Source organism: Gallinula chloropus, assembly GCF_964237585.1.
Source record: "Gallinula chloropus genome assembly, chromosome: 20".
Taxonomy (NCBI): Eukaryota; Metazoa; Chordata; class Aves; order Gruiformes; family Rallidae; genus Gallinula; species Gallinula chloropus.
In genome coordinates, this window is record NC_140105.1 from 12,322,897 (window position 1) to 12,467,075 (window position 144,179).

At 39.7% G+C, this 144,179-nt stretch overlaps 1 protein-coding gene across 1 annotated transcript; it reads left to right on the forward strand.

Moving 5' to 3' along the window:
- Positions 1-57,784: 57,784 nt before the first annotated feature.
- ANKFN1 (ankyrin repeat and fibronectin type III domain containing 1) lies at positions 57,785-119,713 on the forward strand (the record flags this gene model as incomplete). The annotated part of the gene is made up of 17 exons (XM_084273629.1): positions 57,785-57,970; positions 65,031-65,241; positions 70,303-70,497; positions 71,944-72,057; positions 85,311-85,408; positions 86,893-86,983; positions 91,390-91,497; positions 97,846-97,945; positions 99,071-99,203; positions 99,827-99,943; positions 103,645-103,860; positions 105,963-106,129; positions 107,541-107,691; positions 109,487-109,655; positions 113,018-113,184; positions 116,634-116,853; positions 118,929-119,713. 17 exons carry the CDS (start codon positions 57,785-57,787, stop codon positions 119,711-119,713), a joined length of 3,228 nt encoding a protein of 1,075 aa, XP_084129755.1.
- Between the last annotated feature and the right edge of the window lie 24,466 nt (positions 119,714-144,179).

A 144,179-nucleotide genomic window follows, 5' to 3' on the forward strand; every position in this document is an offset into this window, starting at 1 on the left:
GAAATTACAGCATCTTTTTTTCCTCATAAATATTTATAGTGTATCAGTAGCTAGGAATGCTAATTTATTTGCATTTTGTTTCTTATTTAATTTGACAGCCATTTGGGTAGCCATTAAAGGCACTCACTCTGATTTGAATGAAGGATATTTCAATCAGCAGTTGAGTAGCATTTTGATTGGAGTAGGTGAAGTTCAATTTTAGGAGTTGTTCTTGCCTTTATGGGACACAGAAAAGAGTATTACCTGTGTGTGCTTGATGACAGGAGCATTCCCAGAAGACCTGCTTTGCCAAAACTTTGACTTTTGATGATTTTGTCATAACTGTTGGATTAAATGCTATCAACTTGCTTTATTTTGTTCCACATCTGGATTAATCAAAGTGAAAAGAACACAGAACTGAGAGATAAATATTGTTGTAAAATATGAACTTGACTTGGATGCTAGAACAAGCTATCTCAGGTCTACAGATGAAAGGACTAAATGCATACAGGAGAAGAAGAAATCCAGTTCATTGACAGTTTTGTAGCTACTTCTTGCCTTTTCATAGCAACAGAAGAGATGGAAATGAGTCAATCTCACTCAAGGGCATGAGAGAACATGATAATGATTTTCAGAGGTGTCAGTGCAGATATGTACATTGGAAAGGCTCCCAGTGATAGCATGGAAAATAGGTATAGTGAAGAGAAAGCAAGCAAAGAACAGTAAATTTACTCTGAATATATGTCTGTGTCTATATATAAACTTGAACATAGTATAAAAGACTTGATCTTTTTTAAGGGAATAATTACTCTACAGCAGCTTCACTCATTACTCTGTCATTGAATTTTGCTGTTATTTAGAAATTTAAATTTCCTCCAAGAGGGTGGCATAACTTTATAAATTTCTATTTTATCAAGAACAGAATTTAACAGCAGAGATAATAAATCAGAAGCCAGTTCTTGCAGGGGCAGTGTAAGATGTACAACATTGTTGAGCAGAGGCAGCAAGCGGTAGCTGAAGTAACTGTGTTTGCAGATATTGACCAACATGTACCCACAGGTCTGATATGTGCTTTGCTAATTCTTTGCAAATACTTTCTTTGATAGAGTCCCATCAATTTCACCTGGTTTGGAATACATTCTATTTCCTTGTATTGAAAAATTTATTGGACATTAATTTAATTTAATTTAATTGGTCCTGCCCTCTCTGGGTGTACCACTTGTTTGCATTCCTTTGTTCTCCTTTATTCTTTTCCTTCTGCTGCAGGGTCTCCTATGGTCACCCTTGCTCTTTTAAAATTGACAACAGTTATTCTGCTTCTTTTACAAGAGATTGACATTAATATTTTTGAAATTTATATTTGGAAGGAGAAGAATTAAGAAATTAGAATAGAAAGCAATGAGCATAATTAGATTTAGAAGACTTCCATGATTAATATGAGTTTTCTAGAGACCTGCAGTGGAAAGGGAAATATATTCATTATTTGAGCCAATTTTACCTGAGGAAAGTAGTTGCAAAACTCAGAAATATTGACACCAACTTGAAGTGGAAATGGAGATGTTTCATACAGTTAAAATGGAGTGAGTTACTCTTCCAAATAGGGTAATTTCCAGGAAGTAAAATGAGTGCTTGAAGCTGAATTAAGTCTGTCTTACCAAGCTACTGGAATGTCCACAGGCTTCCTTAAGACTTGCTGTGATGTGTCTACAATTGGGATTTAGTCTACTGTATAGAGCACAAAATTGGCTGATATTTTGTTACTCCACTAATGCTTATTCCATCTCTAGTAGCACAAAGCAAGACAGCAGTCCTTTCTGGGTAAGTTTAATGCTAGCTTTAGAACAAGATCAGTGGCCTTGCTCAAAATTGAGAGGTAGTGACTGGAAGGTAGTACTACAGGAGTAAGAACTATGTATCAGTGCTCAGTTGGGAATGGGTTGTTTGGTTTCTTTTCTGCTATGACAACTTAAGTAATGAATAAAATTGTCAATAAACTGTCTATATGATTATATAGATATTTTCTCTCAGGCTTAAGAAATCTGTGCTTTATCTCTACACTAGTTTTGAGTGAAGTCCTATTAATGCCCAAGACAGTAAGTTAAACTTGCAACTGAGTGTGAATGTGCATCAGCTTGAAGTGAGGACACTGAAAATGGCTGAGTTCTTGTGCATACACAATAACCCTTGGTCTTTAGGGTTGTCGATCTAATTCTTTAAACAAGTACTAAATTCATTTAAAAGAAGACGAAGGGGGAAAAGAGAACATTCTTTAGTTTTTTGAGTCTGAGACTTCTGTCCTACTGTTTGCTCAGATTTTCCAGTGAGATCACTTCCTCAATGGGGCATAATATGAATAAGTGTTCTGAAAGGCAGGTTCAAAAGCTAAGTATGCAGAAACTGTCCAGTTTTGCAGTATCCATCAGTGCAAAGCCTGAATTTTGTTAAAATTTTCCAATAAGCTCAGAAATTTCAGATCTGCAGCTTGAATAAGATGAATTTATATTCTATCTTATGTGATATGGTTCATTAAATGTTGAATTCTACCAATACTGTTTAGGTCTTAAAGCACCCTAATGTACATACCTGCCTTGTGATTTCCCTAGAACAATTTGGTCTGAATAGAAAAATATCAGAATTTCATTCTAAAAGTACTTGCCAAATTATATGGTTTTACCTCCTTATAAAGTTCTGTTGGAAAGATTGCAAAGTATCTAAAGCAGTGTGTTTATCATCAGTTTTTTAATGGAAGATTTGTGTTCTAGTTAAAGACCAGGATTCTGTCCAAAACCAGTCCAAAAGATGTTAATTTCCCCCATAATTGTTTCAGTGCAAGCCTCCATGGAAAAAGAAAAGTAAGATAAAATAGGAATTTACAATTAACTGGTGGTTTATTCTAGGTAGGTTCTGGTGGTTTTGCTGGTAATAATTCTTAAGAATGACCTTAGAAGGAATAGCTTTCTTGATTCCATCCATCACTGTTTGTGATTGGTTGCCCAATTTAGAAAATGCCCCTCTCACTTTTATTTCCTTGAGTAACTAGAACTGTTTATGCGGCGTAATAAAACTATCCCAAATACATGTGGAGCACAAAGAGACATTTCCCAAATATAGCAGAAGTATAAAATTAGTTACAGAAAAGTTTATGAAAACCATCTATAGGAAACAGAACACAACTGGTCAAAGCTGCTGTGTAGGTTGTTAGTTGGACTTCAGAGGAATATCCAGGAATACCCCTGGAAATATTCTAGCTCCAGACATTGTTTGTTTGTTTGTTTGTTTATTTCTTCTCCTGATAATTAAGCAGTAGTAAGCATTATATTAACTACCTTTCCTCTAGTTAAGGTGGCAGTACCTGCACCATCCTGGATGCTCAAGGCTTCTTTAATAAAGCAGGCATTGCACCTCTTCTCTGCCCTTCCCTAATATTAAGAGCCCTTGTTTAACACATGGCTGGGGTTTTTTTAAGTAATCAAATATTTTGGTACTGATACACTACTCTTGTCTGCTGAATACAGTCTGAATTTTTGAAGTAGGATCAATGAAATATTCACACATGAGACTGAATTGAAAAAATTCTGTCTGTGCTTGAAAGCAGAGCTGAGTGTTTTGGCACAGTGAGGCTAGGTTAGTGGCATGTTTTTTTCCTATTAATTCCTGCACAGAAGCTTTCTCATGTTCAACTTGCTACCTTGGAAAAACGGAAAAATAAACATAAATATGCAAAAAGGCCATGCTGGGTTAATTGTTTGGTGTCCATAAAGATTCATGAATATTTGAAGTAAGATTTGTGGAGGAGACAGTATCTTTTGTTAGCTGAAATTATATTTAGGATAAATAAGAAAAACATGGGAAGAAAGCTCTGCAGATGATCGTATGGACATACCAGACCCTTCAGCTTCTGATTCGTGGGAATAATAAAGGGGAGGAGGAATCAGCAGGTTTGACTAAGCAAATGCAGTACTTTTAAAAACTGTTGGAACATATGGATGGTTGCATCCACATTTTTGTCTTAATCTGTGAAATCAAGAGTTTGAGCTGTGCGTGTGGTGTTGTATGTGCATTGAATATACAAAAGACTGTTCACTGACCCCAGTTTTGTGCAACTTTACTCAAGACAATGTTAAATACTTTGTTTTCAAGAGATTTCTGCAGTTTAGTAGTTGAAGTTAATGTATTTTGCACATTTTTCAGAACTGTTACAAGTCCTTTATTCTAAGCATCTATTCATTCTAAGAATCATAGAACCATCAAGTGGTTTGGATTGAAAGGCACCTTAAAGCCCATCTGGTCCTACTCCCTGCCATGGGCAGGGACGCCACCCACCAGCCCAGGGTGCCCAAAGCCCTATCCAACCTCTCCTTGAATACTGCCAGGGATCCAGGGGCAGGCACAGTTTCTCTGGCCACCCTGTGGCGGGGCCTCAGTACCCTCACAGGCAAAGAATTCTTCCTAATTTCTCATTTAAACCTATTCTCTTTCATCTTAAGACCATTCCCCCTTGTCCTGTCACTACATGTCCTTGTAAATGGTCCCTCTCCAGCTTTCAAAAAGTCCCTCTCCATTCTTCCTTTTTTTTTTCCATACTAAGTTGGGGATGCACTGTTTTCCCTACTGAACTCATACACAAAATAAGACAGAGATCTTGTTCCAGAGATAGATATTAAAGTCTGTCTCTGAGCATGAACTAGTTCTCCCACCACTGAGTCCCTCTTCTGCTGAGACTCTGTGTTGTGATCCATTTAGATGAAAGACACCAAAGGGTGGGGGACTGCAAAAAAAGCATACAGGCATGAGAGGACAGCACTTGCTGCAGTATGGCTTCTTTTTACAGCATCAGGACAAATAGTCAATAGTACAATAAACTTTATTCTATATCTGTACATCACACTGGGAAATAGAAATCCATTTTTCAGTTGAATTAAAAATAGGAGGTTCAAGTATCAAGAACTTAGTACTAGGACAAGTTGGAAAATTTCCAGTGGAACATTTTTCTCTCAGCTAATGCCAGTTCACCAAAACTTAACACGTTGCATGAAAATGTCTATTCCAATGAAATTTTTGATGGAAATGTGCTTGGTTTCTTGCCAGCTCACCCGCTTTTCCCAGCTCTCAACTCCCCGGCATCTCAGGTGGAATGGTGCCAGAAAGTCAAGTTTCTTCACATTCTTGGCCTGTTTGGCAGACTGCCAAAAAGGATGGGAGTCTGGGCTCACGAAAGTGGACAAGAAACCTTATACATGCACATACAACCATACACATACTCTCACAGGTCATTTAAATCCATGTCAGTTCATTCAAAGTAAAGGTTTTTTTATATAGAGGGTCTTTTAAATATGACCCTCCTATGGAAAATTTCTCATGTTGGAATTTTAATACCAAGTTGCAACTGAGAAAAAAATAAAGGAGAAAATGAAAATTTTTCCTTATAAGGGAAATGCTGGTTCCTGCACAACTGTGTGTTGCACTATTGTCATTGAGGCTATCAACAGCTCCATCTGCTTCTCTTTTTCATCACATAACAAGATCTATATTTGTAACAGGTAGGGTGTTTACACACTTAATCTTAACAAAACAAGGTGATATTTTTAGAATTTTGTAAACATTCATTTAAAAAATTCCTCTTAAGCTACTTTAAATAATTCAGGCACTCTTTTCTTGGTCACTAAGGTTTAATCTGTGGACTAAGAGGGCAGAGTTTCAGTGGTTTTGGCTGAATAATAAACAGCCAATCAGCATATATACTGAAATTCTGACTGAGAGGTCCTTGCAGCAGGAACACTGTAATGTACTTTTCCATAGCCTCACTTCATGCACTGCAAGCTACTCAGTCACTTGTTATATGTAAATAAATAAATAAACTTCAATCACACTGTGTTAGGTAATTTCTGACTGGGGTATATGTTCACATTTGAGACAAAAAAGCAGTTGATTCAAGTAGCCACTAATGAATTCCTGTTCTGATTAATCTTAATACCTTGGATTAGCATAAAAAAGTCAGACTCTTTAGCAGATCAGTACTTGAAGCAGTTAATTTTTCAGTCAAGCTTTTGAGAATCTGGGATTTATAGTAACAGATAAAGTTCTTACTATTTCATCAAAGAAAAGTTCCTAAGTAGAATTCCACTGCTGTGGAAACTGGCATTGTGGTCATCAAGTGTGAGCCTTGCTGCCAGTCTGTCAAAAAAATGTAATAATAGGAAAAGGTTAAATGTCCTCTATAAGATGCTGAAATTTCTATTAAATAAAAAAAATATCTTCCTTTCTCAAAATAAGGGAAAAATAAGGGAAAAAAGCATCATTTGTTTTGTGGGAACATAATGTAGTAAAGGAGGAGGCTGCACTGATGCTGTCCCTGGTTCTTTCATACAACTCTAATGGGATCTAAAATTACACTCAAAGGCTTTTTATTCTGGTGCAATGAAAAGGGAATTATCAGCAAATTTTTCCTGCATTAATAGTAGCATTATATACACAAATACTTGTAAAAAGGATTAGATAAAATACACTGATAGAGTCACTAAGCATTAATTTGGTGTGTTGAAGATTATCATGCTGGAAGCTTACTTTGAAAGTCCTACATGTACATGTTTCTGCCCTTGTCATTGCAGTAATGCTGAGGAACCCTCTGTGTGGTGCAAACAGCAGAAGAAAGTGGGGAAAGAATTTATTGGCAGAAACTTTAGTTCAGTCCTAAAAGCTGTCATCTCCCTCCCTGTGGCTGTACAGAATCCCCAGATCTTTTACTTGCCTTTAACCTTGTCATCAGTTTATTCATGATGAGGAGAAATGGGATGTGTGTGTGTGTGTGTGTGTGTGTGTGTACACATACACAGCAGGATTGAGCAATTCAAATTAATCCCCTAAATGAAAATTTTAGGATTAATAAAATGACAAGCCTTTTAATTGGTTTCATATTAATTGTTCCTTGCTAAAAATCATGCAGCAAAAACCTGTATGTTAACAGTTGCTTTCTAATGTGCTTAAATTGAACTCCCAGGTGCCCTCTCTAACCTCCTCATCTTTTTGCAGAGGAGAGCAGAAGGGCCTCTCTACAAAGCAATCTCGACTGTTTTATTTGACTCATTGGGGTGAGAGGAAAAAGGGAGCTGGGGGTGCAACACATATCATGCTGCGAATTCAATTCAATGTGTGCAATGAAGTGATGGCTGAATTCTTCAGGCTTTTATGTCAGAGAACCAGTGCTGGGCTGTGACATGTAAGCAAAGGCATCTTGTAATGTTATCTGCTCTCTAAGAGCAACAGTCTGACTGAGGGGGAAATATCAACTCTCTGAAACATAGAAGAACCCTGTCACTGACTTTACTCAACAACTACCTTGCATAAAGTAAAGCCCAACTCTTTACCATACAACTGAACTGGTTCTGATCTCTCTCTCCACTGTTGCAGGTACTTGCAGCTGCTCTGTGGTGGATTGAGAAAAATCTGATTTCCATACAGAAGTGCCTCATCTAAGATTTTGAACTTCTGTCTATTCATCCAGACATAATGTAACACATTTTTGTGATTGTTCCCTGGGTCCTTTAAGGGGCTCAGATAAGTCTGTGCTTGAATACTTGGATCTGGATCCAAGTCATTGACCACTTCTAACCCCTACTGTGAAGGTATTGAAACAAGCAATTCCATGGAAAAATAATCACTCTCACAGTACTTCTGGGATGCTAGTTTTGGTGTCACCTGAAAGGGAAAGCGAGATAGGATTGTGCTGTGCAATGCATGTCATGCTGCATATTTTCAGTTTGCAGTTAGACTTAAGGTGTCTCTGGTCCCAATGTGCTTTCATGGCAATTTTTATTGGGTCTTCATGTTGTAGGACCTCAGAATAACACTAAAATCACCGTCACCCAGAAATGTATTTCTTAAAGCCAGGGGTGGACAAAGATAAGCAGGGATTCCCAGCTCCATAGCCTGGATTGGACTAAGAACAATGGGCCTGTGTAGAATGCAGAGTCTCAAATATTTGGGGTTCAGAAACACAGCCAGTGGGTTTGGGTCTGGGGGACAAGAGGAAGCACAGAAGAGCAGCCACAGAGAACAGACATAAGGATTCAGGCTTGGATTTTTATAGGCACCTCTGGAAGTCAAGGCATCGCTCAGTAGCCTGTTATGAATACCTACTAAAAGTTTGTATTTCTTCTATTGGTCTCTCTCCATTTGCTCTAGTAAACTGGATCTGATTTTTTAATCTCTCTCTCTGTAATTAGCTACCTTGATCCCAAAAGCTGATTATAATAACTAAATGAAACTGTGCAGTGGTGTATTGTTCCATCAGTTGGCACAGATGAGTTCTACAAATCAACTATTAATAGCTGGGTTTAGTCTAAGAATTCCCAGGCAGTTCCATTTTTTTTCTTTGGTCAAAAAATATTCTGGAGGTTTTGGGGTTTTTTCTTCCTGAAATTGTTGTGCTGTTTTCGGTACTTAAGAGACAGACTCCAACCGAAGCGGCCATTCCTAACCTATGCAGACAAAGGGAGTGGTTCCCTTAGCAACAGGAACCATGTGGAGGTTCTCAGAGAGCTCTCTTTTCCCCCTACTCGTGTTTTCTTTTAACTCAACATTTTGCACAGCATCTTGCATGGAGACTCCGACAGCTGGGCTGGAGGCAAACGGTTCTTCCAGCTCTAGCTAAGCAGTGCTCGCAAGGCAATTGTTCTACGCTCGTCAGACAGAAAACATGATAATCATGGGTAAGTGAACTGACACACAACCAGAGTTCAAACTGAGGAGGGGGAAAGTTTACTGGCTGGCAACCAGAAGTGTCCAGCACTTCCCAGTAGGCATGTATGTTCGAAACAGGGGTACTAATGTGATGCTTACCTTGTTTACTGGTAGGATTGTGTGTCTGCATTTGGCATGTCAGGGTTTGCAAACATTAGCACAACTGGGTTCTAGTCCTCAGTGTGCTATTGACTTCCTTTATAGCCCTGAACATCTCACCTCACGTCTCTGTTTTCCTTCCCCATGCACTAAATGGAGATGATATGTCATAAGGATCTTGAAAGGACTGTAAATTATTGCAGAAATATACCCTATTGCCTGGTAAAATTATATTTCTTTTGAAGTTAATTATGAGGTGTGCAGAATCTGAGATAAAGAATTGCACTTTTATTGAAGATTCAACTCAATTAACTTTTCTGTAGATAGGTATAGTTGCTTTTCTTCATGGTACAGAAGAGGACATATGTGCATGTAGTGTCTGTACATATATGTGCATATTCATAAAAATTTGTGTATGCTGATGTATAAATAGCAGAAATAGAACCATTTATTTTCCTCAAAATAGCTATAGCATTGATAATATAGTAGCTGTGTTTCAGTGCGATCCAGCATACTATAAAATAATGGAATTTAATCTGTGTTGTATTGAAATAAACACTTGTTCTGCTGTCCCTGAAGTGTTACGTATTACCAGAGCTCTTGCCAGTCTCAGTTGGAAAAGCCTATTGCATAAACTCTGTAAGTCTGCAGTCATTTTACCTAAAAAGAGACATCTGATTTAATCCATTTTTACGTCTTATTTGGGAGGGGGAGCAGGGGGGGAAGGACACGGACTTGCATAAGGGATGAATGTCTCTCAGTTCTTTCTAATTTAATGTACAAAGTTCCTCTGGTCACAATTTCTCATCACATTTGAATTACAATTCAGGCATTTGAGTTAATATTTTGACAAATAGTGCTGCATACTGATCACTTGAATGCAGGCTTCCTTTTATTCCATGCTTAAAGATGAGTCTCATAATGTCACAGTGAATGCATTTACCACCACAGGGAACTTAGTTGCTCTTCTTTCTAATGTGATTACTGCAGGAAGAAATAGTTGTCGGTAACTACGTGCGCAGAGCAGCTGCAGAAGTATCATGCATCAGCTATCCAGTCATGTCAGTAATGTGCTGTTATTACTCCTCCTGTTCCTTGTGCAATGCTAACCTACATATCACTTGCAGTGTGCTCGTACAGCACCCAATACCAGCCACTGAGCTTTTCCTAGATGATCACAGGTTCAGACCGTCATAATACTCCCTTTTGTGTGGTAAGTGACAATTTGTCTCCTAGCTCCAATTTAAATTAAGAAAAATTGCCATGTTTGCACCTTTATGAATAATGTTAGCTTTTGTTCCTGAATAAAGATGAAGGCAATAATGTAATGACATTGAAATGAATTGTTCTTCTTTTCTCTCTGTGATTATCTTTCCCTCCTTTTATCCTCTACTTCAAACAGTACCACTGTGTGAATCAGTGATATCAGTTCAGGTACAGGATTAAAATATATTGCATTTAGTAGGCAGTGTTTGAGCTCCAAATTACAGTTTGGTATGTCTATTTTGTAATATGTGAAGAGAAGCCTAGTTTTAGGAGTTTTTATAGCAAAGATTTTAAGGAATTGCAGATTAATCTTGACCTCCCTTATTCCCATTTGGTGTCTAGTTCTAGTTTTCCCTTCTTCATCATTTACCCTGTCTTTCTGTGTAGAGTTTATTTTCATTCAGGTGAAAAAAAATGTCAGTCCTTTTTTTGCCAGGCCTGCTCTTAGAGATATTGTATTGATAAGCTTTGGGTTACTTCAGATTTAATAAGTTTGTACTGTTATTAGCAGTAGTTATGCCATGCCTTTCACCCAAGCATTTGAAGTGCACTGCAAACACAAATGAAATACACAGAAATAAGGAGACAAGGAAGTAACACTAAGCGATCACTTAATCCAGAAACTAAGTAAATAAGAAGTCTAATAATCTACAGAAGTGCTACATATCTTAGAACAGGAAGCAAAGATCTAATGTAGAAGAAGCAGATACCAACACCTATTTCAATTTCTTGATACTTCACGTATAGCACACATATATAGAGTAAAATGAAATGGAAGAAAAAGTGGATGTTGGCCTTAAAGATTAAAGAAAGGAGTGATGATTGAACTATAGGAAGTATGAGAACCTTGTTTATGTGGCTGGCAGCCAAGAGGTTGGAGAAGTTTCATGCTTTAACGACAACAATACTCTCATACAGATCAAATTTCTGGATTTTATCATTTTTTATATACTGTATGATTTTTCAGCACCAAATAAAAGACAATTTTTATAATGTAATTTCTCTTTCACTCTCATTTATTCGTTAAATAACAGTAGATATAACTCCTCCAAGATACCTCTAACTAAAAAGCAAATCATGTATGAGCTTGTGCAGGGATCATGGCTTATATTACATATATCATAGACCTGAAAAGAGGGCTGGTGTGATAGCCTGGTGAGATACTGCCCCCAGCCACCTTTCAACTGTCATCTGATCTATGGCTAAAATACATTACAATTGTCTGAAGGTAGACAGTGGGCATCCTCTTCTGTTAGTCTTTTCAGCATCTTTTGTGGGAAGAGCCATAAAACCTAGGAATTGTGAATGGCTCTTATGTTTCCAGTCTGGGAACTGCTCTGGCACGCTCAGAACGCCTTAAATATTTAATAAGCCAAGATTAGTGACCATGCACAGTCTGTTGCTGTTCGGCAAGGTACCTAGTCGTTATCCTTGTGTCCTTCAAGACCTGACTTTGGGTATATCTACCTGACAAATTTTTAATATAGATAGAGATGCATACAGGTCAAACATGGATTAGTCTATGGGACAAATGGCCCAGCAACATCCTCATATACATGGAGGCCCTGCAAGTAGACAAAGCGCCCCAAATCTTTCATTGCTCTGACATCCCATTTAGTTGCATGATATCATTGAGCCATGTCCAGTTCTCACTGTAGCACATGCTAGTGTGCTCTTACTGATGCAGGTACAAGCAGCTGTAAAATGAGTGCAGCAATGAGTTTAGTTTGTTCCAGGTTGTTGAGAAGACAATCTGTCCAAAGACACATGAGAGCACTCTAGATTGTAAGGTGTATTAAATCTAGTGCCTTCATGTCTTCATTGCTAATGGCTTCCTTGCTATCTCATTTATGACACGATTTGCTATAATGACATTATGTTAGCTTGATGTGTAGGCACCCTTTATGTGTTATAAACTAAAGTATTATATCCCAAAGATTTGTTTCACTGCAAAAAAAAAAACATATTCCCCAGGAATTAAAATGTAAAAAGAAGAATGAGATGCTCTTAAAAACGTGATGGCAGTGAGCAGCACACATAGATCCAAAGTGCAAGAACAGGATATCTGAAAGAGTTCAGCTAAGAGTTTGGATAAACAAGTCTTGTCTCAAAGCCTTTTAAAATGCACAAATATCATACATATGAGAAGACTTAGATTAATGTTTCTTCTGTCTACTTGAATGTTATCAATAGAGTTTTAATGGGCAGCCCTATGGAGACCTGATATTACCTCCTTATGCCCTCATTTTTAATCATCTGCTTTATTAATTCTTTAGTTGTGGGATTTGTGGAGTTGTTTCTCCTCTTCCTATGACAAGGTGATTTTACTTCTGTATCAGTTTTTAGAAGTTTATAGATGTTTCCTTTTTATACTTTCTCTTTTTCTCCCACTGAGTACACACAAACCCATCTTTTCTTTCTGTTCTTTCTACTCTTTCAGCACCATTATGAAAGAGCATGTGAATGAGTTTACAGAGTCTGCTATACAGAAGCTATTCTGAATTGTAATAGATGCATTCATGGGATCATCCTTCAGACTCTATTGTATTGCCTGGGACAGTTGTAGGACAAACTATGTGGGAGGGGGTCTTCAAAATAAACAACAAATCTGGTTTCTCATTTCATTTCTCTGTCTCTAGAAATATTACTCTTTGATGCAAAAAGGTAAAAAATCCTTCACTGATTTTTTAGCCATCTTTTATGTCATCCTCAAGCCTATATTTTAAGAAACATCTCATGTCTGATTCAGATAGGACTTTTCTGTAGTAGTAAACCTTAAGAGTTTGGAGTGCGTTTTAGAGGAAGATCAGTATGAGCTAAAAATTTATGTCTAAACTTACTGTCCCCAGAAACATATCAGAAATGCATCTAAAGCATCTCTGAGGGGAGGGTTAGTTTCCTGCCTTCGGGCAGATGGTGAGCTGAGAAAGACAGAAATCTGCAGAGGGATCCTAAAACAGCCTTTTCTAAATCTGTTAAGGCTAATGTCTCCTTTTCCTTTTGTATCCTGGCAATGTTGAAATTAATGGTCTTTGGATTTAAATTTCACATGCAGTCAAGCTCAGAAGATGTACCTGAATCCAAGTTTCTTCTACATGCAATGTTGCTGCAGTTTTTGTTCAGGGGTAATCCTTGTGTGAATCATATGGCAACACTCACCATGCCTCCTCTCCTGAAGATGTTCCCTTGAGGTCAGCAATTGTCTCAAATACTTCATAGATCTTCATAGATCCCTGCTTGTATAGACTGGATTCTATAGCCTCTTTTCTGGGCAGTGCAAGATTATACAATAGCTATCATGCATCACCAGGGGAGTAACAAAGTCTTTTGGGAAAGAAGACTAGATATTCAGGCTGAAGCACAGTGTTTTTTGTAGCCAAACTAAGTTTTAGATCAGTCAGATTGTCACTTGAAATAGATAGGAATTTCAGGTCCAACATTTTAATGGCTAAGATAGTATGTTGTGATGGTTGACTTGTGCAGTCAGTATAGATTTGAAAAGGAAAGGAAAAGGTTGAATATTTCACCAAACACATATATGATTTTAGTGCTTGGGGAAGTTTCTGTAATAATATTTAAAATTATAACTGTATTTCAAAAAATATTATAATGAAGTGCATCAAATTTGTTCAGAAGTTAGTGTGAAGTTAGAATGGCTGTGTAGCCATTTGTACCTCTTGAAAGGTATATATACCACTAGGCATTTTATATATGGAAAAACTGATGTATGGTCATTGCGGAAGGATATGGAGAAGAACAGGCCGTTTTTATTGGAGTCTGTCTGGTGTGACAATGCTTCTTGGCTCACAAGTGAAGGTAATCATTCAGTTTTTATTTAATATATGGCCATAAAGTTATTCTTTAAAAATAACCAACATAGCATTTTACTTTGTTTGAGTTGGAATATAAAGCAGATGATGTTTTTTAGGGGCTTTTTAAAACAAAATGGGCTGATATATTATAAAATATCCCATATCTAATTAATGTTGATTATGTTAAATGTTACCTCCATTCCTTCTGTATAATCTGATTGCTTTTTGCTGCAGTACTGTGTACAGAGAAACTCTGAGACATCTCCACCGGGCAGCAGAATATCTCTGCAGTATCTATTTAAAGGGTCCTTCAGATTTCCAACACAATGCTATAAGGCTTAGATTGATGCTGTCTGAACTTGACTACTGTAGTCAACTTGGGGTTAAACCCAAATGTCATAATAGCTATATATTTGGTGCTTTCCAGGATGTTCTTATAAAAAGTATATCTTGTATCTCATTATCTGTATCTGTTTTCAGCATTTAGCACAGCACGTGTACAGTCGGAGTGTTCACAGGTGGACGATAGAGCTCAGGCTGCACCATGCTTCAGCACTCCAAAGTCAATTGAACTACTCATGCTACAGGCATAACATTTTAGGCATTTTTAAAACACTGTAAGATGATGGGGAGATGAGGTTTTGGAGAGCATGGCTGATTCTGAGGAATGTAAGAGATAGATAAACAGTGGAGGGACGGATTGGTTGCAGTGGTTGTATTTTCTTTCATTTTGTCACTGTGTGTCTGCATTTGGGTGAGCACCATTGCTCCAGACAGTTCCCATCCCAGCTCATTAGTGTCCCTACAGAGCAACAGTAACACTTTGCTGTTTTCTATTGAAGAGAACAAAGCAGAATGGCAAAATAGTTTCCCCAAGTGATATCTGCTGTTGCAGTTGTATGGTGATTTATTTAAGTTATGATATGCAATTTAAGTTATGATATGCAATGGTAAAGCTGTCAAAGTGGTACTGTTTACACTGAGCATTGTCAGTCCTCACTGTCTGATTACAGAGCCAGTTAAGGTTACGTTTGCATTAACCATAAAAGAAACAAAGAACGAATTAGGATAGAGAGAGGTGAGATGTTAACTAGAAAAGTACAAGGATTTTAACCTATTACCTCCTAGTTTACCTGTCTAACTGGTCACAAAAGGCAGTGTCCTTTGCAGGCAGATGTGGCTAAATCAGAAATAAATGTTTGTGGGTTTATATAATTTTCATACCTGGAAGCTAAACATTATTTGTATATAATAATTATTTTTCAGCCTCTGCTACTTTGTTATAAAACTATGTCCAGCTCTCTGGCATGCTTTTTATGAGGAAGATTAGTAGTGAACTTTTAAAATTATTTAAAAACTAGCTTGCCTGCAGGAATCTGTAGAGAAATGACAGATGATAGTAATGTACTGCTGGAGTGCGACGCTGAGAAACTGTGTTGAGAATAAGTGTAGTCACTGTTGCAGGTGATTTTTTTCACTGCCCATGGCAGGGGGTTAGAACTAGATGATCATTAAAGTCACTTCCAAGCCAAACCATTCTGTGATTCTACATTGTTGACATAAAAGTGTATTTAGTTGTAAACCCAGCAAACTCTCTGTAAACTTTGTCTCAGACCTTCCTCTTCCAAACGCCTACTCCAGGGTCTTACCTCATCAAAATCAGCTATTTATACCCGTAAGCTTGCTGGCTTGGCTTTCTTGCTTTAAATCAATGAGTTTAGAAGGACATTGCTTTCAGGACACTGAATGATTTATACATGTTGGCAAAGAAATTCATAATGTAGTACCATAGTTCTTTCAAAGTGCCCTGCCAAATTTATTGGGCTCACAAAGTTGCTTACAGGATCAGGTTTCAACAGGACAGACTTCCCAACAAGTGGCTAGATTGTTTATTTCATGTTAGTTAGGCCACTACATTTCTTAAAAAGGGGTTTTAGATTTATCTTTGGATTTCAAATTAATGTTATAATGAAGTTTTGTCAGAACAGAAAAGGAACATAATCCAAAAGCCTCTGAAATTAAAGTTTTTAGCTGATTTCAGTGAACTGTACATTTAAGTTTCAAAGGGTGTTTGGAGGAATTAACTGGCTTATTTGAATATATATATATAATTTATGAACCTGATAATATTTTATTCTGTTTTAGTAAAAAACCACAGTGTCTTTAGGATTTGAATCCTGAAATTTCCAGTACCCAGTTCTGTAGCTGGAATAGCAGCTCATACTTCATTTTACGTTCTTCTTTAAAACCTATTAAAGTTTGAAATTATATATAGAACCTAAGACACCGGAATGGGACTAAACACAGCCAGCTGCTAATCATGTCTCCACCACTATGTAACTAAACCAACACCTAACTATCAACCCTTCGCCCTGCTGTTTCCTCTGTGACTTATTTATTTATATTGCAAGCTTGAAAGGGAAAGGATTCTCTCTTGCTAGGTAAGTGTAGAGAATGCAGACCCAGTTTCAGCAGGGGCCTTTTGATAATAATAAAAACAGTAATAAAAATAAACAATTAACATCTAGAATAATTGCTTTAATTAGATGTTTTAGAGCAGACTAACTGCAGATTATGGTAGAAATGTGTCATGTTGGCTGCTTTACTGGGTACAGAATAACTGGTTCATGTCCTCAATCTTGCCAACAATATTAGTTGTTAACCTGTATTGTCCCTAAGAACTGAAATGCAATACCAGAATGGTAACAAATGCAAAAAGATACATGCCATATTTCCATGTGTTACCAGATTGTTTTCTTTTGAAAAAGTTTAAATATGCTCTAACGTATATTCCTTCCCCCATCCAAAATCTGTAGAATCTTCATAGACTGTAATTCAGCCTTTTTAATCTCAGCACTTTGTAGTTTTCTTCATATGTCTGTATGGCAAAAATAGGAGAAATTTTCTTAAGGTCCAGACTTTTTTGCCTTTTTGGAAGTTCTAGTTTCTGTTCACAGTTTTCTGTTTTATAGAGTTAAAATAATATTTTTTAACATCTGGTTGTGTCTAAAGTTCCAGCATTGCAGTGGGTGCAGGTTTTTAGTTTTACTAGGCTTGTATTGTCAGTTTTTAACAGCTGAGTGCTACACCACCAAATATGTCCCAGGTTTGGTGAGAGAGAAACACCTTGGGTTTTTTCAGAAGCTTACTGGAATCTTCTGCTGTGCTTGTCTTTCTGGTGTGACTACAGAAATTCTTGCAGACTGTAAAAGAAACAGACTCATGGTTAGAAGTGTAGAGTAAATCAGGTAAATTATTTCCTTTCCATAATGAAACATAAATAGTTTGTCGATGATTCTACAGGTGAAATTCATCACTAATGGTTTCCTGTTCTTTGGTTAAATGGATAGGTTCTGCAAGTTCTTACTCATAGTGTCTTACTATAGTGATGCTAATAATGGCTTCCAACATATATTTGACAGCATTCTTTGTGTGTGAGAGAACATCAAGTGTTGAGAGCTCAGTATGCATTTAATAAGACCTTGTTCTTCTGAACAAAACACACTTTGAAGCAGTGGCTTTTAGAAGTCTGTCCTTATTGGGGGTCATTTCGTGTTTGGATTTAAGGGTTGGACTCTGAGATTTGTATGGGAAGAACTGGGTTATTAGCATGCAAAACCAGGCACCCCCAGACTCCTAATACACCTGCATGGAAATATTTTTGAAATGTCACTTAAAATAGCTAACAGCTAATAGAAAGATTGCTGCAAAGGAAGCTGAGGTGTCAGTTTATGTGTATTAGTATATGCAGCAGCTATGTGGTCACTTTGAAGATAGTAAATACAAGACAATTTGTTCCACTTTCTAAGGGTTTGGGGTGTGGTGAGTGTATTAACCCAGGGAATTACTGCAAGGTAATCAGCATGCTATAATTTTATGTCCCAGTGTAATTTGCAGTAGTTTCCTGAGTAGACAAAACCAACAGAAAATGAAATGGAACTAAATGAACAGACCTAAGCAGAGCAAACCCCAGCCTGCAATCCAGGTGGTGAAGCTGAAAAATCCCTGTTTCCATCTGTCTGAATATAAAGAAAACACAGTCCATAAGAGGGGATACTGAGATCTCCTACAAGTTCAAACGAGGACAGCTATGCATCCTCAGAGAAGCCATGACTAAGCTTGTATCAGTAGAAATATAAAACCAGACTGTCAGCAACTTTGTAGTTTGGTTTTCACATTCTGAAAGACAATCACTGGTGACAGCAGACCACTCCAATTCGCATCTGACTAATATTTAATGCCATTTTTACCTAGTTTCTCCTAGTCTGTTTGATGGGGAGGGGCACTTTTATGTGGCATATTTGGTCAGACATGTTAGGAAGAAGTGGTAAAATGAAAGTGTTTGCTAACCACTATGAAAATGAAATGCAGCTGCTGTGTAAAGGAAGGTGCAGAGGATTTTTTTATGTAATTCTGTCTTAGAGTGCTGAAGAACTTGTCCCTCAGTGAAGTGCTTTTGGTGCAGAAGTGGGACCCAAAGCCTCACAGCCATCTTTATTGCCTCAGTTAAATGCATTCATTGTAACTAGAAATACAAGATAAAAATGGCTCACATAAGGCAGGCACCTGAGCATGTCTTCATTTTAACTCTTACAATCTGATCTTTTCATGAACACAGTGTTACATTTCTCTTCAAAATTTTATTTTGCTTTTGCTATTGAAATTTAATGATCAAACACAGCAATGTGGAAATCTTTAATGTCCAACAGTTGTGGCCTGGTCACAAGGATAACAGGGTTTGCCTGTGCATACCATGCAGGTTTATCTGGATTCATCATCTCCAGTGAATCAGAGCAAAAGAGCTCTTATTCACCTGTGCCTGCTTTTGCACCAGGCAAGGTTAATATGGCAAAATAAAAATTGTGCTACCAAAGCAAAAGGAATGCTCTTCATTGCAAAATTGGAAACATCAAGACAGAAAAGGGCAATAGCAAAATAGACTAGACTTGTTACCAGTCCTCTCAGTGAAGGAAAGACAAAGGGATATTTCTATTCCTCTTCCTGTTATGTCAGACATATCAACCAACAATCATTTTTCATCTTGTAATCTAAAAGTTTTATAGGGACATGTCTTTAACTGGAGTACATAGATGGGTTCAGTATCATCAGGCAACACTAGTCCATGACTCATGAATACTATCACACTATTACTACTACTATTAGATCCTACATAGTGTATCAACCTGAGGTGACCTGTGGTCCACCTCAGCTCCATCTTCTTGGAAATCTCTTTGCAGCACTTCTTGAATCACAGAATCACAGAACTGTAGGGGGTTGGAAGGGACCTCAAGAGATCATTGAGTCCAACCACCAAAGTTGACTTGGAATTAGCTGTTCACCAGGAACAAAGTAGTACCCCTTCATTAGGCCATACAACAAACTCATAAATAAAAATAAATCTTGATTTTTTCATTTCTAGTATGCTCCAGACAATTTCTTTTGTATAAATAAATGTTGTGGTTCTTTTTCTGGCAATGATGTGACTTGATGGGAAATGGTATCTTGTTAGTTTACATGGAGATTGCCAATATGAAACAAAAATTGCATTTTTTTTTAGTCATTCCATGAGGCTGGTTTCTCAAGAGCATAAACCTCTGCCACATCATGCTATTTTGTGCTTCCTACAACTGATTAGGGAAGATAATGCTACACACACACACATTCATACACACAAGATAAAACATTAGAAGAACACAAAATCATGAAGTGAAATAAGAACAAATGCTTGCCTGTCATCTGCACATAATCTGTATCAATAAGGAAGTGCTCCTAATGGCCTTTTCTCATTCAGGGTGAAAACTAATTCAATATAGTTATTTTCCCAGTTTTCTTCCCTGAAAACTTGAGCTCTGAATCTAGCTATTACCACAAAAACATTGTAAAATTACCTCCCTAGAGCTCTTTCCCTTTCAGATATCAGTTGGTGGTGATAGTTCAGCCTAAATATAAGCAGAGTAATTAATGGTATTGAAATAGCTGTGAGAATTTCTACTCATAAAGGACTCATGCTTTCAAGTATCTTTTTTTAACTGCATCTAAAATCTTCAATCATTGTCAAAAAATCTGCATTTAATGATATGTTTCAAACTTCTTTTCAGACATACCTGTGAGTTGTAATTGACTGTCACTATGGAAGGTATTTGCACCACTTAGGTGGCAAAATGGGTGGCCCAGAGTCACCTCGTTGGAGGCAGATGACATCCAAATTCAACCAGTCTCAGTTACCCTGAGATGCTCACCTCACTGCTTGGAAAATAAAGGAAACATTTACTACCAATGTAGATACCTAAATGCAGGGTGACTGTTTCTTCCTCAGTTCCTCTTCCAACAGAGCTAACAGCATGACATTTTGATTACAGGGTTATCTGTCCCTTGGGTAAGTATTTGCTGCACTTCAAACTTTTATGTCATTGACAGAAAGACTGCATTTGTTTAAACTTAAATGCATACTTTAATATTTGAAGCATAGGAGGAAAAAAGCCCTTCCATTCTGATTGAATGAATATTAGAAAAGAGACAAATGTAATAGGAAATTCTACTTGATCTATGAAATCAGAATCTGGGCCACACTTTGTCAAAAGGTTTTATAGCCCAGATCTTCACAGTTTGCAAATGGTGGAAATCTGTTGGTCTGAAATTTCTAGGTTGTTTTTCAGGCTGTCAAAGTTCCTAAGTTCAGACAGGCATTTGGCTGAGAATCCAAAACCTGAAATTTTCACCCAACTGGAAAATTAATCGAGTTTTACTCGAGCACTGTGTATAATGCTGATACTGATGTTTACAGCATAGCTAGTATGTAAAGACTTTTAAAAAAGGTTCTTCCACTGAAATACTGTGGCATTCATGAACTTCAGCAATTTTTACAGCAAAATCATTGGTTCTGTGGCAATAAATACTACAGGCCTCTTGATAAACCACTTCAGACCTCAGAAATTTCTGACTTCCTCATTGAGATCAATAAAGGATTCTTCATCTGGCAGAATAACTTCCCTCTTTATATGCTTTGTTCACATGTGGATTTTGGTGACAGCAGCAAATTCTGTGTGTGAAACAGTAGGAATTTACAGGGGAGAAATGTTCTGAATGAGAAGAAGAATTTTCCAGTGCTTGAGCTTGCATAGAGAGTGGTGAAGCACTTGCATGGTTAGAGACGTTGTAGAAGATTAAATATAAAGGCACTGTTACCTGCAGGAATGAAATCCATCTTGTCAGCTAGTTGGAAGACTCCTGAGAAGGAATTTCCTGTTGTGGCCAATTTCATCTCTCCTTCCTCCGCCCCCATTACGTCTTTGCTGTGCCTGCTTCTTCAGCTCAACCCGAATATATTTTCACTACGGCACATTTAGTTATCAATCAACAGGAATCTCAGCTGCTGTTGTGCTTGGTGGACAAACTGTTCTTTCTTTACACTAACAAGGAATGCCTGAAATAGCCAGACACACAGCACTGATTGATGCAGCTACAGTTTATACACCTAGATTCAGACAGTCTGAAATTGACAGAATTAATGGCTTATTATTAGAAAAATACTTCTGCTAGACTTATAATTTAAGACCATTTACATGTCTCAGGCGTAATCACTGAAGTTACAGTTTTAGTACCCAGCTTGATGGTACAAGTTAGACACATGTCTGCCTGTCTCAGGTGCATTTTCTCTTAATGTTTTTGCATTTTAAGGTTTTCCTGTATTTCTAGGATATATCAGGGATGATCAAGATTGATGCACAACTTTCTATAGATTACATTATGCCCTGTCCTCAGCTTATATGACTGAGCAAAAGAGAAAGCTGTCCCTCTTCCACTGAGTCAAGCCTAGTCCAGGTAGGGTCGGGATGTCCTGGAGAATACAGCTCCCACTTTTCAGTTCTTGTAGATAGCAGTGTTGTGGTGTTAACTTCAGGGATGCAAAATTCCCTGCTGCATAGGCTACAAAGAAGGGAAAGAGTGAACATCAGAGATGGGAACCATTTAGATGCTTAGAGGCTCTTGTGATAACCATGGTTCTAAAGGGCTGAGGATATAAAGCAACCAAACTTCAAATCAGCTAGAATTCTTAAACCATATTAGCAGTCTGATCTGGGGAAATGACAAGAAAGATGATGGGACCCCAAAAGTTTAGGACTATGGAATGTTGTTCAACCAGAAAATGAGGATACATTTTCAGTTACTGTCTGGAGCTACCTGGTTTGCTCAGCTCAGTGGGTGCCCACTGCTCAGGGCAAGAGCAGTAGTGTTGGCAAAACAACTACTGCTTCTTCTCCTGGGCTTATTCTATGACATATCACAGAATTAAGGGTTCAAAGAGAGCATGTTGGAAATGAAGGGAAGGTACTGAGATATGAGAGGAGTAAAATACCACACAAAGAGGGACTGTGGGCTCAGTTTTGCCACACACCTTACAGCCTTTAACTGTGACTCTTAATAATGGTTAGGCTTTCTGTTCTGTATATGGGAGTTTGTGAATGGCTTTCATCATGAAAATGAACCCTGATCTAAAAGCTCCAGTAGCACAAAATGTGGACTACCGAGCTGTGGGAAACCTGCAAAGACTCTGTTGGTCCTGTGTGCTCAAGAACAGTGCATGGGCTACCAGGTAGGTGAAATCAGAAAACATGAGGAACTAAAAGCAGAATGACACTGAGACTGCAAGCATAAGGCTGTGTGTTGTCTAAGCAACAGACTGCACTCAGAAGCAGCTATCAAACAGACCGTGGATATTCTCATCACTGAGAGTGCTTTGTAATGTGCAGTATGCAGCACCCAAGCAAGGGCATTCTCAACTGTACCTGGTTATAGCTTTGCCACCTATGTTAATATAATAATTTTAATTTGTGTTGCTGTGGGAAATTACAGGAGCAAAATTGTCAACACACTTAAGGAAGCTTTTAACTGATGGAATTCTGTTAACTAGATACAATATTTTTTGGGAAATACTCAGCATTTCCAAATATTTATGAATGCTGATGCAAATATTGATCTATATATCACCTGCTGTGTACTTTTATTTCTATTCTATTGTAGCCTAGTCGATCTGAAGATCTAGTTCTTGAAACTGGTCAAGGTTTTGTGAATGGATAAACTAAAAAAGATGCTGTGTGCTGAAAAGCACATTTTTTTTCAGAGAACCTTTATGCTTTAGCATCCTCGCTGTTGTTTTCTCAGCCCTCTTTTCAATGGTCCATTGTCCCATTCTCCTAAGTCATCAGTAAAAAAAACCAGTCTCAGCTCTATTACATTGTCCATTTTGAACTAAATGTGTGTTATTCATCAGCTTTCAAAGACTGAGGAAGTACTTCAGAGGCCAGCGATGGGGGAATCAGGAGGTTTCTGTGTAACCTTGAGAACATGGGAGGCTGCATCCAGTGTTGCCTGTGTACCGTGGACACATGATGTCAGTCTGCCACTTGGTTGAAAAGACAGATTATTGTTTTCCTGCTCATGTGAAGGACATCATTTTGTGTGTTTTTCCATTCTAGACTCCTGGTCCACATGGTAGTCTGTAGAGCACACCAGCAGTCTTCAAGTGCTGATTGTTATGCCAGACCATTGTTCTTAGTTTGTCATAGCTCTAAGTCACTCTGTAAATATACATGGGGTGTTAAGTATATCTCTGTTCTCTTTCTACAAGAGCTGCTTCTGGAAAGGTTTTTTTAACTTGAGTGGTGGCAGCAAAAACACAGTTAGTATTGATTTCGTAGGTTATCTCAGGCAAAGCCTTGTTTTGTTTCCTCTGGATAATTTGAGTCATCCTTTAGAACCAGACATCCCTCAAAAAAGAAAGAATTTTAGAGCCTTTTTTTCCTTGAATTTTTAAAAAGTAAAGTATAAGTCCTTTATATTTAGCACTTCTTGCTGAATCTCAATATACATGTTGTGTTTAAATACAGCATAACTTTCTCTTCTATTTAGTTACATTTCATTTTTTCAGGCCCAATTTCATAATATAGTCAGTTACAATCCCCAAGTAGGTTTCTTTTTTCTTTATCTGGCTCTGGCTGGTTAATACACTTTTATAAAATTCAGGGCTAAATTAATTATATGTGTGCACTAGGAATGCTAGGACTGTTTTCATTCTCAATGCACTAGGAAGTTCATGCAAGGACATACTTCTTATTTTTATTTAACATCCCAAATTTTATTGGCACAGAGTCTTAAGGTTAATAGGCATATTTATAAATATACCCACATCAATCTATATTGTGGCTCTCAGTAAGTGCTAGAGAGGAGTTGTTTGCACAGGAAGTTAAGACAAATTAACTAAAGATATGATTTTAAAGGATATTAGTTAAAGTGCATTAAAGCTTGATGTGAATGTTCTCATTCAGAAGTAAAGTGACTGTAGTTCATTTTACCTTAATGCACTTTAAATTCACACCTTTCAGCTAATTTAGCTTTACTTCCTGTGTGGACAAGCCCTAAGATTGTTCCCATTAAATGGCTGTGCTTGAGCTGTATTTTCTATTTCTTAATGCAAACATGTAAAACAGTCTTATGTTCTAAAGAGACTATGTTTTAAAAAGAGATTTTTGTTATGAGTTTTCCAGTCATGACATTTGTTTGATAGGGCTATTAAGTGGTAAATTTTAGTTGGTTTGTTGGGGGGTTTTTTGGGGGGATGGGGGTTCAGGTATGAGGTTAGTAGAGATGGAATGTCTTTATTCAAACAAAAAACATATGACACTGTGGGCAGCACATGAAACTATAACTACTCTTCCACAGTGAATCTGGATTATTTACACCTGGGAATCTATTGGAGTGAAATAAAGAGAGTTTGAACTATTGTTTCAGGATTTCTGAACTTGCAAATCTCTGGAGAAAAGGTGCTGTATTATAGGCAGATCTACTCACCAGCACATGCATAGTGACATTGGTGCTTTGAGGGTGCATGAAACTTGGAGTAGGGACACTTACAGACAGTGGGGATGCCTCTGCCCAGAAAGCCTTGACATGGCAGCAGAAGACAGGGGGCAATTTTGTTTAAAAAATATTTTGTGTCATTATTTAGCAGAAATTTGGTATAGATATTCCATCTTAAAGCAGGAGGTTTGAAGCTTATTACATCATCTTTATGTATTTTGGTAACGTAAGGTATATAAACTGATCACATATCTATCATCATAAGATTTTTCATTAGGTTAGGTTTAAGTTTGTATCCTTTTATTCTGATGTATACTATCAAATGAAAGATAATTGCTCTTCTCAGTTCCATTTAAAGTGGTCTATTTCAAGAAACTGAGCCCTTCTCACAAAAGCTTTGGGTTAACAAATTGTTTCGTGTCATTTAACATATTAGGTTATTAATATTGCATATTTATAGTATATAGTATATATAGGGATATAAGTTAGATTGACCTAACTTAGTACCAACTAAGACTAATGCCCTTATGTAAATTTATCCAATCTACTTGTAACTTTGCAGAGCTAGTGTGTCAGCCTTTACTAGTTGGTGTATCAAGCACTGTACAGAGCTGGGTGATCAAAACACAATCAACTGAAAACAGTGATGTGAATTAGTGTTTGGATCTGCAAAATGTGTTGGTCCTGATCCAGCAGCCTACCTGAGTTTCCACTTAAGTTTTAAGTACTTAAGTGGTCACATTGTTTTTAGTGGGACTACTTCTGAGGGGTTAAAGAAAGTCATATCCTTAATGCTTTCCAGGGGTAAGACCAGAATGCTGAACACATTTTAGGGTTTAGTGCTATGCATTTTACTCTACTGAGGACATGAACTTTAACCAGGGAGTGTGTGTTACATTTGCCAGCTGTTACCCATGGTGTTCTACAGTTTGATCAGAGCTGGCATGTAGCTCAAAACAGACTGCATGGCAGCTGATAGTTAAGTATGTGTGTAATAAAGATTGTGGTTTTGGCCTTCAGATAATGGTGGAAAAAGTCCCAATTCTCTTTCATAGTCCTTCCCCTATCTGTATCCTTATTCACCTTTTTTTAGGAAGCAGTAATACAATTTTTAGATCAGTCTTTATTCACTGTATTCATTTGACTCACTTTGTTAATAACTTCAGTTTCATTTTTGCATTGTTGCAAGAAAATGAAACTCTTCAGTACTAGTAATTCCTGGTACTTGGCCTTTTCCATAAAAATCAAACCCTATGTGAAATAGAATAGTAATATGTGAAACTGTGGGTTTAAAAAATGGGTAAAGAATAGTAGAAAGACACACTAGTGCAATACATAGCCAGAGACTAACTTTTCCACTCACTTTGTCTTATTAAATAAGATAAACTATAATAATTGGTGCTTGAAAATGTATTTGTATCTGATATGTACTAGAAGATTTGCAGAGTACAGAGGAAACAAAAAGCCTTTTATATCATTGATTCACATATTTGTGAGACTTCTTGTCAGTGGGAATTATGATAATAATGTCTCCATGAGTTCAATGGTTATATGTTGCCATCTCTTAATGGCTGAGCATAGAACATCACAGAGGGAAAGTGTCTTAATAAACATAAGCAAGAAGCATTGTACAGATATTATTTGTGTTACAGGATCACCTACAGGCCTTATTTTATTAGGTATTGTATGTAAGAAAGCACGTTTGCTGTGCAGACAGATGATGGATGAGGGTGGAAGGGGTCAGAGAAACAGGAAGCTACTTGGTCACGGTCATATAACAAGAATAGAAACGAAGTCTCCTCACTCCCAACCCCAGCGTGTTATCCAGTATTCCACTCTGCTTCTCCATCTGTATGCTTGGTTAGTTCCTAAGTTCAACTGCTGCTTCAAATCTTAATTCACCTACGCTGGATGTGACAATAAACACCACCAAAGTTTTAGGTAGGTTTAATGTGCAGGTATAACTAACTACTTAGCAAGCATAGTATCAGGTTTTTGATTTTATTTGAGGACACCATCATTCTCCTTGTGTTTTAGCACCAAAATAGCACATTAAGAAAAAAATAAATTAAAACTGGCACAAATAATGCATTTTTCATCTCTTTGATTCCTCTGTACATACTGTATGTTCAAAGTTACATTTCTAGTTGCTTCACAGACAAAAGTGCAGTGTGTGGTGCAAAAGTGCAGCCAAGTTTTTAGATTTAAGGATGACTGTCAAAGGAAACATCTTTTCAAGCTGTTTTAGCTTTAAGAAGAATAATTAACTTGTACCAGCTTTTAAGTTTGTATCATAATCTCTGTTAACTCTTTCCCATGCTTTGCCAGGTTTATCTACCAATAACCTGTCTTTATTTTTTGTAAAAAAGAGAAAGTCAGTCACATTGTCAGTCATATGCAATTGTGTGAATCCCTTCTGTAGTGAGAGGAGAAGTGAGATCGCTACATTTATGCTGCAGTGGGGGTGTAGCAAAGGCTACAAGCAGAGAGATGACATATCCCACAGCTACAAGAAACATTGTCCATGTCGTATCCATGTATATTATCTCACAATTCCAGTATGGGACTGGTCAGCTTGTAGTTGGGTCAGGTGTCAGACTAGGTACAATTGACATGTTTTATCATTATAGTGACTCAAGAATTGGGAAACAGTTCTTCAGACTGGACATTACTGAAGATGAAATATGAGGTACCACACCTCCAGATTTTCCCATTTCTAGATTAGTTTAAATCTAGATTTTGCCATAGTCAAACATTTATCCAGGATTTCTGGTAACACAACAAGCCAACTGGAGCATCAGTCAGTGTGTCCCCTGCTGCAGTTGCAGTAAGCTTGTTCTTTCCAGCAGTGTTTGAGCCAGTGGGCATGCACTGCACAGTTGCTGTCTGCCTCCCATAGATCTGACACTTTGCGGAAGTTTTGGACAGACCTGCCCCACCACACATGTGCTTTCAATTCAGGCTTCACTCACCCAGTAAGTCAAGTCTTTTAGGAAGCATCTGACCTGCTCCACAAGCTCTGTACTTTTTCCCCCTGCAGGCATGGAATGCTTTCTCTGTTCCTCATGTGTGCAACAATTATATGCCATACAGTAGGTCCGATGTGATGTTTTCAAGGTGTTGAGCTGGCTGCACAGGTGGTGTACAGCACATGTGTAAGTATTTGAATCTGGATTTGTCATAGGAACCCCAGAAGGCTGTGTCTTACGTTTAGCTGAACCATTTGCATTCACAAACAGTTGCCATGGCAGAACACAGGGCACTGAATGCATCCTATATGGATGGACCCAGACATGAGGGAGGGTAGGAACACTTCAAGTCAATCTTGCTGTCAATGAGAGTCCTTCTGGTACTCCAGCCTTTATTTGCATGTCCTGTAGAGTAACTTCAAGCACAGATATTAATCCACCATACCTCATCAGACTAGGTGATCTGATCATGCACATGTGCCCTGAGTCTGGTGACTTGCAGAAGTGTTAGACTTACCCCGTGTGTGATATACGGGGTCGTATTGCCCAGGGCAGCCCTGATTATAGACAGGCTGTAAGAACACAAAGTGTAACTATGCTCTACAGCCATAGTGGCTTTGAATGAGAGTCTTGCAACTTGTGTTTTTATTTAATTTTGGTTTTGCTGAAATACAAAAGAAAATGTATTCTGAATTTCCATAGAAGAAGAAAGATAAACTTTATAAGTGTGGTTGATCATTTTAATCATCGATGGAAATAAATTGCATTGTGTAGCCACTCCCATGCACAGTTTATTTATACCCCATGTTGTATCAGCATGTCAACTTCTTAAATTTTCTGTTTCCAAAAAGAGGATGGCCAGTATATTCAGATGTGGCTGGTTTTTTACTTATTTAAAATTTCATTGTCTTCTCTTCCATGAATTCATTTGCATTAGAAATTACACTTTTGTGCAAATTGTTGGAAGGTAATTGCAGTTTAAACTGTCAGCCAAAATACACCAAAGCTATGCTTCTCATATTTGCATTTTGTATTCCTTCTTTGTCCACTAAAGCAAATTAATTATACTGTGTTTCTTTTGCAAGATGGCAGGAGGTAAATTGGTATGGTAGAAATGAAAGGGAAGAGTCTAAAAGAAAATTGTAATCCAATTTGTTAAGTTTTGATTTCTCTTTGCTGCATTGTTTTGCAATATCAAAGCCTGAAAATTAAATGCCTGCCCTTGCTTTGGGCGTTGTCCTAGTGCTGCTGGCACAGGAACTGTTAGTGTAAAGTGAAAATGTTGGATGGCTTTTTGAAAGGCAGCTAAAGGGCTTCATGAAGACATAAAAAAAGTTTCCTTTAATTTCTAAGAGGCTTCATCATTCACTATGATTAAGAGATATTGATTAACATGGTCTTCGTTTATTTTTTGAGGTTTCTGGTACCTTGGCCTTTGCAGGTTGAGAGGATCCTGTTTTAATTTTTTTATTGAAAATAAAATCCTCTCTTGTGCTAAAGCCTGTACTCCATGGAAACAATCTGGCACATCTTCCATTATATTCAACGGGCTTTAGGCTTGGCCTTATATATACATAAAAAAATCGTGATGTTGTATGTTCATATATTGTGCCTACTCTTTAAACCTGTGTTTAAAGAAGCTGAGGCAGAAGCACAGGATCTGTGACCCAGTCCCCTACTCACATCCTACCCTCGACTCCGTATTTATTACACCTCTCTTAGCTCACGCAGTTATGATTTGCCAGAGTGCACAGACCTGTGAGAATATGGGTTATCAGTAATGCAGTTGCAATCTTATAGGTGCCATGTCATATCAACATCCTACCAGTGCTTCTACTTCTAGAAATTCACCTGGAAATGGAGTTTTGTGCACAACTACCTGGTCTGATTGTGAGCCCGTGTTGATAAAATTCAGGTGACTTCATTTTCTGTATTTTGAGTATGTTCTCTAGGCCCTGTGAGAAAATAAGAATAGTGAAATCTATTTTTAGACATAGAGAAAAAAAAATAATAGAGCTTGCTTCAAAATTCCTGGGGTAACACGAGCAACAGGCCACCTTGAATGGTGTAAGAATTTGTGGAGGTCAGTAACTAATTCTGAATGGAATCTTGTTGTATCATGCAGAACAACCCCACACCCAAACTGAGAGGTATTAGAGCATTTAAAAAAAAATTTGGTTCAATGCTTCTAAATTTGAAATTGGATTTTTGTTTCATTTTGAACCCATCCTGTAACAGGTCAAAAAGTAAATATGAACTTTTTATAAGAACTTTCATAGAAATTTGGGATTTCAAAGAAAAAGAAAATCATCAATACACCTAAACATTTTTCTATGCTTCTGAGTAGATTCAAACAATAACACTCAAGCCCAACTATTTTAATCTGTGTAGTGTTGATTTTCAATGATATGATTTCAATTTGCTGAGCAGACAGTGTGCAATAACAAAGAGGAGTGACACAAGGATTTAAAGGAACTGCAAATGTTAGAAAATGTTTTTATTCATATTTATGGGCAAGTCTGGGGTTTTCACAAAAGTCTAGTATGTTGGTTCCTTGTATGCAGTAATTCCAATTCCTACACTGAGGGGGTTAAAGATCTGACTGATGTGAACCTTCAACACAAGTGCAAATTGAAGGATGTAAATCTTCTCTCACAAGTGGAGACATAACTGTCAGCTACTCTTAGCCATTGCTCTGTATTGATCTTTATGAGTTTAGTTTTATTTAATGAACAGGTTACTTTTCCTGTCCTCTGTAATTCTGACCTTTTTCAGTAGAATCTCCCTCTGCCAGTCCCCTTTAACTTTGAAAAAAAATCTCTTTCATAACAGGTTCAGAAAGCAGTTTCCTGAGAATTTTTATAAGGATGTTACGAAAATTAGGGTTGCATTTTTGACCCCATTTAATCTCCAAGCATCTGGCTTGCACTGTTCTGTTTGGTGATGTTTCTTTCCCCCAATATGACTTTGATAAATACTTTTGGTAGGCTGCTCACCCTTTGCAATTCAAAGCATTAGAGTTATTTACTACACTTCTGCAAACTTTCCTATTGTTTTCACTGTCCTTTGTATCGAATGAATTGGAGACCAGCACCAGCTTTGCAGCAGATTGATTATGTGGCTGCTGATGGCTGCTTCTTTTGCTAGTTTTGAATTTCAGTTCAGAGTAAGAAGAACTGTGCAAGTACTATAAAATCATATCTTTCTTGCTTTTATTTTCCCTTTGCACATGATGCTTTTATTAAGATGATATACTATTTTTATTTGCCATGAAATCTTAGTTCTACACAACTAATTTAGTTCAGATGGCAATACTTGACATATGAATTTAAGAACTTTGATGTCCTACAGGACAAAATTCTTTTCATGCACCTTTACTCGACGAGCTGTATTTTTACTGTCAGTAATATTTACTCTTTTTTTTGTAGCATAGGAGTACCCCACTGTGAGCAGATACCCATTGTAGTAGGCACTAAACCAATATTTATTAACAGAATTCTTGCCCTGGAGAATTTACAGTCTGAACATGAACATCCAGCGAAGAGGAAAGGAGGATCTGTTTATTCTTCTTTTACAGAGGAAAAACTTGTGTGCAGTAACATGAAGGCCCAGATCCACAAAGAGATTTGATTGCTGTTGGAATCAGTTAATTGATTCAGGGTGCACCATCACTCTCTGTATCAGCATCAAGAGGGAAGACACAAAAGTTGGATTTACAGTTCCAAATTAAAATACTGGAAAAAAACCAAAATAATATAAACAAGCCACAAATACATATGCTGCATATGGTAAATTGGGATGTTTCCTTTTACTGGTGGAAAACACTCTTCCAGTATGAGTATCAGCAGCAAGAAGCCCAGCTATGTTCACGGCAATTTATAGTTCAGTGCTTTGATGATCGGAGAGAATCAAGAGGTGTCTCAGGTACCTAGTCAGAGAGATCGTGGAGTTTTGTCTTTGTCCTTGAAAGCTAATATTGGAGCCTTCAAAGTTCATTGATCCATAGTCATGGTTGTGTGGAGCTTTTGTTTGATCTATAGAAGAGTTAATTTACTATGCTTTTACTTAACACGTGAAATACCTGTTAGAAGCACAGAAGCTGTATGACATGTACGGTGTTTGCTTGCAACAAAACCTCTCATTGATCTGCTAGAGGCCTTGGGCTTTTCATCTCTACCCTGTGGATGACCCAAAACCAGAAGATAACCTGTAGGACTATTAAAACCCCCTGAAATTTAACCAAGGACTTGTATAAAACCCCCTTTTGACTGAATAATCTTCAAAGAAGACTCACTGAAACTATGCACTTGAGATGAGAGGAACACTTGGGAACCTGGTCATGTATCTGGTTATGCCAGCCAAAACTCCAGGTTAAATACAATCCTTGAAAAGCAAAAACTACATATTATCTTTGGTGTTTGCTGTGCCACTTACTAGCAGCCAAACTGATAAGACAGCTCTCTGTCTGAAGCCACACTGTAATTGAAATGGCATCTTTTCTTTGAGCTACCCAGGCAAATCCTGTACTTGTAAGAAAATTAAATGTTTCATAATTTGAGAAACGCTTAACTTTTGTTATTCTCTTGGCACAGATTACAACATAAATGTAGTTAGATAATTTGCAAGTCTATGTAAGATCTTAGAAGATAATGTTTTCCTAAAGCAGCTCACTTTAGACATATTTCTATACTTAGCATACAGATAGATCTCTTAAAGTTAGGAGAGGAACTACTTTTACATTATCTCACTGGATGACAGAAAATCCCCAGTAATTAATGCCAGATCCTCAGGTCTCATAGTTTTATTGAAAGCATTAGGTCTATGCCAGTTTATATCACTTGAGGAACTGACCCAGCAGGTATAAAAATGAAAATGGCAAGACAAAAAACCAAGAGCAATTTGATACCAATAAAAATTTGCATGAGGTCAGTGGCGACAGAGGCTTTTCAAGTTTACCTTTGACTTTTTTATCCTAAAGAAGAACTTCTCTTTTTTTTCCAGTCATTGAGCAAGGTAATGTACAGCAAATGATAAATTACAAAAGAAAATATTCTGGTGTAATAAAACCTGGGCAGAGGCCCAAGTATTTGTTCCTAAAATATTTATTTTTCCCCCAGCTGTATTTATGTGTGAATACACTGATGTTTCTAAAGTTTTAAAATATATAGCATCTTTTGAAAAAAAAAATTGTTTTACTTATGCACAGTTACAAAAAAATCCCTAAAATTCAAACTTTGACCTTTCTGAAATCTCAATATCCCAACTGACAAATTGCAACTGTTTTTATATGACAATATTTGGGGGGGGAAAAAATCTCAGTTCAGAAGTCCAAACCAAATTTCTAACACAGAAAGTTACTCAGTTGCCCAGAAAAGAATTTGTAATAGAACAGAGGACAAGGCAGTCTCTCACTTTGAATTGCAAATATACTCAATAGCTTAATTTTTAATTAATTGTACTTGCTGGGAAATAATTAATAATTATTTACCAAAGAAAAATTAAATCAGAGACAAATATAGAATTTGCTGTTAACTTACAAGAAGAGATGTTTTCTTCTTACTCCCTGTAGCACTGGTAGGAAGCCTCAATTAAAAATCGTTGTAAGGAAAATCACAGTTCAAATAATGACTTCAGAGGAAAAAGAAAGCTCAGACCTAAAACCCAAATGCAGAAAATGAAAAGTTTGAATTTTATGAAACCACAGGGAGAGAATATTGTATTAAGGAGCTGGGGGTGTAGCCCCACATGTGATTAATTAGCTGCACCCAGGTGGTGAGATAAAAGAACAACAAGCAGCTTAGCTGGGAGAGAGCTGTGGGGAATAGGGCTTGCTCTAGGAGTGCTGGGTCAGGGAAAGGGGCTTGCTCTAGGAGTGCTGGGTCAGGGAAAGGGGCTTGCTCTACCAGCTAGATGAAAGGCTCTGCTAGTACACCTGCTGTGTAGGCACCAGCAGAAGCACTTGGAAACAGAGGTCTTAGGAGAAGCCAGACAGCAGGGTTTGGTTTATCTGTTTTCTTTATTGATGACCTGTGTTTGAACAGTAAATATGTTTTGGGGGGTGTGTGGGCTGGGTTTTAGTGATGCTAAAGATGTGTTAAAAGGTGAGACTGGCTTGTATTTGACTGGGGAAACTGAGGCAGGAGTGTTAGAAATTGTATTGCAGGGAAGTACTGTTCAGTTCTCCTAAGCCTGTATCCGACTGCCCCTTCCAGCTTTGCTTTGCCTTTGGAGTGGGTTGTGTGCAGTGGAGCAACTTGAAATGTTCTCCAGGTCCCCTGCTGAAGGTACATGACAATGGCAATACTGGCTACTGGAGAGCTCCACACAGAGTAAAATAAGTGGATCCAATGGAGGAGAAATTCCTTGTCTAGAGTGGTTTGGGTGTATGCTGGGGCCTGGCCTTGTTATAAGGAGTGGAATATATAGAATCAAAGTGAAATTCTATATGGGACAAGAAATGGGGTGGTCTTTATCGCAGGGTGGTCTTAAACTGAGGTTTAATGTATGTACAATATACAAACATTTTTGACAGACCATTAACACCTATAATCTTGTAAATATTTGCAATTTTCTAGATCATAAATATAGCTGCATAAGCAGTTCTTTCAGGACATCATTTATACTCCATTAAAGGTTAATTTACAAGTTAGTACCTTATAGAAAGAAGATATGTGTACTTTTATGTTAACTTTCTGTAAAGGGAGACTGGTGTCTCCAGCAGCAATTTGTAATTCTCCTGTGACACTCCCAGTGGCACTATTCAAAGCACTATTTGAATTCTTTTCATCAGCTCATGTTCACAGCAAACTTAATCTTCTGTTTTGAGATGGAGGGGAGTAAGAAAAAAGAGCAAGATCTTAGGTCTTCTGTCTGCGTTCCCAAGCATCCAACTGTTTGTTTAAACAGTCTCCCCTGACACACATTCTCATTTGTCACAGTGCTGATGATACCTGCTGCTGTATCTTAACCCAGCTTAACCAGCTTCGTTGTGCTAGGGTCTTGGTTGTGAAGGGGGCAGGGAGGAAAGAGGTAAATAGTAGGGGATTGACTCTGTGGACTATGACTTTATTCACTGTAATGGCATTTGTGCTTTCTAAAGATCAAAGGCCAGAGAAAGGGTGGGGGCAGGGAGAGATAAAGAAAATTGTTCACTGTAGACCTAGTCAGGGGCTTTCAGAACTGCCTGTGAGAAATTAGGTGCCTCTCTGCACATTTGATTGTCTGACTTTGAAATCCTGATGAGAGAACTTAGAGGAGGATCTGAAGAGAAGGGAGAATAACCTCTCCTAAGTTATTGACAAAGAATGAACAAGGGAAGTGCCAAACTTAACTGATTTTGGTTTATTTTATTTTTCAAAATGAGGACTTTCCGTGTTGAGCCGGGTAGCTCAACAAATGAGTGGCTTTAAAAATCCTAGTTAGCTGCAGTTATACAGGAAGAAATCTGTTGTAAATGCATATATTTTGTTGTCAGCTACTGGAATAAAAGACAGCTTTCTCAAATGGTACAGCATGAGTTCCTACAATGGTCTCTATGGGCTTATTCACCTCACATAGGATTTTCCACAAAGAGAGATAAAAGCTTTATGCTTGTTGCTCAGTATGTAGTATATGTTTATCTTTGTTATTCGTATCTTAATAGCATAAAGATTTCAGCAGCATTTTTTTTTCCTGTTTGAAACTGCTGTGCACTTTGTGGAATGTTCCAAGCTTCTGGGTTTTGTATATTGAAATTCTTTCAGCTGCTTTAATGCGCAAAGTGGAGGGTAGTCGTTATGGTGCATTCACAACACACTAAATAGGAGCTAATTAAATGTTCTTACTGTACTGTTTTCACTGGAAAGCTCCTTATAAAAATTGAAACTTCTCTCAATGCAATGGATCAACGCTGGGGTAATTTTCTCAGGCTCAGGGCTGAATTTCTGACTAAGGGGTGTGAGAACTGGAACCTTTGACTATTACACGTTAAAGTTGTGATCTTCCAATCCATACTTAATGTATGCTCTCTGAAAGAGCTTCCATCTTCACCAGCTTAGTGACTATAGCACCCTGTCTGAACTGCTCCACTTTGTACAACAACTGCTGCTTGTCTCAGAGAAGACCTTTCTGACGTGCCCCTGGTAACCTCAAACCAATCTTTCTCATATTTTTAAAAACAAATCCTTATTAATCCAATGGTACATCTGGTGTTGAATGAAGTAACTTCCTTCTTGAGGCCTGAATCAATTGGTATGTGTTTTAAACCACAATGAAATGGAGACATGTCCACTGTAAGCATAGCTGGAGTTGTACCTGGCTGTAGGAGATACCTGGTAGGCCAGTGACAACATTTTGGGTCCTAGTGTTATACATGTGCTTGGACATCACTGCATTTTCTGTGAACACAGAGTCATCTTTAACTGTTTTAAGGGGAACAATGATCTTAATGCAGAAGAGCAGCTGCATGGCATGATATAGCTGAATAACCCCATGGGCTGTGTGGCACAGGAATCCCAACGACAGGTTGGAGAGGGGCATATTTAAATGGCAGAGCTGCATAGGGCAGTGACAAGTGCAACACGAGCAAAACTCTTCATGCCTCATAAGGGCACTAAGCAGCTTGCTGGGTTTGCATATACATACAAACAATGAGGATTTAATTTATCTTCTTGTAGTTAACATAAATAGCATTATAGTTGAGGCTGTAAGCGGGTGAACAAAAGAAGGGTAATCATAAAGAAAAGTCTGAAAAGTCTAAAAACTCTCATTCACTAGGGAACGCCTCAAAGAATAGTTTCTTCCTACAAGTGCTAGTAAAGAGGCTGTGGTAAGTGAATAGGAGGTTTAATGGCTGTGTAAGTGCTTCAATATCATTTAGCCTTAGAAATCAGTTAGATTCAGTGTATGCAAATCCCTCTTTTTTTTGTTTGTATTGGGCTTGGTGGTAAGTCTGTGGCTTGCCATTGCACTTGAGGCAGCTTAAAGAAGTATTTATCTGCATTAAGAAGTAGCTCAAGTATTTCATGAGGGCATTTTCCACTCATCTTGCAATCTGTGAAAGGACTGACTTAATCACAGAATCACAGAATCTTAGGGGTTGGAAGGGACCTCAAGAGATCATCGGGTCCAACCCCCCTGCCAAAGCAGGCTCCCTATCTCACATTAAATTAATCTTTCATACCTCCTGAGAACTCCCCTAATATCCTTCAGAAACAGGAAAATTTTCAGAAGAAATATTTTCTGCTACCCATTCTCTTTTCTTGTCCCTGCCTCTGTGCTGAAGAAACGTGCAGTCCCATTGCACTACATAAGGGTAGGGTCACAACTCGGAGAGGGTCGTATTTAATCTTGCTCTCTCCTGTGTATGGCTGTGATCAAACAAACTCAAGTTTGCTCTTGGCCTTCCTCTCTCACATTTCATATATAAATTTACACCATGGGAGCTAAATTTTAGCAAAATATTCACAAATAATTAAATATAGGGTTGTCTTGCTGTGTGAGACAGTTCTTCAGGTTGAATCCAGGTTTACACAAGTGGAGAGTTCAGAGTGAATGTAAGCATTGCCTATGCATTTAGCTGCTCAGATGACATTTACCCTGCTAAACTCTACAATAATTTGTGGAGCCTTTAGACTCCTCTGTAGAAATCTTAATTTAAATGTAATAAAAGTTTGAAAATGTAGGTTAAAGCAGGATTCATTCTATTATTCTCTTTCCTAGGATGGAAGCATTTTCAACTATATTAGAATCCTAAATGGGTGCCTATTAATTATTAAATTCAGTTTAAAAATCCAACAGACTTGCTTGGAACTGCATGAAAACCTGTTTCATTATGTCAGTTGATGCAAAAATGCATTCAGGTGCCTAAACTTTGAAGCAGCAATATGCCACACAGTTGTTCAGGGAGGTTTACAGAAGGTTACTTGAGGACACCGTTAACGTGTAACATCTCTCTGCTGAAAATTCTGTATGTTTTCTCATGAATGTGGCTTTATGTTGATCAGGCCAGTATCTTTTCCCTTCTCATTTAGAAAGTGATGAATGGATGTATGAGAGCAGTTTTTCTTTTCTCTTGTGAGGGAAGGGAAACATCCCAGTGCTTGTGAATTTGGTATGTGATGGTTTCATTCTGATATAATTAAGTGGAAAAAACCATAGTTTTATCTAGACATTGATCAGAAAGGGTTTATTACCACAGCAACAAAGTTAACAAGATACTACCTAGAGCTTTGCAGTTTGATCAGAGCAGTCATTCCACAGTGCTATTTTGCCAGTCTTCAAATGACTACTTTTGTAGTAGTGTTAAAGAAGGCTTTTTCATGTTTTCCCCTCATTTCTAAAAATGTTTTGTTATAGCAAACTCAGGATAGCAATATCATCATTGCAATAAATTTCTGGGTGTAGTACATTGTCATTAAATTGTTTTGCTTTAGCTTGTTGTGAATTGAAAGTACAATATTTTACAGTTTGCAAATTTGAATTTACTGAAGAAGCTTGCTGAATGCATCACACTTCTAGTCTGTTACTATAAAACATAAGCTGCTGTGGTAGTTCATTCTTTTATTTATCTTCAGTCCCTCTCTGAAGCTATGGATTTCACAGGGTTATTGCCATGAGGGTGATCAGCAAACCATTAAGAAAACAAAGATCTAAGAACATTTCTAAGATCATTTCTAAGAGTGAAATGATCTCATATTTGCTTTAGGAAGCTTGATGCAACTTTTTAAAAAGGTCTTCTGTTATCTTTTAATCAGGGAACTGAGAGTTAATAACTGGAGCATCTTGAGACTGTAATAAACAGTTGCTGAATAACAATGGAAAGCTGCAGTTTCTCAGCTGCACCAATTTCTTATTTTATACCTTTGTGTTACTCAAAACCTACTGGAAAACTCTTCAATAAGAAGAATAAGAAAATCTCTTCAATAAGCTGGTATTACTTATATTCCTATTTCTAATGCTTCAGCCAAATGACTGAGATTTTGGAGGCTTTCCAGAAAGATAAAATGCTTGAGTTGTATACACACTCCAGTGGAGATCTTAGGTTGGTTGTTTATCCTTCCAAGATCCAATAAATTAGAGTGGTCCTTTCATTGTTACAAAAAGACTGTGCATTTGTGCTTCATTTAGCTTTAGGAAAAGCAAATCCCTATCTCCTCTGTCACAGAAGATACCTAATGAGACAGTGTCTATTTTTTCAGCTGTTTATGGACTGCTATTGTAATTGAAGAAGAGCAATCAAAGTTGCTCTTAGAAGTCATATGTATGTTTTCCTTTCCCATACCTGATCACAAATCCATTCTATAAAGGTAAGTGTTAATTCATCCTGGATGATTTCATCTTTTAAAGTTTGAAAGACTGAGGTACACATCTACAGGGGCTCTCAAAATAATTTACCAGTATAGCAGCTTGCTTTCTTCTCCTGACTGAGATCCTATCAGCTTAAACAGTTGAGAGTTATTTATCTACAAGTATAGTTACTCCTAAAACAAGTGATTGCTCCATCATTGAAATTACATTTTCATCTGTTTTAGTTCCATCTTTGTGTATCTTTTGATGACAAATTAATTTTCAGCATTGCTTTTCCTGTCTTGGCCTTTATTTTGGAAGAATGCTGTAGATGCAATTAAAATGTCCTGTACGACTTCTAAGAATTTGCAATTAAAAAAAAAAAAAGTGTTATTAAAAAAAAATCAAAGATCTGTCTCCAAAACAGTAGTAGGTGGATGCTGCACATTCTGATTCCCAAAAATTATTGTGGCAGTTAAAGCAGCTTTCAGCTTTGGAGTTCAGATTTCATAAAAGATGCCAATGGAAGAATGTAGACAGATGAGTTTTGGGTCATAGGAACAAGCTGCAGAACCTGTAGTTCAGATAAGCCTTCAATGTCTTCTGTGCTGTCCGGAACTCAGCCAACCAAATCTAAAAGCTCAAATCCACCTGCAGTTAATAGTGGCCAGTAGCTTTGGATGGTAATTCCTGATCTATGAGGGGTTGTCTTCATTTATGGAGGTTTTCTGAAGATATTTTTTGCATCATTCATTCTTAATAGAGTAGTATTTTCAGAACAGTGCAGATAATGAAAATGCTATTTTTGACCTTTTTTAATCATGAACTGTCAATTGTAAAAAAAAAAAAGTTGTGGTTTTTTTAATCTTTTCCATTTGTTCCTGGGTTAATGACAGTGTAAAATCCTGTGTTATTAGAAATAGGTGAAATCTGTATATCTGTGCACTGCCTTGTCATCTTAGAGGCAGAGATGAAAATGACTTAGTATCTCTCTGTATTGAACTAGGGGAATAAAATTTCATTGTAATTACTCTCAGACTTCACAGACTTTCATATTTCACTCATAAGCCTCATCTATCTGTGTATGCTGTTCAGTTGTATTAATTATTCCATATCAAAAGGTGCTACTTGATAATTAGTTGATTGCATAACTTGAAGTGAATGCTGTAGTGAATTTTCTCTTTCACTTTATTCACAAATCATCTGGAGGCAGTTCCCTCAAAAGTACTATTTAAAATTAGAAAATTATTTGCCTGGTAGTTTTTATTGAGGAAATATGCTTGCTCCTCTAGTCATGTCTAAAAAGGTCATTGTATGCAGCTAGTACTTTGTAATGTCTTCTAACTCTCTGGGTTGCTTTTTTATTAGAGGGACACACATCGATGTGGCAATTTTCACTGCAGGATTCACTTTCTGAATTTCTTTTCCAGGAAAGGAGAAGTGGCTGGGTTACCTCTGAGAAGTCATGGAGTTTTATTGTTTGCTTGGAAATCCAGTTTGGATGCTTCTTGGGATGGAGAGATGAAAGAAATCACAAGGGCTCTGCTTTGGGGCACGCATTGGCAGAACTGCATCTTGCAAGCAGATAGCTTTTCCTGCAAATTCACAACCCACCACTGCAACCCTAATTTGTTCTCTTACATACTTCTGATCACTCACTTATTTCTCACTTCCCATTTCAAATGCATTACTGGTATGCAAGTGGCATTTCATTCTTACACTGTCACCTACTGCAAGCACCATGTGCACAATGGGAAATATTGTCTGAGTTTAGAAACAGCTTTCTTCCACACTTTGATTTACAACACAGAAAAGCAGTAGTTCAGTACTGCCAAAGCTGCTTAGGATTGGTGTTTCTGTTGTGTTTTAATAGATGAATCTAGGTTGAAGAAAGTAGCTATTTCTCATATACCGAGAGGTTTCATATCTGTAACATGCTGAGTGATTTCCCCCTACCCAAACCTAAGACCAAAAAGCTACAGCTTACAAATGATCAGATTTTTAGGAAACATCCACCCTAGGGGGTGCACATGGCTCGGTAACAAAGTAGGAGCCCCTGTTATGGAATGGAGATCATACTGCATGGAGCAGTGGAACTTCATGTAATATTCAAGAGATTGATTTCAACCTGATGCCTGAACTCCTCCTTCGTCCTGAGGGCTGTATAAGTGGTTCTGGCTAGAACTAACCATTTGTGTTATCTGCCTTATTCTCAAAAATGACAAGGAGCTGCATGCTAAAATCATTTTCACTTGTTCTTAGATAAATTATTGGAAAAAGCCTTATCAAACTTTCTATTTTTTTAATGGTGTATAATTTTGACTGCAATATTTCTTTAAAAACATATTATAACTATTTGGAATTCCATGAATCATATAAATATTCTATTAAAAAGTTAAATTATTGTGCAAATAGAGGAAAATCTAGGAAATCTTTGTGGTGGGCTGGGCTATTAAACTTGTAACAGTTTCTTCCACTGTTGGAAAACAACTGTTTCACTTGTGGGTTTGTGTCCTGCAATTCTGTGTTCTCCCAGCACAGTTTGTGTCTGATAAATCAGACCATTCAAATTTTAAACAGTTTGACACTATTGGTTTGTATTTTCAGGAGGCTGGTAGTTACAGTCTTGGATTTCTCACCCTTCTAAAGAATCATTCTTTGAGAACTGAACTTGTTTGAGCATGCTTTTTTAAGTGTCTGGATGCTTTTCAAAACTAGAAAGCTATATATTAACTGTGAAATTGTGATATAATAATGGGCTTAATAATGTAACTTTTCTATGACACTGAAATACTGCTGCGTTAGCTCATTGCTGAACAACAGGTTCACTTAGACTATTTTCAGTTGGAAGGAGCCTGCAGTGATCATCTGTCCAGCTGCCTGACCAACCACTTCCAGGCTGAGCAGAAGTTAAAGCATATTACTAAGGGCATTGTCCAAATGTCTCTTAAACACTGATGGGACTGGGGCATCGACCTCTTCCCTGGGAAACTTAGTCCAGTGTTTGACCACCCCCTTAGTGGTCTCATTTCTCACTAAGTTGGTTCTCAAAATAGCCTCATTGAAAGGAAATGGTGGCATCATTCATTGGATGTTAATTTTATTTTATTCTATTGTTATGTAATCTATTCTATAGCTTTTTCTAGCTCAATTTCCATTTCTTAAATTGGGGGGGGGGGGGGGGGAGAGGGGGGGAGCTAGGGGGTGTAAGTCAGTAAACCTGGAAAAAACTCTAGCATTTCTCTTAGCTGTGCAACGAGCTATAAATAGACATAAGAACAATATTAATGTCCAATTCCAGCTGTGCCACAGGTACACTGAGTAAACCCTGGACAAATGCCTCTCCCTACCTTCCTTTTCCTGGCCTGTCTACGTGCAGTACACAGACCTTTCTGGTATTGGTACTTACAACAGTAATTCCAGTACAAAACATACATTTCTGGACTGAAGTCAGTGTGAAAGTGCAGCTAAGGTTTCTGATAGAGTATTGTAAAAGCAATTGCTGTGCCATTGAATGATTTGTCTTTTTACATGGGTTTTTTCCTGGTTGCCCTTTACCTAGAATTCAAGGTTGAAGTAGTGGGTGTTATCGGCTTGATTTCCTCCCCAACCCCCCCAATAGTTCAATAAATCTCTCAAGAGAATTCACTTCATTTGTATTGAGCAGTAGGGATCAGAGCCACCGCACCAGCAGTTCTAAGAAAGATCTTATATGATTCATGGTTAACACTGCTTCTTATGAAGTGCAGCTGGAATAATCAGTTTGACCATTTTTTTCAGCACATGGTGGTTTTTTGGGGTTTCTTTGTCTTTTGGTTTGGTTTTGGGTTTTTTGTTTGGGGTTTTTTTGATTTGTTTTGTTTTCCCAAAGGCAGCAAATTCACTCTGTGTATTGATAGTGGGTAAATATTAAGTTCTTTCTGATTGAGGCCCCTAATTAAAACAAAAATAGATAATTTATTATAAAGTACAGGCAATAGAGATGATCAAGTGCTTCCAAAGTATTTGAGTACATCATTTTCTGTAGAGGACTGTATATAATGGGCATTTTACTGAAAGAGTTGTCAGGGCTGGAACAGGCTGCCCAGGGAGGTGGTTGAGTCACCTTCCCTGAGTGTGTTCAAAAAAAGGGTAGATGAGGTACTTAGGGGTATGGTTTAGCTTAGGATGGGAATGGTTGGACTTGATGATCTTCAAAGGTCTTTTCCAACCTTGTGATTCTGTGATAATAAAATATTGTCCATCTGATAATCTATTCATAGAAAGATTTGTGATTTAAGCTCCATGATATCCTACCAGCTGTATATTTAGTATATCAGAAGCTGAGGAAATGAACTGGTAACTTACCTAGGGCACAGTGAGGTCTCCATATTCATATTAAAACCCGTACAGCTGCCTGGGCTTCTTGAATCAGAGACTATCTGGAGCTGGAGGGGACTCATAAGGATTATCAAGACCAACTCCTGGCTCCACACAGGGCCAACTGAACCTTCAATGTCTTCAGGAATGTTCTTGACTTCCTTTATCTTAGAGAAACACTTGTTCTGCCTCAAAAGCTCTTCCTATTGATACTTCAATTAACATACCATCATTAAATTAGAAGTGTCTTTGGTTAATAGCATCATAACACGTGGCTGTGGTCCTGCTTTGGAAGCAAGTCAACAATGTATCACCAAAAGACAAGAAAAGTGCTCAGGTTCTGACCAGGGTGTGTGTGTTTTCCAATGCTGCTCACATTAGTGCAAAATAAAAAACTGATCACAAAACAAACTTCTCATTGCAAATAAATGCTTTTATTGCTACCTGAGTGGTAGCACTGGATGTTATATGGAATCTATTGCCATAGTGCCTATCTGGAAGTGGATAGAGGCTCAGAGGCAGGAGTTCACTCAGAGTGGTATCTTCAAAGAGGCAAATTTTTTTCTCAGTTGAAATTGTTCAAAGATCTGCACTGAGTGAAAAGTACATTTAGTGGTGATCAAAAAAAGTCACAAAAAATATTCAAAACTACTCATTAGTGTGATAAAACTGCACATTTCTGGTTTGCAGGTGGGGGGAGCTGGGGTTTAATGTTGGAGTCAAGAAGAGCAGAAAAATAGTGGGTAATTTTTCTGTATGAGGCTCAGGTGTTGTACTGGTCAGTGGTGTTTAAAGTGACAGTCTCTTGTCCAGCAATTAATATCTGTAAGATTTCAGTTGGACCTTTTGTTACCTATAGAAGAGACAGACTGCATTACCATATGAGATACTACTTCTGTCCAATTTTGTAGGTTACTCATACACAAGTTATCTATGAAATACATGTATGCAGATCATGCCATATTTTAAAAAATAATGCAGAGAAAAGGTACTCAGTGAGAGTTTTCACATTGTGAATTCAGTTAATTTTTCCTTACAGCACCTCATAATTTTTCTGAACAGAGATCATTAATCATTCCAAATTGTGTAGAAGCTTGTGCAATAGCTGTAAGACCACCAAACTCTGACCCTGGAGGAAATCAATTCCTAAAGGTGAAAAGCAAGTGTTTTCTTAATTAAGCCACCTAAGATGCCAAGTTTTGCAAATATTTATTAACTCAATTCAGATGAAGTCAGATTAGCACTTCTAGCTGCAGAGAATGTTGCTTCATTGGACCACGAGTCCTTGTTTTCAAATCAATAGTCAATCTTTTAGCATAACAGCAAGTTATTCTCCCCATTTCTCTCCTGTATCAACTAGAACAAACATATTATCTAGATAGTGTTGTACAAACACTAAGTACTTCATTTATAAAAATATAGATAGTAGTTCTTTGTAATAGGCTGTTGGTGGTTTATACTTTAAGGATTGGGTTGAGGTTTTTTTTAACTCTTTTCAATTTGGTGCTTGTAGCTGAAACATAAGTGAACAGGTAGGTAACAAAGCATTCTTCTTATAGTAAATTTATATGGTGTGTGAGCTTGGTATCACAAAGGCTTTCTCAGGCAATGTCTATGTACTTCAGGACTAACAAGTGTTTAATACGAGTTGAAGAACAAAAGGCACTTTGAAACTTAGCCAGGCTGGAGCCTGACTTAGAGCAGGCCATGCCAGCTGTACCTTACGGAGTGGATCCTCTGCTGTGTGTCATAAGCACCTTCTGCCCCAAGGTTAACCAGCACTGTCCTTTCTGATTTAAGGATGAGTGAGAAGGAGCAAAGCATGTCCCGGGTGGCCTGGTAACAAGGTCGAAGTTCAGAGACTCCTGCTAACCTATCGGGATACAGCAAAGAGGGGTGAGTTTTTTTAGTCCTGAAAGGAATCCTAAGTGTCTTAAAGGTTTCATTTGCATGCCAAGTACTTTGCTAAGTCCAAGTTTTAATGTAGGAAATAATAATATAGTAATAATAAATAGTGTAGGATTCTCATAGTGTGAATCTGATTCTCTGTGACCTGGTGGAAAACAGGGTAATGCTTGCTGCAACCTGCCATGAAAAGTGGGAATTTATTTCAGATTCATTTGATTCATTAGTCAGGACATTAGTTAGATGGAGGAATGTGAACTAAATTCATCCCAAAAGTGCAACGATCACTTTTTATTCTGTTCTTTGTAGTGGTGAGGAGAGGACCTGTGGCAATAGAGTGAGGATGAGGAGTAATTTTCGTTGCTTACTCACTGAAAGGAAACACATTCACCAGGTTTAGCACTTAAGGAGAATGATGAGAGCATATTCTTGGGAACTGCTCTTCTAACTGCTACATATTTTAAAAGCCATCACAGTAATAAAAAAGACATTATTTTTGGCAGAGGATGCTCTGCTCTCCAGTATTCCACCCTGGAAAGATTTGGTTGCATTTCCTACATTTTAATTTTACTTCTATTGAAATGTTGGATTTCGGGAAAGAACAATTGCATGTGTTGAGTTTTGCCACTGATTTTGCTGTGCCTCGTACTCCTTGTAAACTACCCATAATTATATGTCCTTTTCTCTGTAAATTATAAAATAGCTTTAACAAAACCCCTTATGTCCATGTGCATTGCCTCTGTAGTAAACCTTGTAGCTTTGTGATTTGAAAGCTGTCAATGCTCAGCAAAAATGAATGTTTAAATGAGATTTTGAACTCAATGGGAAATAGAATTGCCCTGCAAAGCCTGGAGTTTTGTATTGCTCCTGAGAGACGCTGTTTGGAGCTCTTTGAAGTTATTTTCATTCTAACTCAAATGTAAATGAACAGTCACGTCAGACCAAATGATTGCAGCATGAATTCCAGCTTGTGTAAAACTATCACAGCCAGGAAGTGTGATGTTTCTCTCTAAGAGATGACCCATGGGGCTATTCACAAAAGCTCATCTAGTGAGACAGATCTCCTTGTGGTTCTTTCTGGGATAATGCAGACAAATAGGCTCTTGTTTTGAACTGTTAGCTGGAATAGTCTGTCTCTATCAGGATCTGGAGAAATTACTCTTCCTAGGTAAACGTTAGCCTTTGAAAAGAGTCCCTCTCCTCCTACTCCTCTACTCCTTGTCCTCAGTTATTGAAGTTTTTCTGAAATGGTACTAGACTCTTGTTTTTTTAAATGCCTGATTTTAATCACTATTAAGTATTCGTTAAGGAGAAATCATTGCCCTTAAACAGATTCCTGCTTTTAACAGGGGACAAACAGTATCTGTCCAGTGAAACAAACACTGCTCAGGGTTCACAAAGTAGTAGCAAGTTGTTTTCTGGTTAGCAAAGTTGTTTCTTTGTGCAGTATGAAAAATAATGATGCTTGTTTAGTGCTTTGTAAAAGATGCTCTTATACATCGATTTGAAGAAAAGAGAGATTCACCCTTCAGAAACAAACCTTCTATTAGTACTAATTATTGTAATCATTTAAAAGTTGCAATAACACACCCACTTATGTATAAATTCTTTCTGGTCTTTTTAATGACCATGTCACAACCCCTGATTTCTGATCTTTGAAGACAGCATCACAGCTACAGGGTGGTGGTGTTTTTTTTTTCTAAAGGTGCTTCTCTGGAATGTGCAGGACTGTCTCTGTTCAGCTTTGTTCCACGCTCAATTTTGGTGAATTCTGTTTTTCCTTTTTTCTTTCCTAATCTAGAAATTGCTGGCTATGAAAAGCCTGTTAATTTCTGTTTGTACAATGTTCTGCTGTAACTTGGATTAAATGTGGTGCAGCTGGGAGTAGTCATGATATAAATGAGCTCTATATGGAGTGTCTGACTAGATAGCATAATCAACACGAGACTAACAAAGCAGCACAGTCGCAATGTTGTTGCTGACAACTTTGTTATTTCCATGATGTTCAGCTGGTAATCTGTTTGAGGAACAGCAATATCTTTAGATATGTCTAATGGCCTGTATGTACATTTATAAGCCTTCTGAAGATGGAAGTATTTAAACAAGTTTAGCTTTTTCCCCATATGGAGAACAATGGCAGGAACCATTAGCAAAGAGCACTTTGCTCTGCGTTGCTTTTGCAATAGGGCAGCATTCCTGTCAAGCAAGGTTGGTGAGCACTTCTGGTGTGTATGTGCATCACTTAGGGCTGCAGCAGCTGCTTTTTGATTCCTCCTTTGAAACAGCAGTGGCTTGAAGGACCTGATGAACCCTGCACAATAAGGTATTTCTGTGTACCTTAGCTTACACTCCAAATCATCCCAAAGGACTAAGCTGTGTTTTGTGGCTCAAACACTCCAGGACTGATTCTGTTCCACTGCAGCTGAGTGGAACAGCTGAGTGGATCAGCTGAGGACTATTACTCTTGGGAATTTTCCAGTTTAAAATACTGGGTGGGGGGAAACCCTGCTGCTTTATCAATAACATGCCATTTTTAAAGAATTCTGACCAAACAGTTCTGGTTTCCTGCTAGTTCTAATAAAACAGTACTCTGAAATGTAAGCAACCAGGGTCCACAGCTCCAAGGCACCGGTGGCCACTGCAAAGCTGGAGAACCTCTGGCCTCTCTGTCCCTCCCTGAGGAGGTGGGAAGCAGGAAGCCCAGAGTGCTGGCTGATCTTCCAGCTTCAGCTCCGCAGCAGAGCCTGGATGTGTGGACATCTGGGTTGGGCTGAGAGGACTGAGGGTTAGGAGCCACGGCTAAGGGAGGAAGCCTGGAGGAGCTGGGGCTGCCAAGCTCAGTTTCTTTTAGTTGCTTATATCATGGGTGTCTCAAATATTTCAAAACACTTGGGAAAATTATTTCATTAGGAAATTTTAGTCCAAACACAATTATTATTTCTTCACACACAATTTCAGAATTTCTTGAGTTTGATCATGTCTGTGACTGATGAACTGGGAAATATTTGTCTTTTTTATGAATATACTGAATACTTCTGTGTCTCTGTGGATAAGAGGTTATTTGCTATGGATTTGGATCAAGAACACTGACTAAAGGAACTAGTGAAACAGTCAGACTCAGACCAATGTCCTTGAGGAAACACAAGAAACCAGGGAGTAGGACAGAAAATTAACAAATTGGCAAAAGGGTATGTGTGAAAGATGATAGGTAAACAAGGAGCCAGAGAGGCAGAAATTGCCAAAACCAGAGGTGGAATTTACTACAGTAGCTTATATGTATAAAAGTTTTCAAGAAAGAATAAGTATGGGGACAAAGAATGGTACACTTTGGCTGTATAAAAAACCCCACCTCACCCTACTATCTTCTTTAAAGGTGCAGAGTCACTTTAACTACCTTTTTAGTCAAGGTTTTCCAAAATGAGAGAGCATACAGATGCCAGACAGACACGGTTTTGGGCAGGAGGCTGGAGATCCTGTTCCCATGGATCCCATCAGCTTGGCTACACTGCCCAACCCTCATCATGACAGTGTATGGGACATCAGACGTTTGGGCAGCGTTTGTCCTTCTACAGGGATTATGAACAGTAAACCACAGCTTTGTCTCTAATTCTGTTGACAGCTTTGCCATTGCTTCCTAATCAAAGTCAGGCTTCATGTGAAGTTTTTCAAATTCCAAACGTTGGAGTGAGTTTCTCTGCTCCAAACTTTTCACCCAGTTTCCAGACGACTGATCTAATGGAGCGTTGCTCATAAACCCAGTGTGTGGATTGTACTGAAACACATGCAAAACGTGGGAACGGGAGTTTTTGTACATGGAGGACGTGGTTGCTACTGAAATACCTTCTGTAGTTGCACGTTGGACATGGCATACTTTGAACAGTGTGATACTGCCTGTGTGTGACAGCTGCTTCGTGGACCAGCTCAGGCTTTTGAAGAACTGGGTGACTAGTGCCACCTATTGATTGATGGAATGAAAATGAATGTGTCTCAGCTGCCCTGAGATTCTGTACAGAACCACTTTGTGAGCTGCTCATCCTCTGCATGGGAACAACCTCCATCAGCCCACAAATGTTACCAGTGTCCAAAATAACCAAAGAGATTGGCTAAATGGAATTAATGATCAATACAACGTGCTACTTGACTGCTAAAAATATCTGTGGTGTATAAAAAGCTGAGAACAATGAAGGGTAAATGTTTGGGTTAAATGTGTCAGTTAATCAGCCAACTTGGGTGGCTTCTTTAAACAAACTGTACCACTAAACATACATCTTCATAAAAATGTGCAGGTTTAGCAATAGTAATAATAATTATGGCTTGTGGAATCAACTCCTGAAGCGTGCTGCAGGTAGGTAAACTTTGAGAGTTTACATGGAATGAAAATCTGTCACAATAGCTGTAGTAGTATAAGTACAGCAACCAAAATATCCCATTCTGCTAAGGAGTATGAAATATAGGCAAGTGCAATAGTACATGGTCGACATTTTTGAGCCATCTAATGAAATCATCCAAGGCTATGAACATGCAGGTTTCTGTACAAGATCAGACTAATAAATCTGTGTGCATGTGTTTTATTACAAGCCCAGGGTTTTGTTTTCTCTAGGTCCTTTAGTCACTCCACTTCCACAACTAGATACGGGTGTCTCTCTCACTTATTTGCACACATTCATTTGTTATTTCTAGTAATGTATTGCATGGTTTTATCATCTGGTAAATTGAATCTTACTTCTTTTACCTTACAGAGTGTTGTTTTAGGTCTTCTGGCTTTTGAACAGTTTAATAATGAACTTAAATTCATATGACAGGAAGATCAGAAATACATTTACTTGACATAAACTAATTGTCTTTCACAGAACTAGTTTAGGCAAGGAAACTTCTCATCCTTTACTCATCTACTACATAATGTTTGGGTAGCAATAGAGAAGCACTAAGCATTATAAAAATTGAAATGGCAGCTGCAAAGCATCTACTTTCCACTCAGGTGAAGGGAGAAAGCACAGGAGAGAAGGGGGAGTATTGACCCACGAGAAATTGCTAGAAAATGTGTCATAATAGACTAGGAAACTTGCTTTAGCTTTCTCACCTGAAAACAGCTGGAAGTTGAGAATTCCCTCACAGGTGTGTTCCATAGATGAGGTCTACACACACCGGAAAAAATTAAATCAAGAGATTATGAATCAGAAGAATCATCCCTATTTGGCACAGCACTGAAAATGGAGGGTTTATGCTTACATTTAATCATAGAATCATAGGGGTTGGAAGGGACCTCAAGAGCTCATCGGGTCCAACCCCCCTGCCAAAGCAGCTCCCCAGCTCATATTGCACAGGGCGGTGTCCAGATGGGGCTGGAATCTCTCCAGAGATGGAGACTCCACACCCCCTGGGCAGCCTGTCCCAGGGCTCCCTCACCCTCACTGGGGAAAAGTTCTTCCCCATGTTGGTGTGGAACTCCCTGTGCTCCAACTTGCAGCCATTGCCCCTTGTCCTGTCCCCACAGACACTGAAAAGGGGCTGGCTGATTCCCCCTGCATCCCATGCTTAAGATATTTATCAACATTAATTAGGTCCCCCCTTAGTCTTCTTCTGTCCAGGCTGAACAGCCCCAGCTCACTCAGCCTTTCCTCACAAGGGAGATGCTCCAGGCCCTTCACCATCTCTGTAGCCTCCTCTGGACTCTCTCCAGGAGATCTCTGTCTTTTTTATACCAGGGAGTCCAGAACTGGACACAACACTCCAGGTGGGGCCTGACCAGGGCAGAGCAGAGGGGGAGGATCCCCTCCTGTGACCTGCTGGCCACACTCCTCCTGATGCACCCCAGGATCCCATTGCCTGTCTCAGCCCCCAGGGCACACTGCTGGCTCATGGCCACCCTGTCATCTATCAGGACCCCCAGGTCCTTCTCCACAGAGCTCTTCTCCAGCAAGTAATTTTAACTAATGTAGACTTTTCAAAGTTTCAGGCTGCTTTTTTCCAGATAGTATCCCTGTGCTAGAGAGGTATTTTGTGGTTTTTGAAACATTTCCAATCTTCCTTCTGTTGGCAATGAACGGTGACTTCAGTCAGCTGTCCTGCAGCCTTCTGACTAGTGATCCTCAGAAGCAGCAGAACAAAAGGGGAAGGTCTATACATTGATAACCTGTGACTTTCACAGTATAGGAGAAGGAATATTGTGCATAAAGTATTGTCACAGCGCTTTGTAATTCTCTGCTGCAGCAAAACATGCAGGTAGTTGCATTTGATATTCTTTTTACATCTTTGAAATGTGTACATACCCATGTGTACATACACACACACATATATATGCATGTATACATACATACAGAAAATCACTCATGAGAAATGGTTTGCTCCATATTCAGGTGGATTTAAAAAGTATAGACTAAATTCAAGTCCCATGACATATAAATGCCAGGCCAAGGACCAGATTTGAGCTTCAGCTGCTTTGGCAAAAGGACCCTATTTGGTATGAGGTCCAGTACCCCAACTGAGTATTGAAGGGTGGGAGAATCCAGCTTTTGGGAGGTTTCCAACCTTTTCAAAGTAACAAGCGTCATACCTGAATAAAGCTAGTGGTATTTTTTCAGGTGATTGTAACAGATCCCTCTAAAAACAATTAAAAAATACCTTTTCTGTAGATATAATGATTTTTGGCTATAAAAGACCCAGGAATTAGTGTGTTTTAATTTTTTTCTATTGCCAGGAGTGTTCTGGTTACAGGAATTTAACCCAGTGGACTGTCCAGGAAGGATAACAATTTTCTAGATTATTGTTTATCTCTCTGTTCATCACCTATGTTTTCTAAAGCTGTTACAGTTATTCCATATTCTGACTTTCTAATATTTTGTGGGTTTCCGTGGCATCCAGCATTTGCAATTTTTGCCCTATAATAAAAAAAACCCTGTATTTTGAAATACCATTGTTCTACTATTTTGGAAGTCCTTAATGCAGGCTACAGGATCTGTTGTAGTTGAAACGTAGGCATCAATAAAATACAGTTTTCTTACTCATTTAAAAATCTTTTTAAAGAAAAACCTGTTCAGGCTGGGAGCTTTCAAATGATCTTGCAGATGTCCCATAGCTGTGGATATGGTTGCTGCTTTTGTTGCTATGATTGCAGACAGCTGTAGTGATTGCTTGAAGAAGGAAGAAACAATACAGCACATGCAACATGCATTACTGGACTGAGTTAGGGCTGCCATTCTTTTTTTCCCCCTCTTGGTTTAACATAAAACTAACTGTTCTAAGATGGCTGCATTAATGTCTTTTTTTGCTCATACTTCATGGCAAATTAATAACAATTGCAGTTTTGTTTACTCCTGCAGTAGTCATTTTTTTCTACGTGCACGCTGTGCTGCTGATCAGTTTTAAGGGATACAAGAGGCTAAAGGCATACAGGAGTCTTGGCATCTTTGAGTACAGGAGCACAAGCTTTATGTATTAGTCATTCCTTTAGCTGCACAGGTAACTAGCATAGGGTTAAGGCACCAAACAATTTACCTGTGATACAACACTATTTGCTTTAAATACTCTGAGATCTTGTCAGTGATTTTGGACTTCAGTAATTGCTAGTAATAAGCTTTTTTTATATCCAATCATTCATGCAGTATAAGGAAGAGGTTTAGTCATTCTGCCCAGAGACTGAACCAGCAGAGACAGCAAAGCCAATGTGATTCATTGAATGAAGATAGTAGACAATTACCAGCAACTTGTTCACATTTTGCCTTGGATACCCATAGCTGGTAAGTCTAATTTAACTCCTTGATGCCTATATTCTTAATTATTAGTTTGATGTATGCGTGTGTTGAGTGGTTTCTTGGCTGTTGTGCTTTCCTAAAATCACAGCTTTTACAGCTGTGCTGTGTCCCACTTGTGCACCTGTCTCTACAGTGCAGCATGTATGTGCTACATACAACAGATGGTGATCTATACTTCAGAATATTTTCCCCTCTCTCTGCAATATGTTTTTAAAAGTACATGGATAATAGATTGTCATTTGCTAATAAGGGAAAAAAACAGTGGAAAAAGCTTTTAAAAGGGTAAAAAAATGATACTCATCTGTATTTGAATTTGAATTTTAAAGCACCCTGCTGTTGGGGAATAGAACAGTACTTCAGCACTTAGAAGTGGAAGGAGAAATCTGATTATGAAGATTAAGCTACAATAAGTGCAGCATGAAATGTGTGCTGGATGACTTTGATCGCTGGTTTGGTACCTGCTACACAAGCAAGACTGCCTTTGTGGTTATTTCCAGGGTAGTGCAGTAACTGTTTCCCCAGAGATTTATGTTGTTATTGGAACCACTGTCATAAGACAAGGCAAACTACTGTTAATTGTGTCTAGTTATAATGGAGAGCTGCTGTTGTTATTCTGTCTAGTTCTGCTTTGTTGCAGATCTTGGTTTATTGTGAGAATGCCACTTATTCAGATGACAGGGCTACTCTGAACTCCACAGAGATGTCCTGACCTATAGTTGTATGTGCAGAGGCTTCTAGGGGTGAAAATCTCAAATGGGTCAGTTCTGGACATCACTTGTTCCTAAACCAGTGGTCCTTGATATACCATAACAGTTTAAGTCATGACAATGAGAGATCCTCAGGTTAAGTGCAGCTCAGTTGGGGGATTTGTTATTTCAGTTTCAGGATTTCACCTGATCACTGAGGTGAGGTCATGGCTGTAAAAAACCTGAAACAAATGACTTTAGGAGCCTAAAACTGCTTACAAAACAGTCCATGTCTTTAAAAATAAAATACCAATATGCAGTAAAACCCAGTAAGTTTTCAATCATAGACTCTTGTGAATTGAGCTGTCTTTGTTTTCCTTATTTCTTATTATATATTTTGCCCATGATTTTGTCTGATCTCATTTCCATTGCTCTCCTGGGAGTCATTTCTACAGCGCAATAAAACCACATTTCCAGCAAGTTTTTTCTAGAATATGCAGCTTACCTTTACCTTTTTTCATCTCATACCCTGTATGTGACTAGAAAACACGTTAAGTGCAATAATCTTTAGTAGCATTTTACAACTTACTGTTTTGGTACACTGGTAAAAAATGCAGTTCATTTGCATTATGTTATTCCAGCTATTGCTGTATTGTTACTCATTTATTCTATGCACTATTTCAGATTGTTGATGGTTAGTATACAGGGAACATTTATGTGTTTCAAGTCATTTGTGATGCACTGATTCTATGTGGATAGCAAAGATGCCATCTGTTTGCTTGTTGAGTAGCTCCAATTTTTACTGTGTTTACTTAGCTTCTCTATAGACTCACCTGCTCTTGACTTAAGTGAAACTTTCATGAGAGTAGAAAAGATTCTGTCCTCTTCCTAATGTAATGTTAGTCTTGGGGATCTGCTTTGGCTGTGAACTGAAAAAGCTTCCATGTGTAATATGTAGAATGTGTCATTACTGTCCTTGGAAGTCACTGTTAGTTGGTTAGTAACAGCACTGCTTTCTTCTGAATGTATAAATCCTGTTTCATTGACCTGATTGAGGTGGGAAGGATTCCAGCAGCTCTTAGGAACTGTGATAGCTGGAGCCAAACTGTGTTTTTCAGATACAGTTAATGTGAACAGCAATCCATGCCATGGGAACAGGCCTAGGCAGACTTGGTATTAAAACCGCTGGTAGGCTTTTTTGGGTTGGAGACATAGGGGAGCAGCCCAATGATACTGATGTTTGCTTTGCTCCTAAGACTACACCAGCATCCTAGACTGCTTTAACATATTTTTAAAAAAAACCTAAGGGGTTTTTTACAGTGTACATATTGAAATGTGGAGAACTGACCTGTAGAGAGCTGTGTGAGTTTTCAGTGTGTATGGGGAGACGTGTGACTAGAACACCTCTACCAAAACCTCAGATTTCCTGGAAAACTGTTCAAAAAACTGAGAGGTGCTTTTCCTGTACTTGCTTGGGTTAGTATTTTCTCATAAAAGAAAATGTTGCTGTCAGGCTGTTCTTGGTAAAAAGTTGGGATTCTCAAAATAACTTCTCTACTTCCCAAGGAAAGCTTGACTTTGAAGACTTTAATGACATTCTGCGAAAGACATCTGGGCATCTGTGTTTAAGGAGATGGATACAAATCCACTTCCTGCATTAGTGAAGGCTGGAGAAAAGATTGAGGTGTGTTTTTTTAGGGGTCAGGCTGGCAAAATTCCTTTTTCAGTAATTATTTTAATCCTCAAGAGTACTGTCACAATACTAATTCTAGGGACTAGAAGCATTACAGCTTTGTAAGCGGGGATTTAAATATAAACAGATGCATCTTCACATCAAATAAAAGTCCCCAGGCAAGACCAGAGCTTCTTCAACAGCTGTTCTCTCTACAGATACCTCAGGGACTTGAAGTCCACAAACAGGTGGTTTGGTCTGGTGAGATGGCTGGGGACTTACCAGCCTAGGGAGGACTGATAGAGGCATAAGCCACATCAGCTTTAATAACAGGTACCCTTGTTTGGTTTTAATAATACTACAACAGGTATGAGAAGTCCTGCTAAGGAGATAGGCCTAATCTTTAATGTAAACTTACTGAATGTCTACACAGTTTCTCAATAAGTTTCCATATTGGCATGCAGCCTTAATGGCACTTGAAATCTCTGGTAAATGCAAATTGCTTGCTGTCTCATGAGTGTGCCACGAACTCTGGTGTTCGGTGCTCAATGACTGTACTCTCGACATCAAATGATTTAGTGAAATTGAAACTTCCTTCACAAACGTGCCTATGACTTTTATTGGCCTATTTTATTCATGATTTGGGACTGATTTTTCACCTATACTTTATTGATGACAGGAAGAGATCCTTGAAAATGGAGGTAAGAGGAGAAATTTCTGTGGGACGATCTGGAGCTCTATACACTACTAAAATATGGCAGTGTTACTCTAACTGAGAATTAAACTGTTAATATTATAATATTTTGTGTAAATTGATGAGTTTATTTAAAATACTATTAATATGAAACAGTAGAAGATGAGTAATCAGCTTTGAGGTAATCCTAGTTCTTAAGCTGATTTTAATAAATATCTGAAAATAAACTGAGCTATTGAAGCTTTGCTCAACAGAGACAGATGTGAATGAACTTTTTTGACCATTTAAGAAGAATTTTATGTTATGTTTATATTCCCAGATGGTTCCATGGATGTATCTGTAAAACAAAAGGCTGTCTTCTAAGTTTGGACAATATTAAAACTCAACACTTACCAGTAAAGCCTAACCCACACTGATTCCAGCACAGGGTTCCAAATAATTCTGTCATGTCTGGAACATTCATGAGTTGGAATTGGTGATCATAATTTTAGTCTAATGCTCTAGTTTGACATTAAGAAGTAACTTCTCATGACAGAGACTTTGATGAAGCCCATTTTGCTGTGTTCCTTTTCACTCAGCATTTCTATCTAGTTTGTGGTGTTTGGGGCAGAGAATAAAATGCTTCATTTGAAAAGATGGTGATTTCAGGTAGTCTTTGTAGGCACTGCTGAAATGCATGCAATAATTAAATGTCAGGATAAATTCCTTGTGTTACCCTCACTTTGCCTTTTTCCATAAGCTCAGAGGAAAGCAGTCCAAAATCTTTGCTCCCTGAGTCCCAGCAAGCTCATGTCTTATCATATCCACTCTTGTACATTAATTTCAGGGATTCAGCTCACTTAATTCCCTGCTCCTGATTGCACATGCTGCTGTTCTAATTCAACAGTCTTCTCATCACATATAACAATTATGTTGACTCTGTCTCTCTTCATTCAGAGATTTGGTCATTCTTCAATACCCCGAGAGCTTGGAGAATATGTGAAATTACTTGTAATCAGATACTCTTGTGCTCAGGATGCCTGATTTACAAATGAGAACGGATGATGTAGACAACTTATGAGACCTGGGTGGTGTCTGTAATTTGGGGACCAATTCATGCCGGTGAGCGCCTCAACAGCAGGGTGAGAGTTTAGTAAAGAATACTTCTAGAATTGTAAATAATTATTAGAGCCTGGTCCTGCAGTCTGATTTGCTTTGTTGCAGATTGAGTGTGGTGGTTTAGCCCTGGCTGGAGGCCAGGTGCCCACCAAGGTCCATCTATCACTCCCCTTTTCAGCTGGACAGGGGAGAAAATTATATATTGAGAGGCTTAGGAGTCAAGATAAGGACAGGGAGAGATCATTCCACAATCAGCATCATGGGCAAAACAGACCCAACACAGAATAAAGGGAAGAAAACTCTAATTTATTACACTGCACACACAGTGAAACCAGAGTTGGAAGTGTGACCAGATCTTATACAAATTAGCCAATAGTGCTGAACTGGTCTGTTTTATTTTTCTGCCCTCAATTCTCCCTCCCCATAGACATCCTAAGGACTAATTACATAAAGAAGAATTTGGCATTGAAAACCCACCAAGCCATGCATTTCAGTGTTCAAAAGCAATGTGTGAAAGTCATTTTTGCCCTAGAAGCTCTGCAATGAGCATTTCATTGATACCTTTCTGATCAGTGATGTCAGCGCAGCAAAACCTTGAACTGTTGTTTTCCTTCTAGAAACAACTGTCCGAAAATGACCCAGCAAATGCACAACTTAAGTCTCCTGCAGACTAAAAAGAACAGCATGCCCTCCTCTCCAAATGCTGCCAAGCGGTTGTATCGGAACCTGTCGGAGAAGCTGAAGGGGACTCACACATCCTTTGACGAGGCGTATTTCAGAGCCCGATCTGACCGACTCAGCCTCCGTAAGACCTCAATGGTAACTGCCTGATATTTATCAAATTGCCAGCTTACTGTACTGTTAATCTCCTTAATCGGTTTCCTTCTACAATTTTCCTCATTTCCCTTTGTTCCCTGATCACTGCTGTACATTCTTTCCAGACTTCCCATTTATGAGCCTGTGTAAAAATAAAATCTGACTTCCTTCAAGGCTAAAAAACCCCTACCCTACTCAAGTGATGATTTATATTAGGAGTCAGGTCACTAATGTGACAAAGTGTAGATTAAATATACACACACAAGTGCCTCTCTTACAAGAAATGAAAGAAAAAAAAATTATTTTGAGAAACTGAAGATGACTTTAGGAGATGTTCCTGTTTTTCCAAACAACAGAGCAAGTGGTTGTTCACAGACTCTGGTGATGGTCACTACATAAGATCATGGAACAAGGAGTTCATGTGAAGCAGTCTGACCTGGTACCCTAGCCTAGTCACAGAACACAGCCAAGAACTCTGGAGCCAGTACCAGAAGCATATAAGCACCTGCTGGATTTAACCCTCAGAAGTGCACTATTTATGCCATTGCTGGTGAAGTTACACAAATTCCAGCACATACATTTTGAAGAATGGACTGTGTCCCTGAAAAATAGCACAGTGTAAGTTCAGTGCACAACAGAATCTTTTATATTTGCTGAAGAAAAATGAACCTGCTGTTGATACTGCCAAAATAAAAAAAAAAATAAAATCCCCTTTTCCACAAGTAGGAAGAACAGACACATCCTTCAACTTCTCTGAATTATTTTGAGGGAAAGAATTTCTCTCCACTTCTGAAGAGCAGTGACTTATGAGAGAGTCTGTGACTGCGCCAGGAGCCACCTCTTGGAACCATTACTTTCCTGCAATAGAGGAGATGCTTAGTGCAGCACAGGACTAAACTGAATATGGTTGAGCCAGATAATAAAAATGTAACATTTTGTCAGCAGACAAAGCACACTTTAACACTCACAGATCTTTTGCTTGAGAAAAAAAATCTATAATCAATGCAAAATTTGAAAATAATTTTGAAATCAATTAAATGATCCTATCCCCTAGGATAACTCCTCTGGAAGTCAGAGGATTCATGTATACCCCTTGGAAGAGCTGTAGCTCTAGTATACTGGAAAGGCAAGAGACTGTTGTCTGTCTCTCCTGTGAAGACAACACCTGAATGAAGAGGGGATCATGGCTTCTTCCTCTCAGCTCTGCCAGAGCCACAAGATCTTGTTTTACAGAAGGGCAAGTCTGAAACGTTAACAGGGTTTGAGAGCTGGAGAACAGCCTTTGCATAGCACCAGTTGTGCCTTTGAGGTACTGGGGTTTCATATCCTTTCAGATCATAAGGATGTGTTGAATTTGGGTCTGAACTGTGGGAAAAGATTTTTTAGGTTAATTTTTTAGCCACTATCTTTTCTTGCCTTTTTCTTTTCAAATGCAAGCTTGTGTGTGACTAAGGAGTGAAAGAGAGGAGGATAAATTAGTGCTGAGGACTGTGCCAGAGCAGGCTGACACATAGATTGAATGAATGCATGTCTGTGAGCATATAACCTGAACAATGTTTCTCTAAATATACACTTCAAATTCCATATTCCTGCAAATATGGGGTCTTCTGTCATATTTAACTAACGAGAAGAGAAATGGCAAGTGAGCATGGCCCAAAGATTGAGGAGCAGAGTGCTACTTCTGAGGCTCAAGACCTCTGCTGTCCACAGAGCTAATTATTTACAATCTCACTGCTCTCCCTTTTCCTTACAGGTCTGTCAGGTGACAGGAAAGCCTATTCAGTCAGTAATGGTCATTAGGAGAATTGATGTTACGTTGTGACAGGGATGGTGATTTTAATGGAATACAGACTCACTTGTGCTAACTTTGTTTCCTCCAACCCTCTACACTGTCATGCAGTGACACAGCTTTTGTCACTGCTGACCTACAGTGAGCACAGGTACCTCCAGGTATTACCAGTCTGGGGTCTGAGTTGATGTCAGTGAATGGGCTCCCACTGAATGCAAAAGGCTTTGCATCCCGTTCTATCCGATCTGCCTGTTGTTTTCATAGTTTTCCCTAGAAATATATATCAAGGAATGTATTGGTGAAAGAGTGGGAATATTCCAGGTCACGTTGCTATCTGATGTATTTTCTAATCATTGAGTTTCTGTGCTGCAGTGCTAAGTCAATGACTAAAATCATGTCTCCAGACAAGTGAACAACATTTGTCAGAATTTGTTTTCTTACAGCCTTGGCTAGTGAAGAGTTTTCATTCCATTCTATCTCGCTGTGCAACACTTTCCATTCAGTAAACTGTTGTCTTGCTGCAGACATAGCAATGTCCCAAAATAACTTTATTCTTGAACTCATGTTTATCAAAACAAGTCTTTGCAGAAACTACTTTAATGTTTTTTCTGACTCCAGTAGCACATAGTGGACTTTTTCAGTCAAACCTAGAGCAAATATCTTGAAAGGGGCACTTCATTTTAATTAAGCTACATAAAATTGCATTTCTAAACACTCCAGCACTGAATCACTTACTGGAACATGGTTATTACTTTCTGCAAAGCAATACTGTAGTCCTTTTCAGTATATACATTTGTGCACCAGAGTAACACCTAAATAAATTAATCACATAGCACAGCTGTCTAGCTAATGATTAGAGGCTGCAGGACTGAGTCAAGGAAAAAGCAATGTGAAAACTGCCCCTAAACTTTACCTGATGACTTGTAAACATGGTTCAGTTTCTCTTTGAATTCATTGGTTTTATCTTTTTAGAGCAGAAGAAAGTTATCTAGTAAATGTAAATGACAGCAGAAATCAGAAGGATCCTGTTAGTATTTGTGACCATAGAAGCTGGAGTAAAATTGAGCACATGGATCTAAAGAAAATCATTTCTTATCCCCATTTGGATTTCTTACCCCTGGGCTGCAGATATCTGAATAACACTGCAATACTAGAGTCTCTTACACAGAATATGATCAGCTTTTGCAGAAAACTTTATGATCTTCAAATAAATATCTGTTTTCTGTGCGAAAGCAAGTAGCTGGGGAAATGGTGGTCAGGTGTGTAGAATGTTTTTCTGCAGAGCTGGGTTTGATTTAAGCTTCCAAATGCCACAACTCAATGGTGTGGCTGAGAACGTGGCATTTGTGTTTCTGTCTCACCAGGGTATTTTTTGTCTGAAATAGATACAGCATGGTCAGATATGTACTGGTATGTGGATGAGGGATGTGCATACACCTAGTTAGAAGGGCCATATCACAGTTCCCATGTTTTTACACTCTGGAGCTATGAGACTTGCCAACATATTTTCAGCCCATTGCTTGTGTCCGAATCATTCATTTGGAAAAGCTGATATTTTAATTTGGTCTCACAATTGTTTGCATTGGATGAAGTAGCTTATAAAATTCGTGCTCTGTTTCTTCATTGAATCAGTGCATTTTTTTTCAACCAGATTTCTGATGCAATGAAGAAATAGAAATTTGCTTTTATTTTTCCCCTTTTGGTGAAACAGTCGTGCTGACAGGTTAGCTGGCAAGAGCACTTATGAGGAATTAACTTAAGCATGTGCTTAGATTCTGTTCAGCAACTTATTCAGGACCAACATTTCACAAATATTTTAGGTATTTCATCTGGCCAGCAAAAATCCAAAGATACATTTTTCAAAGGCATCTAGGCAGGCCTAAATCTTGATAACTGAATCCAAAAATAATAATTGAAATCAAAGGTTTAGAAATAATTCTGCAATGATTACTCAGGTAGGTAATATCTGTTGTTACAGTCTGTGTATATATTTGAAAAAGGATAAGTAATTGGGTTATTTTCAGCTGTAATACAGAAGTTAGCCATCTTCCTTTGTATTAAGTAACTAACAGAGATTTTTAAATTTTATTTTATGTAACACAAGGAACTCCTGAGATGTAGTACAAGATCTATGGAGTTTCACACAAAATAGGAATTAAAGCAAAATAATGATATTGGGCACTTAGGGTAGCACTCTACAAATGCTAACTCATTTAACTTTTATGTAGTCAATTGAAACAGAATTTATTTTCTGGTCTCAAAAAATGGAAAACCATCTACATGCCCAGTGCCACAGATGTGGAAATGTGAACTAAGGAATGGTTTCCTTCCTGTCCTAAGTGAGCAGCATATGCCTGTCATTAAGTGGTATCATCAGCTCTCCCTTTTTGTTCTGCTTTCAGACTCCTAGCCAGTGTTTCCAAAAGTCAACCTGACTGAAAGAAATGGAAGCTGATGTACCCACTCAGTGTACTTCAACCTTTGTAACAAGCTCTTTTTGAATTTGCTGTTAAATAAGGAGATTTTCCTCGCTGCGATCAGTTACAAGAGTAATAAGATTTTGCTTGTTTTCTGACTGTATTGAAATGCAGATGCTTCTGAAGCATGATTACCCTTTATTTCCATGAACAACAGTATAGAGGAAGTTCCAAAATCAGCAGAAAAATAATGGAAATACATGTAAACCAGGGTTGAATTAGGGTTTTTATAATATTGATGCAGAATTTTTGAGAATTGGTGATTATGTTTTCAATTTCTAATAATTTATATGAAAAGATGTCTATCAGTTCACAGTTCAGCATTCATAATAATGCAGGTTCAAACAGCAAAGGAGCACAGGGGTTTGGGGGTTTTTGTCTTTGTGTGGAACATCAATGATCTCTTCATCTTAATTTTGAGTACATACTACAGTTACATACAGCTGATAAATTGACTTGAGTGTGAGGTGATGACACAGAGCATGTGTCAGAATCATGTCATTAATTAAAATATTTTGTAATTCTAATTAATGAAAGTTCTTTTAATATCTAGTCAGATCACTTCATCCCTTCAGGGCAGGGGTAAACTGGCAGAATTGAAGTAAGATCTCTGATTTCAGGATGATAAGGTGTTATATAAACAAGACAGCAGACGTGTGGAGCTACTGGAATGAAGAGAAATATTGCTGCATTGCAGTAAAACTTTGTGCCATTTTTAAGTTTTAACTTATAATAAAAGAAATATGTGCTGACCTCTTTTCTAAAACTTTCTGGAGATGTGCCCTGTCTAATATATGTGTCCTCTCTTTAACAAGAGTATGTGTTCTTAAAGACAAAGTCTTGCCTTGAACAGAGATGGACGAAGAGTGATAAATCTAGCTGCTTACCATTAGCCTGTTCCTTTTTCTGTGATTATTCTTGCTACACCTAACACTGAAGTATGGTGTGAAGTGTTTGATAATGAAATCTGATTCTTAGAATCAAGAGAAGCATTTGAAAACAAGAACCTAACAGAGACCTGTTTTGATGAAACGCTTGTTTAAGTAGTGTCTTACCCAGCATGGAAATCTACAGAAAAAGTATTTCTCCAGCATGAGCTATCTTTTGTACTTCAATGTCTAAAAGGCAGATTGCCAAGTCTGCACTACTCTCCTAGATCTGCTTTATTGCTCCATAGTTCATCTCATCCTTAGATAGTCATCTAGCGTATCTCGTTTCTGTATACTGACAATTTTGGGTAAGGATCATCTTTTGTACATCTGTCTTCCTGTTCTGCTGATCCCTAATACTCAGCATAGGTGGGGTCCATATTACAACTTGAAGATAATACCATCTTTGCAATGTCTTAGTGTGGTACTAATACCTTGCATGCAAAGCAGTAGACCAAAAGATTTCTGCCAGGCCTGAGAATTTCTGACACCACTTTTCAGCCTGTAGAACTGATCAAGTTCCAAGGTGTAGATGCAGTCTCTTATTTTCAGAATTGCTTGCAAACCATTAGTCCATGTGCTTTAGGAGGAGACAAAAGATGTTGCAGATCAGTGCTCTTTCAGAAAGTGTTTTACTGAAATCAAAGCTTGGACAGTGTATGCTGATTCAAACTACATCAACTCAAAAATGAAAACAAAGTTTCGATGTGGTTGAAATGTTAAATTCCAGTCACAGCAGAAGAAACTTTCAATTCAATATTTACTTAATACCATAAAAAATACCTTCTTGTATAAGAATTTTCTCCATGTTTCCTCCATGTGGGTTTCAGGATGCAGGAAACTAGTTTACATCGTGAATCTGGATTGCTTGTGTTCATTTCTTTAGTATGCTCATTGGCACTTTATATCTGCATAGATCTCAGATCCTTTATGTGACCACATGCTGAGCCTCTGATTTGCCTAGCTGGGCCTCTTGCTTCTGCTAATTCATTCCTAAAAGGAAAAAAACCCTGTTAGATAATTAAGGCAGTGGGACAATGGCAGAGTTTAAAGAATCGTGGCAAATAGCATGTCCTTACTGTAGGATCCAGAAGGATGTTCTCATAACAGAAACCTGCAGGTCATGCTACTCTCCTGCACCTGCTTTTCCCCAGCTCAATAAAGACATCTTTGCACTACCCCATTCTTTCATCTCCTTGACATTGGTATGGAAAAGTTTCAGTTGTTCTGCCTGCTTGCGAGTCAATAACAGGTATGCTCATGTTTTCACTGTTTATGTTCTCTGCTCTTCAGACACATCAAGTTCTGGACATGCATATTGGATAGTAAATTTTTCCAGTCTCATTTCAACTTCTTTATTTAAGGCTATATATTTGAAAGCTGTTTACAAGTTAAACGCAAAAAATATGAGCACCTAAAAATGACTGAAGTGTCTGAATGAAAAGTACCTGTTACTAGCTCACACTGGAGCTGTGAAATTTTTTCTCCAGAATAGCTTCTTTGATTTGGATTTTGATAACTTGGGTTTGTATACCCCAGATTTTTAATTTAATTTTTAATTTTGAAAAACTCAGTAGTCCAAGACTCTGCCAAAATCAGTCTCATCATTCACATTGGAAACTATATTGCTCGTATAGTCTGATTACAGGAGAGATGCCTAAATAAGCATGGGTTTGAATCTCACTTGCTGACCCAAAGCAGACCAAGCTCAGTTTTTTTGCAAACAATTCCAATGTTTCCAGCTGAACCTACGTTGGGGCTTGAGAATCAATGTCTTACAGCAATCTCAGAAAACAATTTCTCAATTTATTTTTGAAACACTGTTGTTTGAAAAGTTTTACTAAATCTCTGGTTTTATTAATACACAGAATTTCCAGTGCAATGAAGCTATGTTTGAGGCCGTCGAACAGCAAGATCTGGATGCTGTTCAGATTCTTCTTTATCAATACACTCTGGAGGAACTGGACCTGAACACACCAAACAGTGAGGGACTAACTCCTTTGGATATTGCCATCTTGACTAACAACGTCCCTATCGCTAGGACCCTTCTACACGTTGGGGCAAAGGAAAGCCCACACTGTAAGTAAAGAACACAATTTGAATTGACTTAGATAACTGTTTGTAGGAGATTAGGTTTGCTACTGGTTTGGAAAATTAATTATATTTCACATAAATGTTGACTGGGTTTATCATAAAGATGATTCTACCAGCAATAGTACCACAGTGCTGAGGGACATTTGCAGCAATATCTGCTTGTTGAATGCACACATTTTTTTGTTCTCTATGTAAGATACCCTACATTATGTCCATATTGAGATAAATATCTTTTTTAAAAAATGGAAACAGGAATTGTCTGAGTGATTCAAAAATCATGGTCTGAAATACTGAGTTTATAATCAAAAATGAAAGGATGATGGCTTGTCTAGAGTTTAGTTTATTTTGATTATCCTTCTGATTTTGGCTATGTGGTCTTCAGGAGACAGGTTGTCTTGAAGTCTGTGCTTTCCATTACCACAGACTATTCACTCCGAGTCTTGAAATGGCCTAAATCACAGAATCACAGACTGGACTGAGTTGGAAGGGAGCTTAAAAACCATCTAGTTCCAACCCCCTGCCATAGGCAGGGATGCTTCCCTCTAACCCAGGTTGCCCAAAGCCCCATCCAGCCTGGCCTTGAACACTGCCAGGGATCCAGGGGCATCTGCATCTTCTCTGGGAACTTTGTGCCAGTGCCTCACCACCCTCACAGGGAATAATTTCTTCCCAATATGTCATCTAAATCTACTCTCCTTTAAATTAAGGACATTACCCCTTGTCCTGTCACTACAAGCCCCTGTAAACTGTCTCTCTCCAGCTTTTCTGGAGCCCCGTTAGGTACTGAAAGATGCTATAAGGTCTCCCTGGAACCTCCTCTTCTCCAGGCTGAACAGCCCCAACTCTCTCAGCCTGTCTCCATAGCAAGAGAAGTGCTCTGGCCCTCAGTTCATCTTTGTAGCCTCCTCTGGACTTGCTACAAGAAATCAAAGGTCAACGTCCTCCTTGCCCTGGGGACCCCAAAGCTTGATGCAGTACTGGAGGGGTGGGTCTCAGAAGAGTGGAGAAGATGGGGAGAATCTTCTCCCAGGACCTGCTGGTCACTCTGCTCGTGATGCAGCCCAGGATAGAGCTGTGTTTCTGGGCTGCAAGTGCACATCCCACTTAAAAGAGAATTTCAAAGTTCTACAGAACCAGAGAAAATTTAACCAGAGAAAATTTAAGCACGTAACAGCCCTCACTTCACTGGATGCCAATATCTCTTCTAACTACATATTGTAGTTATAAAACTATTCTTTGTATTCCTTCATGGGCATTTTTATGCACGATTTCTAGGTTGGATGGTGACTTACCAACCCAATTAATCAACTGTACACCATGACACAAACTCCGACGCCTTTACTGGTGTCTAAAAATACACCAACGGAGGCGAATTTGTTTGCAACTGTCAATGCCTATATTTAGGACGTTCCCAGCAAGGCTATAATGAGACTGTGTTTGAGGGGTTCGGCCACTGCAGACTCTGCCATTAATTTGAAGTTAGTTAAATTAACAACATTTAGTGCTGGCATGTCAGTCTCAGTGCTGCAGGAAATTGCACCTTGAGGCTACTAACATTGCCAGGTTTTTTTTCACTGGAGACTGTGTGTGCGTGTGCGTGTGTGTGTGGAGTTTTTTTGCCAGACCCTCAGTGTTGGTACACCTTTATTGCTTTTCTATGTCCACAGCACTTATATTATCATTTATTCTGGCCTCCTTTAACCTTCCCTGGAGATTTTTGCATAGTGTAGCTGCTCAGTGAAAAGAGTTTTTTAGTTTTATATTTATTTGTTTATTTTTCTGTCATGGTTCATGACTGAGGCTTTAAAAAAAAGTGTGACAGCATTTAGAGTACATGATTGACTGCTGAAGCAACATTCATTAACCATGACAAATCTAGAGGAAAACACAGTCTTGAGTGTTCTAAATAGCAGTAAAAAAGACTAAACTAATTTTTCATTGACCTCATCTGTAAATAAATGCAGTCTGATGGCAAGCAGGGGCAATCATAAATTAGTATTCATTTCCTGTAATTAATGCAAACATGCCTATGAACACAGAGAATATGAATATATAACCACCTCATTTCCATTTCAAAATATACCCACGAAATTTCCACTTCACTTATCTTAATGTTTGGTTTTTCTAACTGAAATAATGGATGAAGCATTCTCAATAAAAAGCAAATGATTGTTTGGTTTGGTTTATTTTGTTACCTTAAGGGTTTACAGTCACTACTTGAGAACATAATGCAAAAAGTTATTTTCAGCACTCATAGCAAAGGTTCACAGCATCTTTGTATGTGGCTTCATTCTTGTAGAACTGATAGCAGTCATTTTCTATTTTCTCTAGTCTCTGTTTTGCTTTCTGTACTTAACCAACCTTCTTGGAACGAAATCCATTCTGTTTGTACAATCTCAGGGCTGCAAGAACTTGATTCGGGACTCAGCAGGAGCATTTTTATTTCTCTCTGGTGTGCATTTGAGCAGGACTTCTCCTGGCTGAGTGGGAGGGGAGGGGATTTCAAGGTAAAATTTTGACTCACCCCAATTTTGGAACAGGAAAGAAGAATCTCTTCATCTGATTGGAAGTGTGTAGAACAGTTGAATGGATTTGGGAGATGACAAGGTAGAGGAATTTCCCACTCTTAAGTGCACACTGAAAGCTTCCTACAGAGAAAACTCTTGCTCTTCCACTATATCAGCCATAGCAATCCAGCTGAAATCTCACTATAGCCCCTAACTTAATGGTGTAGAAAAGAGGATCTGGAGGACAGATAACTTCCATCTGCATCACCTGGATTGCTGCCTGGAATAGGAAGAACAGCAGATAATGAAAGAGTAAAACTACAATCTTCATTTCCACATGGAACTCAGATTGTATAAATCTTACAGGAACCCAACATCTCTTAAACACAAATTAAATAAGATCAGAGAGTACAGCTTTTAAAATATTAATTTAGTTGGGGAGGAGGGAAAGCCCACTGTATTATCTTTTCAGTAACTCTTATTCATCATATGCTCATGGTTTGTCTTGGCTTGTTCATGTGAACCCAGATGAAAATAAGATTAACATTTCAGTGGCTGATTGGGACACAATTATGGATCAGAACATGGATTAAACAGATTCAGATCCTTAGTAAGAACTTGAACCAATGCCATCTCACAGTCACCTGAAGTTCTGGCATATAAAGTCTGCTTTCTGTGTCATGTTGTGCTGTCTATCAGATGTGTTGCATGCTTATTGTAAACATGGATCCAGGAAACTGTAATACCTTTGGCTTCCCAGTAAACAGGCATGTCAGAGGATACCAGCAGATTCCAGAAAGCCTGGCCATGTGTCTCTGATGTCCATACAAAGAATGATCAGACTTCAAGAAGGATGGTTTGAAGCCAGCTTCTGAAAGCAAAATCTTAAAGAAAGACATTCTTCCAAAACAACCTTTTGGATGTCAGAGGTGTTAAGGCCTTGCTTTCCTGTCTTCAAAGATCCCATGGCACCTTTTGCATTAGTATATAAGACTATTTTTAGACTCTGCTAAACTTCAGTTGTGATATTGTCATGAGAGGCAGAGGGCAAAAGTTAAAAGGAGAGATTCAGACTAGGTAAAACTAACATAAGGAAACTAAAGCAGATGAACAGGTTGCCTGGAGTGGTTGTAAAGCTCCTATCCTAGGAAGTCTTCAAGACCAGATTGGGTAATGCCCTTAGTAACTTGGTCTGACCACATAGCCGACCCTATTTTAAACAGAAAGATTATACTAGAGAAGGTCCTTTTCAGTCTGATTTGTCCCATAATCCTATAATTTCAGTTTAGGAATAAGATGTTCACATGCACAGACATCTTCACTCATATGGTGTTTTGATGTCAAAAACCTGTCAAAGTCTTTGTCTTTTATATGGTACAGTTTGACTTTTTCAGAAATGTCTACTGCTCCTGGCTTATGCAAGAGAATGATCAGTACACCCTGTGCAAGTTTGATGCTGTTCCTGTAAAATCTTCAGGGAAACCAAGAGCCTGGCTGTCCCTACATAGCAACTTCCTGTCATTGCTAAGAGTAGCTGCTTGTGCCATGGTTTTGGTAAATAGCAGCCTTTTACTTAAGCCTGCCTCAGAGCTCTTCTGCAAAAACACCAGGCACCGTTCTCTATGATTTCAGAATTCCTTCTCTTGCACACTGCTTCCTGCATATTGAGTATCAGTGGTTGTATTTCTTTTCAGATCAGACACCTTTACAAGTCCTGTTTTCTAAACTGCAAATAGTTTGAACAATTTCAGGCTAAGAGCAATTCTGAAAGTAGGACTTGATTCACCACATTTCACTGGATGATGAAGGGGCTGGTTTCTGGTTCTCTTGTGGACGTGGGCCATATCTCATTTTGTAACTCATACAATCTTCATTTTCACCTTTCCATAGCATGGTGGTGGTTCATACAGGCAATCTGATCTGATAAATGTCAAATCAAAACTGTTCTGAGCTCTGGAGAAAAGTGAAATCTCCAGGTGTCAAGCAGCTCACTATCTGTCTAGTCTGCCAGAGGACTAATGAGTAATTACATGGGCAAAACTGTGGCACAAAGAAAACCTGGGAAGAGATCCATTCTATACCAGCGATGGCCCTTAGGCAAAGAAGTTTCACTGCTAGATTTGCCAATTAGATCTCTCATTGCTAGTAGAGATTTATAGATTGTAAGTGCTTGCAACCAGTACAACCTTATGATATTATGGTAAAGTAGGGGTTGGAGAGCAGCCAAATGTTTTACTATTTGAGTTCAATATTCCAACAGCTTAAAACAAGTAAGCCATTTCAGTCTAATTAAGACCTTTTTAAGCATATGAGAAACACTGGGAGATAAAATTTGTTAATGTTATTAATCCCATTTAAATGATGAGGTCCTTAAGGGGTATAAATTGGCGTGCTCTCCATCACTTGATGACAAAACAGCTACTAGAAGGCAGAGTGTTCAAGGATTTGACCTTACATGTGTTATACCAGAATGCATAAGGGCAGAATTTTGTCACATAAGTCCATCAAAAAGTGACTTACTTTTCCCTTTTCTTGGTAGTTGTTAACATGGAAAGCAGGTCAGTGCATCTGAGTACATTGGTCCAGGAAGCACAGCAGCGAGTTGCTGAATTATCTGCACAAGTGATGAATGAAGGCCTTGGTACAGACAACACAGAAAGAGAGAAGCAACTGAAAGCCTGGGAATGGAGATACAGGCTGTACAAGCGCATGAAGGCAGGCTACGAGCATGCTAGTAAGTAGAAGAAAGTGGATGCAAAATGCAAGCCAAGAACTCTACCACTGAGAACACTCCGCCTGTGTTGAGCAAGGATGCTTGAGGAATGTTAGGGTGGAGAAACCGAGGCATACAGCTAAATGGCCTTCCTAAGAATTAGGAGGAAATGGGTGTTAGAACAACAGAGGGTGAATATTCAAGAGCAACAAGCACAAAGCTCCTTCAGGAGTGGGCTGCATAAAATTGATGAGACCTCCAAACTCTTGGTTCAGGATCTAATGATTTTGTTCTGCTTATTTCTCTTCACATTTACTCTTGGGTCTCAATTTAATGTGCTGAGAGTTTGCAAGAGGATGGTTTGAAAAGAATACATGAGTATGATAGATGGGGACATCAGCCTTTTTTCTGTTGTAACTTGGTTTTTAAAAAGAATATATATTCTATTCTAAAAGAACAGAGTTGACCTAAACATTTGAGCAAACAATGGAATTTCATTTTACACATAAAAATTGTGAAAACTCAATCCTATTTTTAGCAGCTACATATAATATTTTATCAACACAGTCACAGATAGGGTTACAGTTTTACAAGTCTGTACCCAGAATAAATGTGAATTTAGGCTCATGGAAAGGGGTAGACAGGGCTTCATCATTTCATATGTAGATCTTCTATCTCTATCCTATTCAATTAAATACAGTCATTGCCATTAACATTTTTACAAATCTTTATATAAATGTATATACAAATAATTTTCTCAAATTTATTGTATTCTAAAATTATTTCCTCAAGACACATATAGTGCTCCTTGAATTAGATACTAAATACAGACAATACAGCAGTATTGTAAACTTATATAATTTTTTAAAATCCATCTCAACAATAAGCCATGTCAGTTTGTGTTTGATTTCTGAATTGAGTCTGTTTTATATTCTGTGAATTAAGCTCTTTTTTTGAAGAAAAAAAAAAAAAAAAAAGTTAGGACTCAACTGACAACTGTATTTGGAACAACTACACTGAAACATTTGTTGAATTTGGAATTTCTGAATCACAGTAATGTAAAAATGTTTCTGTTACTTGATAAATTTGATTTTTTTAGTGAAACCATAAAGGTTTAATTAGCTCTTTGTGGTTTTGTCCATTCTCTCTCCTCGTACTCACCCCAAGAGATTTATAGGAGCTTTTCATTGACATAATTAGCATGAATCTGTTTTATTGGGTTACATATATGCAGGAAGATATTTTTAACCAAAAGGAGCAAAAACCCATGATAGAAACAAATGGTGTCTGCAGGATATTGTTAGCAGGGGCACTAATTAAAATGCTCAAAAGGCAGAGAACACAAACACCTACAACCCAAAGCTCACAATTGCAGGGTGATTTTCAGTGGGTTCTTTGAAGATTCAGAAACATTGTTTGAATAGGATTTGTTGTGCTGAAGAGCTGATGTTTTCTCTTCTCTCCTAGGAGCCCCTGAGGCGCCAACCAATGTCTGTCTCATGGTAACAAGCAGTACATCACTCACTGTCACCTTCCAAGAACCTCTGAGTGTCAACTCAGCTGTGGTGACCAAGTATAAAGGTACTGGATTTAGACATCTTTATTTACCTTAACAATGTACAAAAATTTGAGGGTTAAGTGACGAAGGCATTTAACTGAAAGAGATCACGTTACAATGCTAATAATTTTTGAATTTAATTGTTTTCCCAAAGAGCTGTAGAAGTGGAATTTTCTTAAAAGATTCCCCAAAGACAATTTTTTAATTAAAAAATAAAAATACACAAACCAAAAGCTTTCTCTGTGAGTACTTTGAAGTTCACTTGATGCACTGTGGTTGGGACATCAGCTCAATGACTGGGTTGAGATGAACAGTTATAAAATACAAGCTAACTTTTGGTGCCTGTGAGCTCCTGAAACCATGTGTATCCTTGTAAATGCCAAACCCACACCACCGATCCTTAAAGGAATACCTCTGGAAGCTGAAACTTTTGGCAGAGGCATCATAGAGCCCAACTAATTAGCTATTCTAGGGCTCCCACATCATTCCTGGAAGAGCAATACATTTGGGGTGGCACCAGTTAGTTGCAAAGAGGAATGAATAGGAAAATGCTTCCATCTGAATAGCACTGTTGAATAGAAAGGGTTTCAAAACAGAATTTCCATTCAACAGGAAATTCCAACATAAAAAGAGAGAAATTATTGAAGATTAGAACAAAAAATGAGAATTTTTAAAATTTCCTGTTTAAAGGAACTCCCAGGTTTCTCTAAAATGTTTGAGAAAATGAGTTCTTCAATCTTTAGTGCAGCAATCCACAGCCTCCATCTTCCACAGGTCAAGTGACTGAAAAGCACTGTTCTGAAGATCTGAGGCTGACTTTGACCAGCCCAGGGGACTCAGGAATGAGGAGCTTCAAAGTCCTCTTAGTTATTTTGCGCTGTGTCTCTCTTAATGTTTCCTGTTGTGTGGGTTTCTTTGCATTAATAATTAAAAGCCCACTGGGGAGGTATTTGAACCTCAGATTTCCATACACATAGCAAGAACCATAATTGCTGTGCTGTGGGGCAGCCTAGTTCGTGTTTCCATGTGTGGGTGTTGCTGGGATTGGGATTACTTCTTCAAGAGAGATTCAGAAAACTCCAGCCCATCGAGGGTCCAATATCTCACAGCAATTCAGAAGGTGGGACATGATGGTTCATAGACTCCACTGACACCAAGCACAAGGACCTAAAGGGCTTCATTTTGGAAAAAGGCATATTGTCTCTTTCTTTCCTCCCCCTGCTTCTGGTCAGAGAGTCCAGTCATCACTGGCTATGCTCAATAAAAATAATTTTTATGGTGTATGAAACAAAACCATCCTCCCAGACATCACTAAAGCCATCAAAGTGATTCCATTCCTGATAGCCTCACTAGAAGGGTAAATTACTGTATTACACCTAGTCAGCTCTGTAGTGCTGCAGGAAGTGTGATTTTCAAAAACATCAAAGCCCTTTAGAAGCTTAAATCTAATTTTCAGCAATGGGCTGGGTTGCCAGGAAACTGAATTTCATTTAGGGGCTTCCTACTGCCCGATTTACTTGTGAAAATGATACTTGGGCTCCTCAAACACTTATGTTCTCTTAAAAAGATCACTGCTTTTTGTAATACGCATAGTTTAAACAAACTTGAAATATTGTCCACCCTCCAATTATAATGATTGTTGATATTTTCACAGTAATGCAAATTCCCAAATCAAACTGACTTTTACAAACAGTTTTCTAAGGGCTGTAGTATTTTTCTCTTGTGTATTCATTTGGGTTGAGTCTGCTTTGCACCGTGTCAATTCTACCTTCTTTTTAGCAAGCATAACATTCAGAGAAATCTAATTCAACCTGACCTAACTTTGTGATCAGACTGGGTAGCGCTGCTGTCTGATTTTGAATTACCCTCACTGGTGATCATTTTATGCTTTATCAAGTTGACAGTTAGTTTTGCCAGAATGTTCTTTTTAAATCCTTTATCCCGGGAGACTTGTGTATTTATGGTTAGATAAAAAGGAAAGATCATTAATAGCTCCTCTTGCTGACTTTCGGGAATTAATTAAGCACTGGTTGTAGAATTGTTTATTACATTACGGAGTGAGATTCTTTGTGCTAGTTTGAGGGGGTCATAAAATGAACCTTTCAAATGATCACTTGCAAGAATGATTAGAACCAGCTAGCAATTACTAGTGCTGAAAGGAGAGCGTGCTAACATTTTCTGAAGATCTTTTTAGTCAGATATGTAAACCTCCTATCTAGAAACTTATCTAAGCATTTTGTTAATTCAGGGAGGAAAATAAGTTGTTAGGGGTTCCCCCCCCTCCCCACCTCCCCGAATATTTTACCATTTCTTTTCTAAGCAAATTAGAATTCAGGAGCATTTGCAGCAATGTTTAGGGAATACCTTCATTAACAGAGGCTAATAATGTTCTTTTCTCTGGACCTAAATTATAGGGGATAAAAACTGACATCACGTCTGTTCACTTTAGTTTCATTCCCTAAAAAACATTGAGAAACTGCCAATTGCTTTTTCTGTGTCATCTTCGTCTCTAACATATTTTTTCCAAAGCTTTATTTGCCCAAATGTAATTTAGAAACCAGGCTTGGAATGTTATGTAACTGTCTATTTTCCTGTGTGTGATCTTTTCCCTTGTTAGCTGTATAACTTGCAAATAATAATACAGGAGAATAATCCTTTGCAGTCACTCTCTAACCACTAAAACCATCTCACTTCATTAGGAGATTTAATTTTAACCACACATGGTGAATGGGTATTGACTTTGGTATCCCAGCTGGATGGCAGTTCAGGGACTGCATTCTGTTGAGCCGTTGCTTTAAGGAGCCAGAGTATTCTTTACTTCCTCTCCTGGATTGTTGTTTAATGTTGCAGGCACCATCCTAATGGCTCCCTTCAGTTTTCCTCCAGAGAAGGCTTGCAGTGTGGTGGTGGATGATATCGAAATTATTCCTATGTATATTGTAACTTAGTAAAGTGCTCTGAGGCTGGAAGCAGACAGGCGTGACATAAATCGATAATAATAGCAATAATCTGCTCCACGCTAGAGGAAGATTCAAAGCCAGAGACATCTCACTTCAGCCAGTTTTAGGAAGGATGTGAACCATCCCTGTACTATTGAAGTGAAAAACCCCTACCCTTGGTTAATTCTGTCCTGAAGCCAAATTTCACATCCCATCCTGGAAGTATTGATTCAATGAAATGTAATCATGCTGAATAGATTGATGTAGGTGTAGCTTAAGAGAGAATTAATATAACTTTAATGTAAGAATTTTCATGGTTGTAAGAATAGATTGATTTTGGATTTTAGCAGAATTTGGCTGTAATCATATCAATCACTTAGGGAAGTGATTAGAGTGTCACTGAGCATGCTCTATCTGGGAGGAATTAATATAAATTACGTCCTGGAAATAATTTGCATAACCCTGCCTTTTCTTAGAAATTATGGTGAATATGTATAGTTGATCTGTATAAATATGAGATTTGGCTTAATGGGCACACGCATTTGGAGGAGCAATGCCCTGTGTGCCCGGTGCTGCTTCCTAGGCACCAAGGCAATTGAGTTTTGATTCTGGCTTTTCATCAGTATTTAAGACCTGGTTTAGTTTTAGATCTTTGAAAATCAAAATATTCCACCTTTGCCACAGTTTGAAGCTAGGATGAACTTTCAATGCTGTCACATTGTTACTGTGTGGTGTATTTTTACCCTAGAGTCACACTATTATAACTATCTTGATGCAAAAAAAATCCCAGCAGGAACGTAGTCTAGGTAGGCATCACTTGACTCCTAGGAACAGCCCCAATAGAGTGAGTAGTAAGTGCTTGTAGGCCTTTGAAGAACTGTTGTCTTTCACTAATTAGCCTTTCTAGGGTTCACATGTTCCACACAACACATACACATAAAGAAAGCAGGGGTTTTAAAGAACAAAATTATATGTAATTATAAGTAATTTTGTTTCATTTATTTTCTGTGCATTTTAAGCCTGATTATTATTTTGCTTTCATTGTGAATAAATATAGATAAACTGCCTCTTATTGTTTGGGGTCTTTCATGTATTTCCATTTAGAATTAGTCATAATAATGCTGTGAACCCCATGTATAGGATAAGGAAGAAAAATGGACATAGTGCTGATCATTACCTACTGGAAAGGATCACTATGCAATGGAAAATCTCATTTATATTTTATTTACCATTTTTAAACAAACCTCTATATACCGTTTGGGAGAAAAAAATAAAACAGCTTGTATAACTGAAGTTGAGCTAATTTATTTAAGAGCCTGGAAATATTTATATTTGAAGAGAGGAAGAGAGAAAATAATTTGAGCCATGTCTGCTGTAGCAAACAGAGCTGATCATCTCTCTGTTTGGATGTAGCTGTGGACTCAGATGCCAAGTTATTTTCCAGATAGTGATGTTAGGCTGCCCAGGCCACTTTAGCCCTTGTTACCTTTTTGTTTTGCTTGTTATTTTAGCAGAATATTTCATGCTTGTCAGGACTGTCCATCTGCCTTCTAGGATTTCTGTTGGATGGTGAGGAGATTTTATTTTCTATGTCAGTGTAGCTCTTTGCAAAAAAAAAAACCCAACCAAAACACACCAGCTTGGATCAGGAAGGAAGGAGTAGCATACTGCTTAAATTTTGACAAAAACTCCTTCCCTGTCTCCCTTTTTCCAAGGCAATTTGTGGTTCATTTCAGAATTCTTTGCATGAGAATAATTTAAATTGTGTTTAAATCGCTGGTTCAGCCCTAAAGTAGATGCTATGTCACTGCTTGATCCTGTTCCAATTTACAGTGGAGTTAAGTAGCATTCTGCATTCAGCTTTGTCTTTAAACCTTTTCCACTTATTATCCAACGTTTCTTTGTATATTTTGAAACTCATTCTTTCTTTCCCCAAAACAGTTCTTACTCCATAAAAAGGAAAGAGAATACATTTCTTTGTAAGACATTTGAATTTATCTTGCTGAATAGGTGTGGTCTGATATTTTTTACAGTAGTTCATTTATGGCATTTTATTAGGTCTCCTGGGTGCTTTATTGGCACATTACATTTTGGTAGCTAACAGGACTGTGCAATTTGACTTCTATTTTTATGCCTAGCAAGTATAGATGTATAAATGTTAAAACAAACCTCTCTATTTCTAGCTCCTCTCAATGTCTGTAGTATGTGCAGAACAACATAAAATTTTGAACTTCTATTTTTTTAACTTGCTATGTATTTAAATCCACCTTTGAATATGGATTGTATATTAAGTGATGGTTACCCAATTCAATCATTCTTTCCTCCTTCTTCATTTTTGATAAGGATTTGGAGCAGCAGCTCAAGATGAGTAACTATGAGAAAATCCAGACATGGCTTTTTTCCATTTTTAGTGTCTCTTCTACCAGAACCAGAACCTGATACTGTCCTGGGAATTAGATCTGACCAACAGAACTGATAATGACTGTAAAGTTGGAATCAGGCCTTCAGATCCACTCCAAGCTCTTACCTCATGTATTGAGCATAAATTGCAGGGTTTACTGTTTTCACGCATGAGTGCCCAATTAGTTCACACATGAACACCCAATCGATTTATGCATGAGCACCAAATCAGTTCATGCAGGAGCATCCATTTAATTTAAAAATGAATACCCAGCTGGTTCACACATGAGCGCCCTGTTAACTCATGTCTGAGCACCCAATGAGATCACGCATGAGCACCCACTTAACTCATCCCTAAGTACTGTGTTGGGCATATATGGCAGGTTTCAGTAGCATGGGACTACAGGTATTGGAGGAGGTCAGGAGATGCTGGGTGCTGGTTACAACTGGCCCAGCTAGCAATAAATGCAATGGAAAATCCCATCACTGAATGTAGCCCCCATGATGGAAATCCAGAAATTTGACAGTAGGAAAGGGGGAGGATAGCTGTTTGGTTTAAATGAAGCCTGGAAAAGGCAGTGGAAAGGTGTTCACTTACATGTTTGTTTAATTGTTCATGTTTTCTTTCTTCTCATCCTGAATGAGTGATTATAAGTTTGTGTTAATTGGCAATAAATTAAATTAAGTAAAAATTCCCCAAATCAACTGTTTTGCCTGCAGTTTGGCTGCAGTGCTACAGAAAGGTGAAAGCTCTGTGAGTTACTGTAGGGATTAGTTTATAAAGAAATAAAAGCCCTAAATGTAATTAACTAACATCTATACAGCTAAGTTCCTCTTTAAAAAATGTGTTACAGGAGAACCAGAGGAAAAGCAGTGGAACCCCATTAAACAGATTACTGGAATTAGGGTTTGTCTATTTACTCTCTTTGTTAACAGTACTGTGAGGTGTTCTGGTTTGTCTGGTACATTGTGACAGATCACTTTTTTCTTTGCTTTTTCTCAACTGCTCATTACTAATTAGATTTTAATGTATTAAGTTTTGAGAAGAAGCTGAGCCTAACCCTTGCATGCTTCACAGAAATCAGCAGTCCTTGCATTCATCAGCTTCCCCACCAGCTTTGGTTACACATGAGTAAAATGTACCCACTGGGAACAGAGTCGGAGCCAAGCCTGTTATACCTTTCTAGGATGTGAAGCCTTTGCACAAGTACCCCATTTATTCTCCAATCCCTTTTCATGGTCCCCACGTGTATTTTCTCCCACTTTTCTTTCCACAGACAGAGTGGGATACGTTTGTCATTGCAGGGCCAAAACACAAGTCTTGGCTATTATTACAAGCCATTGTAGCTGTTTAACCTCTGCCCTCACTGGGTGGTGATAGGCACCCCCATGGCACATTTTTGTAGTTATTTATAAAATGGTATTAAGAAATGTCATTTTCACTAACAGAAAGGGAAGAACTTCCTTCTTATACTGGAATAGCTGGCCATATTACAAATGGATAGAGAATTGGTAGTACTTAGAGAACACTAATTAAATACATGAGAGAAAACAACCAGTAACGTTTTAATTTTCTCTTGGTGAGACTTCTATTACAATGCCATGAAAACAATATCTTATAAATCATTTATATAACGTAGATTTGCTATAAGATGAACTAATGAAACCATGATCAAGCAAAGATGTGTCTTTGGCACCCAGCCTGCTGTCATAATGCTTCCCATAAACGTTAAGACATAAAGAGTATTCTGGCCTGGGTCACAGGAACATCCAGAAACCAGTCCACAAGGAAGGTTCACTGATTATTATTAACAGGTGTAAAAGGTAAAGGAACCCACTGCTGTTTGGGAAAAAGCTTTACAGCAAATAAAGTATTTAATTATTAAACAAATTGTCAGAAAATGCATCACGAAGATTTATAGCCACAGAGTTTCAAATGAAGATGTGCTCTCTAGGAATAGTCTAGGAATGGTCTCCTTGGCACTCTTCTTGGCACTGCTCTGAAGAGAGGCCTTTAAACCCATCCCTAGCTCTTTCACACTAAAACACAGCACTGCTTTAACTGCAGCCCTGTTTGCATCTTTTTCATTCCTCTTCGGCCTCGTTGATGCTTCTCCTGACCCAGTACAAAAAGCCTTGAATAAGTTTACAGAAATAACTGAAATAATAGATAAGATCTGAGAGGGCCAAAATTTAGAGCAGTTAGGGACTCTGGTTTTGATGTAAATAGTACCTAGAAATCCCAGTCCTGGGGCATGACTACACTGTTTTAACTTCTCTGTTCACACAGCAATGTGCAGTGTAGCAAGTCCTGATTAGTGTAAGCAAATAAACAAATGAAAAGTTCACTTGTTCCATTTGTAAATCCTGTGGCTGGTCTCATATTGTGACTGTCTATGCGCTTATCGAGCAAATGCATCCAATTCCAGGCATTCTAAGTTAGTATGTGTTTATGGATGGATTCTACCCTTCACACAATAAACAAATCCATGGGAACAAATACAAACTCCTCAGCACAAAACTTGGGGTTTTTTTTTCTAAAGGAAGCACTATGCTGGGATCTCTGTCAGTAAATGTCTGCAGCTGGTATGACTTGTACTTCTCCTGTCATTCTTTGGAGAATTTCCAAATATGAGAGAGGGATGAACAAAGCCTGAACCCAAACTAGGTTTCTTTCTTTAATCCAGCTAGAAAGTTCAGCTAGGAGGAGCTGACCAAATACTGCAAACAATATTCTCCATCTGAGCTGGTGATGCTGTCTAAAGCAACAAACTGATTCCTACTTTCCACTAGTGTTCAGTTCTCTTCACTTGTGTTATACTTCTAAATATTTGTTTAGGTGCTTCATCCTGATTTTATTCACGTGAATAGCAGTGCTCAATATCCTTAAATAAAGCTGCTAAGGCATTTTGAGGCTAAATTATTAAAATTATTTATAAAGACCAGCAGGCAGGAAAAGATGGTATGAAGTGGTTTCTGGATAGTGCTCTCTTTCCATTTTACATTTCAAAGGAATCCATTGAACAATGCAAGTATTTGTTTGGAGGCCCTTGGAAAAACAAGTGAAGATCACAGTGTACTTCAGCCTAAGCCTAGATGCGGGGAGGAAGGGGAGGGAATCTTTGCTTCTTAAGTCTGGGTTAAAAGCTACAGCGGCACAATGCTTTGCCCAAAGTCACACAGCAAGTCAGTAGCAAAGATAACAGCAAAACCTAGAATCCCAACTAGGGAAACTATTCGGTAGACCCCAGCAACAGAACTCATGTCCCTCAGTCTAATTAATCTGCTCAGCAATTCAGTGAATGATTTAAGCACAAGCAAAAACAAATGCCAAGAGAAGTGGCAAATTCTACTGTGGCTCAGGCTGTTTACTTGACTCGGGAGAAGGTGCTTTCCTGGATGAATCTATAACAGCATCAGGAGGTGTTTTGTGCATTCACGTTGTCTCTTTTCTCTCTGTCAGTCTCTCTGGTAAGCAGTTGAAGGTGCACTCAGTAGAACAGAAAGATAGCAAGTGGAAAAGAAACAGGTGAAAATAAGCTTCTCCTTTTATTTTAAATTGCATTAATTCAGTATTTTTTTTAAAAAAAAAAAGAAAAACCAACTTGGCCACAAGTAGGTTACATAACTTAAGCCAGTCTAAAATTATGTGCCAGCAATTTACATGAGTTTTATGTAACTGTTTATACTGGTGTTTATTTAAAAATTACTACTTATCTTGGCGACCGCAGCAACACATCGTGCATTTGCTAGCTCTGGAATACAGGGCACCTTCATTAAAACACATAGTCACCAATATATTAAACACACAAAAAACCCTGCTCTGACATAACATGAAGTGTCAGATGGAAAGCCGCAACAGCGAAGACATTCAGGGTTCACAACAAAGCAGCCCTTTGGGGTGTTCAGAACGGGACTGGAACATGCTCCATCCTTAATTCACCCAACAGCTTTCAGGTCCTTCACAGCACAGTTGGTACAGTCTACAAGACCAGCTCTTGTTCCCGGGCTCTTATAAAGCACCCTCTTCATCCTCAGGTTCTATACTTGAGCATTTTTATATTGGACTTTCAAAGTGCTGAGGTTAGCTAGCCTTTTGTTCTTTCTTAAAGTCCCAAGTACTTCAGAGATATACAAATGGTTGATTTTAATTTTTTTTAAGTACCTGAGCAGTCTCTCCCAGCACTCTCTTTAGGGAAGGAGGCAAAGACTGAGCGAAATCTTCATCATGGGCTCCTCATGCACAGCATAACATAATTCTGGGTTAATCACAAGGGTAGGACCGTGGATGTAAAGTACATACCAGAAAGACATATATATATTCCAAAGAGCCAGAAAGAGATACTACTGGCCTAATAAATGTAATGCAGGTCATGGGAATTTGTCCCTTGTTGTTTTGGGACCTACTGACTGAACAAGATGCTCTACCTTGCCTTCATTTTCCCAACTATAATATAAGGACACTGCTATTCACACCCTTCTAAATGGTTTAAAACCCAATAAATGAGTATAGTAGAGTATTAGGCAGACAATCTTTATGCTAAAAAGCTGAAATCTGAAATGTATAGTAGGAGATATAAACTTGGTAAATGATAGATTAATTAAGCTGATTTGCTTCTCTTTAAAACTCTATCATGTAATCCTCTTCTCATTTGTATCAGGTTTGCTAAAATCAAAAGTAAGCAAAAATTTCCAAAATTTTTCATGAGTTTTTGACAGGTATCATGAGTCAGAGAATGACATTCTGTCAAAAATAGCAATGCTTCAGTGTGTCTATCCTGTTAATATGTTTTCAGTAGTACTTTGAAACAAGGGGGAAAAGAAGGCAGTATTCCAACAAAGCTGTTCATAAAATATTTATTTTTCATTTATGGAATTTATTATTGAAACTGGGGGGCAGGTTTTTCCAAATGTGAGCTTTGTAAATATATATATTTATATATATATATATTTTAAATTAAATTTTGAGTAACTTTGTTTACACCATCTTGTTAGGTAAATATCCTTTAAAAGGAGGGGGGGGTGGTGTCTCAATCATAATGATAACCATAATATGATCCACAAGCTAATACCACATTCCTATGTTTTCCATTTCATGGGTCTCAGCCACCACAGGGTGAGCTAAAAAAAATAAGTGCAAAATGCTGGCATTGCTTGGCTGTATAATAAAGAGTACAGCTGGGCCTCAGCCTAGCAGCCAGGGAAGATTCACCTGGTTGAGGGTATCACGGGGCTACCCAGCCCTCTGTACCTCGTGAAAGGACCAGCAGACTTGGTTGCTCTTCTTAACAAGTCCTTCAAAGGACTGGGGATCATGGTGTCACCATGTCACCCAGCAGGTGGATGAGAGCATTTCTCCTGCACATAGGGTTTCACCAACTACATGAGTTGGGGAAAGAGTTTTCCCTAGAACATCACAGCAAAGCTATGACTTATTAATTCAAACCCCACTTCTTCAGCTGTTCCTGAGATGGCTTTAAAGGCAATGTCAGCCTTTTCTCCCCTTGGTACTCACCTTCTTTCTCTGAACTCCCTGGTCCTTGATTATCTCTGACAAAAACCTGCCATGATGTTGCTAGTCATGACACTAGTATTGTGATGTTTGTGCTGCAAAGGTGAAAAATTCCAGTCCTGTTCAGATTAAGCAGTTCATTCCTCTTCAGGCAGTGTGTTAGGATCTCTAAATATTAGGGACACTTTTCTAAATGCCAGAATACAAATGGAAGGGTTGGGAATTAGAGCCACATCAAGAATGGAGCTGCAATGTTTAGTCATGTAAACTACCCTAATTTCAATAGGCCTCTTGAGCTACCAGTTTATGTTTGGCCACTCCCCAGGCCACACAACAGCTATAAAACTGGGAAACTCAAAAGCAGCTTCAAGCTGCTTATTTCACCCTTGGCTTTTGTGTTGCAATGCCTAAAGCTCAATCTTACAACTGCCCCAAATGCTGACAAGCACAGTCAGTCATGCCTGGGGACTTCCATGAAGACAGGATTTGTTGGCAGAGCCTGTCTTGAGTGAAGCTACCTTGCTTTACGTTAATCTTTGAAGAGAAAAATGGTATCTGAAGTGACTGCAAGCCTGTTGATAACATGTTCAGCATTTCAAACACCATTTCTCCAATTTATCCTTCTGGAAAACAGACAAGATGTCTAAGCTTGCAGCATGTATACAGTGTCCTCAATACAGTGGAGTTATACACTCTGAAAATCATGGCTTACAGTGGAAACTCTGACAGGCCATCAAGTTCAATGGTACTTATAAGTTTTCCTATAATTAAGTTGTCAACAGAAACCTACAGTACGGTACCATAATAGTCTCTACATTTTCATACTCATGTACAGAGATAGTTTCTACTAAAGGTGGCAATAATTAGGTATTTAAAACCCACAGAAAACTAGAAAAATATACACTGAAAAAGTTCAAAGACAATAGAAAAAAACCCAATATCCTTTTCACTTCAGCAAATATATGAATGTTGCAGAACATGCTGTGCATTCACAAATGGCAATCACAGAAAAGGAGCAATTAGGAGAGAAAGGAAACATGAGTTGTGCTATTGTTCCTTAGCTATTTTAGAAAAATATGGTGGTAGTTAAATGTTGTATATGCTGATCAAAAAATTCTTTTAACAAGAAAATACCAGTATGACACAGCCAGAAGATGAAAATTTCACATGCTTATATTAAAATACCAACACCCTCTGATCTATTCTAAATTATTGACTCCTGTAATAATAACTATGCAAATAAAGTATCTACATTTGTGAATCTTAAAAGAAAAGTTTTGGGTTGAATTCCCTAGTTTGATATAAATCCAGAAAATGTATGGGATTTTCCTGTGTCTACAGTAGAATAATTTAAGACACTGATTTTGCTATGTTTTTGACTGGTTTTCCTGGCACTTTGAGCCTGAAGGTACAAGTTACTAAACTCCAGAGATATGGGGGATTACCCTTAAGTCTAATGATGGTACCAGTCATTACTAAAGTACAATTTAAGAAAAAGAGACTGTTTTCTACCTGCAGCCATTAGTTCCTCATTTACATATATGCTTTTTTGAACTCATCTAGGGTTCTTTTTATGTTATGTTGGTATTTTGCATGCACATTCATTTTTGCAAGTACTAAGAAAGAGAACTGATGTAAGAACTACCAATTTCATAACTCCTTAAAAGGAGTATAAATCATCTGTACAGGTCGATGGGGGCACTTTGGTGAGGATACCCACTAGAATTTAGGCTGCAGGACAGGTTGGGGAGGATGTGTCAGCCCAATGCTGCTTAATTCACTTCAAAAGCAACTACAACTTCATAGGTCCTTGTGGAGGTCTGTAATTTTAGTGACCATAGGAGAATCAGGCTTGGACAGGACAAGAGAGCCAGATCCCACTGAAACCAGTGAAGAGACTCTAGTTAGAGTGTCAGATCTAGTCCACAGAAGTTATTTCTACACGAATTACCCAAGGCTAGGTGATCAGAGTTTTGTCATCCTGTGGAGCTAAAAGGACTCTGCCTGGGCTTACCTATGCAGATGCAATTGCAAAACAGTGGGTTTTGTTGTATTGGATGTATAAAATACCAAATGGCATTAGCTGGTCCAAATCCTCTACCTACTCTTTTTCACTACCCCTTTATCTTTAAAAGGAAATTGTTTAAATGAGGGCAAATGTTGACTGAATGCAATTTCTATTGCAGTGTTTTCTAAGCATTCTTTCCTGGAAAGCTTTTAAAGAATATTTTTCTTTTCTCTCTCATACACAGAGATATAATTTAATTACTGAGTGAGGTTTTCCTAAATATTACTGTTACACATGACTTTTAGTATCCACATGGAATGGGAAACTCCCAGGAGTAAAGTTAACCTGCGAGTGACTCAAGATTTCTTTGCTCGGACTGGTATCTGATTTAATTTTCTCCTGCTATTTGTTTCCTAGTGGAATGGAGCTGTTCAGAAGATTTTTCTCCTTTGGTTGGTGAAATAATTATGGATAATCTTCAGTCTTTGAGGTGCACCATCACGGGTCTCAGAACAGTAAGTGCCAAATGACTTGTTTAGATCTTGATGCCCCCTGCGGCCCCAGCGGTAGGGAGACACTGACAATTTGCATCCACACCTGCTGGCAATAAGTGTGGAGGTATCTATCTTCCAGCAGCAAGTTCCAGTCATTGAACATAGCATGTCTGCTGTCCATAACCCAAAAGTCACAAAGGAATAGACAGACAGCATGAACTGTTTTATAAGTTGCCATGCTTAGGGGAGATCAGAAAAGGCTGGAGCGAAAGCTGTTGTTTTCGGGATCACAGGATAATCCTAGTGCAAATCAAAGGCTTGTGAAAGATCTAGTCCTGACTCTGATGACCAATAGTTAAAATAACACTTCTTTCTCTTCTACTGCTTTCAGGAATGCTCACACTGATGGCAATATTTTTCATTTTTCTAGTTTATTTTTGTATAAGTTCTTTACACTCATAAGAACTGGGTCAGCGTTGGAGAAAAATCGATGAAATTTCATGTGGATTTTTAATCAGAATAATTTTGACCATGTGCTTGAAAGTCTTTTTCCTACAGGCTGTTCAGGACCACTTGTGCAAGCAAATATTGATTCATAAAATTCTTGATGCAAATAAATCTTGCTCAAAATGCAACTATTTCCACTGGAAATCGCATCAGAGGGGCCCGATCCAGCATCCACTGAGTTGGAACCTCTCCACTAAATTCACTGCACACAAACTCAGGGCTACAGGGTGACCTTTGCCCAGGGCCTCAAAACATGGGGTCTCAAAATGAGAGAATTAACTTTGAACAGTAAGCAATGGGCACAAAGCAAACCCTCTACATAGAATAGGATTTCTTTTCCTTCCTAGCCTTTTTTCAGAAGAAATCTTCAATTTGAAGCACACTGTCTTCCAGGGAGCTGAGCTGTATTTACTCATTTCTCATTTTCTAACAGCAAAATACAGTAACTATTCTGAAGATAAAATCAAGAAAGTTTACACAGTCATTTCTTACAGGCACATGTAACACAGTGCACACTCTGTGTTTGCTTATACTCTCCAAAGCATATAAAATATTTAAATTAAAAGGTAGACTTTCAGAGGTGCTCTCCATCAGCCTAGATTTATGCATCAAAAACAGTGGCAGAAGTGTGACTGATTTCAGTGGCAGCCAAATGAAGCTTCTTACATTGCTGTGGTGGGAGAGAGACTCTGTTAAACACAAGAGGGAAAAGGGGAGTCCCTATTCCCAAAGTCTGATGGTAAGAGCTCCCAGGGTTCAGCTTTGCTAGAAGAGACTGCACTTGGGCAGTTGGGATTGGTTTGTTCTTTCCCTCTGCAGACCACCTGTCTGGAAACCTTTATACTCTGTTTCACTCTGTCATGATGTACCAGTTGATGCTACTGAAAGCTATTTGAGATTTTCAAAGGAAACATGGTTGGGAGAGACTGCTCTCCAGTTACTAAAGGCAAGATTTTGAGTCAAGTGATAGTTTTGACTCCAGTTGTTTCCATTTGCAGGGCCAGAGATATTATGTCCATGTTTCAGCGTACAACATGAGCGGATGGGGACCTCCAGGCAAATCTACTCCTGCATATGCTTCGCCTTCAAGTAGGTTGAGTTTGTCTGGCCTCCTAGTTTGATTACCACCATTGCTTTGTAAGAATTCAAATAACAGAAGTAGGCAAATAATCTGGAGTTCATGACTTCATTGCCATGTCATCTAGGAGTGAAATAAATAAATAAACCTCCCAAAAGAAGTAAAATTCTCATATACGTGTATTTATTTGCCTAACCTTTTATTCTTCTCCAGTCCTTTGACAGAACATTGTCATCTAATCCCTAACACTTAAGAAAAATTAGAAATATTTTGACCTTCATTTCTCTTAATGGGGTTCTGCTATATGGAACCTAATTTTCCAGTGCATGAATGGTTCAAAGCTTTAATCTGAACTAGAACTAAACCACTTACAACTATTATATGTAATTTTGTATTCTGCCTTATAGCATTATAGATTCCATCCACTAGACCATTCTTACAGCATCCTGTATGTAAAATACTCTAGTATGCACATGCATGTTGATAGGCTCTAGCCTGTAAGCACAAAGATGTTACAGACATGTCAAAAAGCCTCTCTTCCTTTTCAAACCTGTGATAGGTTTTCTCAGACTCTATGAGGATAACGATTTTTCATTTGTAATTTTTGATCTATTATAATCACACTGTATTGTTAGTTTCTCTTCCAGACTTAGTGTTCAATGCCAAACTGGCTCAGGGTATTACAGCTTCCCTTGTATTAATTAATGCAGTAAAGTGGGACTACTTTTCATTTTACTGCATTAGCACATGTTTTTTATTAAGCTAATGTAACGATTTAATAATCTTGTATGATAATGTGAGAAAATAAAGCAAGCTGAATCTGCTCTCAATAGTCATAATGGAGAGGACTGGGTAAATAAGGCTCTTGCAGTACCATTGTCCCATTTTTCCTGCATTTTATTCTTGTTTAGCCCAGACTAAAACCAGAACTAGATTACAGAAATACTCTGTTTGAGAAAAAGTTTGCTACAATCATGGGATGAAATTCTACTCTTGGCTATGGGGTAACTCACTACTCCAGAGTTGTTTTGAATAACTTAGTGGCATGCAGTTACCTTGACTATACCCAGGTACACACAGGATTCGGCCCCACAAACTAAAAATTTACATCAGCTGAGAAACAGCCACTTTGACAGCAGCCACTAGTTACTCAGGTAAATACCCTGAAAAAGAAAGGGGGCAATCCTGGCAGGATAGGTGGTATTTAAGACTCTAGCCTTGTATGATATAAACTTTTGCTTTGAGCACATTGCATTTTCTTCCCTGTTTCTTGTCTGCTGTTACCCTGAAATCTGACAATATGTCAGGTCCAAAGCTTTGGGATGTAGGGAAGTAGGATTTCCTCCAGATTTCAGTAGATCAACACAAAAACCGTGCAGAGAATTAAGTTCATTTCCCACGTTTAGTGTCTCAGGGATTCTGGGCTTCAGAGAAGCAGCAAGTCCTAGGCTTGCTGGCAGTAGGGCCATGCTGTCATGTGCAGCTGCTCAGAACTCAGCAAAGTCCCTGCTTCCACCAGGGAGAGCAGCACCATCCATGGGAGGACTACTGAAGTACATGGGACAGTCGGAGTTTTTCTGAAAGGGAGCCAAGGGAACAAAGGGAGTATTTCAGATTTCAGTGTAGGAGAGCAGGAGCATCACTTGAGATATGTGGGATTTTTTTGACTATATGGCAAAGAGAAATGTTTCTTTGTGGCTATATATTTTCTTTGTTGGTGAACACAGAAGCTTTAGGCAGACTCAGCTGGCAAGAATGTTGTATTTTCATCATAGAATCATAGAATGGTCTGGGTTGGAAGGGACCCCAAGGATCACAGAGTTCCAACCCCCCTGGCACAGGCAAGGGCCACCAACCTCCATACCTGGATCTACACAAGGTTGCCCAGGGCTCCATCCAACCTGCCCTTGAACACTTCCAGGACGGGGCATCCACACCCTCTCTGGGCAGCCCATTCCAGCACCACATCAAGTACCCTTAGTGACACATGCTTAAGCTTTACAGCAAGTGAGCCCATCAGAGCCTAAATGCAAATTCTTTAATTAAGCAATACTAACAACAGAATTGTAGCTTGAGAGACAAGATGCTATTTACTGCTGTAGCTACTAGGGGCTGAGCTTCTTTATCCATGTGACCACTTTCACCACCAGCTTTGAAAACTAGCAGATTTGTGCTTGGCAAGAAGGCAGCAATGTGAAATTACACCAGTGTTGCATAACAAAATATGTCCCTAAGCTAAAAATTAAATGTGAATACATTAATACTCTGCAAAGTTGTCTGTAATGGCAGCCAGAAGACTGTACAAGGGAAATAAAAGCTTCAGGGCTTAATCCTGACCCATTATAATCCCAGAGCATCAATAGTTAGTGACATTCTTGGAGATGTATCCGAGTATGAATGCTTGCCACTGTCCTCCCCTTCCCCCCACATACACAGTAGCAGCCTAGAAAGCAGTGGCCAGTGTTGTGTGCTATGTGAAATGAGAGTAAATATTCATTGTTGTGTGAGTGATGGACAATAAGGGAGGCCAGTCCGATTTCCAAAAAAAGTTTGGGAACCACTAGGATAGAGAAATCATGAGGTTGTTCAAAATTGAACCAGTTAGATGACACCAAAGCAGTTTGCAATGGGTGAGTTCCAGTAGGTTCCTCCTGGCGGCTCACTGAGGATCTGAGAAGTGGCCTCCCCACACAGAGCTATAAACTGATCTCTGCAGTAACATACAACATGCAGGACAGCCATGCTGCAGCTGTTACAACTGTCCACAGGCTAGCAAATTTCCATCCTTTCATAGAATCATAGAATGGTCTGGGTTGGAAGGGACCCCAAGGATCACAGAGCTCCAACCCCCCTGCCACAGGCAGGGACACCAACCTCCAGCCTGGATCTACACAAGGCTGCCCAGGGCCCCAGCCAACCTGGCCTTGAACACCTCCAGGGACGGGGAATCCACTACCTCTCTGGGCAGCCTGTTCCAGCCCCTCACCACTCTCTCTGTAAAAAACTTCCCCCCTAATATCTAATCTAAACCTTCCCTCCTTTAGCTTTAGTCCATTCCCCCTTGTCCTGCCATTATCTGCTCTTTTAAAAAGTCGAATCCCCTCCTGCCTATAAGCTCCCTTCAGGGACTGGAAGGCTGCAATGAGGTCCCCCCCACAGCCTTCTCTTCTCCAGGCTGAACAAGCCCAGTTCCCTCAGCCTCTCTTTGTAGGGCAGGTGCTGCAGCCCTCTGATCATCCTTGTGGCCCTCCTCTGAACCCTCTCCAACAGTTCCACATCCTTCTTGTATTGGGGGCCCCAGATCTGGACACAGTACTCCAGATGGGGCCTCACGAGGGCAGAGTAGAGGGGGACAATCACCTCCCTGTGATTCATGGGGCTTACTCTAGCTGCTGTACTAAATGGCAGCAAATACATTTCTACCCCTGGCATGGAGAGCCCATTGGAAGGCATGCTGGAATCCAAACTTCCACTAGAAGCTCGATCTGTATATTTAGGAAGTTAGCAAACTGTTTGTGGTTGTGAACACGTACATGGCCTCTGTGCCAGCAAGATGTAAGCGTGCCTCCCTTGCAGACAGACCTCTTAATACCTTGATCCACCATTACTTTGAGTCAGGAAATTGGTACAATATTTTTTTCTCATTATAATTAAGCATGGAAGTAGTCCAGGCTGGAATTGAAAAGCTTCTGTCTGATACACACGGTTTCATCCATGGATGTTTGTGATGAGGAAGTCTGCTCCTTAAAATGAAGACTGAGAGTGTGGCTAGCAGCAAATGAGGGAGGACAAAGTCTTCTGTAGGCTGAAGGTGTGTGGGACAGGAACCGCAGCTTTTTGCCTCACGAGTGCAGTGCTGAGCAGAGTGTGGACTCCAGGGCAGGAATTGCCAGCACTTTGCTCAGGGCAGGTTTTCAGAAGAGATTTTACTCAGAGCATGTTCTGTGGCATCAGAGTAGCTCTGGTTGTGGGAAGATGTTCATTCCCTGCTTTGCAGTCGGTTTCCCATACAGCTGTAGGAGAGCCACTTCGCCTCCCAGTGCCTCAACAGAATACAGAAGGAGCAGCAGTGTGATCTTACCACTGTACTGAGTGTTGATACAGTGTCAGTGTCAGCTACAATAACAGAGCCCATGGGCATTGTCTAGGCATTGTCTAGGCAGTCACTACAGCAGCTTCTAGGAGCTGATTGTGAGCTCTTTGTTAATAAACATTATGGTTAATTACCTGGCTGGCATAAGGCAAAAGAAGCTTACTGTACAAGTAACAACAGCAGACTTAAAAACAACTGTCATTTTTCCCTGTGTGCCCAGATGTAAAACTCCTCTAAAGCCAAAGAAATATCAGAGGGAAGAAAATATTTTTAAAACTCCTGCTCCTTTGTGTTCCGTTTCTGTTTATTTCCTTTGTTCAACAGACTGGAAAGACTGCAGTGGAAGAGAATCTCGGCACAGGGGACACACTGAGGCCCTGGAATGTCTCCTTCAGCAGGTTCAAGCAGCTCATCAGCATTATAATTTCAGAGGTAAGGATAAATATCTATGTGGTAGGGCACCAGCTGAAGCCTCTGTGGCGCCTGCAATTTTAGCAGTTTTCTAACTAGGTCATACCTTCTCATTCATCAGGAAAGGAAAGATATTAATATTGGCCCATCTGGAATCACTTTAGTGCACTATCTTGCTCTTAACCCTTGAAATTAGTTGGATGAAAACATCTGAAAGCTAGAATGTACTCAAGCACAGACACACCCTTTCTCCCTCTGTACCCTACACACCTCTCGATTTGTTTTTCCTACAAATGAGTTTCACACAAGATTCCACTAAAATATTTCAAGGATTTCTCTTTTATTTTTTCATATAAAGAAATACTTTAGAGAGTTAACAACTGTTTTGGATCAAAAGAAGGGACTTGGCTGCCTCCAAATGGAAGACACTAAGTACTCGAGTGGATACGATGCCAATCTATAATGAAAAATACTCGCACAGTGCAGTGGGAAGATAAGATTGCCACATTTTCAAATAGAATGGATCAAAACTGGGAGAGAGTTCGAATCTCAGCCAGCTCTTTACTCTTCATTCATGAGAAACAGACTGTGCCTTTAATAGCTCAAGAGCCAAGGCAACAGCTTGGCATTCTTTTTAAAGCATATATAAAAACGCCGGTTCTATACAGATTGTTGAAAAGTACTATTTATTTTTCTTAAAATAAACTTCTAACTGGAATAATGCTTCATGGCAAAGGAACTTATTTTAAACTCAAAAGCTGAACTACCATGAAGTTTTCATTTTTCTTCACCTAGTATGACTCTTATGTCATCAACCGATCTAAAAATCATAGAAATACTTGGGGCTAAAATCATCTGGCTGAAATTGAAAGATGTGGCCTTTGTTCTTTACGCGCAAATATGTCACTATCATGATGATCCACAGCCTGCCACAACCCATTGTAACCATAGCAACTTAAACTACTCAGCTATGCTGCTTGGAAAGGGAAAGGTGATATTGCAAGAAAATGTTGTTTCTCTAATTAAAATTCATACAGGCATTATCACTTGCAGGTGGTCTTGGGACTGAAAATACAGATGATGTATTTTATGTCTTACACAGCTTTTTCATGTTATCAAAGAAGTGAGTTTTTTCCATGGTACAGTTTCTCCTTTCTGAAGTTAGTGCCTATCTCGGGTCTTTCAGGCCACCTTCATAGTCAGCAGGGAATGTGATGGAATATCTGAGAATATTTTTAATATAAATTGTTTTACTGACATACCAGCCTAGAACAGAAGCAGTTACAAACAACATGCAGAAAATCCCTCCTTTTGAGAATCTGACACCAGTGCATGTTTCTTATAAATCCCACTGCTCCAGAAATTAACCCCAGTCTCAAAGCAAAGCACAGACAACTCTGTTGTTGATTTCCTAACTCCTTTTCCTCAAATAATAAATAACAACAGTACAGAAAATCTGTTTAGCTCAGAACATTTTCTTGCATGAAAGAGGATGTGGGAGCTTACATGTGGCAGAACTGCACTGTGGAGTCAGCTCGAGCAACACCCTTGCCTCCAACCAAATAAAAATCTCATAATTGCTTGTAATGCCAGCGTTACACAGTAGTATTTTTTTGATAAATCAGGATTGTAACATAATAGGAGAGCCTGTGGAATTTGCCTTAAATATATGACTGATGTCAGTCCTTTGTGTTTCAGTAATTTGGTAAAGAACCAAGACGAAGAGTTTGCAGGAAAAATAAGAATTATGACGTCACTTTGACTCTGAAATTTGCTTCTGGTATTTATCAGCCTCAGTGAAATCTGAGGAGTTTGATCAAGGATCTGAGATGAGCTACTGGATATGACTGAAAAGCCCAAATAATGACTTCCCCTCCATATAATACAGACACCTGAGCTGGATTCTTAATTAATGTAAACTAGCATGATTAGACTGACAGGGATAGGAGTCAGCATGGATATGTTGTTACACATAAGCTGAGGACCTGCCCAGGCATTTATCCATTCTTTATCATGCTTCTCTTTTCCACACTTTCCTCTGATTACACGTTGATATTGCAACCTCTGTTTTCCTCATTTGTTTCCAGATGTAGTAAATATCTAGACATTGCTAGCAGAATGTCCTTGAATCTACTTACAGGCACTGATTTGTTGTGGCTCATAAATGAGAGCAGAATGAAGTTCTGCAGGAATTAACGTTAGGAGAAGTCAGAGCTGGGACTCAAGCCTGGGGTCTGGGCACCATGGCCTTTCACTAAGTGATTCCTCTGCAGGATATCACGCTCATGCTGCTCAGGCTGGCTGAAAGAGTGGAGGAGGAGTGCAAAGGAAGTGAAAATAACTAAGCATAATCAATCTAAAAGGTCTGAGATGACTTGGCTAACAGGCAAAAACTCAGAGGAACTAGAAGAGCAAGGCTGTGTGCTCCAGCATGATCCAGGAGGGTTAAATCGCCCAGATTCCAAGTAGATCTCTTGCCCAAGTCTGTTCATTCAGCCTTTGCACTGCAGCCTGCCTTTTGCCCTATGCTTTGCACTTCAGGGGCTGAAGAAAACAAGCTTACAAAAATACCAGGAAGAATACATTGGAATGTACAGTGAGTTTAAGAGCTTTTGGAATTAGATCAGCTGTTGCTTTTGAACCTGCTCTGTGATATGATGAAATCTCCTAGGGAATTACTTAGGAAGCTTTGCTTTCATATATTTAATCTTCTGGAAAACCCTGATGATTACAAACAACAGTCATCCATTTGTCTTCTTAATACCATGTTACAGACTGTCATAACTGAGTTACTACAATTGTATGTCCTGGCAACACTTCAAATGTATTTTTAAAGTATTTTTTTTCTTGTAGATCATTCTTTCTAAACAGTTCTGAGTGGATTAAGTAATTGTGGGATGCTTCATTAAGAAAGGAACCTTACCCTTCAGTAAAATGCTTACCAGAAGTTTTCTTTCTGAAATTTGGTTGAAATGTGTTTTACTAGACAAGTCAGAGGTGAAATAAAAATGTTCTAATTGTAATTTGATTCACAAGCAGAGCACATAGTTTTATTGCATTTAACAAAGAGGAGGAGCTCTGATTCCACAGGGCATTTAAGATGCTTGGATTATAATTATTTGTGAGAATATGCAAAAGCAGGCTTGAGAACCAGGCCATCAACTGAGGAGTTCAGGTAGGGAATTTAAGAAGTTACAATTTCAGCTGCTGTGACTGACTTTGTAATCCAAAACACACCACCCAGTAATATGACTGACATGCCAAGAGTTTCTTCGTGAGATACAGAATTTTCTTTTGAAAGACATCCCACCTTGCAGTGAGGTAACATTTCAAGCTATTGAGGTGTCTGGCCACCACTTATGCCTTTACCTTCTCTGTAGCATTATGTCTCTGTGCACATTATCCCAGTGTCAGTTGTCTGCACTGCTAAAAATGTGCAGCTTTGAATTTGTCTGGAAGTTTCCAGCTATTTGATGTATTTTCATCAGGTTTCAAAATTGGTGAAAACTAAGCCCCATTTTATGCCCCCCCCCCCGCCACCAGGGTTTCAGTAGGATCTAGCTCATCTTGCACTAATTTGCTTCCTTATTTAGGGTCACCCTAGATGATATTTAGCTGTTCCACGGGCTGTCTCCTTTGTGGGGCTAAGATCTCAGATAATGTTGCACTGAGGTAATTCCGTTTACTTCACATCTGCCCCACTTGAGGAGAGGCACCCGCCTGTCTAGTGATAGGACAAAGAATTCCAGATGATCTTCCACAGAGAAATGCCACAGCGTAACAGACATTCCTCGTAACAGAACCCCCAGATGCATGCTAGTGTCTGAGCATGCAACTTGCTCCTGTTCTGCCACAACCAACGTTGGGTTTAGGTATCTGTTGTATTTAAGTGAATTGCAAAGAGACACATATCCTGCCTGAGAAAAGGTGCTAATGTTGTAAACATAATTGCCTATTTCAACCCAAACATGAATGCTTCTAAATCTAATCATTGGAAATTCTCTATCTCGGCCACTGTTTGTTCGCTCCTGAGTTCCTATTAAAATTGCTCACAGCTCTATTGCTGTATCATTTATTGATATAATCTTGTTGATACTGGTGCTTTTCTATAAAGGTTACTCTGTTATTTATTAGTTAATTAAATCACAAAGTTCCGTTTTCTGTAGATCCACATTATCTTTCTAATCTCAACTCCATGTTTCTTGGCTTGTAGACACAAAATGCTGTAAAACAAAAGCAAATAGGAATGTAGGAGAGTTTATGGTCTCCATCTAGTTTTACATTACTTCTTTTGCTGTGGGCTTCTGCAAATCTGTTGACTAAACCCAAACCACTGGATAGCCCAATAACCTGTATTTCACTTGTAATGCACCTGTTTATTTTAATGCTGCAGTCTCTGGGTCTTTTATACAGAATTATGTGCCTTTGCCTTCAGCAGTTTCCTCCTTGCATTCTTAATATAGAAGTAAATACAAATTTCATAATTAGAATAAAATTTATATTCCTAAATAGGTCTTAACCTTTGAAGAAGGAAACAGTGGGACAGGAGTTTTCATGAGGCGTTTGGTTTACAGTAGTGTGATATACTGAAAAAAGGCACAGTAAAATAAAAGCTATCTGAGGAGATATGGATAGAAAAGTAAATATTTGTCTTTAAAAAAGGAAAAGAAAACAAAGATCAGTTGCATCAAAGAAGCAGTCATGGATTTGGATGAGTCTGTTAAGACTAAACTGAATAGCGCATTGGAGAATAAGCCATGGAGAACAAGTTTGCACTGGAAAGACAATAGATTTGATGATCTAATAAGTCTCATACATCTGAATTGTATAATTTCACCCCCAATAGAACCTCATCTTCTTTGTACTTGCTGTTCAGCAGAGTGGTAATTATTGCTAACAATATGTCTTCTTTCTCTGGTTTTCAGTGTGCAAATTATGGTGCAAATGTATTCATCATTTAAAAAGATGCTGAGCACTTCCACAGATGGGGTTTTGACAAGAGCAAATGTAGTAATTTCTTAAATGTTCAAACTTAAAGCTCGCTAGGGAGACAGAGATAGACACTTCCTATTCTGCATCAGAGATAAGTGGGAAATACGTTACTCTGAGAACACCTAAGCAGACTGACGAGCGGCTTTCAGCAATTACAGCCTCACAAGACATGTGTTTTCCCCACTGGAAGGTTGTCCCTCAAAATGTTTCAGGCTTCAGTCTGGATGGGTACCCTTGCTTAATCCAGATCTCGGAAAACTGAGATGTAGTTTCACAGTTATGTTTTGCTTTTTGTCTTTCTTTTCAGATTGCAGTAAAATATCTGAAGAATTAATTCCTTTTTAAAATGAAACATTTCTGCTGTTTACCTTACAACAGCACTAAGCAGGAGGGACATCACAAAAGACAATGCAAAAAATCCCCAAACAGTTTTACATGCCTGTTCCTTTTTTAAATGCCATGCATGGACACCAACAAGTGACAATGCACTGTGTATGACACAACCCTGCATGTTCCTGACTGTTGGCATACCCTCCAAAAGCTGCTTACAGATACGCAGGTGGGCACAGCTGTTTGACCAAGCTTCAGAGCTTCAGTTCCCACTGGAAGACTTTTGTTTTTTCTTACAAGGAACCTGAGAAGGAAAGATATTTAGTGCAAATCATGAAAGTGAAAATAATACAATGTATAAAAATTTAGCCACATTTTTTAGAATGTTGGGGAATTATTTATAAAATTCTTCTACTGAGAAGCAGCAGCTCGCAGCTTGGACGTCCAGTGAACGAATGAGTTAGTTAAACACCTCTTCCTTGGATTCCAGATTACTGGGGAGCAAATGTAACTGTGTAGGCTCTGAAGCAATACAGGGGAGTGGAATTGTTCTGATGGGGGGGAAAAATCCAAACAAAACAAATGCACTTAACGTGATACAGAGGAAGAAGAGAGTCAGACTAGTTGTTTCCTTAAAGCTTTTACTTAGCTTAGGCTGGTGGTGCTGAGATGATAGCGATTGCCAGGGCACCAGTTATTTGGTTTGACTGATAGTTCAAATCTCCTCTTGTGTTTTTGACGCCTCCCCCATAATTCACATTCATTCTGACCATGAAGAGTATGTAGTACTGGTTCAAGCTGTGCTCTGCCTAGAAGCAAAACATTTTTACCAAGTCTGAGTTTGCTGCAAGGCAGGAAATTTTTTGCTATTGCCTATCACTAAAAGAATGAAACTATAAGCAAAAGGTTGTATTTGAGAGTGTTTCTAAATGCCTTTTGAAAGGAATGTAGTGGACACTGACTGAAATTTGGCATTGTGGTTCAAGTAAGAAAAGTTCTTCATGAGATACTAACTGAAATTTGAGTCCTTTTTATTTTTCATTTCAGAAAGTTCTAAATTACAGAATGCTGGACGCAAGCAGTCAGTTTCCAGAAGCCTGAAGCACCTTTTCCATTCATCAAATAAGTTTGTGAAGACTCTGAAACGGTTTGTCATTCATTTTATCTCCCAAACATTCTGAAGCTTAGCTAGCGTGTGACTCCCATACTGAAAACCGTGTTAGAAATACTGCAAAGCTTCTACTACCAATGAAACGGTATCCATCAGAATGAACCTGATAGAATCATGTACATGTAAGACCAGTGCAAGTGACAGGAAAACAGTGCTCCAGCTCCTACTGAAACCATCAGAATCGTTTCATTGTTACTGTTGGGAATGGATTTGGACTGTAACAGAGTGAACTGTTCTGTGCAAACACAAAGTGCTGTTACAGAGGTATTTTGAAAGCACCACTTCTCTTGCTGCTCAGTAATGAAACAAATATTGATTTCCTTCATAATATAAAATGCAGGGCTCAGATAACAAGTTTTAATAGTCCACTGGCAACAGGCAACACAGTCTCTAACATCTGTAGCGAAGTTTGCAACCCAGTGTGACCCAAACAGGTCTCAGCCTTGATAATTTGTTTTAGTAAATGGAAGTTGCCTATCCTGGATTATTTCTTCTTTCATTGCCAGGAGTGTTCAGTTTGCTTTTTCTTCTTTGTATTTTGATAAGAGTTTGATTCTTTCAGAAGAGCTCTCCAGAGTCTTTAAATTCCCCAAGGAACTACTTAATGTATGCAACTAATTGCAAGGGTAAATATTGAAAGGAATGATCTCTGTAAACAGTTTTGTAGATATCCTGCCCAAATTACACTCGATTATGCTAGTGCAAAGCCATAATAGCCCACCTGATTTTCTATTGAGTTCAGATTTACTCTGAAGCAAATGAGGGCAGAACTAAGCCCATTAATGATAAAAAGTTTTGGTAAAATTTCTGATTTCTAAGGGGCATAAAGCCGCCGTTGTGTACTGTTCACTCTGGCCAAATTCTTACTACACCTGATTCAGTGGCTTGCGGAGATTCATAATTTCTTATATCCCTGTAGTTTCACATCACCTGAAGTGATAAGCCTTCAAATACTTTTCAGAATTCACCACCTCAAGTTGCGTGACCTATATAGCACAGAAGTTAAGACCAGATGATTCATCTCCTCAGAACTAACACCTATGATTCTTTGGCTATCATTTGACATGAATGGTGTTTGACAATGTTTTCTTCTTTCTGTAGGGGACTCTACTTATCTGTTATATTTTTTTACAAAGACAATTTATTAGTAACCAATGAAGATCAAATCCCAATTGTGGAAATTGATGACTGTCACAGTAGCTCAGTTACTCAGGATTTCCTGTGGTTCACAAAGGTAAAGGCAGCCTAATTTCATGTACTGCTTCTATAGATTTGTTAATACCAATGCATAGGCCATAGCCCATAATTCTGAGTATGTGGAATGCCATCATTTAAAAGGTAAATGATGAAGGGCTTTACCCTTTGCTTATGTTAAAACACAATTATCACAAACCATTTATAGGGGTTAAATTCTGACTGGATTGCTGACAGTAGCATAATTAGCTTTTTTAAATGAATGTTCCTACATAAATGATTGCTACTTGCACACATAAAGGTTTTGTGATCATTTAGAGGAAATGTCTAAAGCAATAACCAGAAGTTTTCAAGTTGGTGTTGTGGTTATGCTGCCATTTGAGCTCCGCACTATTTTTTATACTACAAAGTTTCTTATACTCTGAAGAGTAAATCAATTTTACACAATAGTCCAAAAAGCAATTGAAACAGGAGTATGCTGTTTACAGGGCAGCTTCTGTGTCTGATTCAATATCTGTTTCCTGATTATCTAGGCAACTCATTGCAATCCGCAGAAACTCAAAATGAGCAGATCTACTAATTTTTCCAAGCCCAAAATGCTTTAATTTCTGCTTTTGTAAATGCAGATAACAAAGCCTGATTGAGCTGGATATATTTTTGCAGTTGTCCTGTATGTGGGATGATATCAGATGGCTGAGGCAGAATATGTCTGTATCTGTGTCCTCATCAACAACACTTCAAGCCCGGCAGAAGATGCTCTCAGCAGCAGCACAGCTACAGGTTGGTTGCATTGCATATTTCTAGCTATTACCTTTGAGCCTTTCCAGTCTCTAAGGGACAGTACTGCCAGCTGTCCTATGGTTCACCACTCCCCACTGGCCTGTTCTTTGGAGCAGCATTATCATCTACAATGACATGAGCTACCAATACTAAGCCTCTCTTGCCAGCTGGAAACAAGGAGTTACATTAAACATAAAGAGTAGGGAAAAGAAACAAAAATTGTGACAGGCAAAGAAATGAACAGATACAAACTAGTGAATAATGACCACAGATAAGCCTGTGGGTTTTTAGATTTGGAATTCAAGAGTTATAATCCTACTATTCGCTGCTCAAAAACTTCTTATAAGGCCAATTCATTATGAATTATTAATATATGTATGAAGCATTTAAACTCAGGGTGAGATTTAACCCTGCCTTGTGCTAGATGGGAACCTGCAGCAATAGGTAGCTTCTGTCCCCAACAGGAAGGACAAGTAGATGACTGAAGGTGGCAAAACAGTACTCTGGATTCCCCCACAACTTACAAACAGCTCAAGTATGGCTCTGAGGGCAGAACTGCACTGTTGGGCAAACAGGATGACTATGCTATTGTGGATTTTCAGTGGGGAAAAAAAAAAAAATCTTCCTTTTAGTTCTTAAGTGAGCTGCCAGAATTTTTAAGGTGAAATGTACCTTTGTGCAGAGAACGAGTCAGTGACCTATTCAGACCTTTAAACCCAGTGGTGCACAGGTCTTGTGCTGAGCCCTCAGCCCAGTGGAAAGGACAGCAGCGCTACATGTACCATTCACATCATGCTCTTAAGGCATAGCAGTGACTCTCTGGATGGTTCTGTTCCAACCTGTGCTATAGAATCAACCTGAGTGGTACTGAAGAGGCCACTTAATCTTTCTGTGTCTTGGTCCACTATTTGTTATGCAAATAGTAATCACACTCTCTCCAGCAGAACATTCTGACCTTTATTGTAAAGCTGTTGAAGAATGGGTTTCATGTTACCATGAAACCTCTAGCTGAAGGCACACATTTTCATTAAATATTTCCTTTTGTGGGAAAATATATTTTCAAACAGAAGTGGGCATGATTCTTACACAAAGTGTATCCAGGCCTCACTTTCTTCTACCTTCTGTTTGAATGAAGCCACCAAAACTTTCCAGCAAAACCCATGGCACAATCATGGAATTAATGAAGATCTTCATATTTCTTGGCTCAGGTATCAGCCATGCAGCCATCCCTCTTGTTATTGCCAGGCAATGCAATAAGCTAGGGTTTATAGCAGCCCTGAGAGCCAGGTACTTTGTGGCCATTATTAAGAATATCCTCCTGGGGTTTGTTTTACATCTTTTGGCACAGCAGTCTGGACAGAAGAGTAGCCTTCCTGGGCAACCACCTGTCCTGACTGATTTCCCCAAAGTATCCCGAAATATATGGAATGCCAGTCTGCAGTACCTTTATTGGGGGACCACCTGTGTTAAGCAGCAGCTGTTTGTCAGTCTTTTGAGCTGTCACTGAAGAAGTTTGAACTGTGTCTGCTGAGTGTTCCCTCTGGTGTGTTTAGCTCAGCTTAGGTAGCACATATTCCTTTGGTTAGCTCAGTTTCCCCTGCTCTGTGCAGTCTGCCTTTAACAGAGCACTGGTAGTATGCAGGGACTGCACTTTGAGGTAACCAAGACTCCTAGTACATTCTATTATTATTTGCTACTGGAGATGTTAAGAGCAGAGCTTGAAACACAGACATAAAGCAAATGTGTCCATGTGGTATATTGCTCTGTTGAATTTCTGGCAAATTTATTGTCCCTAACATTTGTTCCATTAGCTTGGTCCCCTGATTAAGTCAGGGATTGTCACTGATCTGCCAGCCTGTAACGGTGTGTGGCCTAATGAGATCCACCAATGGAAGGATCTCGGTAAAGTTTATACGGTTGAATAGATTTTATTGAGGCAGTTAATAGACTGACTCTGCAGGAATTCAGGACGGAATGGAAAAGATCAGTGACAACACAGCTGCTAAGGGACTAGATCAGTAGATTCGGAGACAACAGGGACTGTAATTTTGCTTGTTGTTACCACCAGACAACCAATGAAAACAAAACACAAGTGATGGAGTGCCAGGCTGTGCAGATACAAAACTTTTTTGGTATGTGAATTAGTCACATATTCATAATAGTAGGTGCCACCATTGTCTCTGCTGGAATGCCATTCAGAATATACAGCCAGTGACAGCCCAGAACTGTTTGTTTCCATCTAGGCACGTTCATAGGTTGCAGTGATTAATGTGGTAGCTAGATGGGTAACATCTACCTGCAGGGATTGCTCCTGCTGTGGACACACAGATTAATACAAACTATATGCTGAAGACACCCGGCACTACTCAGTGATGGAGGCTGACCTCAAAGGGCAGAACAGTTAAAATAAGAGGGAAGACACTATACAATGGTATGCCCTGGAGAGGGACACAAAAATGCTAAAATAGCCACATTAGGGGCAGTCCCTCTGCTGACTAGAGTTTGTAAACAATTTAATAATGCAGTTTATAAGTAAATATGGCCTGCTAAGTACAGATAAATAATTTCAGGACAATCTATCCATTAACAATGTCATTAGTTAATGTACAGCACTTCACTAAACATACAATGTACTGCCCTGTGAATTCAAGTTTTCATTTTAAACTACCCCCATTACTATCCAGTTTACCATAGATCTCTCAAAAAGTTGCAAAGTAATGGGCATATTTTAAATGTTAGGCATTTTTCTTTAAGACATCTGGGAATCTCTTCAGTGGCTGGTCACTGGATTGAGTGTGTTTGCACCTATAAGCAGATGCCTTACTGTGCGAGGAAAGGGATTTTGACCAAAATGTATATTTTATGTGGAGTCTTTTAAAATTACTTTTCTTTAATCCTCACATATTTTCCTGGAGAGCTTTGCCCTGGTAGTTTGTTAGCTTCTGCCAGTTTTGTTGAGCACATTCTTCGTATCTGAAGTAAAAGGAAAAGGGTCTCTTCAAATTTTTCTGTGTTCTATCACAAACACACTCTAGCACCAGAATTATTTATACTCAACACAGATATGAGGCACTCTTGCTTTTGTTGCTGAAACCAATCTGAATAATTTTAAAATGGAGACCAAAAAATGGAGATTATAGTTAATGATCCTAACAGAAAACATTTGAAGTGTCCATTACGAATGATTTGTGGACAGAGGAAGAATTTTTTATCATCTCTGATACTTGGCTGTGGGGAGGTTGAGATAACTCTTCAGCAAGTACACATCAGAAAGGCTTCACTGCTACCAAAGGAATCACTGCTAGATCAGCACTAAAAATTGCATCCTTTCGCTTTCCATGACTGGGGAAAAATAGCAAGTTATGTCCAAACAAGTGAATTACTTTGCAGAGTTTCCTTTTAGAAAGGCACTGGTCAGAATAGTCTTTCTTATGTTCTTCACTAAACAATGGACTGAATGCTGCCATATGAAACACTTCAAAGGATCCTCAACTCAACCCACAAACACAACCTGGGGAAAACTTTTCCTCTTGCCACTGAATGAGATGACTGCAGGGCAAGGGTGTGAGAAACGCTGTGTGCTTAGTTTGTACTGAAGTCACTAGGACTGATGTCAGTGAGCACAAAGTTAAGTTTCAAAAAATATCAGCCTCCTGCTACACAATAAATAACCTTCATTTTATAATTTGCTTGTTTTCTAGAATTTGCTGGGAACTCACAACTTAGGCAGAGTTTTTTATGAGCCAATCAAGGATCGACATGGCAATATGTTGATAGTTACTATAAGAGAAGTGGAGAGTCTTTATTCATTTTTTAATGGCAAATGGATGCAGGTATCCAAACTACAAAGCCAGAGGAAATCCCTTTCAACTCCAGAGGAGCCAACAGCATTAGACATCTTGCTTATAACAATCCAGGTAGTACTTTGCTTCTCTTACTCTATGTTATTTGCTTTTGTAAAGCCTGTGCCAGAGCCCTGATTTTTGGAAGAGTCTTGTAGAATTTTAGGCCTTAATCCAGTGCCCAATAAAATTAATGGCAAGGCTCCCATTGAAAGCAAAGACTTATATTACTTCCAGTGGGTCTGGGATCAGATCCTTAATATGTAATATATCCATGAGATTCTGAAGAAATTACTTCAAAGTCCTAACAGAGAATAATAGTTTCTATCAGTTTCGGGAAACCATGCTATAGAACTCTGTAGCAAGGGATATAAAAACCTTTAAAATTCTCTGGGATGTTCTTAAGCACCTATGCAGACACAATTTCTACCCTCTGTAAGATTTTTCCATCCAAACTTGAACATTAAAACTGGGTTTAAAAACCTTACTGTTCTACTTAATAAACTTGTTCTGCAGAGTTCAGAGTTCCTTGGAGCCTGGTATAGCTGCTAAAGAATTCTTTATTGACCATAACCCTCCTCTAATTTCTGCATAACATAGACTTAGACTTCACAATTAGAAAAATACCAAGGTAAGGGTCTGTCTTAGAAGTTTCTTTGCATTATCAGTTCAGTTAACATCACATAGAGCCATGAGTTTTCAGCCCTTCAAGAATCAGGGTATGTGTAGACTCATGTTAAACATAGTTCATATAAAGATAAATCCATGTTTTCTGTAGGCCATGGCAACCTATTTCTCACAAAATGTCAGTAGCTAATCTCTCTAAAATTTAGTTGCATCATTACCCAAAATACTACAAGACTACTACATTGTTTTAGTCCCTTCTTCAACACCCTCAACTAGATGATGACTGCTGTGGGTAATTTTTCAATCAGAGGCACTGTCTTGGGTAGAGACTGTGCTTTTCGAACCGGATACTGACAGGCAATCAAAATATACATTACCAGGTTTTAGGAACGTTAAAAAATTTCCAAAAGACAATAAAACTTACCTGATCTATGTTAGATTTAATGTATTAAAATGTGCTAAAGGTGTAGAAAAAAATGTCAATCTGGGCAAAAGTTTTATATTAGGAAACGCAAAATACAGGCCTGATCAGATTTCCACAGAGATGGAAAAAATGTTCCCCTAATGGTTTACACATTCCTATCTAATGCCCACCCTTTCTTCTATTACTTGTTTAATCATCGAATGGGTATTTCGTTCATGAAGTGCTTGTGAAAATGAGGGTCTAATTGCATCAGTCAGGGCCAAGCATAGCACTGGCAGATAATTTGATGGTTCCAAGAGTAAAGGCATAAGGCCAGGTGTATTAATCCTCACCCTCTGCAGAAGCACACGTTTCTCAGGATGGCAGCAGACATCAGTTTTAGGGGAGTTTTGGGGGACTGCTATACCTAGCCTTAAAAATGTCTCCTGGCAAATATGCCATCACTATTGATTCCTTCTGAGCTCTATTTGTTGATAAAGATATTTGTTCAGAAATCACAGCCATTAATTAAATTTTGCAATCCACCAATACCCATGCTCACAGAGATCCTCCTGTTGACAGCAGGTGATACAGAGTGGGTTTTTGAGACATGTAGGCTGGCACTCCCCAGGGATTGCTTTGGCGGTGGTCCTGGTTTATGCAGCCTCTCTCTCCCACCTTCCCCAAGTGACAGCTTTTCCCAGTGCTCCTCTGCTTCATCTGTGTAGCTACGTACCAAATGTGAACAGGGAATTGCTTTGGCTGAAAAATGACTGCTTTTTCTCCTGAGTTGTTTTTCAGCTGAATCGGTTCCCTGACCCAGCTCAGGAATGATCAGACAGGAATGTGGAGGTGGGTCTTATTTAAGCTAAGTACTACAGTTGTGGAAGATTGAAACCCCTCCATGACATGGAGAGCTTAGAGAACTTGTGTATGGCTTGAAACAAGAAGTTGTCCTAGTGCATCCAAACTACCAGATTATTTATATGCTTAAGTATGTGCTTAAATGCTTTGAGAATTGGGAACACTGTTGAAACAAAATGATGGCTGTAAAAATTTCTGTTGCTTTTTGATTCCAAATTCTTCCGCTTTTGTGGAGAAAAAAAAAAGAAGAGATTTTTATGTAGGACTCTTTCTCTTAAAACAGGACATACTTTCCTATCACAAACGAAGTCAGCAACGCCTGCCTCCCGGCTTGTATCTGGGTTACCTTAAACTCTGCAGTTCTGTGGATCAAATCAAAGTGCTTGTCTTGCAAAAGTTGCCTAATGTCCTGTGTCATGTTAAAATCCGAGACAACAGCAATGTCTCCAAGTAAGTGAGTATGTACATATTTACACACAGATCTGCAGAGAGAGAACATGTGGTTTGAAATGACTGATCAAATTTAAATGCTGAGGGCAGTTTTACCATTGCAAATTTGTGGGTGCCAGCAAAGCCCTCAGAGATCAGCACTGACCTGAAGAGGTGTGCGGGGCTGTCCCCAGCAATCTGAAAACCTATCCAGAACACATACCCATGAGCCTGTTGGTTTCTAAGGGCTGTGTCCTGTGGTCACTCAAATTCTGCAAAGTAGGAACGATCTTCCGTGCATATCTTAGGAAGACTATGTTCTGCAGTCCTGACTCAGCCTCCAGTGAATTCAGTGTCACCCCTTTTATTGATTTTCACTGATCATGAGGTGCCTGTGATTTTTCTGTGTATTCACCTGTGTAATACCTGGTCTCTCACTATAATCCACAGCAAACATACAGCAACTGAAAAAACGTATTTTGACAAATGCTATCAGCTGTTCAAGTGCTGTGCTCTAGGAAAGTCATCTTCCCCTTTGTCCATTGCTTCCCTTACCTATTAGGCAAGTGCACTTATTAGTACTGCCTAGTGCTCATCTAGTGGGCAGCACCTTTCATTGGCTTTTATTTATAGCTTTTTAGTGCCCCATCATTTCAGCAACCAACTGATAATTTTGCATGAGGAAAAAGGAATTGGATAGCTATATGGATAACAAAGATATCCAGAAGGCAGTAGTTAATACTAACAAAAATTTTGGAAGGAAGATAAGTCCCAGTGCTTCAGAGTTTATAACAATCTGCGACTCTTCAAGTTGAACATCCGGTCTTTCTTTAGGAGCAAATTGTACCACATCTATTACATGTCTTGTAGTGGGGTTTCCTGGACATTTTTTTCTTGAATGTTTGGTGCTGGCTGCTTTTCAAGCCTGAATACTGGGCAGGGTGAACTAAGGATTTGATCCAGAAAGGTAATTCCCATATTTATCGGGTCTAGAATGCATATGTGTTGAGCAAACCAAGACGTTCTCTGGCTCCACTGAGTAGAAAAGTGTCTGCCACAGAAATGAAACTTCCTACTAATTGTCACTGTAGTCATTTCCAATCCATGCTTTTTAAAATATTGTGGTGGATCGAGAATGAAGTATGTGAGAAGGAAAACAAGGAGTGAGGAGCCTTAGTGAAATATCTCAAAGACAGATGAACTTTCACAGGTTTGCAAGGAATGTTCAGCCTGATGTATGGACATGTGCTAGAAAAGTTAAACTTTTCAGACTTGGGTTTTTAACCATAAACAATCAAAATTGCACAAGTTTGGAATCCTTTGCTGTATGAGGATTAAACTACCAACAGATCCCAAATGCACATACACCGAATTCCTGCTTGTGCACTGAACTTTTGTTATATTTCTAATTTTAACTTGACTCAACATACAGAGATGAGTGGGAATGGATCCAAACACTTTCTGGCTCGGAATCTGTGGAAAGTATGGATCATACTTCAGACTGCCCTACTCAATTGTTCTTGTATGAGCTCCAGATGGCAGTGAAAGCTCTCCTTAAACAGATCAATCTACCTCTGCATCAGGTACTTTGTGGTATTTATCACCTTTTTGAAAACGGATTCTTAAGAATATAACTAATAGCTACAAACCTTGTAACTTGCAAGTAGGGATGAAATGTTATGGTTGCAAGAAAAGTAAAGCAGAGAAGTTTTGTATTCCATGATTGTAAGTGAGCACATGTGTGGAACATCTTCCATAAAGCAGTTATTTTCCTGGATATTTGAACGTACAATAATTAAAAGACAAATTTTCAAGTAGCTCCTGTCTTTGCAACTGTTAGTGTATTTGTGCAGCTTCTGGCAGCTGCAAATAAGCACTTTTGCACAAACCTGGTAGTTGTGAGCACCTTCACCCAGCTGGCAAAGCAAAACAGATATTTTTCCAGGCAAACAAGGCAACTGAGCGTTCTTTTGGAGGTCATAGTGAGGGTCTATGAAAGGCCTGCAGCAGACACTCTGCTTTGCTATTTTACACATAGACAAATGTAGCACTTATAAAACTCAGAGTTCCAGACCTCCAGATTGCTGTGGGTGAGGAGAGGTATCTGGCTTCTGGCTTTACATTTAGGTACAAAAAAACGCATATGTGAATAAATAAAGTCAGAAGGATAATCTAAGATGTGAAAGATCCTTGAAAAAATAAGGTAAGGAGTTTGTTTCTTGTTTACATGAATTCCATTTTATTTTGGACTACAAGGGCAAAGAGGCCTTAAAGTAGAAGTAAATAATCTTTATATTCACTTCAAGGTCGGTTTGTGCAGCTAGAAAGACATGGCCCTAAAATAAATTAATCTGGTTCTACATTTCTTGATTTTGAAAGGTGTAGGCTTTGCCTTTCAAAGGGAATCTCTCAACGCTGCACCTTCTTCCCCGGGAAGAGCCAAGTAAGGCTCAAGTAAATCCAAAATGAAGACAGATGGTGAGCTGCCTTGTGGTCAGTCACTCCAGTTCAATAGGGCTCTGTACAGGTCTCTGTGCTATTTTCTTGGAGGTTACAGCTTTTGTGCATCTTGCTATTTATTTATTTTTTTTAAGCTAGGAACTAAAATACTGACATCACCATGGGTATGTTCCTTGGGCTGCAGTTCAGCCAAGCATTTAAGCTCATCTATCCTATGATTCTGTTGTGCATTAGAGATAAAACATGACCATGCAGTTAAACACAGTTGCAAATGTTTTGATGACTCAGGAACAAGGTTCTATTTTAATGAATTGAATTTTTAATTCAACAGTTTATGGATTTTTATTATTTTTGTGGTAACAGTGACACTGGTGCCTACCAAGGGTAAAATACAGCGCTGCGCACAGCAGTTCCACAGCAGCCTCAGGCCAACTCCTCTGTATGCCATTTTCTTTTGCTGCAGCACTTGTTAAACCTTCCCAGTGCTGTGCTGAGGGAGAGCTGCATATTTCTCTTAACCAACCCTAAATTGAATCTTAAAGGTTTTTAATTGAATCCATTTTCATGTTTTCACATAATTATGCAATCATAATCTTGAAAAGCACATGGCATGTGATCATTTTCTGCCTAATAAGAAACATAAATGTTCATTTTCAGGGGGGTTGTGCCTGTGTGTGTTGTTTTAATGTGGAACATTGCAGCTTTAAATCTTTATTTTATGTAGTGACATGAACCCACATATAGCCGCCTCCACCACCACCACCACCCCCCCCCCCCAAATATTTATGTTTTATAAAAATTCCGAGCTTGATGTTGTGCAAATTTTCTTTAATGTTTTATATCATTTTGGGTGTTGTTTATATAAGTGCCATGTTGTAATTCTCTCCTATTTCTTCCCCCGTGCGTGTCCCTCTACAGGCTAAGCACTTCCGTCTGTATACACAGGAGGTGTTGGAACTGGGTCACAATGTCTCCTTTCTTCTCCTGCTCCCCGCCTCAGACGACGTCTGCACTGCCCCAGGACAGAATAATCCTTACACCCCACACTCAGGATTTCTTAACCTCCCTCTTCAGATGTTTGAACTCGGTATAGTAGCTTGCTTCACCTAGAAATATTAACCCGGTCTCCTTATAATAAAATCACAAAGTTGTATCTGTTTTCCCCCTTGTCCCAGTGGAGAGTCAATAAATCACATGATGGCTTTGGCAACAACACTACCTATAACTGTGTACAAGGTATAGAGAGAGCAGAGCAGTTAAAGCATATACTGTAGCAATCATTATTGAAATGCAAAGCATAGAGCAAAGCCCACAGCTATCCAGTATGTGTCTACAAGCTTGTTTGGAAGATGATGTTCTTGAGAAAACAGAACCAAAAATTACACACGATGTAGCAAGGTTGGAGTGTGAATGAAAGGAGATGCAAAAAAGCATTTCTCTAAATTGTCACAAGAATAATCATCAGCTTCGTAGAGGAGAATTTTTTCAGTTCCTGATTGCAGATAATCCTACTCAAGGACTGACTCCCTCACAACTTTGTGAAAGGTCTGAGTGGAGTTTCCCATGTAAAGGTCATCTTTTTCCTTCCAATTCCTGGAAAAACACAGGAGACTCAGTCCTATTGCTGTAAGGCAGGAAAAACCTGGCTTGAAAAATGCCAAAGCACTGGGCTTGAATCATTTTCTGTAGGGAGCCCGCCCTGTGCAGTAGCAGATTCAGCCCTCTTTGCTGACTGTGTAAAAATTCCTCAAAACAAGAGTTTTCCAGCTGTCCCACAGTAGACATAAGATGCTTTAGCTTCAAGTTCCTCTGTTTCTCATTTCTTCTTTGGTCCACAGAGGGAAAAAAAAAGGTTCCATATAAAAGCAGCTCATAAAGACTACACAGTTCTTTTTAGAAAGAATATTGTAAGTATGGGGGCTGCTAAGCCTGACACATTAGTCTCCTCTGTTTCCTCCTGGCCTGTAAAACTGTGTATCTTTATTCCTCAGCCTTAGAAAAGAGAGACAGGTATGTGCCAAAGCTGATGGAGTCAGCACACAAAGGGCCACTACAGAATAGGTCTCTAGTGGCAACTGTGCCCTTGGTGATATTTCTCTCAGGTGTTCATGTGACATGAGTACCAGCACCATACTATTCCCTACATATCAATGCTAAGTGCTATGAAAGTCACTAATGTAGTAGAATGATGATTAGAAGTTAATGAAGGGTCTTACCAAGACTGTGTTTCCGTAGTCACAATGGATCCATGGCCTCCTATCATCCAGCAACACAAGTTCCATGTGGATCAGGCAGGAATATACAGCTGCTTAAGCCACATCAAACGGAGCACACAAAGTGGGGCACACAACACTGGGATTTTGTGCTGGCTGTGGGAGGACAGATGACAGCTGAGCTGTCATAAAAGGAGTGGTACAGACAGACATTGCAGGAGCTGGCATAGTCTGCCAAGGAAAAGTTACCCCTTCAAAAGAAAACTTACCTAATTGAAGTAGAAGAGCTAGTTCAGTGCCTTGGGTCATATGGCGGTGGCTGTAGTGCCCTGCAGGCACAGGTAGGCTCTGTGTATTGAGCATACCATTCGTCCCTGTGAGGCTGCATTCGCTGTGCAAGGTGCAGGAAGCATCTTCATCTTTGGTGAAAGGAATCTGCACTACAGGTCATGCAAAATGTCTAAGTCTCGGTGAGTGATACACAGGCCAGGGGCAGGAGGCATTCTTGCTTCTGGGACATGGTTTGCATCAGGCTGTTAAAGCAAGAATGGGATAATGTGGTGCAGGTAAACATGCAAGACTGATCTCTCAAAGGGCATTCTGGATGCAGATCTCTCTTTTCAGCAGTGTCACTGCAGTGGGAATGTAGTTTGTCATGGAGAAAACAGCATGGAAAGATCAATTTTACTTTTGAGTGATTTTTTTTTAAGTAAGCAATTATTTGGCCAAAGGCAGACGACATTTCTATATGACCTATTATATATTATCCCTGACATTTTATAAAGTGACTGTGACTCACATCTCAAATATTAGAAGCTTCCATTCCCCATTAGCTGGTGGCTACCAACTATATAATTGCATAACCACAAAAGACTATGTTGAAGTAACATTTGTTAAAGTAACATTAAAGGGTCTGACTTAAAACCACAAAGGCTAGAAACTTCAGCACTGAAGCTGAAACCGCGGCTGTAATTCACTCAAGAGTCCACCACATATGGCATATATACTGTAAGACCACACACTATTCAGACTACGGCCCTGCAATATCTAGGCATCACTGAGAAACCAGAAGGTTGAATTCTTTCATTCACTCCTTTTTGTGGGAATTCTATATTCAGAGTAGGCCTTTATTGTTATGCTAATCATGTTTCTGTGAGTAGATTTCTTAGTTTGACAAATTCTTCTCAATTATTCTTACCATGTTGTTTGCAAAGGATGAGTAGATGTGATATTTTCATATTTATGGTAAGAATATATGCAATTTACACTTGAAACACCCTGAAAAATATCATGCCACAATCCAGAAAAGTAGCAGTAGGAAGCCAGCTGGCATTCACTGCTATAACAAGTTCAGGCTGTATGCTTGCATTTATCAAAGCATCAATGAATGGGGAAGTATTTCTGGAAATCTGCTCTCCTTCAGCCAGTTTCGGTATGTCTGTACTTCAGTTCGCAGAGATAACTGGTAAGTTGTGCATCTGCAATTGCCCATGGAATAATAGAGCTTTAAGGGGCCAGGTAATTTAACATTTGTGAAGCTCCATGGCATTGTAGCTGCTGTTTCTGTATCGTTACCTCTTTTAGAGGTGGCTCAGCTAGCTCTGCGCTTCTCAACAGTCAAATTACACGAAGTAAGAGTTCATGTCTGAACTTTCTGTGTTACCCTTCTGCATCAGAGTTCAGAGGATGATAGGTGATAGTGCCTAAAAGAGTTTTAATTACTTCACCCAATCTGTAGTATCACTGAAATGCTTTTACTGCTGAGCCATTTACATTGAAGTTACTGATTTAAGCTAACCCAGCCCAAGAGAAAGTTATCATCCCTCCAAATGATTCTTTCTGAAACACTCAATTTAAAAAAAAAAAAAAAGCTCAATTTTCCAGCCATGTCACTACTTTCTTGATAAAAGAAATGATGAGCTATAAAAGCCTCAAAAGCAGCCTTTCTCATTAAAGCTATCAAGGGCAAGATAGCCTCTGGAGCTGCATACTAAGGACCTGATTATCCCTTCACTTAGATATAAATTAGAAATGACTCTTTTGAAATCAGTGAAGTTACAGAGTAAATCCAGTGTAAATGAGAGGAAAATTAGAGCCTGTTTTATTTATTTCTAGCTTAAAGTAACCCATCCAGAGTTAGTAATTCTATTCAATAAAATGTGTTCTGAAAGCTAAGGATTTCATATTTCATAGCCGGAATATAACAATGTTTCTTTTGCACTTGGTCTTTTCACAGTTCATTTTTGCTGTTACAAGGAAAAATTTATAAGCCTGTATTGCCGCCTTTCTGCTGTCATAGAGCTGGACTCTCTGAAAACCCAGCAATCCCTAAGGGAAGCAATTTCAGACAGTGAAGTCGCTGCAGCCAAACAAAGACACCAGCAAGTTATAGAGTACATACAGGTACTGGTCTGTTTCTGACTACTCTGAGGAGATTTTAAGGTGGCCTTCTTAAAAATTGTCTAGGGCTGTAATTTGAAATCTAAATGGAGAATTATTCACAGACATCATATAAAGAGCAGTTGTATCAAAAGTGCAATTCTGTCTTTATGAAATTCAACCCCAGAACATGATTTCTTTAGTTGTTGCTTTTATAAAAGGATTTTTATGGGTTAAATCAAATGACAGTTATACTAGACTGTTAGAAATAAATCTGTTGGTCTGCTTGTAAAATTCCCTCCCGTCTAACATGACGTAACCTGGTACCATGCTTGGGCATTCATTTGTGTAATACTTCTCCTCTGTCTTTGTGAACTGAGGACATTTTTCACCATAAGTTGCCAATTTCAAAAATTAAAATGAAATTTCAGACTAGGTTATGGAGACAATCTTCATCAACAATACCACAGCAAAGAAAGCACCTCTATGTGTATGATAGCAAGCTGGCCCCAAATGCATCTCTAAGTCTGTCCAGCACCATACAGTGCCACTGCTTCCATCCCCCAACGCAGAAGGATCACAAATGTTACCATACTTGTCTAATTTGCTTATTCTCTGCCTTTCACACTGATTTTCCTGTGTTGTTCCCAGATCAGGACTGCCCAAGTCAGGGATCTTTGAACTACACCCCACTGTGCAGCACAGCAAGGCCTGTCCTTTCGCAAACCACTTTGGCAATCGGTTATTTATAGATAAAACTCAGGACCTTTGTGGCAGGCATCTATGGTTAGAATCATAGAATGGTCTGGGTTGGAAGGGACCCCAAGGATCATAGAGCTCCAACCCCCCTGCCACAGGCAGGGACACCAACCTCCAGGCCTGGAGCTACACAAGGTTGCCCAGGGCCACATCCAACCTGGCCTTGAACACCTCCAGGGACGGGGAATCTACTACTTCTCTGGGCAGCCTGTTCCAGCACCTCACCAGTCTTTCTGTTGCTCTGTCTTGCTACATGTAAGGCGCAGATAAGTTTTCAGCTCTAAATTCTTAATATTCAAGCAACCTTCTGTTGGAATAGAGGCCAAGACAACCATTTATTCCATTGATATGTTTGGCCCTCTGAGGGGCCAAACCTGTCTTCAGATCCCCTTTTTGTCCACTTGGGAGCTTTTGGCTACCTGCAACAGGGCAGAGGAATGTTCCTTTAACACTCAGTCACCTCCTTCCTTCTCACCTTCCCATTCTCATGCTCTGAAAGAATCTAGCTTTTTCCCAGTGTGCAGGAGAATTTGGGAAAAAAATATCCTTCCCATCCCAAATAAGTGTATGTATATTAATATGCATGCACTGTGTAGTCAGTTCTGTGTTCCTCTTCTCCAAAGTGTTTGAGTCACATATATATGATAGGAAAATATGGGAGAACATTTTAAACTTCAGTGTTTTGTGTTGAATTATTGTGACAGTGTATTAGCCTTGTCAGGTTTCCTCTCAAATGAAAACCAGCTGTATTCCACCTATTGGCAAAAATATCTCAGCCCCCCACATACCGCAATCTTCAGTGGTGACCACAAAACCGCAAGAGCATTTGTGTGATCCTACATCTAAGACAGTGTTGAAGTCACTACACAAACCAAACATTGTAAAGAGCAAGGGAGTCTATATAAATGCAGTTCTGAAAAGGGAGTCAGAGGGACACTGAAAAGTGGAAAATAAATTTTAAAAAATACCAAAACCAAACCCTGAACCAGCGGACAGGGTACTTCAAGTCTATACCAGAATGTTACCCAGAAAGAAATCTATGTACACTGGAACTAAAACTGGATTTATGGTGTAATTTATATAGCTTCAAACATAATGCTTCAAAAGTAATGCTTCAAACATTCCTAAATTGGCAGTTCATTAAAATGACTGGTCCATTATCCCAGGAGACACTGCAGAATGGCATCACAGAGAAAACTGACAGGATTTGCATCTTATTAAACTGCATGCAGTATGGTTTTTGTTTGGGACTGAGAGAGGTTCACTGAAAAGAAATAGAGCATCTCCAAAACCATATAGGTGAGACGTTTGTTAACTGGCATTTTCTTCGTGGAGCTATGCTGAGGTCTTGAAATGGTATAGGATTATGAATTAATCTCTGAACCATTTGCTATTCTTATCAGTGTATATTCTTAGCCCAAATTAACCCAGTGGCAAGGCTTGCACTGACATCACTGAAGTTGGGATTTCACCTTTACATAAAAATGGCCAAACTAGGTCAAAACAAAGATCCAACTATCCAGCTATCCTGTCTCCAACACAGCTTATCAAGAACAACCCTTGCATCTACAGTATTCTTTGGCAATAGATTTCACACTTTGAATGGACAGACTCCATCTGAGGGCATGTGCTGGAGAGCTCATCTTAGAACATACCGGGCTGCAGTCTCCTTCTCACTGACCTCTCTGTTACTTCCCTATTTGATAAAACCACACAAAACACCACTCCTTTTTGCCTATCCCTTTCCTGACCCAGGGCTCTCAGTCTGCATTCTTGCAGAATGCAGCTTGTGTAATTGCAAAGCAGTTTCCCTTAAACACTGCAGCATTAATCTGAAGGCTCACTTCTTTAACTGCAGAATTTTCTGCAGGAAGGGAAGTACAAAGGAAGTTCTAGAAAGGATACTGCAGTGGAAGGATGTTAAAGCTACTGTCATTTGCTGGTTGCAGCAACATTTGCTCCATCATCAAAGATCTTGAATTGCTCAAAAGTGTTCCATTGTCAAAAGAATCTCAAGACTCACATGAAACAGCATCTTTCCTCTCTGCATAGATATTTAAAGTTCTATCATGCTATTGATTTAGGCACTTGTCTCTTATTGCCATCAACAGGCATGTGTTAGAACTGTCTCAGTGTAGATTTATACTGTTAAAATGCATGCAGACCAAAATTATGACAAGGGAGAAAACCTGCAGTTCAGCTCATAGTTACACTTCCACTCTCCATGTATGTATATTCTTCTACATGTATGTATATTCTTTTTCTGTTAAACACCATGTTTGATGTGACCATTCTGCTTTTTAACCTAATCCTGGCTTTGCAAGGTTGGTCATGAGCTCTTGCTTTCATTCCAGTACAGAATGAAACAAACTATCCAGCATGCTACAAAATTGATCAAAATTTATCTCCATAAAAAAAAAAATTCATTTTCCATGTCAAAGTTTAGGCTTGAATTCCCCCCTCTTAAGTACAGGCTCCTAATTGAGGTACATAATTTGAGAGACTGGTGGCCATAAGCAGTCTGCAGTGGTGGAAGAGGACAAGAACTGAACCAAAGGCAGCTCAGACCACCAAACCCTGAAGTGTCCTGTGAGGGGTTCCCTTGTCTCTCTGCTGGCTGTGATTACACACCTACTTGGGCACCTGAAGAAAGTACACACTTAGTAAAATTAATAGACTTAACTGTAGTTTTTCACCACTGTTTTTCTCCACAGCAAATTGATGAGATCTGGAGGGAAATGAGATGGATCACAGAAGCACTGCAGTATGCACGATACAAGCAGCCAGCAGCTGGCCTACCCATAAAGAAGCTTGTGGATCTTTCAGAAGAACACTCTCAAAAGAAAATCAGTTCCACCTCTTCACATCTTGATTGTCTTCCTTCACCTCCCCCTTCACCTGAGGCTAAAATCCAGAGGAGAAAAGCTGTGACTGGTAAGAGAATTCTTCTTTGCTCATCAAGCAAAACCTTTTAACTCCCTTTTAATTATAACAGTTCTTGTATTTCTTTTTATAAAAGGAGGACATTTTTTCCCATACCTGCCAAGGTATTTTAACAATCACTTTACCAGCCATTTGCCTCTCTGGGATTCTTCAGCATGTTTTAGGGTATTTTTTTGTTGTCAACTACTCAGAATAATCCCTCATCAGCAGATAATTTTGTCACCTTACAGTTCCAGATCATGTAATGAACGGGTTGGAAGTGACAGGTACTACCACTGACTTCTCTATGAGGTCCAGAATTAGTAAACTCCATCCACAGTGAAAGCTGACTACTTCATTTGTTGTCTACACCAGCAATCTGCTACTAACCCGCGGAGGGAGCTTTCTCTTTATCTCAATTACAGCTTCATTGTTTCAGAACCTGTAGTAAAGAACCTTGTCAAAAGCTCTTCAGAAATCTAGGGCCACCTGTGTATTAATTGTGCACGTGTTCAGTTTTATTAGACTGGTAAGACTGAGATCCTAAGCCAAAGCTACAGACCCTTTCCCATCACTCCTTCACCACTCTTGTCCAGAACCTAAGTCAGACTTCCCATAGTCTCCATTTGTCACCGTGTGTTTCTCTGATACTTCAACCATTTTCTTTCTATGCTTTGACTGTCCCTCTGCTTTGGAGCAGTTCTTTCTTATGCTCATCTTGCTTTGTTTTGGCAGAGCAAATTTTAGTGCCAATAGGCTGGTTTGATTTAACAGTCACTTTCACATACCTCAGTGTCCTCAGTGTTTTAGACAAGCACTTCAAAACACAAAATTACACAAATAAGTACTCACCTCATTGATGATTACTGAACAGCTGGAAAATTAAACTGATGAAAGAAATGAATCACAGCAAATAAAGATGAAGCAAATTAAACAGTAACACCTAATTTGCTATCAGAAGAAGAACTTTGGAGAAAAATGTAAATCATCATTTGCTGAGCAGTCCTTAAGGAATGAGTAAATGAACCAGCAGAAACAAAAGCAACAGATGCTGTGTTAAACAACTGCCATGACCACTTTGGTAATAATCATTTGTTTTTTCAAACTGGCAGTTTTATACGGTTAAGAATAATGAGTAAATCTACTCTGATTAGATTAGGTTAAAAGAAAAGAAAGCCAAAGATGATGGTGCTTTGGTTTGCTCCATTACACAGTGGTGTTCTTTCTCAGCATCTCTCCCTGAGCTAATTTTTTTCCCTGTATTACAGACCATGAATGCAGAATAATCCTTAGCTCTGGCACCATGTAATCCAGAGAATTATCTTGCCCTGCATGGCTTGATTCATTATTGCTGTGCTGTGTGGTAATTTACACTAAGTCAAAGTGAATAGTCAGCACTGTATAAAATCTGTGGTTTTATCCTTGGATCCATTAGAAACTATGCAGGGCAGTGGAGCATCAATCCATTCTATCACATATGCCACTGTTTATTATGTTATTGATCCCTATGTAGGAAAAATACAGCAGGGATGTCAGTGTAACTTTTGGACAATGATTTCAAATTTGAATTAAGTGTGTCTGCTTTGGATTTGAATATACATAATGTACCTGATGGGCAAAAGGTTTGTTTTTGTTCACCCTCCTCCATGTCTGGCCTCAAGCCTCTTACACACACAAACAGCTGCACCCTGCTCACAGTTACAGAGGTGTAAATCTGGAGAATCTCAACGGACATCTTTAATAAAAACAGAACCTGGATTAGAGTTTTTCTCTCTCCCCAGTAGCTATCTCTATGAAATTCAGCCTTTCAGAACATAGTCCCAATTCAAATTCAAATCCTTCTCTGTACTTAATACAATAAATGAATCCTTTTGGGGTTTCCTAACTCTAACATCACCTTTCTAACACATCTGTAGATACTCCCTGACTACTGTCTTTACTCATGGGCAATTCCAGAGAGGAAACACACATTTTCAGAATTGTGGATTTGACTCTAAATTAAGAAAAAAAACCCCCAAACATACATGACATTTATGCAATTTCTCTGCTGTACTTGTCTTCTTAATGTTAATCAGTTCTCTCTTCAGATTCCCAGCCCTGCTCAGATGAAGAAGGCTGCTCTGAAGTATTCCTTCCAACTGACAGTGACTATGACTCCAGTGACGCGTTGAGCCCCAGAGAATTAGACCTGATTTATTCCTCCTCACATGACATATCCCAGCAGGCAGGCACTGGCCTGAGTGGCAGCGCACCTGATGTTCTCCAAGTCCATGATATGAAGCCTTGCCTAACAGTGAAAGAAGGCCTTGCAGAGTGCAGTGCCTTTGATGCTAATGTTGAATATTGCACAGAGTATATGAGCAATCTGACAATGTCAGGGCTTACATCGAAAAGCATAGACAAGTCCTTTAGCTCCAAGCAGCCACTGAGCTTTTTAGGGAAAAAAAAGCTAGGGAAACATCAACATTACAACTACTTTAGCCGGCATCATCGTTGGCTGCGGGTGCACAGTGAGACACACTCTGGTTCTCTGTCTGAAGGCGTCTATACTCAGCATCTCATGAGATCTTCAGATTTGTCTCCAGAACCTACCTCTGGTGAGCAGTTGAAGATTCCCATTGATGGGTCTCAGAGCACTTTCTTACCTCATGCATCCAGCCTTCCAGAAGACGGGAAAGGCAAGTATGAGGAATTGAGGCAGGATGTCCATAGGACACATGTGGAGCCTTATAAAGCAACGTTTCTGGGTGAAGAGGGCAAGTCCTGGGCAGTGAGCACACAGTCTGTAGAACACAGGGATGTACACGGTGCTATGAGTCCAGATGACCAGTCAGGTTCTGCTGTCTCAGAAGTCTTCAGCAGCACACTTTAACCCCAGACTTCTGCATTGCTTCCCCTTGCTCCACAAATGAGAGAGTGAGCATTATGCACATAGGGCCATGCTTTCAAAACCATGTGTAAAAATCCAGCTCCTGAAATGGCAACTCGTGCTGCTCAATCCTAATCTTTTGACTTCGATCACCTAATCTTTGATCACCAGATTTCTGGTTTCACAGGAGCACCTGTCGTGATGCAATTGTTATTTCTGGCATCTGCAGTTTTGCAGGTAAGAATTGTAAGTCTGCACATATCAGAACAATCTGTGGCTGCGAATCTAGTAACCAGGTTTTGCAGTTCTCTTGATTTCCATGTATCTCTAAGCATGCAAAATGTTAAGCATGAGTGGTTGTGCCTGCAAATTAGCAGAAACTGTAACATCCTTGGTGTCCTCATGTTAGGACTGTGTCCTAAACTTCTATTGACCTGTTTTCCACCATTTCCTATACTTTTTTTCTACTTCTCAGCCTTCTTAAATGGATTTGGGTTGCAAATAATTAATCTGCTAATTGGTCTTGTAACACTTAACCCAGAGTTTCTGGCCATTCACACAGAAATGAAGATTTTTTCAGCAAAATGCAGTCAACACCATCTCTGAACAGTGTCAGAGCCTGACATAATTATCACAATGTTTGGTTTTTTTCCTGGAACTTAGATTTCAAATTCTGTAAGTAGCACATTGTTTTAATAGCTTTGGTGGTGAATCTTTGAGGTCATGTTCAGGCAGAATGAGGCCAAACTCTGAGGAGCAATATGCATGGTCGAAGTGAGATTGAAGCAAATCTTGGTCTTTGCTGCTGCCCACCACACAGAAGCACATTTCATTATGTTGGAGGCAGTCTTGTATACACATTAGAAGGAAATATCCCTACTTTTGCTCCTGAACATTCAGTGTGAACTTCGGGGGTATTTGATCACCATGTCTGAAACTGGGATATTCTGGCAATTTGGATTAGGGAAATTTGGGGTGCAGTTTGAATCTAAGGTTTTTTATCATTAATAAATCTTAATGTCATAAGGAGGGTGGTGTTTTAGCACGCTGTATTTGTCTAAAGGCAGATCACATTGAGTCAGGATTTTGTTCTTTCCAAACAGAAGAAGATTTACAGTACTACAGAAGATGATCTCAAAAATGAAATCTCTAATAATGAGAACCACAACATTTGAGTCACTAAGAAATGAACTAATGTGGAGAGAAACCCCAGCTGTTGCACAAGCTTTAATTTTTCTTAAACAGTTCTTGAAGTTTAATTTTATAGGTCACATTCCTGCTGGTTAAATTCCCTCACTCCATGTTTGCGCAGCCTTCTACCTTTCAATTTTTCAGCCTCCAGGTGGATACATTCTAAGGCCTCCAATAAAGAGATTTGAGTTAAATAGCTGAGTTTACAAGTCCTTGAGGTAAAGGTAAGGATTTGGGCCCATGATCTGTGGTCCTTATTAAAATAGCACTTCCATAACCCCAGTGCTATTAAAATCCCTGTGAACTCAATCCATAAATTCAAAAATAAATGTTATTCACTATTTTATGCTTGGTCAGTATGTGGAAGCCAAGAAGAGTCGTTGCAGTGATATAAGGGCAAACACTTTCTATAAGGGATTTACATCTGTAACTTCTCTTTTTGGGAGAGAGAAGGTAACTTTTTGCATCAAAAATATATTCCAAAGCTCAGTGAGGCTGGAAAGTCTTCCATCCACAGGCTTTGAATGAGACCCATACTGAAAACTGGTGTGGGTGGGAAGATGCGGGGAGAAACAGAAGTGTCAGTGCCAATTTGCAGCTAGAAGAACAGCCAGTGTAGGTTTTGTGCCACATGGAATTGCATGGGGAAAGCCTGATTCACAAACCACAGAATGAAACAGTGATGTTTTACTGCCACTGAAGGCAGTAGCAGCTTGTTACATGAGATTATGTTCATTAGTAGAAAGCTTTTTACCAAGGAGAGACAGAACAATGTAATGCTCATAATCAGAAGTCTAAACAATTTACATTGTTTTCTAGCCCAGGTTCCCCTAATCTGTAAGTAAAACTACCATAGGAGTGTCTATTAAAGAAGAAAAACAACAATATGCTGAGGCCCTGTGTTTTTGCAGGAAGGGACAAGATAAAATAAGATGTTCCTTAAATGAAATCCACCTTGCTTTGCTTTGACTCTTCAGGAACAGTGAGGGCAAGATCTACAGCAGAACAGGTACACACTGCTGGTCATATTAGGATGTAATAAAATCTGTTACTACTCCAGAACTAGTCGTGTATCTAATAAGGAGCTGGATTCTTTACTGGTAAAAAGGGCTTCACTGTAACCTTCCATGCTAAGATGGAACTTGACTCTGGGAGTGCAAATGCCAGCCACAGTCTACCCCATCTTGATTTTAACCTTGTACATGGAAGTAGCGTTTATGTGATGGCCATGCTTCCTTGGGCCTGGGACCTCCAAACTGAGGTTCTTCCACATACTTCAATAGTCAAAGTAGTAAGTGATAGTTCCAACTTTAAATATTTCTGGTTATAAAACACTGAATTATCCTTTTTGTAGAAATAGTGTGTTCTTTGTCCAAAATTGCTATCCCTACCTATTCAGTGGGTGACTGAGTAAAGCAGCCCCTTAAAAGAATAGTAATGAGCACCAGAGATAAATAGGTAATAGAAAGCAGTGTCTTTCAAGTACTGTCATAATACAGAATCATAGAATCACAAGGTTGGAAAAGACCTTTAAGATCGCCAAGTCCAACCGTTCCCATCCTAAGCTAAACCATATCCTTAAGTACCTGATCTACCCTTTTTTTAAATAAATCCAGGGATCATGACTCAACCACCTCCAGTACTAATCATAATAGCTCTGCAGATCACCCACACATTTCACAAGCACCTACAGCAATTCAGAAGAATCCAGCACCATTAGCCCCACTCTATAAAGGCACGAGTGACTCTCCTGAGTAGAGTTTAGAGTAAAGGAATCAAATTAAAATTAGGGACTCAGAGCTTTGCTTTAGTTACTAGGAACACTTTCTCCAGGCTGAGCTAGAGTGCCCCTCCAAGGATTCTTACCCAGAAATGGGAAATGCTGTGGCTTAGGGCCCACAGCATACAACAATTTCATTAGCCAGCACTCATTCAAATAAGCTGAGAGAAGTACCCACTTATATCAGCTGAAACTCTGCTCTAAGATGGGTATGTAGGCTTTGCAAAGTTCTCGATCTCTCCCTCTCTTACCCATGTATCTTGCCACAGAGCCTTTGTCCTAAATTTTCCAGGGGGTATATTTTCACCTGAGCACAACCCCGTTCCTCCTATTTCAAGGCATTACTTGGACTAGCCAGAAAGGAATATAGTGCTTTAATGTTATGACTCCACAGAAAAAGAAAACAAAGAAAGAAAGAAAGATGTACCATATCTCCTATGGTTTAAAACTTTCCTGTTTCTATTGGTAGGAAGTGAGATATAGGTAAACTGCAAGGTTTACACTCAAAAATCCTTGCATCCACAAGAAGGCAGTCTGCCCATGAACAGTCTGCCTCAAGAAACCCATGGCTCAAGCATCATTTTCCATGCTTGAATTATTGCTTTTCTTTGCCTTTAAACAGTAATTACCGATTGGATTTTCTATACAATGAAAGCACACGCAGAGAAATCTGTAAATTAGTATTTTTTTAATATAGACATTAAAGGGGAAGGGGGAAGATAGAATATTTTATCCTACACATTTGTTTAGAGTGTTTTGGAAAGTGGTGGTGCATCTTTAAATTCTCTACGGTATAAAGAAACGCGTGAAGTTGCTGGTCAACTCTTTTAAGGTGTTTAAATGCATGGCTCATGACTGTTATGCAAAACTTCAATACAGCCTTACAAACAACAAGGGTACAGTGTATTTGGAAATATGGTGTACAGCTTGGAAACCTGCTCTGAATTTCTCTGAGGTGTTGGACTTTGCCATCAGCAAAAAGTATTTTTAGTAGAGGCCCTGAATTTTCAGACAATGGTTGGGTCTCTGACTTTTCCACTACTAAAAAACATGAAATAGCTGGAATGATTTCTTTCTAAGTATAATTTATCTTTTGATTCCAAGAAGTAGAATTCATAAGGCTAAATCATGCCCAAAAGTGAGACACAGAGCTGTTGGCCCAGCATACTCTTTGCAAAAAACAAGGGCATTGTTCCACAAGGTGGGCTGACCGTTACACTCTGGAAGCATCCTTTGGCCAGTGGTTTGTCCCGGCCACGCAAAACCACAACAGGCACCCACTACAGCCCTCTCTTCTTTCTGCTGAGTGTCTACAAGGTCATTCTAGCTCTTTTGTTGATTTTCTGGTTTTGAGGCAGGGCCCATAGAGGGCTGAAAGCCTCAGAGATCCTACTGGCTCAGAGATAACCTCTCCTCGCTGTTGGTGTTTGTGAGCCCTCACCCAACTAGCCGGCGCACACTGGGCTTCTGGGGTGAAGTAAGAGCCAGGCTCAAACACCTTCCTCAGCCTTTTCATACCACAGCATCCTGGGCAAGATTTAGCCTCTAAACCAGTCATCCTATAACAGGCTAATGTGTTACTAAGCCCCTCTGTCACTAGGCTACATAAAACTTCCAATTTTGCTGGTCCAATACTTATTTTTGTGTTTATTGTTCTTTTCTTTCTTGGAAAAGCTATGTGAAATTGGTCTAACATTAGAGAAAGTGATTGGTGTAGCACTGATGTGCTGTGAACTGTAGTAATTTATTAAGCAGATTCTAAGCTACACGCACAGAACTTTTTGTGGTTTATATAAAGGCCACTTTGGACCCAATCCTGCTGTCCTTGGACCTCACTGCAGGTTCTTTTGCACCGCTGTAAATCAAGAGTGGTCCCACTGAAGCTGAGACAGCTATTACCTTTCATAAATCAGCATCCGTACCTCTACTTGCTTACAAGGCTGGCTCGGTACCAGCAGAGGGTCTGGATCAGTGGAGTCATCATGAAAACAACGCATGTTGTAATCCATGTTACACAATGGTATGAAAAATGATCCATGGAAGGAAGACAAAAAGGAGTTTATCTCATGGAATGTTCCCCAAGAGGGCACAGGACCGGGTTCGGAAAGCAAGCCCACCATGCTGATGTGTTATCAGTTGTGCTGGGGGAAGAGGCATCCTACATAATGTATTGCTACATTTTATAATAGGGACCAAATTTCTCTCCCATATTATGCAAACTAATCCCCTACTGAATGCAATGGGAGTTCCAGTAATTTCACTGATAAAAGCGAAGACTGTTCAGGGTTCCTGGGGGCTTGGGGGAGGGGAAGAGGGGTTGTTCGGTTTTTTCCCCTCAGAGAAAAAGTAATTTAAGTGAAATGTGCAAGGCAGTGTTTAATTGCTTCCTGCCTTGTTTGTACATAGCAATTTGGCTGTTTATTGGTTGTCTTTGTTCAGATTTTTATTGTAACTTGTTGCTATATATGCAACCAAGCATATGTTAAAGTTTAAACTTTGGTACATAATAATGCACAATTTTATGTGCTTTAAGACTTTGTAAATATATAGATGAACAATGTATGCTGTGCTAACTGTGATCTTGGGACTTGACACAACAATATTTTCATGCATATGTACCTGCAAATGGTTTGAAAATAGCAAAATATATATTGAGGATGGCCACAAGCCAAGAGTAAATGAGTGCCGTATGACTCATGCTTCTTTAATAATTCCTGAAAGAGGCATGTATAGTACATAAAATAGACAATAAAAATAATTTTGAAGACTACAAATATTTTTTATAACTTCAGATATTAAATACTATTTTAGAAAAAAGATTGGTGGGTAAAAGAAATCTTGGGTTTAGTCAAGTGAATCATTGTCATAAAAATGTTCTTAACATAGATTTTTTTTGTTTGATCTAATATCACAGAAACCTAGCTCTTTTAAGATGTAGAAGACCTGAAGTGCTCTTGCATTCTTACAACTCCTGTGATCTTCTAAAATTACGCACTTCAAGTCTTCGCCCTCATTAACAGAAAAATGCTAGTGCAGCCATTCATACGATCCACAGCACCAGTTGTACTTGTGTATAGTCCTTCAGCTAAAAGGTCTGAGACCTGTTCTGTCTGACCATCATCAGATGCCCATGTGCAAGAGCATCACAATCCATGGAAATCCGAACGCACTTTGGGGTTTTTCTCTGAATTCTCTTATTTTTATTGGGAAGTGACATTTTCTAAGGCCAAGCTTTTCAATATGGTCTGCAAATTTTTGTTTTGGTCTACACATTCCAAAATCTGAATGAAACAGGCATGGCTACCAGAGTTTGTGAGTAAAAATAACCTCTGACCAACATCAACAGAAATGGAAACTGAATTTACACAAATGTAAATGCCTTAATAAAGAAGTGTTATCCAGGTAGTCAGATTCAAAGTGGCATCTTTCTAATCCGTGTGTTACAACCACAGAAGTTGCTGCCATACAAGTATCTCTGCATCCAAGCAGTGAACAGCATAAAAACCTTGCAGTCTGACAGACTGAGCCCTTGCTCTCCAGGCCCGGGGGCTGTCACACAGGCTCTGCAGATTCCAGCTCTGAATTTACGATGACAGCCAGACAGAATCCCCTGTGCGTTTCTGGTGTCAATCCGTGCTTTCAAAGCACGATGTAAACACACTGTATTGTGGGTCTCTATAACCTGCTTGTAGTCGAGAAACACCCCAGATATTCTCTCCTGAGGGAACAACCTGATGCAACACACTCTCCTGTTGCGATTTCTCTGTTTGTTCACATACTCCTGTGCACAGAAAAGCATGGCGATGTTGGTGATGTAGTATAAAATCAGGTTACTGTATTTAAGCAAGAGAAATAAGAACAACTCCACTTTGAATGCTGATGTGAAACTGGAAGGATTCTACTTTGGGTCACTATTCACCTGTTCCAAAGGTGGACAGGTTGCTAAATGTATTTTAACAATGATACCGTCTGAGCCTCTCAGCGTTTCATGTGCTGTTCTCCCTTCTGTACAGATGATGCCACAGCTGGAGTAAGTGACATGCCCAAGGTCACACAGAGAGCTTGTGACAGAGCAGGGACACAATTTTCTGGCTAGCATCCTTACACCATCATCAGTCGATTATCCGTAGCTTGCACTCAAGTAAATATGGTAATGTAAACGCTGACAAATGTCTGTATTTCAGCCACAACATGCCAGCTCATTGCAAGCTTCAGAATAACAGCATCTTACTGGAGTATCTGTAGATATTTTTACACATTGAAAATACATTTTCCCAAAACGCAGCCAAAGTGGAGTTAAGCAGCACAGCAAAATAATTCTTAAAATGTAAGATAAAATGTGACTGTCATTCTGCTTCCTTGATTTTTAATTCAAAACATTAAGATGGTTACCACATTGACTGAGTCCGTAACAGAAAAAAAAAAACAAATGCAAGTGATTAGTCATGTACAGTAACCTAAGTAATTAACTAGAAAAAACACCGTGAGACAAAGAAGGAATTTTGTGTGCATGTACTTAAAATTACTTAGGTGCATTTTTGCATGTACCATGCATTTTTTCCGAGCCTGGTTGTTTCTATGTTTTGCTTGCCCCAAGCTGAGATTTCTTCTTTATATAAGAAGTAGGTGACCAGTGCAATTCTTACAGACCGTTATTACCCATTGGCCCCAGTTTCTCGAAAGACAGTGCTGTTTTATAATTGCCTCTGTGTTCTAGGCTGTTTTACTGAAATGCTTTTAAACCAACTGGAAAGAAGTTAACAAACTCTTCTAGGCATGTTTTTGACTTGTTCTTCTGGCAGCAAAAGATAACCATTTTGCTATTCCACTCAAGTGTATTAACATATATGAACTGTCATCTCTCTGAGCAAATATTAACTTATTTTTTAATTCTGTCTTTAAATAAAAGCTTTGGGTTTGATTTGGGGGTTTTGTTTGTTTTGGAAACACAAAAAATCTGTATTAAAAAGCTTCGCTGTTCTGTCCCTCAGACTGCTCGTTTCAAACTCTCTTTTCAAACAAGTGTGTTCATTTAGAAAGGGTTTATTAAAAATGTTTCTATTTTTTCAGAGTTTTTAATTACTATTAATTACCCCTAATTAATCAATAGGTCTTCTGCTCCTAACCTGTGTGAACAACAGATCTAATTGTTCTGATTTTCCACTTCATCTCTATTATAGCAAATATGCAGGGGAAAAATTTGGGTAGAATCCTCGTCTCTGCTACACACACATGCCATTACAGAGAAAAATGGTAAACTGAGCAGCAATTTTTGAGCTTTATGAACTAATATTAATGGCAACTTAAAAGAGCCTTTTATGCCCGTAAATATAAATGACGTTTGGAAACGTCAATTTAATTTGGTGATATGGGCATTTTTTTGACTGAATCAATGTGATATTTTAAAAATTGAAATTAAATTATTCTAAAATTTCAACCAAATTCCGTTTGTTTCAGGGGAAAAACTGGCAATGCCAAAATGTTTTTTACAGCGTTGTTTGTAATCACTTTCTGAAAATCTCTTTTCAAGTGTGGATGCCTTCGTTTGGTGGTGATAATAGATGATGGGGTTGAAACACCCTTCAGTAAGAAATGCTGACATCTGTCACTGCTGTTGTTTTTAGTGATACTTGGGAGTGTCTGCTCTCCTGAAAACCAGGCATTTAACTTAATCTTAGTCACATGCATGTGAGAAGGTGGCTCCGATTCCTCTTTGCTGTGATCATTTCTGGACCACAGAAAATGGCATTTTTCTCATTGCTTTGTAAAATGTTTGAGAAGGGAAAATGTTATTGCTTTGGGTGAGGTTTTTTTGCTTATCTTCTCTTTTCTTGGAACAGTTGCAGAAAGGAGTTAAATCAGAACTTGGGCTTGAATAGTTTAATGCCTGATTCTCATGGCTACATGTGTTTTGAACCCAGCCCCAGCAGACCAAGGATTTTTTTTCAAGCTTTCTTCTGGGGCACACTTGCTCCTTCCCCCTTCTGTGCCTTGTGGTTTCATTCTGATCCCCTGCTCTCTCATGGCTCCATCCTGATCCCTCTCTTCCTTGAGTCTGAGTCACTAGAGCAATAACCCTGCCTGCTTCGACCTACTCAGTGCCTCAGCTGTTAGGGTAAAGCCCACGCTCCCGAGGGACTCACGTTTGAGTACAACCCCAGGATTGTCAGGGCTCTGGCTGGCAGTGCTGCCGAGGGGACAGTCTAAGGCTCTATTTTAATCTTCTGGAGTTCAGCCAAACACTGGAACTGAGCTGCCAGCACGAGGGGGGCCCTCCTGCTCACTGTGCCTGACCTCCCATCAGGAGAGGTGCTGGTGTGTTCCTTCTCAAACTACTAGGGCTCTTTCATTGCGCCTGACCTCCCATCATGAGTGCTACCAGGGATCCAGCTTCGACTACTGGGGGCTTAACCCTGGCACAGATCCAGCACACAAGCTACAAGCTGCTTGTCTCCAGATGTAAGATGCACCACGTGTAAATTCACACGCCACGGGCTCAGCTGGAGGGGGCTGTTTCAGGTACTTTGTTAAAGCAGCCACAGAGTGCCGCTGAACCCTCGCCCTGTTTTACAGAGCTAGACATGGTCCTGCACAGCTTTCAGCTGCTCCTTATCTTTTTACTTGGGCAGAGGTGTGTAACCAGCATTTTGCATGTGCTAATAGTGCTAGCCTGAACCCATACTCCTGCAGTCAACTCCTTACCGTGACTACAGATACACACGCCTGTCTGGAGCAGTATCGGCTCCACTGCCTGTCCCCACAGAGTAATTTGGTAAGTAAGATCTGGCTGTGTTGTGGGTCTTGGGAAGGAAGCCTGTAAACAACTGAGAGGCACAGAGTATTCCTTACTCTCTCTTAGATACCCAGAGATGTGAATTTTACAGAAGACCATTGCAAAGGTTAGCAGTTCGGCTAAGTGACACCGGCTTTTGCAACTCAGCTTTGCCAATCTCTCCTTCAACACAGGCACCAAAACAGTAGCAGCCTCCTCCTGCCATGTACTCCTGGTTTGCCCTGGGTGCCACCATGTCAGCCAAAGCCCATCCTGCACACCAAAAGCTTGGCCATGATGCCAGCAAGGTCTGGGATCTCATTATCAGCAACCTCCTGGAGTGTTTTTTTTACATTTGCTGCATATAATAACTAACCACATCCCCCTCTGTGCCAATCTAACACACCTCACCTAAGCCTGCATGTCCTTATTCATTAGTTTGTGACTAAATACACCCATCAGGCCAGCTCTAGAGCTAGGCAGGTTTACACCTTCACAGCCCGAAGCCTTGATGCTGCTGTGGTACCAGAGTACACAGCAGTGGGAAGAAGCTTCGTGCTCAGGAGGGTCAGGTGGGGCTCTTGGTGCCACCCACACGCTACCGCTGCCCTGCACCCCTTGCCTTGTGCTGCCTGAACAGCCTGGGCACTGGGCCGGCGACGCTGCCCACCCGCCCTCGCCTCACCACACACCACCCAAAATGGCTTCCGAAGAAGCCGCGCGGCGCCCTCACCTGGGCAGCGTGAGGGAATGGCGGCCGCCAGGCTTGGCTTGGGGTGCCCTGTGTTACACTTGGTGACTCTATGTGCGCTATGGGCTTCGCGGGACGTGGGAATTACCCAAGGACCATGAATGAGAGGAGGGAAAAACCCCACCAGAGTTTCCCACAGGCCCTGGGCCCTTCGCTGCGACGTTACAGCAGCCCCTGCTCCAGCCATAGCGCCTGTGTTGCTGGAGCTCAGACTGCGCAGATCGCTCCTTCTACACCAGCCATCGATGGCCACTGCCTCAGGTATTCGTCATGTTTGGGTCTCTGACGGGATGGGAGGAGCCCTGGGGGTGATGGGGCTGTGACACAAGTGGGTTGTTGGCTCATCAACACTCATGGCTGGTTTGAGCCTCCCAAGCTGCAACCTGTGGCAGTCACCAGCAGCTTCCAACGCTCCACACAGGGATCTGCATCATGCCTTAGAAAGCTGGAGAAGGTTTTCAAGTCAAAAGAGATTGAAAAGTGCTACACAGATCACTAGGAAACACCTGATGTATGAAAACATGTAGGCATGGGTCCACATGGGTGAGGCTTTTCGAGAGCCAAGAGCAGCTCGAGTGTCATCTGTGCTGGTGAGCCTCTGGAGCAGGCGTTGCACAGGCATTCGTGGCAAAGTTAAACTCATAAAGATTACTCTGTTTGAGTGATTGTATCACCACAGGTTTCTGAGTGACTCCAAACTCTAGATGCATATTTTAAATCTCCCCCGCTGTTGCTGATAATTTGTTCCATATTTACCGTATTTCTTAGTACTTGCAAATGGGGTGGGTTTTATTGTAGAATGTAAATATTAATTAAATTAGATAGCGGTAGCCACAGCAAGCCCAACTCATCTCTGACCCTTACTGCTATTGCAGCCCATGGTTTTAACATTCAGGACAAATTCAGTGGTACTGACTTTCCCCCCACATTAATCCATTGTACTTGAAAAGAAATGGTGCTTTCTCTTCTGCAAAAGCTCAGATGGTAACTATTTCTGTGTTGAGCTTCATGCTGGCATTGGATCCTAAAGGTACTCAAAGAACAAGGCTACTGAAACTGTATTGCTTGTTAAAATATAAATGAGTGATGTTTTAAAATATAAATAGGTGATATATACAATTCCAGACTTATTCAAAGACCACAGTTCTTACATCTGCATCTGTCAAGGTAGGATTTGGGTAAGAATGTAGATAAAATAAAAGGCTTAATGCAACAAGCTTTTAAAACCACATTTACTCAGCTGGAGTTTTTATGGTAATATTTTCCCTTAAAGTAAATCCGTGAACTCCCACGATATCGGAAAAAGGGGCAACTCAGAAGAAAATTATTCCATGCAGCAGTCTCCTGCATTCTGTAGTGATTGCATCCAGTCCTGGTTTGCATTTTTTATAAAAAAATAAATAAAGCTGTATTTAAGGCAACTTAGTTACCATTTATGAATAGAATATACTTTATGCACCTGATGATAGCTTTCATTTGGAACAAGTTTGAAATAAACGATGTTGGGGCCACTAATGTGCAAGCTGATGAGAGGTCCATTGTCTTTGTGACAGATAGCTTTATTACTCCAATTTCAACATGTTTTATATTACTTGCTAAATCAGTTTACAGAAAATCAGTACAACCAACACTGAGAAAAAACATTTTAGCTTTGGCAATTAATTTTAAAAACAAACTGAAGATTACTTTCAGCATCCACCAAAGCCATGAAAGCTGGAGAGACATCAGCTACCTGATTACCTTCCAAGTAGGCAACAACCTAGTTTTCAGCTTTCATACTAAAAACCTCATTTGAGGTGACCAACTAATGTCTTTCACTCGTATTTTTCTTGCTAAATGTCTCTTCCATTTGTGGTATAACCAATTATTTTAATTTTAATTCTTTACCAAATGGCCATATTAACACATATTAATACAAGTAGTAAAGTATTTGCTCTTGTTCTGGTAGCCACACTTCAGGAAGATTTAGAAAGATCACTAGAGATTTGTAAAATCAATTCAGGGACTGGAAAACATACCTTAGAGCAGGATACCAAGGGAACTCTGCCTAGTTCTTTTAAGCAAGAGGTGACTAAGAGCTATTAGCTCCTGTTTGGTCGGGTTGTCATCAGTCAGGAGTGAGTATTGCATGGACAGTGGTGGCCTTGCCATCTGTGCAGTGCCCACCTGGGTGTGCAAGCATCTCCTCCAGCTCTTGGTGCTGACCTCTCCAGAGAACTTGTCGTTCCACCAATATCTCTGAAAGGGCATTGGAAAACTATTGACAGTGTGAATGATCTTGACTTAAATCTTCCAGCATGAACAAATACACAGCTCTTGCTCTGCCCTGCACCCTCCAGGCTGGCAAGAAGGCCTGGGCTGGAAGTGCAAATTAGTGTACTTTGAAGATTCCTTGGGTGTGAATTGATGGGGGACAGGCAAAACCACAGGCTACAAAATAAATAAATTGGAACTTTGTGCATCTGGTTTTACTGGAAATGAAATCGAGACAGAACTTCACTTTTTGAAAGAATTAAGGATACTGGAAGTTGAAAGGCCCTAGAAAGAGTGTTGGTTCTGGGAGATGAATGCAGGGAAGACCTGCTATTTTGGATGCAGTTTGGCAGGAGTAGAACTCAGCAGAGCTTAGCTGGCAGTGTTTTAAAAATCCCATCCTTGCCCTTTCAGTTCTGTGGGTGATCTGTGCCCTCGGGCTGTGTGACTGCACACAGCAACACACCTCTACCTACTCCCACACTGGCTGGAATATTGGCTCTTGCTCTTCTTTAGTTGCCTGTAGGCATGTTTCTACGGAGCCTTATTTTGCTTACCTGATTTTTTCAAACATGCTTAAACTTAGAAGATACTTAGTATCTTTGTCCCTTTAAGACATTCTACTATAATATCTTGCTCTTACTACTAGCTTTTGGGTTTCACAGAGGCTCATAAAGCCTCTTGACCAGCAAAGCTGTGGTAAAGGTCTGCTTGCTAAAAGGACCGACTGATCGCCTGCTCGCTAGCCATGTACTGGCTGTCAAGGTGTCTCTTCCCCCCTGTTTTAAGTTCATCAACTGAGCTTCGTTGGCAACAGTTAAGTAGCTAAAGGTCTATTCAGTGAGTAACCTGCCAAGTTACCAATGCACATGTATTTTCATAAAGAAATATGCAGCTCAACCTGTGGTGCCCATTGAGAAGCTGAGCTGCAAAAACATCAACAACGCAAGGGCACAATATTTTTCTCCTGATTACAAAAAACTCATTTATTTTGGAATTCTAATGCCAGCTGAGGATTACAGGGCAGTGACAGTAGAATAGTTGTCCAGATGCCAAGGAAAAGAGAGAACTGTATATGTACTCCTGTCCTGAAATGGTAGAGGGTAGGGAGAAGAGCTGGGTAATGATTTGAAAGAATACATTTCCATAAACTTTTTCGAGTCTGTGGCTTGCTCCCAGAGCAGATACCTGTGAAAGGTATAAAATCTTGCTCATTGCTAAAATCTTAGGTCTGCATGCTTACTTGAAGAGAATGCAGAGGTCTGCAGATTCAGAACAACATTTTCCTTTTAAAATTAAGATAAATTAGCTGGGAAAGCCATCACATAATAAGGTACTTGTGGTGGGAGCAGCCCTTGTAGCATGTATTCCTAGGGCCTGGGCAATAGTGGGCTCTAACACCTGACGGGGTTGGTCAGGCAGCAGTTTAAAAAAACCCCCAAAACTATAATAAAGACTTTGTTTTGTTTTATGTGGAAAACCCATGTCATTCATTCATAGTGGATGTAGACAGGTTTTTAGCTATAAATAGGCAATCATTTCTGTGTGAAGGCAACCTCTCCAGTACTCAGCATTATTTAAAACTGGTAGATTCACTGGTAGCTCACAGCACGGACTTTTTGAAAGAGACTGTGTTCATCAAAATGTATGGAGCCCACTGCCTTGTGCATAGGCTGTACAGATTTTATGTGTCTTACCACAGCATCTGAATTTTTTAAAGATTCTTTCAAAACCTTTTTTTCCTGTTTTATGTGGGGGAAAAAAAATTAAGCCTAGGTGTGTAGAAACAAACCAGCAGACAGTACTGTTTTGTGATCTTTCTTCTGTCATACCATCTATTACCCTGTGGTTTTAACTTCTGCTATAAACTTTTGTGGGAGCAAGGATGCCTTTTTCTTATGTATTTGTACAATACCAACCATAGTTGGTCCGTGTTCAAGCTTTTGGGTATGATAATATTGTAAGCAGTAAATCTTTGAAAGGATCTATTTTTTTTTATCTTCCTAGTATCATGATGGTGTGATGTAATTTTATGGCTGAAGAATCAAGACATAGATGGTCTATGGTCAGAATTAGGAATAATCACTAACTGTGGGTGTGCTCACTCAAGCCACCTGAGAGCTGATATTTCATATCAGGACTTGATATGTTCAAAGCACAGTTCCAGTTGGGTTGAGTTGCAGCTTTTGTGACTATAGACCCTGTGATGAATGCAGGCCCAACTGAGGCTGCACAGCTTAAGCATTGTTGGAAATGAGATGTATACATTAAGTGTCCACCTGTGAAAAGCTTTCAGTTGCCTTTATGCTGCTGTACTGGGACTCTTTGGCAGAACACAGGGACAGAATTGTTCTGTGATGATGTCCGGTTCCTGTAAGTGTTCTTTTATCACCTTGAAATTCTCTGTTTCATTCACTACTTAGATCTAATTACTGTAACAAATCAGAGTCCTGTTTCTGCAAGTCTCCTTTCCTTGGTTATCCATTGTCAGGTGCACAATCAGCGAGCCCCAAAGATGAGAAAGAAAGTCTGTACACTGCCTGTTGAAAGAAGTACACAGGGAAACAAATGGCATTTGCTCAGGTAGTGAAAAGCATGAAGTGTGAGAACAATTCAGGGCTGTTTCTCAGACACTAATGGTACATGATAAAACATGGTTCTTTATCAAAAATGTGTTTCCTCCACAGGAAAGCCCTTTGGCTTTGTTCCTTTATAGACCACACTTTTGACCAAAGGTGATTGAAGGACCTATGTCCACAGGACTGGCATTTGAGAAACAGTGACTATGCAGATAAAATAGTGAGAAGCCCTCCAAAAGCTACAAATGCCTTAAATTTAGAAGGCTGCCTCTAAACTAAATCTTATCTATGTAGTATTTCCTTGCTGAAAGGGTTGCTTTGAGAAGATGTGCAGAGAGTAACTGATATTTGACACACCACATAACTGTTCCCTGTAGCTACAGTTCTTATTCCATCGTGTTTGTTGCCAGTTGATAAGGCCACTGTTAGTAGGGCTGAGAGTTTCACCATTGCCTTTCATGCAGCTGAGGTTTGGATCTCCCTTTCTTGCTAATGACTAACTTCCACTGTAATGAAATCAGAAGATGCTGGGAAACCCATGAAGCCCTGAGGCCTATCCCTGGCTACTCTTATAAAAGATAGAAACCAAGTCTTATTAAAGATAGGAACCAGTCCTAAGCAGGGAAAGTGGAGCTGTCTTCAGAGTCTTGCTGTTTGGTGACCTTGGGCAAGCCAGTTCTGCACTTCGTGGGCTTTTATCTTCTCACCTTTTATCAGAGTGATCTGTCAAGCTGATCCAGAATTCACACCCTGAACTGCCATTCAACACAAGCACAATACCTACTGCAGAGGGGTCCCGATGGCACTGCACTGACATTCCCCTGATTCTTTTAGCTGGAAAAAGCAAAAAAAAACCCCAAAAAAACAACTAAGAGAAGAAGCTGGACTTTAAAGAATAGTGACTGAGCATGGGGCAGAAAACATGTACCAGTTTGTATGGAATCTGTTGGATTCTCTTCCCAACATCTCTGATAAATCTATTTATGAAGCCACAGCTGTGCCTGTGTACTACTTTATATGCTTTCTTGATGTTTTGGTATTTTTTTAAGTAGCCTTTCAACAAGGAGCTATTATTGAGCTATCAGGCCAGGCACTGAGTAAACGGGCCGTTTACTGACCGCCTGGTCTGATAGCAGCGGATGGGTGCCGCCTGTCTCCAAGAGGGACAAGAATCCCAGCTCAAGAGCTGGCAGGCCTCATTGACAGGGCTTTAAACTAGTTAGGAAGGGGGGAGGGAATATATTGAGGCTTGCTAGGGTAGAGCAAGTAGCCTCTAGCTTTCTACTGGATTCGAAGGATGAAGAGGGTGAAATTCAAGAAGATAGAGAAGGGCTTGGGGATGCTGAAATTCTACAAGACTGTAGGGAAATACCTCTAAAGTGTCCCATAGGAACTTCTGGGGATTCCTCAGAGGAGGTAGTATTGCTGACCCCTTTTCCAGAACCTTCTAATGTCCCTCTAGGAGGCAGTGGGGGCAAACTTCAGATTCCTCCCAGAGGTTTGAGGGAGGGCTCCTCAGAAAAGGTATTGAGTCAGACAGCACAGCTGAAGTGTCTTTACACGAACGCGCGCAGCTTGGGTAATAAGCAGGAGGAATTGGAAACCATGATGTCACTGGAAAATTATGATCTAGTTGCAATCACAGAAACATGGTGGGATGATTCCCCCAGCTGGAATACCTCTGTAGAAGGGTATTGCTTTGTTACAAGGGATAGGCTAGGAAGGAAGGGTGGCGGAGTTGCCCTCTACGTTAAAAAGTGGATAGACTGTGAGGAGCTCTCTCTGGAAGGTGGCCAGGAGTAGGTTGAGAGCCTGTGGGTCAGGATTAGGGATGGGGCTAATAAAGAGCAGCTGGTGATAGGGTCTACTACAGGCCACCTGATCAAAGAGAGACTACCAATGAGGCTTTCCTCCTTCAGCTGTAGAAGGCATCCCGGTCGCAGGCACTCATCCTGATGGGGGACTTTAACCACCCGGATATCTGCTGGGAAAACCACACGGTGAGCTGCAGGACATGCAGGAGACTCCTGGAGTCTATAGATGACAACTTTCTGGTTCAAATAGTGGATAGACTGACCAGAGGCGATGCACTGCTGGACCTGGTGCTCACCAATGTGGGGGAGATCATTAAAGGTCTTAAGGTTGGAGACAGCCTGGGCTGCAGTGACCATGCCCTAGTTGAGTTTGTAATCTCAAGGAATGTGGGCCTGGCGAAAAGTGGGACCAGGACACTGAACTTTAAGAGAGCAAACTTTAGGCCGTTTAAGGACTTGTTGGTCAAGATCTCCTGGCAGGTGGTCCTTAGAGACAGAAATGTTGAGGACAGCTGGCTACTCTTTAAGGATGCCTTTCTGAGAGCTCAAAGACTCTCTATCCCCCTGAATAAGAAAGTGGGCAAGAGGGGCAGGAGGCCAGCATGGCTAAGCAAGGACCTGCTGGTCAAACTGAGGGAAAAGAAAGGCAAATACAAGCTCTGGAAGCAAGGGTGTGTAGCCTGGAAAGAATACAGGGATGCTGTTCGGAGTTGCAGAGATGGGATCAGGAAAGCCAAGGCGCAGATGGAACTGAACTTGGCAAGGGATGTTAAAAACAAGAAGGGATTTTACAGGTACATTGGCCAGAAGAGACAGGCCAAAGAGAACGTACCCCCCTTGGTAAATGAGAAAGGAGAATTGGCTGCAACTGATGAGGAGAAGGCTGAGGTACTGAATGAGTTCTTTGCCTCGGTCTTCTCTGGCAGCCAGGATTCTCATCATTCTCAAATCCCAGAACCTTGCATCCCTAGAACTCTAGGTGTGAACTGGGGGGAGCAAATCCCTCCCCCCCCCACTGTAAGAGCAGAGCAAGTCTGTGACCGCCTCATGAGACTGAATGTCTACAAGTCTCTGGGGCCGGATGACATGCATCCCAGGGTCCTGAAGGAGCTGCTGATGTGGTTGCTGAGCCGCTCTCCATCATATTTGAAAAGTTGTGGCTGTCAGGAGAGGTCCCTGGGGACTGGAAAAAAGGTCATGTCACTCCCATTTATAAGAAAGGGAGCAAGGAAGACCCAGGGAATAATTACAGGCCGGTGAGCATCACCTCTGTGCCTGGGAAGATCATGGAACAGATCCTCCTGGACGACATGTTGGAGCACATGAGGGATGAGCTGGTGATCCGGGACAGCCAGCACGGCTTCACCAAGGGAAGGTTGTACCTTACCAATCTGGTGACCTATGATGGAGTGACAGCATCGGGGGATAAAGGGAAGGTAGATGTCATCTACCTGGACTTGTGCAAGGCCTTTGACACAGTTCCCCACCACATCCTTATCTCTAAATTGGAGAGATGTGGATTTGATGGGTGGAGCATCCAGTGGATAAGAAACTGGTTAACAGACCGTAGCCAAAGGGTGGTGGTCAATGGATCTATGTCCAGGTGGAGGCCAGTGACAAGCGGGGTCCCCCAGGGGTCTGTCTTGGGACCGGTGCTCTTTAACATCTTTATCAATGACATGGATGATGGAATTGAGTGCACCCTCAGCAAGTTTGCGGATGACACCAAGCTGAGTGGTGTGGGTGACACAACAGAAGGGAAGGAAGCCATCCAGAGGGATCTTGACAGGCTGGAAAGATGGGCCCGGGGGAACCTAATGAGGTTCAACACTGCCAAGTGTCAGGTGTTGCACTTGGGCGAGAAGAATCCCAGACACAGATACAGACTGGGAGAAGAGCTCCTGGAGAGCAGCCCTGCTGAGAAGGACTTGGAGATTCTGGCAGATGAGAAACTTCACATGAGCCAGCAGTGGCTCTTGCAGCTCGCAAGGCCAACGGTATCCTGGGCTCCATCAGGAGAGGAGTGGCAGCAGGGACAGGGAAGGGATTGTCCCTCTCTGCTCTGCCCTTGTGAGGCCCCATCTGGAGTACTGAGTCCAGATCTGGGGCCCCCAATACAAGAAAGATGTGGAACTGTTGGAGAGGGTTCAGAGGAGCCACGAAGATGACTAGAGGGCTGGAGCAGCTCCCCTACGAAGAGAGGCTGAGGGAGCTGGGCTTGTTCAGCCTGGAGAAGAGAAGGCTGTGGGGGGACCTCATTACAGCCTTCCAGTACCTGAAGGGAGCTTATAAGCAGGAGGGGATTCAACTTTTTAAAAGGATAGACAATGGCAGGACAAGGGGGAATGGATTAAAACTAAAGGAAGGAAGATTTAGATTAGATATTAGGGGGAAGTTTTTTACAGAGAGAGTGTTGAGGGGCTGGAACAGGCTGCCCAGAGTAGTGGTGGATGCCCCGTCCCTGGAAGTGTTCAAGGCCAGGTTGGATGGAGCCCTGTGCAACCTTATGTAGATCCAGGCCTCAGGCTGGTGTCCCTGCCTGTGGCAGGGGGTTGGAGCTCTATGATCCTTGGGGTCCCTTCCAACCCATGTCATTCTATGATTCTATGACTTCCCTACGTTCTTAGCGCATGATACAATAGTCCCAACTCCTCATACAAAATAGCTCCTCCACCCAGGGCCCAGTGAACGATGCAGTTTGTGCCAGTCAGGTTTTGTTATAAGCAGCACTTTGAGTGGCACAGCAGGGCTGTAAAGCACTGTCTGGGATTTCAGTTCTGTCATAGATTCATACGACCATCTCTGCTCAGGAGGACGGGCGGCACCTGCATCAGGAATGTGCTGTGCTGGGGAACAACCGTCAGGCAGGCCTGGGCCCTAGGTGAGGAAGTGAGATGGGCCTCTCTAGCCAGACAGACCTTGGTTTCCTTCCAGCTGCTCTGTATTGCAGCTCAGGGTCCAGCTCTGCCCCCGGCACACGCTGTAGTTTTGCCACTGGTTTGAGCAAACAGTCATCCAGTTCCTACTGGCTTAATAAACATGACCTATGCCAGGACAGTGATTCAGTGACAGGAAGCTGGAAGGAAGCTGTTCTTTGAGGCGTCTGGTCCTCTTGGAGATGGGCATTCCTTGGTGCTCAGTGGCAGAGTCCCTTCTGGGGATACCTGTGTGTCTGCTGCCCTGGGGTGTGCTTTTTCAGCAGCTAAACAAATGGGCATCTCAGGGAACCTAGAGGCTCACTTGCTCTTGGCTGCTGTCTTTTGGAAGGCTCTGTTGCCACTAAAATCCATGTGAGCTTTTCTGTCACTTGGCAGGTTTCTTGAATGAAACCCTTTCCAGTGCAGGATCTAAGCTGCAGGATCAGGCTATTGCTTGGAAATCTGTGTACTAAGGACCTTGTATCTTATCTGTATAGCTGATAAACTAATCAATAAACACAGCTAGTTACTTTTATCCTCCCAAGCTGAGAGATCACACACCACTGATATCGAAAAGGCTGAATGATTTGCCCTGGCTCATGCTTTTGCTTAAAATTAACAGCTATGAGATGTTGAACATTTCGTTCAACTGTTTCTTTAATTTGCTGCAGGAAAGATTTATCAAGCAGAGGTGAGGTCTTTGACACAGTTCTACCCTGCTGGGGGCTCTGAACGCCTTTATGTGCTACAGAGGGGAAAGGAGGAGTCCCAGGCACTGATTTTTCGGGTATCATTTCTTACTCTCCCAGTTACAGCCGTGACAGCCCAGCAAGCCAGTGGGGTTTTTGGATACCTCACGAGCTCTGTGTGGCTGCCTGAGTGACACTTTTGCAGCGCTGGTCAGAGATTGCTGCAGAACAGGACTGTGGGCATCCTCCCACCCAGCCCGGAGCAGGGGACATGGGCATGGGCACCTCCAGATGCCACACACACCCTTGCAGAGAGCAGTCAGGGGGGAGAGGAGCCCGAGGATGCTGCTGCCAGCTGTAGCCCGAATGGCTCCAGGGGCAGCTCACAGGGACCCTGGCTGGGGTAAGCGCAGGATAGGGGTTGGACCCGATGCTCTCTCGAGGTCCCTTCCAACCCCTACAATTCTGTGATTCTGTGATAGGACAGGGGCTGGCAGAGCCTGGGGGGGCTGGTGGGGGCAGCAGGCCCAGCCAGGAGGGCCGAGTTCGGCCCAGGCGAGGGTTGTGCTCTGCGCAGGGTGCCAGCAGTCCGCGGGCCTGGGGGCAGGGCGGCTGTCTATTTTTAGTGAGGGTTTTATAGAGTGGATCCCTGCGGTCTGGCTCCACACTGAAATATTGTCCTAGTCTCAATGATATAAACACAGGGCCAGCCTGTGATCCTGGCGCCAGCTTCAGCTTAGGGAATGTGAATGAAAGTACCGGTAGGGTTCAGGCAAGAAGGAGAAGAAAAAAAATCCCGACTGTAATTACAAATAAATCCCAAACCCTTTCGCTCTCATGGCTCACTTAGTACAGCAAATAGCCTCTGATTCTCTACAAATAAGTCCCAGCTTAGTTACTGACAGATCTACCAAGAGGCAGTTAATGGAATAATGACTAAGAGAAGCTTAGGGTAATTTACAAACTGTTCCCAGTGTTGGAGGGCATTGCCCCCACCTCACCCCCCCTCCCCAGCTCCCCTCAGGTCCTGCAGCAGTAAGCCACTGGGCAAGACCTAAGTCCAGGCACACAAGGGGTCTCTTAGGCTGGTGGGGGAAGGCTGCTTATTTATTTATTTATTTATTCATCGTAGAGATACATCTCAGAGTGATTTAAATATCTTGCTTCTTTTTCTACTGCAAAATATCTCTCCTTTGAATCCCTAGCCCAAGTCTGTTTTAACACCTAATATATGAGTTGAATTACAAAATTTAACATTCAAGTTCAAAGTATGTACAGCTCTTCTGGAACATCCACAGTGTTCAGGGAAATTATCTTTATTTTGTTGGTTGGTTGTGGGGTTTTTTTAATCTTTTTGTAAGTAAAAACACAGCAGTGTTCCAAAGATACATTAACCTATAAAGAATGGGTGTAATGTTCCTACGTGGGAACAACTGCTCATGCATGCATACACACACACTCACACACACACACATATATATGGAAAGACAACAAATCCAAATGACAGTTAAAATACATGCCATTGTGCCTGGCATCTTCTTGAACAGCTGATGTGTTTATTAGGAGAAGGTGATCTGGCTTCAGAAGGCTAAACAGCAAGGATCTTCAGTGGAAGTGTCATTATTTCAATCTTGCTTGGAAGAAAATTATCCTAAGACCAAGGCATATGCAGAAAAGTCTAGCTGGCTGTGATAGCTTGTTTCTTTTTCCTGTGCTATCTTGGAATTTCCAAGTGTCTGTATTAAAAAGAGGAGGGTAGTAGTCATGTGTTAATATTTTTAAATTAAAAAAAAAAAAAACCAGAGTCCTTACTCAGGCTTATCAAAGGAAATTAACTATCCATAAGCAATGCTTTGCTGTGAACAAAGTAGTTATTTGTGGACACTTATTTATTTGCTGTGATGTTTGCTGTGAGGCTGTTTCTCTTGTATTCCTACTATACCCTGTGTCGATTTTCTTTTAGAGACAGTGATGTGGGATATCGCCCTATAGCAGAGAATGGCTCTGAAAGCTTTTAACTCTCTCCTGTAATTGATGTGCTGTGCAAACTGCAATAAAGGAAGGATATTTAAAAAAAAAAAAAAAGGGAGGAGGGGGTGAGAACAACATATTTAATGAGGATGAGTAAATACACCCAAGATGTAACTGTAGATATAAGAAAAATAAAAGCAGCTGGGGGGCTTCTGAGACATTGTTTGTCTTGAAAGTGATGAGAAGAGGCACCATCAAAAGACTTGTTTTACTACAGTCATGCTTCATTATGGGGAAGGAGAGTGTGAGGAAGGGGAGGGGTGGGGGTTCCCTACGTGACCAGGTTGCCAGAAGAGAGAACCTAACTCGTTTGCATGGCCTAATTAATCCCTGAACCCAGTCAAAGCCTGAGTCAGAGGGAGAGAGCAAATGTCAGATCTGTGTCTGGGAAGCCTAGATTCATTATTTTACCCGCCTGGGTCCCTTTGCCTTCACAGCAAAGATTTGAAACTCCCAAGCCAAAGAAACACATCCCAGAGATTCATACTGAACATGAGCAGGTTTGGAGTCAGTCTCCTTTGTGTCTGTTTCTGTATCTGAATTAATCCTGTACCCCTATGTGTGTGTCTGTTTCTCTCACTTCTGAGAGAAAGTGGAAATTATTCCACTGAAGGTACAAGTCTCTGAAAAATATCCTATTGAGCACAGAGTTAGTCACAGCCAACCCAGTCACTGTGAGTTCGTATTTCCTGACATTTTGTAGTGGCTGCAAAGATAATGTTATGCATAAAACTCTGAATGACTGTTGTGATCGACTTCTTTTCGAAGAGATCAGATTCCCTGAAGGGATAAAGCAGAAGGAACGGGAAATGTGACAAAGGCAAAACGCTGGGGAAAGTTACCTGATTTAATCTTTCTCTAGTTATTAAAACTCCTTCATCCTTGCAGGTTTTCTAGCCAGAGCAAATTTAAAGAATGCCTAAAAATGTCAGATTTTTGTGGGACTTTGCTGCATTTATTCTTGAGGCAAAACTACAGTCAGTTGTTGTTTTATACACTAGGCTAAGTACTGCTCCTCTTTTACCCTGTAGCCAAAATACTTATTATGAGCACAAAATGCAACCATTCTGTACTTGGTCTGGGGATTCTGAGTTAGATAAATCTATGATCTGCCCCCCACCCTCACCTTCCTGGGCCCCTGCTCCCAGCTCGGGATCAGATCCAGTCTTTGGGATTTTCTGCTTCCACCAAACCCATGGGTCTCAGAACATTTTGCCCCAGTGTCTGAAGCAGGGGGCCTGGGGGCTCAGAACTTACTTGACAGAAGTATTTTTAAAAGAGGTTTAATTTTCATTCATAACCAACAAGCTAAATATGATGTAATCGGATTTATTTTTTCCTCTTCACCCTCACTGGAGCCAGGAAAATGAAGTAGTTGAGAGAAAAGGGGTTGTCATTTTCAGTCAAACAGCCATTTATCACGTAGCACTAGACAATTAGCAATAAAATATTTGAAGGGCTCCATTGGTGCTAAGAGGGCAAGGAGGTCTTTTTCAATATCAGAGGTGGGAAGTGTTATGTATCAGGGTGATACAGTATCTGGCATCCATGAATCACTCACACGTATCCAGGGCTTGATTGGGGGGTTGCTGTATTTTTCACTTCACTCAGTCTCTGTCACTTAGTTCCCTTTAGTGTTTTATAAAATTAAAAAAAAAAAATTAAAAAGGTTTATCTGGATAGATATTAAT